Source organism: Misgurnus anguillicaudatus, chromosome 7 (assembly GCF_027580225.2).
Source record: "Misgurnus anguillicaudatus chromosome 7, ASM2758022v2, whole genome shotgun sequence".
Lineage (NCBI taxonomy): Eukaryota > Metazoa > Chordata > Actinopteri > Cypriniformes > Cobitidae > Misgurnus > Misgurnus anguillicaudatus.
The window spans coordinates 32,128,859-32,245,775 of NC_073343.2; the positions used below are offsets into that span (position 1 = coordinate 32,128,859).

At 37.0% G+C, this 116,917-nt stretch overlaps 4 protein-coding genes across 9 annotated transcripts in view; 1 reads left to right on the forward strand and 3 right to left on the reverse strand.

Moving 5' to 3' along the window:
* grid1a (glutamate receptor, ionotropic, delta 1a) overlaps positions 1-2,075 on the reverse strand; it is a 436,389-nt gene extending 434,314 nt beyond the window's left edge. For both annotated transcript variants that reach the window (XM_055173307.2, XM_055173309.2), the window contains exon 1: positions 1,729-2,075. The gene's annotated coding sequence lies outside the window, so the exon portion shown is untranslated. The remainder of the gene's footprint in view (positions 1-1,728) is intronic.
* A 4,386-nt stretch (positions 2,076-6,461) lies between these two features.
* On the reverse strand, positions 6,462-30,819 carry wapla (WAPL cohesin release factor a). Of its 2 annotated transcripts, none has more exons than XM_055172448.2 (20): positions 30,530-30,819; positions 29,528-29,943; positions 23,989-24,595; positions 21,060-21,352; positions 20,846-20,961; positions 18,913-19,008; positions 18,658-18,822; positions 18,335-18,471; positions 16,313-16,424; positions 15,326-15,553; positions 13,940-14,051; positions 13,748-13,845; positions 13,580-13,656; positions 11,003-11,166; positions 10,802-10,917; positions 10,489-10,719; positions 10,165-10,372; positions 7,397-7,485; positions 6,908-7,003; positions 6,462-6,824 (listed from the first exon to the last, which is right to left on the reverse strand). In XM_055172448.2, exons 2-20 carry the CDS (start codon positions 29,919-29,921, stop codon positions 6,759-6,761), a joined length of 3,405 nt encoding a protein of 1,134 aa, XP_055028423.2. In that variant the 5' UTR covers positions 29,922-29,943; positions 30,530-30,819; the 3' UTR covers positions 6,462-6,758. The 2 variants fall into 2 exon arrangements, with proteins under 2 accessions (XP_055028423.2, XP_073725836.1); XM_073869735.1 differs by having other exon boundaries at positions 18,913-19,032; positions 30,530-30,816.
* A 1,729-nt stretch (positions 30,820-32,548) lies between these two features.
* Positions 32,549-52,781, reverse strand: acss1 (acyl-CoA synthetase short chain family member 1). Its single transcript, XM_073869736.1, has 14 exons — positions 52,233-52,781; positions 51,978-52,074; positions 47,716-47,915; positions 46,710-46,885; positions 43,508-43,660; positions 41,421-41,568; positions 40,786-40,923; positions 36,344-36,436; positions 36,120-36,235; positions 35,881-36,004; positions 35,491-35,618; positions 34,003-34,066; positions 33,650-33,771; positions 32,549-33,538 (listed from the first exon to the last, which is right to left on the reverse strand). Exons 1-14 carry the CDS (start codon positions 52,570-52,572, stop codon positions 33,362-33,364), a joined length of 2,076 nt encoding a protein of 691 aa, XP_073725837.1. The 5' UTR covers positions 52,573-52,781; the 3' UTR covers positions 32,549-33,361.
* An 878-nt stretch (positions 52,782-53,659) lies between these two features.
* On the forward strand, positions 53,660-116,006 carry hhat (hedgehog acyltransferase). 4 transcript variants are annotated; one of them, XM_055171400.2, is made up of 12 exons: positions 53,660-53,742; positions 54,305-54,433; positions 58,148-58,215; positions 58,355-58,468; positions 58,676-58,870; positions 64,453-64,713; positions 64,941-65,103; positions 65,863-66,013; positions 79,905-79,940; positions 104,106-104,307; positions 107,842-107,986; positions 114,961-116,006. In XM_055171400.2, exons 2-12 carry the CDS (start codon positions 54,319-54,321, stop codon positions 115,038-115,040), a joined length of 1,530 nt encoding a protein of 509 aa, XP_055027375.2. In that variant the 5' UTR covers positions 53,660-53,742; positions 54,305-54,318; the 3' UTR covers positions 115,041-116,006. The 4 variants fall into 4 exon arrangements, with proteins under 4 accessions (XP_055027375.2, XP_055027377.2, XP_055027376.2 ...); XM_055171402.2 differs by having other exon boundaries at positions 53,691-53,742; positions 54,211-54,433; XM_055171401.2 differs by lacking the exon at positions 53,660-53,742 and adding an exon at positions 53,751-53,909 and having other exon boundaries at positions 54,211-54,433.
* Positions 116,007-116,917: the final 911 nt, after the last annotated feature.

A 116,917-nucleotide genomic window follows, 5' to 3' on the forward strand; every position in this document is an offset into this window, starting at 1 on the left:
CTGCATCCGAAACCACCTACTTCCATACTATAAAGTAGGCGAAAAGCAGTAGGGAAGGCAAGTAGTATGTCCGAATACGTAGTATTCCAAAAACAGTATGCGAAACGTACACGGATGACCTACCACTACCGGTTTGATTTCAAAGCGTGCATACGATGGACACTTCACTCTCCCCAGAAGCGAAGTTATGTAACGAAGAAGAAAGGCAAAAGCAGCGATGCGGCCGTTTTCGTGCTGGTATGACATGACGACGCCGTATGTCAAATGATGTATCAACATGGCGGATGTAGTATGTCCGAAACGTATTCATACTAAACAGTACCTACTGTTTTAACAGTCAGTGAGTAGGTACTTCATCTCATTCAGTACCTACTGAACAGTATGCGTGTTCGGACGCAGCCTCTGTGTGTGTGCATCGAGTCTTTTTCCAACCCCCTCCTCTGTTTGCAAAGAGCGCTAGCGACATTGTATGGCTGGCGGTAGATCATTTTCGTTGAGACAGACCTGTCAATCAAAGTCTGACTGGTGCATGTGGGAATGCAGACATTCAGGTCCAGTTGGGTTAAAAAAAATTGCCAGAGGTTCGGATCTAATATTCTTGGGTTTGTCTCGGGTCGGGTCTTTCTTTTAAAAAAATGATTTATGCACGTTGAGTTAAGGTAAAAAGTACATTCCTTTGGACCCGAGAAGACCTCTTTTTGAATATATTTTTTTCTAACAACCAAGAAGAAACGCACTCTGACTTTAAATTTGACGACTATTGACTACTATAAAAAGCATTCACAAAACTGCAATTTAGTAACATTTTGCATGAATTTCTAATTTTGAATTCCTCATTTATTGATCAGAATTTGTGATTTTTCCAGAAAGCTCATTTTTGACCAATGCCAATTTTAAGTATAGGGGAGCATGGTATTGAAGATAATTTCAATCTGAATATTAATAAAATATATTTAAAAACTGATCATTTGTCTCACCAGTCTCTCTGCAATCTGCATTCACCCAAAACTCTGACTAGGCTTAACTTTTTGAAGTATTAAAATCATTCAATTACTGCAAAGCATTGCGATATGTGTATTGTGATATGCAAATTTCCCCTATTCTGATACAGTATATTGCAGCCCTTATTAAAAATAAATTCTTGCTCACTTATTTAAACTCAGATTTCATTTTGTTCTGGCAAGTATTTAATTAATTTACCCTGGGAAACATCATTGGCTTATGCAACAGACATTATAGCCTACAACAGTGCCTTAACGCAGTTAATCAATATATACAGCACTTTTTGGTTAGTTTTAAGCCTTTTTATGTTAGATCGTTTCATCAGCTGCACGGAGCTTTTTTTGTTTAATGGTCTGATTAGTTGCTGAAACTGAACTCTTAAACAAATACCTCGTGGAAAAGAACAAATGTTTTGGGTTCCTATGTAGTCTACGTGTTGTTTATTTTGCTTGTTATAAATAAACTACTTTAAAAGGACTTGTTATTTATTCTTCGCAGAGTTAACGTGATGACCACGAAAGCCGCGTGTTTATGTTGTTACTGCTGAAACCGTCTATATCTGATAGTTTCAAATGTATTAAAAATCGGCTGATAAATCAGCGGCCAATACTTTGGTCCATCTCTAAGCTTCATATAAATATAATGAACTGCACCTGTGAAAACTGCCAGGATTTATTTCTGTACAGAAAATTAAGCAAATTAATTAGAAGGCAGTAAGGCACTCACCTCGCGCTTTTCTTAAAAGTCCTCATCTCAAGTCCTCGTGCTCGGGTTAAATCGCTTCATGTTCAGTCTTATTTCTTCACTGGCGTCCTGAAAACTTTTATATTTGTCATAACTCTTAAAAACAAACACTATCTCGTGATATCAGATGCTGAGAACATGCGATCGTTTCTTCACGCTAACGTCTTTAGACCAGAAACAGATAAAAACATGTAAAGAATATGAACGTCAAGTTTGTTAAACTAATGTCTATAATTACCACAGATGCTAATAATTCAACCATTTGTATGGCAATGTTCACGAAGAGTGTAAACGCTGTCTTTGTAGCTTTTTAAGTTTCCGTTGTTTATTTGGATGACGTCATCTGATGGCGTGAGCTTGTGGCGGAGCGCCTGTCATAACGGCAATGCCATCAGTGGGTATTTATTGTTAAATTAGGTAGTTTAAGTTATAACACTTTTAATTATTTTAATGCTAATTTTATATGTTTATCAAAAACTAAATAGATACTAAATTACTTAAAATAAGAATAATTTTAGTGGTGATTTGTCTGTAACGTTACCCTCGCCTCTATCGGGAAGAAAATAAGCTGTACTTCTATCTACATTTTTTTAAACCATGCTTTTATGAAATGAAGAGCATTGTGTTTATTGATTGTATACAGGTTTGGCAGTCATTGACTTTACAGCACTGCCAACTGAAGAAAGATTTGATCTGCTGCCTCAACACTGGGCAACAATTTGTAACCCCAGCAAATGTCTTCAACAGGATTAAGAGATCTTTTAACACTATACTTTTTTCATTTGTTCATCAATTAATGAATTGGAAAACATATCTGTAAAGATGCTTGTTATTACATAAATCACTGTTGCACCTGTTGCAATTAGAGAGTAGCCTAAGCATTTAGTATTTATTATTTTTAGTGTTTTATGGTGACGAAAGTTAGCAAAGAGCCCTTAAAGGGATATTTCACTCAAAAATGAAAATTCTGTCACCATTTACTCACTCATATTGTTACAAAACTGGAAAAATTCAAAGGAAGATATTTTGAGGAATGTTTGAAACCAAACTAATCATAAACCCCATTGACTTCCATAGTAGGTTAAAAGAATACTATGGAAGTGAATGGGGCTCATGATCGATTTGGTTACAAACGTTCCTCATTTCGTCCTTTGTGGTCATTAGATCAAAGACATTAATTTATGTTTATGTACAACATGAGAGTGAATCAATAATAATTTTTGGGTGAACTATCCCTTTAAGACTTGGACATGGACCTGTGCCCAATATAGAGGCCTTTAAGATGACTTTAAATTATTTATGTTAAGACAAAACAACCGTTAAATTAAGCTAAAACAATTAAAAAATAAAGCTATTACTTAATGTTTGGTAATTTATAACAAAAACACACACTATTATTTATGGGAAGCTATAAAATACTTTATTGGTGTATATTTTTGTGGACTTGAACCACAGCGCCCTCTTTTGGAAACCGACTGTAAGACTCAGATTATTGTTTCAGTGTAAATAACTATAAATATAGTAAGATGAAACAGACTATCATTAAAAATAGGAATGAGTTTCACACAGATATGCACAAAAGTAAAAAAAACAGACTGTCAGTATAATTCAGGCCCTCGAGCGTTCACAATTCATATACACATTACACAGACATTATGCAAAAATGTCGAGCACATCAAAGACCATTTTCATTTATAGCTCCCAACATTTTCATTTATAGCTCCCCATCTTAAAATTCAAAAGAAATGACCTTCTCTGTCAAGGGATTATGGTTTTCAGTTGTGCATTACTTTGCTTTTTGGTTGTTTTACAACTGGTGTTGTTGTGCATTCAGTCTCAGTGTGACATTTGACCAAATAGTAATAGCTTTTCAGATTATGATGGTGTTTAGAAAAAAAACACAGTCAACATGTACTCAAAGTAGCAAGTATTTATTCAAGGTCAAATTATTTACAATGTAACCAAAGACAACATCTTGGAAAATGGTACAAATCCTTTAATATATATATTTGATATATTTATATATTTATTTCATTGTAACTTTATCTAAAATAATGCAACCAAGGGGGAAGTATAAAAAACAAGGTTGAAGGGTGAAAGTAGTCTAGCGGTCAAACATCAAATAGCAACTATTTACAGAAATATGTACATTTTGAAAGAAAGAAAGCATCAAAATTCAGATCTGTAAATTAACTTATCGTAAAACTCGCTTCAGTTTTACAAAATAGTTTACTCCATATGGCTCTGCAAAGATCTGAAAGGAATATAGGACACTTTTGCTTGGAAAAAAGATGCATGTTTTTTCTTTCAGCAGCTTCAAGCCATACCGCAGGACCACATTCAGCTGAATACATACACACAAAATGGAAATCAAATGTTTGAACACATTATCAAGAAATAATTTTCCACACATCACATCAAAGAGAAGAAAAAAAATCATAAAATAAAACAAATTTCATTCTATTATATTAAAAATCAGAGCGTTTAAATTAAAGAAATACACATGATGATGCATTTATTTACCTATTAAAATGCTTTAAACAACAATTCAATTGAGTCGATCTTTCTTAAACAATACATAAAATGGGGGCCACACACAAGACTATAAAACTAAAATATTTTATCAATAGAAAATAAAACGCATTTATTGGTAACTCAAGCTGTTTCACGATGAATTTTTGAGAGATGATTTTTCACATATAAAAAAGATCAAACTATACACTGCAAAAAATGATTTTCAAGAAAAAACATCTTAGTATTTTTATCTTGTTTACCAGTAAAAATATCTAAAAATTCTTAAATGAAGATGCTTTTTCTTCATGAGCAAAACGACCCAAGAAAACAAGTCCAGTTTTTAGACCAAAAATATCAAATTTAAGTGATTTTGTGCATAAAACAAGCAAAAAAAATCTGCCAATGGGGCAAGCAAAAAAAACCTTGAACATTTTCCTTAAACACTAAATTCAAGAAAAATTTGCTTACCCCATTGGCAGATTTTTTTCTAGTTATATGCACAAAATTATTTTTGGTCTCAAAACCAGACCCACCTTCCTGGGTCGCCTTGCTCATCAAGAAAAAGAATCTTAATTTGAGATTTTTTTTCTTGAAAACCATTTTTTGCAGTGTAGGAGATGGATGATCAAAAAGCCACAAAGGACACGAAGGTCCACCTTTTCAATACTTCTATCATCATGTAGTTTTGTTGTTGTTATCATCAAACCTAATAGTTAATTTTTAGTAGTGATGCACCGATGTATCGGCCGATTTTTGATGAATTTTAAACCTTCGGCATATCAGCAATAGCACGAGAAAGGCAGATACCGATTGTTTATTAATTTACTGTGTGAAGGCAATAAGTTGCATGTCTGTTGCATAATCCAGCATTTTAAAAAATTATTATCAAAATAATTAAATACTTCCCAAAACAAAATAAAATCTGTACAAATTATAGTTTGTCAGACGAGCGATGGGAAAAAACGTGAGGGATTACTTATTCATGTGAAATCTGCGGTCAGAGTAAGAGTATTTGGGAAAATGTCTGCTATCTGCGCTTTTTTCAAATCTCGGATAAAGACCAGAAAAAAATTGCAAAATCTTTATCTTACTTTTTGCCTCTCTTATTATGTTGGTCAAGCGTTTAATATCGGCACCAGTGAAGCACCTGTGTAGAACCATATAGTGCTATGTAGAACCATATGTGGTGCTATATGGCCCCTATATGGTTCTACACTGGTGCTTCACTGGTGCTTCACTGGTGCTTCACTGGTTCTTCACCGGTGCTATATGGCACTAAAATGGTTCTTCTATCGTTACGATCCAAAGCAATTGTTTTGGTGCTATATAGCACCGTTTGTTTTTTTAGAGTGTATCGAGCAAAAAAGAAAAAGCAAAAAATCGTGCATCCCTACGGAGCCCCTAAAGGAACATTAAATAAATTAAATAAAGTTTAGTTTTGCGTGCGCACGTGAAACTGTGCGCACGTGAAGTGCGCACGTGAAACTACCGCATTTAGTTTCGCGTGCTCGTGTGAAAGTTTCATGTGCGCGCACGAAACTAAACTTAAAAAAAAAATTCTGCACATAAAGGTTTTGCGTGAGCACATGAAATTTTCACGTGAGCACATGAAACTAAACTTTAGATTTTTTTACTCCAATGTCACCTTTGACATCGTTACATCCCTAATTTTTAGAACCAGAACAAAAAAAGACAAATTTAGTGTTTCATATGCGTTGTCCATTGAAATGCTTGCTTTCCCCCACTTTTAAAAAGCAGAACTAAACAAAATCGCTGTGCTTTGTGAAACAGCTCAGTTGTGAGTTTGCAAAGTCTTCGGCCTACTGCCCCTGATCACCTCCCAAAGTTGTTTCAATGACCAGATCCATTTACACGGTATGGCTTTAAATGTGGGCAAGTGAAATCCAATTGTGGGGGCATTTTGGGGGGGCAGGGCTCATCCTAGTCCCAACTAAAATGCATGTTTGAGCTGTCTTAATTTAAAAACCTGTTGCCCTGACATATCTTAACATATATCATTGCCATCGTTTTATCTCAAGAAGCACACCAGTATTGTTTTTGTTAGGTATGTTTGTAAAAACTACTTGAATGTCCTAATATAACTAAGTCTTAGTCCTGGATTAATCTAAACCATGTCTGGGAAACCTGTCATGTTAATGCCAGGTGTAAAGAAAACCCGGTTTCACGATAAAAAAAATCAATAAGTTACAGATAAGTTTAGTGTAAATCCTTATTATACCAAAAACAAACACAATTCATTCTTTTTGTCCAACATTCTTTTGTTCCAATACAAAGCCCGGTTTGCATTTAACACGAGGATCGGTTCTTTAAAACTAAAATATCATGAGAACACAAAATGAGTGAAAATGCAAGACTCGGGTGGCTTGACTGAAGCGACACTGAACCACCTTTACCACCAGAGCTGCTGTCTCCTGTCCTGAAGGGCCTAAGGCACGTTGCCAGGTCCAGATTTATCCCACGGAAGAGGGACACCTCTGCTAACAATGCTCCAAATAATCAATCACCCGTGAGATAGACTTCTGTCCTGTAGTTCCAACAGAACACTGAAAGAAAGGAAGGAAGAAATGCACGTATATATCTGGCTTACACATCCTCTCTCTTATTTGCTATCTATTGTTGCACTTACTGTCAAATTCATGAAATTAAGAAATTTCTTTAGCATTTCGGTCATGATAGAGAAATCTCCCTTAGGAAGGCTTTCCCGCACCGTTTTCACATTACTCTAATAAGAGAAGAGAGATCAGAAAAACAAACTTTGTTAAAGATTAGTAAGTTTATCATTTTTAAAAATATATTTTTTATGCCCCGTTCACACCACCAGCGACTAGCACTAGCAAAGCGACATTTGCAGTGATGCGACACAGTTTAACTTTATGCAAATGATGAGCGACTTTGAGGAGCGACAACCAATTAGAGCAAAGCAATTGAGTTCATCCATCTCTCATCAGTTATTGCAGTGGACGGGACTCATTTGTTTATGACAACCAGGTTTAGAAATGCCTCCTACTGACCACCTCATTGAAAGAGACGGGCGACACACAGTGAGAAAGTCGCTGGTGGCCTGAACCAAAGGTTTGATAGTACATTTGCCAAATACATAAATGTAAATGCCCACCGGACTCTCCTGACATAGACACCCAAGCAGAAGAGCTGTATATGACGCCACAATGCTGTCCTCCATGTGTTTCCCAGCATGCTGCAGAGCTGAGAAAGAAAGAAAGGTTTATACAGTATAAGCATATAAGATAATGCAGGGCAGAGAAATATAGAATTATATAACCAAGGTTCCCACACCTTAGTTAACTTTAAATTCAAGAACCTTTCAAGGACTTTCCAGGTCCAATACCCTCAAATTCAAGGACTCAATTTGGGGACACATTTCAAGCGAGAGCAAGGTTACATCGTGTTACCTTTTAAGATACATTGTTACAGTTCCCTTTAGAGGGAACTCACGCTGCGTCACTGCGGTGACACTTTGGGGATGCCTCCAGGGGTAAGTGTGTCAGAATGTATATATATATCAAATTCAACCAATGGTGAGGCTTAACAACAAAGACAGGGTGATGCGGGAGCCAGAAAGTATATCGCTATCTGAAATATTGCAAAAGACGGCGTTACAGGGATGCATGAAGTATGGCAAGGGAGACGCAGCGTCTCGTTCCCTTCTCAGAGAACAACAGTTACATACATAACCCGAGACATTTTTATGTGTCAAACACAACTATGCAAAAAAGCATTTTGGTATGAATCAAAATTCGCATACAGAAGATATAAGCATTTAAAGCGAACAGTTTAAAACGTGTGCTTAAAAGTCTAGAAATTTTAAAATATTATCCTACACTACAGGGAATAATATGGATTTTCCAGAAAACTTCTTGCATAAAAAAGATTCCAAGCACTTTCAATGACCTGTATCTATTAGGGGTGGCACGGTTCATGAAAAAAATCCGAACCGTTCGGTTCGCTTGTCTCGGTTCGGAGCGCGTGTGTGCCGTACGGTTCAACGGTTCATGGCATGCGCAATGTAACCTCATGCCCTGTATGTGACCCCAGATAGCGTGTTTCCCTTTCGCGAATAGCTCGAAAGAAGAGGTGACTGCTGTGGAGAGTGAGTCCTGCCGGTCATGTTACGTGTAGAAATGTTAAGAGGGAGAGAAATGGAAGTCTGCCCGGAGTTGGAGGATGCCCCAGCGTCGTATAAGTTTGGTGTGTGGAAACATTTTTTATTTCATGTTACCTATGATGATACAGATATATAGAACTGCAGGCTATGGGTTGAATGTGTTCAAAACAGCCACACGCGACGACAGCCTTCTCTCCGCCCATTTATCTAATCCTAGGTAATGAACACTGTTTTACGTCTTTTCGTATTCAGCGCTATTTTTAGCCTTTCATTGATAAAACGAAAGCGGCTGATTTCCGCGTAGTTTCATTTTGCTACCGCGTGAAAGTTGCGCGATCTTATTTCATAAAGTGCCCCTTAATGTAATCAGGACAGAAGTAGTCAAAAGTGGACAAAAGAGACGGATTTAAATATAACAGGTGTAAACGTTATGTTTCTCTCTCGTCCAAATATACTCTCTGCAGTAAAAAAGCAGCCTCTCAGTAATAAATCTTAGAGCTACACTGAAGTTGGGATTTTGATAAATGCAAGTTATCTTTGTGTGCTAAAAAGGCACATAAGTTCATGTAGATGGCAATACACATTCTCTTTTTTGCCAAATAAATGAAAAGCATGTTAAAATCATCAATGTCTTCCCTCTTGCTGTATCAAAATCTCACCTGGCTTTCCTCAGGGATGTTCCCAATAATGTGCTTAAAGTCAAATTCAGTTTGTGCATGATTACATGATATAACTTTTTTAATACTGTATCCTAAATTATGGATAATTAATACATTAATAAGATAATACATTTCTGCAGTGTTAAAAATTAAAAGAAAAAATAACAAGAACCGTACTGAACCGAGAACCGTGACCATAGAACCGTGATACGAACCGAACCGAGGGTTTTGTGAACCGTGCCACCCCTAGTATCTATGTATGTATATTTTCAAAAACTTCCCAGGGCCTTGAATTATTTCCCCCAGATTTACAAACTTTTAAGGATTTCAAGGACTCCTGGGAACGCTGTATAACGCAGTTTTGGGAAAACGTACTTTTGGACGTGCGGTACAAGTTGGATCCATGCATTGCTGTATATATATTGTCAGTCTTCATAAAAAAACAGCACCGTTTTTTATGTATGCTGACTTTGCTATTATTTTAATCACTGACTGTTTATCTACCTGAGAACATACCAAGTTAATATTACTGTGGGTTCACAGCAGACGCAAGTTCAACAATTTGCGCAAGTAGATTACATACAAAGTCAATACAAAGACGCAATCAGACGCGTCCTTGCGTGGGGCAATGCGAATGACGCAATATGGGTGGATATTGAATATTTTCAACTTGGGCGAAGACGCGTTTTAAGCGAATAGCGCATGTCTTCGCGGGAAACGTGCCACCCATATTGCATCATCCGCACTGCCCCACGCGATGACGCGTCCGACTGCGTCCTTGCATTGACTTTGAAAAATATTCAACGTGAGCGAAAAATTCGTATGACACGAAGTTAAATCCTGCGAGTAATCTACAGCGAGTAACGCAATGCTACGCGTTTGGTGTGGCTGTAGCATTAAGCATTTATGGTATCCTCCTCTTTTAGGTTTGTTTCAGCAAATCCAGTGGTTGCCACGGAAAAATTGTGTGATATGCGAGTAAAATATAAGTTACATGAGTAAACCATTCCCTCCCTAACCCAGATGTTATATGTATCAGCGAGCTCACATGATAGGATGATCCGACTATCAGCCGACACTAACGTGAACCGTTTTTGTTACCTTTGTTGAGATCGAGCTCTTCTTCCTCTTCCTCCTTCTTGTCATTCTTGTCATTCGTGTCATTGGTTTCTGATTCGACCCACTGGATCTCTCCTGAGGTTTCTTGCCATTCTCCGCTCTGGTCCGCCTGAGCTTTGGGCGCCTCGCTGATGAGATCATCAGTCTGCGCCTCAGCTAACACGGCAGCTTGCTCTCGTTCCAGAAAGAGCTGCAGACAAAGATACAGAAATACTTGCATTAAGTCATTTAAAAAACACATTGATATTCAAGTCAACACACTACAGACATTGATGTTGTGCAGAAATCTGATTGGCTGAAACACACCTGCACCAGAGCCACCAGGGCATTGAACATTGACTTCTGTGTTGTGGTTCCCTTCTCGCCCTCTTTTTGCTCTTCAGTCTTCGTCTCCTCCTCTCCTTTCATCTGCACATCATTCTCGGTCTTCACGGATACCTCCGTATCATTCAGGTAGCTCATATCCACCTCCATCTCCACCAGATAGTGTCGGTTTCTGGCGCTGTACTCCACCAGATTTATTAAAAGACCAAGACCCTGTGCACGGGAAGACTCGTCATCAACAAACGTAGATAAAGTCACATCACACATCCCGATGATTGTTTTCATGAGCTCTCACCAGCACGCGAATATCGAATCTCTGCTCCTGAGGCAAATAGCGAGGAACCTTGAGAACGGAGTCCAGAGCTGTCAGAATCAGACCATCTTGCTCACCTGTTTTGGTACTGCCCCATTCTAAAAAATATGTTTCAGTCAGGTTATGTTCAAAATATAATTTGTAATGGGATAATGTTCGGAAACGTGTCGATTTGCGGCTCACCGTTATCATGTGTGAGGTTGAGCAGAACCCCAATAACAGCTCTCATACAATCCTCCACAGCTTTACCCACGTTGCTATGACTGCTATGCGAGAGGGCGGAGTCAGATGATGAAGATACCTCTCGACTGTAACGCTGGATCATCTGTTCACAATGGTGCAGAGCCCTAAATATAGCACAACAGTACAATCCCAAAAGTTAACACCAAACACATAAGGTCACCTACCTAGAACACTGCAAAAAATAATTTTCAAAAAAAAAAAATATTAGTATTTTTGTCCTGCTCTCAGTAAAAATAGCCAAAAATTCTTAAATGAAGATGATTTTTCTGGATGAGCAAAACGACCCAAAAAAATAAGTCTAGTTTTCAGACCAAAAATATCACACTTAAGTGATCTTATGCATAAAACAAGCAAAAAAAATCTGCCAATGGGGTAAGCAATTTTTTCTTAAAGTTTTATTGAATTTAGTGTTTAAGAAAAATGTTCAAGATTTTTTGCTTACCCCATTGGCCGATTTTTTTGCTTGTTTTATGCACAAAAGCACTTAAATTTGATATCTTTGGTTTAAAAACCAGACCCATCTTCCTGGGTCGTTTTGCTCATCAAGAAAAAGCATCTTCATTTAAGAATTTTTAGATATTTTTGCTGAAAACAAGACAAAAATACTAAGATTTTTTTCTTGAAAATCATTTTTTGCAGTGTAGTATTTTTGTCTTAGGAAAATAAGTCTAGTTTTTAGACAAAAAATAAAAAAATTAAGCGAATTTGTGCTTAAAACAAGCAAAATAATAATAAAAAAATTCCCTTGAATTAAGTGTTTATGAAAAAAGTAAACTTATTTCAAGATTTTTTTTTGCTTGTTTTAAGCACTAATTTACTGAAAGTTTATTTTTTGTCTAAAAACTAGACTTATTTTTCTAGGTCATTTTGCTCATCAAGAAAAAGTATCTTAATTTACGAATTTTTAGATATTTTCACTGAAAACAAGACAAAAATACTAAGAAAGTAAGTCATTTTTGCAATGAAAGACACAAAGCTGCTTATGTTGAAAATCAACTAGTCTTTAGGTTTCCTGAGCTAGTCTAGATGGATTTTTGCGCATCATCTGGCTGTTTTTGAACTCATTACAACAGATGAGGGACACTTGCCTCAAATCGCCATGACTACAAAGCTATAAACTTCATTAAAGAAACAAAACGGGGCCCACCAGTAATCGTCTTGACATTTGCGGTTGTACATGATGAACTTGTTATGGTCTTGACATTTGCAGTTGAACGTGATGAACTTGTTACACAAGCAGTCCTTAACGGCTACAGTAGCAATGTTTTAATAGGGATGAATTTAGAAATTTGACGAAAAAGCAAGCATAACCCTTCCTGAGGGGTCATCTCCCAATTCCTCCCCTTTAAAGCAATGTCACTATAAATAAAATTAACGGTGCCAAATATTGCATTGAAATAATCTGTTAAAGGATTAGTCCATTTTCTTAAAAAAAAAATCCAGATAATTCACTCACCACCACGTCATCCCAAATGCCGATGTCTTTCTTTGTTCAGTCGAGGAGAAATTACATTTTTAGAGGAAAACATTCCAGAATTTTTCTCATTTTAATGGACCCCAACACTTAACAGTTTTTATGCAGTTTAAAATTGCAGTTTCAAAGGACTCTAAACGATCTCAAACGAGGCATAAGGGTCTTATCTAGCGAAACGATTGTCATTTTTTGCAAGAAAAAAATATGCACTTTTAAAACACAAACAACATTAAAACTATTAAGTGTTGGGTTACATTAAAGTCCATTAAAATGAAAAAAAAAAAAAAATCCTAGAAGGTTTTCCTCAAAAAACATAATTTCTTCTTGACTACACAAAGAAAGACATCAACATTTTGGATGACATGGTGGTGAGTAAATTATCTGGATTATTTTAAGAAAATGGACTAATCCTTTAAATTGTTTACATAGAAGATATTTGGCTTTATTAAGTTCAAAAAATGATCTAGAGATTCTATGTAGGGTTTACATGTCCATTTACAATCCTAAGATTTGTCTTTATAATGAGATGGTCTATTATTACCTTATTTGAAAGGGTCATTAATAATAATGTTGAGCTCTGCTCTGATTGGCTGTTTCACAGAGCAGCTCCTTCAGTAGCTCTGTGTGTGTGCAAACAAACCTTATATTTAAGCCTGTATCAGACGAAGATACAGATTTTGAGAAATAATCAATTGTTTGGAGATTGAAAATGGACATTTCTAAGTCGTAAGTTCGTGTCCATGGAGAGGAGAAACTGTCGAGAACGACCAAGAGTGTCAAAAAAGTTGGCCGCTTCTCAACTTTATGCAAATATTAATTGAAAAACGGCAGGCAATTGCTGTAAAAAGTAGGCAAGCCAAGATTTTGACATTTTTGTGGACCTGGTGGATTACTGAGCTGATATCACATCTCATTTACTTTAAATGTATGTTATATTTAGGGCTGTCTCGAACGTTTGTAAATGTTTAGACATTTTGAACTTTAGGTGGTTGATAGCTCAAAAGAAGTGTTTAGTAAAACATATCTGACAAACCACACATCACATTGCTGAGGACACTATGAGCTGGGAGTCTTTGTAAGCGATCAGATAAGCCTGGTTCTCTGGGTTGTGCACAGATACCTGGATTTCAAAGAGAAACGCACATTAAATACCACACAAAGAAAACATGCACGCACGAATGTGTAGCACACATTGGCTGATGTTCACTCACACTCTCCAAAACCCGCAAACAGCGTTCAGCTCCCCAGAGAGACGCCACCAAACTCTCTTTATCTTCTTCTTTACTCAAGTTCTCCACACACTCTTTTACTGAGGACGAGAGACAGATAAAGAAATCATGACGTTGTGTCTTATAGCAAATATGCTAATCAAATCCAAATATGCAAACGTTCCCGTGTAGTACCTTTATCAACGATGTGATCCAGTCCGCCCAGTAAACGCAGCTCTTCTTTAAACCAGTCTCCGGCTCGCTTCGACGTAAGAGACAGAAGCGTCTCCATAGCTAAATGACCCGTCTAGAAGAGAAAACAAAACAATAAATCAATCAAAGGATGTCATTTGCGTTATGGAGAATGATTTTACACTGCAAAAAATGACTAAGTATTTTTGTCTAGTTTTTAGTACAAATATCTAGAAATTCTTAAATCAAGATGCATTTTTGATAAGCAAAAAATTTAGCATATTTTTCTAGATTTTTTCTTGAATTTAGTGTTTATGAAAAATGTTTTTGCTTACCCCATTAGCAGATTTTTTGCTTGTTTTATGCACAAAAATCACTTAAATTTGATATTTTTGGTCTGGAAATAGACTTGTTTTCTTGTGTCGTTTTGCTCATCAAGAGAAAGCATCTTGATTTAGGAATTCTTAGATATTTTTACTGAAAACAAGACAAAAATACTAAGATTTTTTTTTGCAGTGTAAGAAAGTAAGTTTGGTTTATAGACAAAAATATATATACAATTTAAGTGAATTTGTGCCTAAAACAAGCAAAAATATCTGCCTTATGGGGTGAGAAAATTTTTAAGAAAATTTGTAAGAAAAAAGTAAACTAATTTCAAGATTTTTTTCTGACTCCATTGGCAGATTTATTTTTCTTGTTTTAAGCAAAAATTCATTTAAATGTTATATTTTTTGTCTAAAAACTAGATTTTTAGGTCATTTTGTTCGTCAAGAAAATGCATCTAATTTAAGAATTTTTAGATATTTTTACTGAAAACAAGACAAAAATACTTGGAAAGAAAGTACTTTTTTACACTGAAGACATCAATTTTTACATGCCACACTGCACAAAATGATTTTCAAGAAAAAAATTCTTAGTATTTTTGTCTTGTTTTGAGTAAAAAAGATGCTTTTTCTTGATGAGCAAACAACCCAAAAAATAGCTCCAGTTTTTAGACCAAAAATATCAAATTTAAGTGATTTTGTGCATAAAACAAGCAAAAAAATCTGCCAATGGGTAAGAAGAAAAACTTGAACATTTTTCTTAAACACTAAATTCAAGAAAAATTCAAGAAAAATACTTAAAGTTTATATTTTTTGTCTAAAAACTAGACTTATTTTCCTACGACATTTTGCGCATCAAGAAAATACTTCTAAAATAAGAATTTTTAGATATTATTACTGAAAACAAGATAAAAATACGAAGTACAAAAGACAGTTTTGGTACGTATAAGTACATATTTTTGGCGAAAATGACGATTGTTTCAGTAGATAAGACCCTTATGCCTTACATTTCATTGATTTTAAAAAAAAATTGTGGTTTCGGTTCTAAAACATGCGAGCCACTCACGGTGATGTTCTCCAGGTCCAGATGTTTGTTGTGCACCGTTTCACAGAGTTTACGAATCTTCTCTTTAACTTTGCTCATCTCTTTAGCTGTCAGCTGGTCTGCAACAGAGTCATCCTGCTCAAGTTCCAGCAGCCTGATCATCAGCTCCAGACAAGACCGGTCCAGATCCATGTTCAGCCGGTCTCGACTCAATATGTACATCAGAGACGCTGTGCACAGAGCCAGGTTCTACAGGAGCAAGAAAAACAAAGTTTTAACAGATATTGCCATAATAAAACAGCCATGACCATTGCACCCAATAATTTTGTGTGTGATACAGTTTACAGTCAGTCAGGGACTATTTTTCCAGCTAAATAAAGGCTTTGAGATTTTACATCATAAAAGGTGCATTGATGCATATTTTTGCCTTAATATTTTTATTGTGTGGTAAGGCATTGCAAAGGACAAAAATCTGTGTAGTGTTCACTACAAGTTCACCGTCCTCTTCAAAGCTTACAGACATAAAGCAAAAATACACCAATTTTGATATTCCTACATCCTTTATACCAAACTCGAATAAATGTAAAAACACCCGTAACTACAGCAAAGTCACTATAACAAGTATCCTCTGGTGGCTTAGGGTCTAATTCAAAACATCTGCCTCGACTCATTAACTGGATCTAGTTGATTTTTCACAGTGCATCCTTTAATACGCAAATAAATACAAGTCAAGCAAAATGAGTCTAGGCAAACATTTTCACGCGCCATCTGTGTAAACCGAACGAGTAACAAACTGGCGTCTGTTTGCCTTTCCACCCCGTCTGCCATTACATCCAATTAATCTTCAAAAATGATGTAATAAAGTATTATCATTACCAACACAGTTACAACATTGTGCTCACTTTGAATTCTGCCTAGTTATATAGCTGTTTGATTTGCTAGTAGATTAAGGTTAGTTGGTCTTGTAGTAATTGAATTGTCAGCCGTTCATCTCAGAAAAGAACTCACCGGGTGCTGTTGGGAATCACTGAGCATTTTAAAGACCTGGGCCACCTTCCCTCTGGCCCTCAAGTGCATGCGAAAACTCGGCACGGCACAGCGTGCGGCCAAACTGATTATACTGAAAAATAAAGACATGCACAAATACACCTGTCAGTCGCTGATCTGTTGCGGTTCGACCAGTTAAAGCAGATGTCCAACTAGCAGAAGCACTTGAAATGGTTGATGCCACACCTATTGATTGTTTTTGATGATATATCACTCTTCAGTCACCAGTCTGTCAAACTCGACGGTTATAAATGGATGTGACAAATAAAACAATTTCTCTGTCAGGCTCACGTCATGGATCGCAATGCCCCATATTAGTAGAACATTAACGATTGACAGAGATGTCACAAAAAATGTGTCATTTCTGTGACATTCCTAACCTGCCCTCACAAAAAAAAAAACGTAACTACCGCATTGTCCCGAATACAAGACGACCCTGATTATAAAACTACCCCACTTTAAGACTACCTTTTGGAAAAATGTTTTTTGACGACCAACTCGTTTTAAAGGAAAAGCTTTAATTTGAAAATACTTTTCATAAGTCAAAGACGACCAGTTTGGTTCCCCGCATTCTTAATATGGCATACGGTAACAATTAGCCTAGGCCGTCCATCTCATTGGGAAAAAATACGTAGCCATTTAAATGTTTAACTAACAGTAAAAGTAAACAACTGTAGTTAATCAGGTTGGTTCAGTACAGGTGAACTTGGTTATGTATATTTGTCGCCACCTACCGCATTTTTGCGGTTGTACAGAATGATTGGCACGTAATCATCTCTAGAGCTCAAATATAAGGTGACATTGTTTATTAAGAAGCATTTCCGTGAAAAAATATTGGGTCTCATTCACCAAGCATGCGCACACACAAATATGTGCGTTAGATGTGCGTACGGATGCTTTCACTAACAAATCGTGATTCAACAAAAACAAATAAATACTTTCGTATCAAAATGTCTTCTAAAAAATCTACAACCACTACAATCAAATACTACGCTGTAATTATAATGTTTATAATCATGTTGAAATATAAATGTATATTTTCTGTATAATAAATTATTATACATGATTTATTTTATTATTACATACATTATATTATACATTGTTATAGCCTACTTTATTTTTCAAAACATATAAAGATGCGCGTAATGACAAATCTCCACGATTTCCTTCCTCACTTGATAAATCTCTATGTGAAAACGTCTATTTAATGCCTAATGTAAACGTCATGTAAATGTAATGAGAACTCCAAATGTCAATGACTTAATCTCCTGTCTGTTTTATTTTGGATACAGATGAGCGTCTCTGTCATATTAATTTCATGTCATATTTGTTAACGCATCCAATATTTATTTAATGTTACTCCGGTCAGTGGACAGCACTGGCTTCCTCCAGCGACAGCAAAACCTTCCAAATAACTTTACCGATAATAAATATGATCATGTATTTCTTTTCGATCTCTTTTGCTTCTATGACAAACTGCGCTATAATTTTCTGTGGATTAGCGCTGCGCAAAACCCTTATATGGAGCTGGTTTGGGCGTGTTTTATGCAAATTACCAACCTTGTGCACACGGCCGCTCATGTAGAACAATCCAAATTCACTAACGTAAGAACAACTATAAGAACAAATTCATGTGCGTACGCAGGTGTTGTGAATTAGGCAGGAAGTTTTCGTGAGAAGTATACGTATAAATACGACAAAACATAAGCAATTATTAGTAAATGAGACCCATTGTCTTATATTTGGGAAAATACGGTATTTCACAAATTGTTGACGAATTTGAACAAATTATACAAAAATGAATAATTATTCGAAAAGCAAAAATGAAGTCCCACCCCTGAAGTGAAATGTACAAACAAGATGAATTAACACAAATTAGCCACCTCACAAAATAGTTACAGACTGCCATTTAATTGTGTTGTCATTTCTGTTATTTTTATGGATCTGCGTGGGATGGGATGCAGGGGATTGTGTGTATATTACCTAAGGCAGCGTGTGTTGAGTGGTTGTGTGCTCTTCAATCCCGTCTCCAGATACTCAAAGTCATCTGTGAACTCCTGATTCTCCCCAAACTCCACCACATCATTAAAGTGCTTCACATGCTGGACCACCGTGTATAGCTGCAGGAGCAATAAAACAATTGAGAACGCCCATCGCTCAACTACTAATTTCTTGTATAAATGGTAAATTTGGTTATTAAAGGCACAATATGTAAGATTTTGTGACCATTTAAATGCTATGGTGAATAAAGCATTAATAACTTTCCGAAACAAAATGAGTAGTATTTCCCAGCATGCACTGCTTACCTCTTTGTGCTCCTTTCTGCATTTAAGTGCAGTGACAATGTCATGGTATGGCTCAGTGGGCATAGTCACCGACTTAATGACTTTAGGAGGAGGGGGCGGGGCTTTAAACACTCCGTCGTCCTTATGGGAATTCGTATCCTTGTTGCCGCTTGACACACTGGGCTTCTGTGGGAAAGAAAAAACACTACTGGGTTCACAGGTAGAGGAAATTACATGGCATAAAGATTACTAACAGGTTCGGTGTTGTTTACGTACAGGTGCTGGCATGGTGTGAGAGGAAACGGGAGCCGGCACTTCCTCCGCTTCGGGTTGATTCCAGTGACGGGCGTTATATACGGCTTTAGCAGGAGACTGCGTTAAACGCAAACACAAGCTCTATTAAAAAAAAAAAAGTTCACCAGGGAGCATTAAAAACAAACACTAGAAAAGGCAAATAACAACTGTAATCTGTATAAATGTGATGTGATGAATGGACAAAAGCTGCGTTTCAATTAAAGATTTGCGCAAAACTTTAGCGTTTTTTCTAAATGTTGACCAAAAAATAATGGGGTTTCCTTTAACTGATGTTACGTGACTAAAATGTAATTTTGTTGTCTCACAACAAGTCGCAGCGGTTGTGTTTGACTTCATACGATATAATCATGATATCAAAATACAGCAAGTACGGCTTGAAAGTAGGGATGCATAATGATTAATCGCAATTAATCGATAACAGAACCAAAGTTTTTGTTTACATCATATATGTGTGTGAACTGTGTATAGATAAATGCACACACATGCATGTATATATTTAAGAAATCTGTATATACATTTATATATTTATGTATAATTTATATTATATATAAATACCTAATATATAAATCTATATTTTTCTTAAAATTATACATGCATGTGTGCATATTTATGTATACATAATTATTATACACAGTTAATACACATATGATGTAAACAAAAACTTTTATTCTGCTATAGATTAATCGCGAATAACCGTTATGCATCACTACTTGAAAGCATAAAGCGCAGTCGACTCCCAAATCGCTCTCGCTGTATTTTGATGTCATGCGCTTGATGGTTCTTGTGACGCCACATCATGTCGAACACACATCTTGCGCCGCAAGAATCGACAGCCAGATGACATCAAAGCACCGCGAGAGAACTTTGACGTCATCCGGCTGTCGATTATTGCGGCGCCGCATGAAGTCGAACAAGCCTAATGTCATTTTAAAGAATTATCATGTGACTTTTACGCATGTCAGGTGACCCGTTTATGTGAACATATATAGCAGTTTTGCAATATATCCCTTTTTCGAATTGCCTGAAAAACCACCTCACCCAAGCGTAAAAACTTTTTTCTGATATATGAGAGTTTATGCGAATTGCCGTGTTTTCATTGACCGCATTATCAATTTTTCATTTCAATCTGTTTTTATATTCCTAATTTGAAGGGTAATTTTAATATCATGCGCATGTCGGTCTGTGTGGCGTCATACTAAGTTAATTTCGTTAAAATGACTTATCGCAAGACCACGAAATTATGTTTTAGTCGCATAACATCAGTTACAGTGCGTTTACACCAGCAGCGGTAGAGGCAAAAATGCGCTATTCGCACGTAATTGGACGCTTAAACATTTGAGTTAACTCGCTTCATTCTCGCGTGAAATTCTAAACATTCGAGAAATTCACGCGGAAATTTGCGTCATGGGAGGGGCTTCTGTGACTCCGCTAAGACTCCGCTCAGACTCCGCTCGCTTCCTTTAATCACGTCACTACTACAGCAAGTTCCTGATTGGTTAACGCGTGGATGCCTAATCGCGTCTTTGCATTGACTTAACATGTAAATCATCCGCGCTTGCCACCTCCACCGCAGCTGGTGTAAACACAGCATTAATGGAAAGGGCGTCATTTCGCAATTTTTTTTTAAATAACGGTAAAAGTTTGCGAAAATCTTTAACCCCTGAGCACGTCTGTAAAATGCTAAAAAATGCCTAGAAAGGACACTAATTGTACCTGCTGTGTTGACTGTATCTTAAAACAATTTACATCATTTGAATCACTTTTCGAAATCACGAACTTTAAGGGGTTAATGGAAACGCAGCTAGTGTCAAAGACCACACTAGAAACAAAGAGTCCAATTAATGTTTACTGATAACTTAATTCAAAAGCCTTGTGAAGCTTTTTCTGGCCTTACTTTTTTTGGCTTGCTGAAGATCTTGCGTCCAATCTCTTTTGATTTGTCGCTCTGCTTTCCCTGCTGTTCCTTCTGTGAGCCCGAGGAGCCCGTCTCATCCAACGACTCTTGAGAGTCTGACAACAGAACAAATAATTTTTGTGTCACACAGGATGAAAATAAAAGGTTCAATGAAAAACCATAGTGAATCAGTTCAGGTGTGTATGAAAGGAACCTGTGTTTGCGCTGCTTTGGCTCTGTTGACTCTCCTGTGAGTGGTTGCTCTGCGGGCTGTCAGCGCTGGTCGACAGGGCCATAGCTTTCTTTTCCTTCTTCTCTTTAGCTTCTGAATCGTCCTCTTCCTCACTGTCGCTCTCGCTCAGATCGTCAAAACCAAAGTATTTGATCTTGTAGCTGGTGCTGCCGGACACAGTGGCCTCTCCGTCTGCATCCTGAACGTCATTCTCCTCAAAGCCGAAAAACTCCAGTTTCGTCTCTTTTTTGCTTTTATTCTGTGTGGGCCTGAACCTGACGAGACAGTCAGAAGAATATATCGCAATACATTGCAATACATTATCCTGTCTAAGTTTGAACTGCTTAAAGGAATATTCAATTTTCTTAAAAGAAAAATCCAGATTATTTACTCACCACCATGTCATCCAAAATGTTGATGTCTTTCTTTGTTCAGTCGAGAAGAAATTATGTTTTTTGAGGAAAACATTGCAGGATTTTTCTCATTTTAATGGACTTTAATAGAGCCCAACATTTAATACTTAACACTTAACAGTTTTTTTTAACGGAGTTTTAAATGACTATAAACTATCCCAAACGAGGCATAAGGGTCTTATCTAGCGAAACGATTGTCATTTTTGACAAGAAAAATATGCTCTTTTAAGCCACAACTTTTCGTCTAGGTCCGGTCCAGCGTGACCTAAAGTAAATGCGTAGTGACGTAGGGAGGTCACGTGTTACATATATAAAACGCAAATTTGCTGACCATTTTAAACAATAAACTGACACAAAGACATTAATTAGTATCAGTTGACATACAACAACGTCGGAACGGTCCTCTTTCAACACACTTGTAAACACTGGGGCGGAGTTTCGCATTCATCCTCTGTGACCTCTTGACGTCATGACGTATTGCGTGGGGTCACACTGACGCATCACGACTGGATCTAGACGAGAAGTTGTGGTTTAAAAGTGGATTTTTTAATTTTTCTTGTCAAAATGACAATCGTTTTGCTAGATAAGACCCTTATGCCTCGTTTGGGATCATTTATAGTCATTTGAAACTCTGTTGAAAAAAACTGTTAAGTGTTGAGTTAAGTGTTAATTGTTGGTGTCTATTAAAGTCCATTAAAATGAGAAAAATCCTGCAATGTCCTCAAAAAACATAATTTTTTCTCGACTGAACAAAGAAAGACATCAACATTTTGGATGACATGGTGGTGAGTAAATTATCTGGATTTTTCTTTTAAGAAAATGGAATATTCCTTTAACAATTGCACAAAAAAAAACATTGATTTAAAAAAAACCAGACCACTGTATAGGATAAATCAGATGTTTTGTCACAATAAAATCTTTAACTCATTCCCCCGCCAGCCATTTTTTGAAAAGTTGCCTGCCAGCATTTTTTCGTGATTTTCACAAGTTTCACAAAATGCCTTCCAGGAAAATTTTCTTCTAAAAATATATAAAAATACAAATATATTAAATGAAAAAACAGACCATGTGCTTTCAAACAAACAAATAAAATGGGAAAAAAACTTGTCATCCTATCCATATTTTTTTCTCTGCTTACAAACTCTTAAATATGGGTATTTTTCTTTAAAAATATTTTTTAGCAAAAAGTTTAGCATTTTTGTGAAGGAATTTTGTTAGATATCAGATTCAGAACGATTATCAAAACATACATAGAGTTTAAAATTAGTAAATAACGTTTTGGCTTCAGTTTTTTTTTTATAAATTGTCGCGGTATTGCAGATTAACAAAGATTCTTTTTTTATGCAAATGTTTTCTCTTAATTGACGAGATAACTCGTCAATGGCGGGGAAAGAGTTAATATTGATTCTCCTAGCCTTGAAAAAATATCTGCTGATACCTAAAAAAAACTGCAACACATACCAGAGCAAATGGTTTGTTTTTGGATGATAGTAATGCTTTGATGTTACAACGTAATGCATAGACACACATTGTGTGAAGAAAGCCAAAAAAAGATGCATTTTAAAAAATATGGATATAGATTTTATGCATTGCATCAATAAATCATTGTTAGTAGGACTGGGCAAAAAAAATAGATTTTTCGATTAATTGTTTTTTACAACATGGTCGATTCAGAATCGATTCTCAAAGAGAAATTTTTCCCCCCGTATTTTTTCGGCAAATATTGAACGTAAGATTAACATTAATCAAATTACTAGTTTTCTTCACTAGATGTCACCCTCTTTTTTGCCTTGCGCGATGTTACCAAAGAGCGAGAGGTGAGCCTGTCATTCTTTCATTTAGTCCTTAAAATGGCGGTTTAGGATGCTTCATTGAAGTTGATGCCACCTTCACATAAAAAGTAAGAGGTATGGAGGCATTTTAGATTTTGCTAGCAAGACGACGACGATAGTGTTGTGACTTTTTTATTTTTTATTTTATTAAAAACTGCTGTTCACTGTTCTTTTTTATTAATATAGTATTTGTATTAAATCTATATTCATTGAGTTGAATTGAGAATAAAAACCGACCCGAGATCCGGAATCGGAAATCGAATCGATAGCTTGTGAATCAAAATTGAATCGATCTGGAACATCTGAATCGATACCCAGCCCTAATTGTTAGTCATCTGATCAATGTATTGTGTTTTACAACAAATCTGTGCTTACCTGTAGTCAATATATAAAAAAATATTTGACCACAGAATACTGCAATAAAAAAAGACTGTAAACTATAAACACTGTACAGAATAAAAAAAATGAAACCTGGAACAGAAACAGCACACACTTTGTAGACTGGAATAAATAAGCACTAATATGAAATGATTTTATATCAACAATAATAAACAGTATATATAAGTCAGCACCAATATTCTGTGTATATTTATATACAGCAAGCACTAAAATGCCATGAAATGATGTTGGCATGCAAGCATATATGCACTATTATGTAGTATGTACCTGGTAGGCTTGGCAGGCTGTGTGTCCGTTTTCTTCCTAAAAGTTCCTGCCTCTCCGATATCAGCTTGCACCGGGGTGACTAATTCATCCACACTTCGTTCGATCGAGTCCTGGATGGTGACGTTACACACCGACACACAGGACGGATGAAGAATCGTGTAGTCCCTCACTCGGCCTCGACCGGCAGGTTTGACCTCCGTAGTCCCAGAAACTCCCGCACTGACACTGTTCGCGAGGGCAGGCGCCGGCGAAGAACTCACAACAGAGGTCACCGCACCACCGCTATCAGACCCTTTATTCCGGTTGGGTCGTTTGTAAACTCTATCGCTGGACGGTTTAAGAAGCGGAAGCTGTTCAAAGTCGACGGGTTCTGCCGGAGGTTCCGGCTCAGTGGGGCATGGCTCCGAGCTCTTGAGTCCATCTTGAGAACTTCCCTCTCCGGCACCCGGTGATGAGTCCTCCTCAGGAGAGTCCCAGTCATCCGAGAAGTTCCTACTGTGGGTTTTTAAGCTAGAAGTCTGGGAGAGTGGTTTGCTTACAGGAATGCTGGATTTACTCCAAGCTCCTCCGGATCCGGCAGCGTGCGATGATGCCGCAATCGTTTTAGCTGCATTGAGTGGAAAGAACAAAATGTATAACAAAGTTTAGAAAAAATTTAGATAAATGATGGTAAGCAAAGAGTTGATGATACCCAACGTATTTGTTTTTCCTACTATGGAAGTCAATGAATACCGCTTACCATCATTTATCAAAATACAGGTTGAGTAAATGACGACATAATTTTTATTTCTGGGTGAACTATCCCTTTAAACCCCACAATGAATGTTTCATTAATACAATTAGATCTTGAATGATCCTTCGAGGGTTATCACAGCCTAAATTCGTGTTTCTCTGATTGTCATAATTAGCCTTGCTAAAGAGTCGAGGGAAAGTGCGGGTCTGCGGAGGGCTGAAAATATCCTGCTGAAAAGTCCCAGAGCCCACGCCAGTGTGCTTACACGAGCACCTCATCTACAGACAGAAGACTTCAGCAAAGATTCTGCTATTCTCAGCACTGTGTGAAACAACCATCAGAGGCTCTCAATCCTGCTGCGGGACAACATGCGGACAAATGTGACTAAATGCGAGGTCATAATGACTCGATGGCCCTTTCACACAGTATTTTGGGTAAATTACCATGAATGACTTTACCAGTAAATGTGCCATTCACACACACAACGGCATTCCGTCTATTTACCAGTAAGATATCATTCACACATCAGTACTAAAATAGAGAATTTGAAGCTGACGTCATGCAAACTGCATGCTGGGACGGTGCGGCCATGTGTGAATGACCGTGCTAGCTGCTTTTGGTTGCCACCTGTTCAATACCAGAAAACTCTGTCAGAGAGCGGAAGTTTAGTCTAAACCACCACGTGGGGAGTTTGATGTGGTGCTGTAAACATTTAACAATGCTGTGTTATGACTTTATATCCACGGTCCGAATTTTTGTTGTTTCTACTTCTGTGGCATACACAGAGTATGCAAAGTTGCTCTTGACCAAACAACGTTGTATTAGATGACTACAAACTGAACTGTAGGGAAAAAGTCGCTTACCTGCATCAAAACATTAGGCATTTACACCGGCGTATGTTTTCAATTGTTTCCAATGGGTTAAAAATTTTCATCTTTGGGTGAAACACTTAGCTCGTCAATGTCACTAGGGCAGTCACAATGATTAAATAATCACCACAATGATTAAATAATCGTCTCATCGCAATGATTGCACATCTCTCTAAAAAACACAAGGGGGAGCTGTAGCGCCTGTATAAACGAGACAGCCTCAGATGGCGTTCCTTTACTGACAGTGTAATGCGATGCATTGCAATGCCATTTAATACATTGGAAAAAACAGCATTTCAAGAAATGCTGCACACCTTTAATAAGCAATATGAACTATTATTAGGGGTGGGCGATATGACCAAAATCTTCTATCACGATAGGATTAATTTTATATCATGATAACGATATGTATCACGGTAGAGTTTTTTAGAAAGAAGATAAAAACAAACAAAACTCAAGCTTTCTGAAGATAAACAGTCAATGATATAAGAATGATGTATGTATAGGCCTATATATATTTTTATTTAAGGTAGAAAAGTGATTTAATCAGGAGCAGTGAGAGATTTCAGACAGGAGCAAAATTAGGTAACTTCCCCTTTAAGACCAAAGTCCGGATCCAATACACTGTTGCACATGGCTTTCTCTTTTAGCTGTTTACTTTCTCTTAAGACCTAACTGATCGTGTTTATTAGGAATTTTGACACGTATGTTTATTTAAGGCTAATAAAGCGGGAAAAACGCTCACGAGCTTAATGAGCAGCGGTCGCGCGACTTGCGCGCTCCTCACAGACAGAAAGAGCAGCGGTTGCGCAACTTGTCTGCTCCTGACACACAGAAAGAAATGCACGCATACAGATCTGTTGTCTGTTTTTCAATGGCTTAAAATAACTTGTTTTAAAACTGTAGTGCTTAAATACGTATACAAACGTTACGTTTTCGCGACCACATTCACAGGAGGGTGACGTGGGCACGTAACCTCGATAGAAACGATAGTCCAAAATCTCTACCGGTTGACAAATTTCTACCGGTTAATTATGTCTACCGGTTTATCGCCCACCCCTAACTATTATCATTAAATAATTACTTTTAAATACGTGTTATGTGTATTAATATTCACTGCTAGGTAATCCTTCCAAAATATTTAATTTAAATAATTACAACCATGTGTGAAAATTATTTTATGAACAAACAAAATGTATGAGAATTAAACGTCATAGCAATAAAACAGACAATTAATCGTCATAACCGCCAAAGCCCTAAAACAGGCAATTAATCATCATAATCGGCACAATTTATTAGACAATTAACTGTCAGCCAAATTTCATAATCGTGGCAGCCCTAAATGTCACTTCTTACTTGGCTGTCCAATCGCAGTCTATAACGGGCGGAACAAATATCACAAAAAAAATCAACGACTGATAAACAAAATCAGAATATCATAGCAACCAAAGCGCTCAGCAGACTTCCGCCTGGCGTTTCTAGCCATGTTTAAACGCTTTTGTGAACAATGTCTTAACATAAGGTTTCACCGAGTTGTAATTGACAAAATGTTTAAATATTATGAGCAATAAGTGTTTTTTGTTTAACCAATTTTTTTTTTATCACTTATTTACTGCAATTACATTGGTGTTATAACTGATTCATATCGCGTCCACAACACTGTTGCTGGTATCGGCACTAGCTTTAAAAAAAAACATTGGTCGACCACTACCTGACTAGATGCCTGAAGTGATGCAGTGGCTGGAAGGTGTCTTGTACCTTGCCAAATGACCAAGGCTGCATTCTCCGAAACTACCTTAATGCTACATCGTTCTTAAGTTGTACCTTATCGCTAGTACGTGTTTCCCGAAACGTTCTTAGTTATGTATACCTTGTGTAAGTCATACGTACGTAAGGTTGGTCTGGAGCACTCTTAGCTTTACCTTATCCCTCATGACTCCACTAGGGGCCATCACTGTGATAAAAGCTTACATTGCAGTCTATATAACTAAATATTTGTAAAAAAAAAGTTGCAATACACTCCGTGTTTAATTAGGCAAATATTTTAATATTTAAAGAATAAAACATTCACATAATTAGACATCATTGCATTGATGGTTGTTAGATTTTTAATTATGTTTTCCAAAGGGACATAAGCTGCGAACTATTAAATGGTACAGGATTAAGAAACTATTTAAAAAATATATTTTGGGTGATGGAGTTGGTGAAACTATGGCAGCTATACAGCGAATCCTACCATTTCATTTGTGCATTTCATATCCGTTAAATCTTAGTCTACCGGCTAGTATTTTAGCTGCATAAATAAATCGGGTAAAAAAAAAACTAATTATGATTATTAATGTTAATTCGACTTTGCATCGAAGTTTTTTTATGTTTTATAACTTTGAGGCAACTGCATGCCATATTCTTTATAAACATTCAAAAATTAACTGCTACACTTGATAACGGCTTGTATATTCTCCTAAGGTCAACAAAATTTTCACATTAAAACTAATCAAGCTAAAATCTAAAGCAATCATACTATATATTTATAAAGGCTATTATATAATATATATTTTTATATGTTATATTTGAAGTAGACAGACAGGCTCCAGAAATGCGTCCATTAAGCTTATCCGCATTGTAACCACGCTGTTTGCGCATCCACTGTCCAAGCACAATAAACACGTGAACTAATAAACAACAACAGTTTGTTTTTATATATTTTAAGTGTAATGCACAGCCAAGTACTTGTACGACCCACTTTATTCCCCTGTGCAACGCACTTATTGGGAACCCCTAATATAAATTATCCTTTCAAGTGAAGGCATGGCAGATGCAATGGAGCGGTTTATGCATGATACGTTTGGAAATAAAGTTGCGGGTTTTGAACGGGTTTAATATAAAATATAGAAGGTTGATAGTTGTTTGCAATTTGAAATATTTTTACCAGATATTCCTAATAAATTTAACTTGAAGTATATCTAAAATGTTTCTTTAATATACCTGTAGTTAAGGCAGGGGTGGGCATCGAGGGCCACAGTCCTGCAGAGTTTAGCTTCAACCTTAATCGAACACACCTGAATGTCATTTCCAAACAGTCCTGAAGACTTCAATTAGATTTTTCAGCTGTGTTTGATTAGGGTTGGAGCTAAACTCTGCAGGGACACTGGCCCTCAGGACCAGGAGTTGCCCACCCCTGAGTTAAGGTGTACCTTTTGAGTCTTTGTAGTGCGCTAAGAGACACTGTTTTTGGAGAACGCAGCCCAAATCAGCAACCTAAAGCACTATAACATTGTAATATAACTTAAGCACATACTTTAACAGCTTATCATGACCCTACATCAGTTAAAAGTAACTATGAATCCATAACATATATCCTACAACAGTTCCAACAGCCAGTCCCTCCAGAAAAACGTGATTATGCGATCGCATGATTCAACGTATAATCAGCCGAAGTCGCATATTTATGCAGGGGCCGCATTTTTTCAAATACGCCGCACTTTCGCAGTATAAATTGCAGATTTCTGTGCGCAAAATATGCGGGCTTGCATGATTTCATAATCCCTGCATTTTCGTAGCAAAAATCACATATATCTTAGCAGAGAGTTAAAAATGTTGCATTTACTTTACACAAGCGCAGCCATGTCCCCTGTTGCCATGGGAACGTTATAAAGTGACGTGATTGTGTGACGTGAACATCATTGAAAACTGCAAAAGCTAAAAACAGTTTTTGCAAGTTCATGGAAGTTCACGCAATTTTTGCAAGTTCAGGCAATGTCATCACATAAAATTGCATAAATATCCTGCATATGACATCGCATTTTTTGCTGCAAGTTCAATAATTTTTGCCCGCAACAATCACAAATAAACTCTGCGTTTTTCTGGAAGGACTGTACAGCATTACAGATACAATAACTATATAGACATGCTGCTGGTCTTTGCTCTGCTTTCCTACCTGGGCTGTTTGGAGCAACCACACCTCTGTTGACGTTCGAAGTGCTTTCTCTGACCACTGTTGTCTGGGGTTTGGACTGCTCGTTCTCGGACCCCGCCGCATCTGAGCTCGTCTCAGACTGGGGTGTACCGCTGGACTTGATGGTTTTGGACTCGTCATCGCTGTCGAAGCCGAACGGGTCCTCTGAGCTGTCGTCATCATCAAATCGGGACCGTTTGGTCAGCTCTGGGACCTCTGGCTTGAACGAGGGCCGTTTGACCCCCAATTGGGCTTTATAGGTGGTCTCTCCCCATTTGGTGCTAAGCGTTGCCTTCTTATTGGAAAACACCTCGTCAAACTTCGAGCTGGCCTCTCCTCCCTTCCGAGTGTAGGTTTTACTGAATCTGGATGTCATGGTGACACTTCTTACATATTCTCTAGGAAAACAAAAGAGATTATGGTGAAAAAAACACATTCTACCCACACAGCAGATATTTGTGGTTATAACATTGTGTTTATAAACGCAACAGTAGAACTGAAATAGATCAATGATAAAGATGTTTATTATTTCATATTAGTAAGTCTAAAAATGATCAAACTAAGTGAAGGACACATTTCTGTAATACAACTTCCGGTTTTGAACACGTGACCCGATTGGACCCCATTCATCAATGAATAACATTACAAACTAGAAACATTTGTTCACTCAACAGACATCTGTGCATCTAATAAAGTCCTCCATCTGTTTTCATAAACGTGACTTTAAGGCAACAAACCTTAAAGTAAATTAGACACTAAACACTACTGTCTCTTTAATAAAGCTGCTTTAAGTACAACGCAGAGTCATAACAGAAGAGGCTCCGCGAGCCCGGCAGCTTCTGCACTTTTTCTATCGTTATTTTCAAAAGTTTAATGAATGTAACGGTTAAATGAGAAACTAACCACCGGTTACAAGTAGGAAATGGTGATCCGGTGTTTAAAGAGTGCGACTGGATCGTGTGTGAAAGGGGCTGGAACACTCACCGATTCGCCGTCTTTCCTCTGGGCCTCTGCGCTCCGAACAGCCGGTAAAAACAAACCCAGCCGATCTGCTCAATGAGCAAATTCGCTAAGCACGGCTACGGCACGGCGCGACCGACAGGCGCACAAATTAGGCACGATCGTAAACGACTGCAGTTGTTTATTTGTGGGGATCTGGATCGGTCGGGCTGCGATGCGCCATTAGAGTCGCCCCTCCTTCACCGGACTAAAAGTCTAGCGTCACAGCAGAACGCGAGTCAACCAATCAGAGGTGCACGCACTAACGGAACATGCAGGAAACATATTTCGGATAGGAGGAAATGAGAAAGAAGGCGCGTTCTAATTGGACGACGATATAGACGAGTGGGCGGGGCTCGTTCGTTTGTGACTTCTGATAGGTTGACCGTTGCGAATTCAACTAGTATTTTGTCCATGATTTCAGCGGCATACTTTAATCAATGTATAAATACAATAAAAACACGCATAGTATAATGTTGTTGTCGTATTTTATAAACTGTTAATCATTTCTGCTTAATGTTATAGAATTGTTTTCAGGTCCACATATGTCTGAAAACTGTGGAAAACTATTTAACACTTGACTGAAGTAATTTCTGCACTACTGTCAGAGGTGTCAATGGACATTTACAAATTCATACGTATTTTAAATGCATGCATGTTTCATCACATTCTGCCATCTGTTTATCGTGATACCTGCTGCTGAGTTAATATTTCATTATTTTCTCTCATTTTACTGTGACACCTACTATTCAGGTGTCAAATAATCACAACCAAGCAACCATAAACATACACTTTTGATAACACGGTTTATTACAAGGAGACTTGTTTCTGGTCATTTGAACGAGATTTTTTTAAATGCAAAAATGACAAGGTCACATTTTGCTCAATGCCACATGAACAAGAGGTATTAATCACATTTATTTCCACAGAAGAAAAGAAAGATTGATTTACAGAAAATTTAGTACTTAATAATTTTTTACTTTTTAAGTCTAAAGGGGTATAATTTAAAATCATTCATAATATGTGAAACAATTTGTGTACAAATGGCCCATTTTGTTTTGTGTATGTGGTACTTTTTTACTACAATAAATAACTGTGTAATACTTTGTTAATTACATAAAAATAGGACTACACACATTTCTACCAATTTTCAACTAATATAAATTTCCACATTTTACTAAAGAGTAGATGAGTAGATACAATAATCAAACATATTGTTTCCTTTTCATTTGGGCGAGATCGCAAGTATTTTGCGACGTTGTGGATGACGTCATCTTCGGCGGTCTCTCAATCCGACAGCTGCAGCCTCCGGAGGTCGCACCTGCAGGCTGCAACGTCATCAAGCCTAGTTTATTTAAGTTAACTGAGCATTACATTCGCAAGTCATAATCATATTACAACAATTTACAATTTACTTAGAATATTAGGCAACTTTATATTTGTTAAAATTCTGAAATAAGACAGTATTGATGACGTATGCAGCCTGCAAATGCGATCTCCGGAGGCTGCAGCCATCGGATTGAGAAACGGCCATTGTAGCAACGAGGTAAATTCACGTCAGCATGTTTCAACTACACTGCAAAAAATGATTTTCAAGAAATCAGTAGAAATATCTAAAAAAAATTCTTAAATTAAGAAGAAAATAAGTCTAGTTTTTAGACCAAAAATATCAAATTTAAGTGATTTTGTGCATAAAACAAGCAAAAAAATTGGCCAATGGGGTAAGCAAAAAAATCTTGAACATTTGTCTTAAACGCTATTCAAGACAAATTCAAGAAAAATTTGCTTACCCCATTGGCAGATTTCTTTGCTTGTTTTATGCACAAAACCACCAAAAGTTGATATCTTTGGTCTAAAAACTAGACTTATTTTCTTGTGTCGTTTTGTTCATCAAGAAAAAGCATCTTAATTTAAGAATTTTTAGATATTTTTATTGAAAACAAGACAAAAATACTAAGAATTTTTTCTTGAAAATCATTTTGTGCAGTGTAAACTTTATCAAATACTCATGTTTTACTCAAAATTATAATATGGGGATATTTATGTGCGGTATATCACACATTTATATGGTTTTCTTTGTACTCAATAGCGTTGCCCCTACTAGGATGTGGCGATATTGTGACACATTAGTTACGTAATATTTTTATTCATTAAAAACTGCTATACATTTGATTTCTCTTTACATTGATGTACACAAACTTATCTGTCAGCTGAACAGTAATAACACACAGCGAGATATTTTTTTAAAAACATTTTACTGATCAAAATAAAGGTTTTGTTTTTATAATGAGGAAAATACTGAACTTAAAAGAAATTAATTATACTTCCATTTCATAGAAACATGTGATATATGTGACATTTTAGTAATATCATGATAATGTGATGAAAGCGGTCTGTTATGACCATCATTGTTATTAACATTAACACATAACGGCTTGAAACTCCTAGAGGTTTCAAAGAAAAAAGATGGGTAGTTGAGATTTACCAAATCACATTTGTTTTTAGCAGTGTGCACTTTTAAAAGCTGACGTTCCACACATAGCAAATCCCATCCCATGTCTAGATATAGGAAGAACACTGTGCAAAACGCTTAATGAATGAAAAGGTGTGTGTGGCATGTAAAGGCACTTCTACGTATCAGTCTTACAGAAGGACCGACATGATACAAGTTTCACAGTCATGTGCTCCTTAATTGCTTTTAAATTCCCTGTGATCACAGTTTCGTATTCATAGTCCATTAAACCAAATGTCTCTGAATTTTCCATTCTCGGTAGATGACCGGATGTTTCAATCGACCAAATATCCCAACAGTTCATTTTACTTCCTGGTTGCTTGACTTCTGTAGTGGTTGTGGGCCTGAACAATCTCCGAAACAACGCAAGGGTCGTCCAGCGTTGAGATGTCCCCCAGGTTGCTTGTGTCATTCATGGCGATCTTCCGTAAAATTCTCCTCATGATTTTTCCCGACCGTGTTTTAGGAAGACGCTTCACAACCTTAAACAAGAATTTATAGAAAAAAATTTAGCTGGGATTTCAGGCAGGGTCACAAATCTTATACTATCAAGAGAAGGAGGTGTATTAATAATAAATATTTGCTTTATTTACCAGAAAGTGTTCAGGAACAGCATATTTGGCAATTTTGGTAGCCACTAGACCTCTTAGCTCATCCACAACAGCCTGTTGGTTCTCATATGCAATTTCTTTTAAAACCACAAATGCGAATGGAACTGGTGAGGGATGAGGAAAGACAAAAAGAGATAAATGTCAATATTAGGTAAAGCAAAATGTATGTTGATTAAAAAGACAATCGCTTTCATTTTATGCTATTTTTGCAGTGACCTAGAGGGAAGTAAAGCACAATGAATAAGGTCAAAAGGTCTCTGGGTGCTAGGGGCGTTTCAGATGGCTCATAAATTAAAAAAGGCGAGAACAAGTTTTCGACATGTCATGGTTCTCACCTTCTCCTTTTATCTCATGAGAAATTCCAATCACTGCAGTCTCAGGAACATCTGGATGTTCATCCTAATACCAGAGACACAAAAAATATCAAAACGTTTGATTTTATATTTGTATATTGACTCTCTGCAACACAATGTTTTTTTCTGATGTTCTGTATTACGCCTAAATATTTTATTTCATTTGTGCAAACCAATTGACTCATTTTTTTGACTTTCTTACTTACACTGCAAAAAATGACCTTCAAGAAAAAAAATTCCCAGCATTTTTGTCTTGTTTTCAGTCAAAATTTTAGAATTTTTAGATATTTCTACTGAAAACAAGACAAAAATACTAAGATTTTTTTTTCTTGAAAATCATTTTTTGCAGTGTAGCATTTTTGTCTTGTTTTAGTACAAATATCTAAATATTCTTAAATCAAGATGCAGTTTCTTGATGAGCAAAATTTCCTAAAATAAGTCTAGTTAGAGTCTAGTGATATCAAATACAAGTGATTTTGTACATAAAACAAGCAAAAAAAATTCCAATGGGGTAAGCAAAAAATCTTGAACATTTTTCTTAAACACTAAATTCAAGAAAAATTTTGCTTACCCCATTGGCAGATTTGTTTGCTTTTTTATGCACAAAATCACTTAAATTTAATATTTTTGGTCTAAAAACTTGACTTATTTTCTTGGGTCGTTTTGCTCATCAACAAAAAGCATCTTAATTTAAGAATTATTAGATATTTATACTGAAAACAAGACAAAAATACTAAGATTTTTTGTCTTGAACTTTTTTCTTAAACACTTACTTCAAGAAAAAATAAATTTTTGCTTGTTTTAAGCACAACTTCACGTACATTGATATTTTTTGTCTAAAACTAGACCCTTTTTTTAGGTCATTTTAGTCATCAAGAAAATGGATCCTGATTTAAAAAATTTCAGATATTTGTACTAAAACAAGACAAAAATACTACACTGCAAAAAAAAGATTTTCAAGAAAAAATGTTCCTAGTATTTTTGTCTTGGTCCCAGCAAAAACATCGAAAAAATCTTAAATAAAGATGCTCCTCCTGATGAGCAAAACGACCCAAGAAAATAAGTCCAGTTTTTTTAGACCAAAAATATTTTGGACTTATTTTCTTGGATTGCTTTGCTCATCAAAAAAAGCATCTTAATTTAAGAATTTTTAAATATTTTTACTGAAAATAAGACAAAAATACTAAGAATTTTTTTTCTTGAAAATCATTTTTTGCAGTGTTCTTATTTTTTTGTTTTGTTTTGTTTTCTGTAAAAATATCTAAAAATTCTTAAATTAGGATTTATTTTCTTGATGAGCAAAATGACCTAGGAAAAGTCTAGTTTTTAGACAAAAAATGTACAATTTAAGTTAATTTCTGCTTAAAACAAGCAAAAATAAATAAAAATAAAATAATAATCTGCCAAAAATAAGGTATTGATTTCCACCTGACAAATACTGAAGTATGATTTAAAAGCTGTCAAGATTACCAGAGCATCCTCTATCTCAGCGGTGCCCAGCCGATGCCCACTGATATTAATGACATCATCCATTCGTCCTGTGATCTGATAGTAACCATCTTCTGTGCGATATGCCCCATCACCCGTAAAATAATAACCTAAAAAGTGACATCAATTTAAAACTTACATCTCTGTTTACTACAAAATTGACTTTAAAAACGAATAAAAGGAAGTAAAACTAACTTGAAAAAACTATAAAAGCCCACTTGGAAATCTAAATCGAACTCTCATCTCAAACTTTATAAAATCCCTCTCATACCCTTAGATTTGAAGACAAGGTCAGAGTGCTTCAATAATTCAACCAAAAGCCTACAAACGTTTCCCTTCAAGCCAGGGGCAGCTTCAAGGGGTTTCACTCACCTGGATATGGTTTAAAATATGCATTCACGAATCTCTGGTGGTCTCCGAATATGGTCCTGGCCATTCCCGGCCATGGTTGGCTGATGCACAGAGCTCCGTTGACATCATTTCCAGTTATCATCTGTCCCTGTTGGCAACAAAGATGGTAACAATGATCAGGCCATGCATACCGGCAGTCTTAACCAATTAAACAACAAGTTACCGACCAATGAGTCATACACAAGTAAACAAGTATAGATTCCCTTCTCCCCTATCAGTGCCGGCTGGATGCCAAAAAAGGGTCTCATTGCCATGCCAGGCCGGATTTCGGCTCCAGGTTCAGCTGGCAGTGGGGCAATACACACACCGCCAGTCTCTGTATAAGAAGCATGCATTAAGGCTGGCCAACAACTTTACAGTAAAATAAAAACAAAAGTACATGAGTACTTTCCAGTCATGCGATGATGAGTAGATCTATTTTTACCTGTCTGCCACCATGTGTCCACCAGAGGGCATCGTCCATCTCCGACCACATTATGGAACCATTCCCACGCCTCACGATTGATGGGCTCTCCGACTGTGAAGAGACCAAACATAACTAAACACTTGCAAAAAACAACATCTCAGGACTCAACCGGTACTCGCTGGTCTCAAAGGGGCCAGCACAGCCCAGATGGGATAAACACACTTTGTTGTGTCCTCAATTTCTAAAAGGTAAAGACCAGAGCAATACTTTAATGGAAACCAGATCTGGTTGAAATATGGTTAAATGTCATAGGATGAAAGCCCTTAAAGGGTGACCCATGAACTGGTGAGTTGATGAGTTTCCCATCAATATCTTTACATAACAATGCATGGACTTTACTTTGAGGTAAGTTGCTAAAAACTGACCGTGTAAAATGATAACACACACTTATCATTTATATGCATTTATTAACTTGTAAAACTGTATTGTTAAATTAAAAGCCAGGTCGGAGGCAATTGTGTCATGCAGGGCAATCCTCTGACATATGGTGCATGCAGACGCACTTTCGGCGACCCGAGTTCGAATCCCAGCTTGAGGTCCTTTGCTGACCCCATACACCTCTATCCACCTTCTGTCCTCTCCCTGCATACTATTAACAGGCATGTGATTGGCCAAAGACAAAAAGAAGGAAGGAACCCAACCACCAATCCCTCCCCGGTGCGCGAAAACAAAATGCACACCATAACATACACAAAAAATACATTATAAACATTATATTTTTTATTCTGACGGACAATTTAGACTATGTAAACATTTTACTAGTAACCCAAACAATGTTTAATTAAATGGTTTGATAATATTTATGCATTTGGCCGACGCTTTTATCCAAAGCGACCTACTGTGCATTATACTTTTATTTATTATTGATCAGTACTTGTGTTTCTTGGGTTCGAACCCATGACCTTCTGCAATGCAAACACAATGCTCTACTACTGAGCTTACAATTATTATTTTACATCTGCAATAATTTTATTTTGCCATAATCTGTCAATCAGTGGCAAGGCCATATATTTTTAACTGAGTGGACTTTGAAATAGGGTGGACCTGAAGGCCTACATGTAATTTGAAATTACTTAATTTTACAATACAGTACTGGTTAAATGAATTACATTATGTTTTTTGAGTCATGGGTTGAATAGTTTTCAGATCAGCAAAAAAAAATGATGTGGTAAAATAAAATAAAAACAAATCAAGAAAATACAGAAATAGAATTAAATTAATTCTTATAAATTAAATATAATTAATCTTTTTAAAGCTATAAAAGTGATTTTCTTTTTGTCTTCTGTAGTTTGATTAACATAGTGACACAAACACAAGCATTTCTTATAAGAGGAACTGTCCTTTTAAAAACAGTCCATACACTGACACATCTTATTTATTTCTGAACTGTTCACTTTATGAGAATACTTGCCAAGACTGTGGTAATACAAGATAATTTGTGTGTAAATCTTCTGTCAAGCGCAAAGAAATTATGTGATTGCGTGCTTTTTGAAGCACGCGTCTCTGTTCGTGGGCTTTTGAATTTGTGTCCATGACCGTGTTTGCAACAGCTGACTTTAGCATCTTTGTGGTTCAAATAGTCTAAGTTCGCTTAAATATTAACATTTGCAAGGCTTATAAACACATGGAAATGATAAACTTTCTACATTAATAGTTTTTTTCTGATTTATGATTACTTGACTGATTATTACACTGCAAAAATGTTTTTCAAGAAAAAAAATCTTAGTCTTTTTGTCTTATTTTCAGTAAAAAAATCTATAAATTCTTAAATTAAGATGATTCCTCCCGATGAGCAAAATGACCCAAGAAAACAAGTCCAGTTCTAGACCAAAAATATCAAATTTAAGTGATTTGGTACATAAAACAAGCAAACAAATCTGCCAATGGGATAAGCAAATTTTCCTTTAACTTTTCTTGAATTTAGTGTTTAAGAAAAATTTTCCAGATTTTTTTTGCTTATCCCATTGGCAGATTTTTTTTGCTTGTTTTATGTACAAAATCTTTTAAAGGAACACGCCCACATTTTGGGAATTTAGCTTATTCACCGTATCCCCCAGAGTTAGATAAGTCCATACATACCTCTCTCATCTCCGTGCGTGCTGTAACTCTGTCTGACGCAGCCCCCGCTAGCTTAGCTTAGCACAAAGACTGGAAGTGGGTGGCTTTAGCTAGCATACTGCTCCCAATAAGTGACAAAATAACGCGATCATTTTCCTATTTATGTGTTGTGATTTGTATAGTCAGCACTGCCGCATGGGCGGAGTGATCTGCTCGCAGCACACGAGAAGCCCCTGGTGAGGAGCAGAGAGTTCGGTCAGAATTGTGCGGATCGCTCCGCCCATGCGGCGGTGCTTCGTCTTCGGAGAACACAGCTCTCAGCATGTACACCGCCAAAAGATCGCTGTGTCTCATGTCACCTTGTTGTTTGTGCGCGGTTTGACTGTGCAAATCACGGCACATGGGTAGGAGAATGATCGCGTTGTTTTGTCACTTATTGGGAGCAGTATGCTAGCTAAAGCCACCCACTTCCAGTCTTTGTGCCAAGCCAAGCCAGCGGGGGCTGCGTCAGACAGAGCCACAGCACGCACGGAGATGAGAGAGGCATGCATGGACCCATCCAACTCTGGGGGACACGGTGAATAAGCTAAATTCCCAAAATGTGGGCGTGTTCCTTTAAAGCAACACTATGCAGTTTTTTTACATTTAAATAATGTCTCTAAAATTATTTCAGTGATAGAACAACTTTTAACTGGACAAATTGTACTGTTGCTGCAACCTGAGCAGCCTCCTAGCTGCTACAAGCAGACTCTGAAAGTGGCGGTGGAGGGTAGGAAACACAGCCCCGCCCCTCCCGCTGCCTGCAGAAGAGTGTCTGATACCAGGCACTGTTGCGCTTTTCAACCACATGGGGGAGCTGCAAGTCATTTTTACATGGAAACTACATAGTGTTGCTTTAAATTTTATATTTTTGGTCTTAAAACCAGACCCACCTTCCTGGGTCATTCTGCTCATCAAGAAAAAGCATCCCAATCCAAGAACCTTTTGATATTTTTACTAAAAAAGACAAAAATACTAAGAAATTTTTTTCCTGAAAATAATTTTTTGCAGTGTAGATGCAATTAGTTCCACATATGCGCGATTTTTCCGCTTTCCCACAAAAAAAGTGTATTTTCTGACTGCGTGGACCAGCCGTCATTCTGTCAAGCATTAACCAATTAGTATTAGTACATTATTTACAGTAGGCTAGTAGACCAATGTGACTTACAAGTGAGAAGTAGCCCATGTCCATAATTTGTTCCAATCTATTCCAATAAAATCATTTCAGGTCACTTTACATGTCAGTCTATGTATATGATGTTTTAATCGATAGCACTGAAGCCTCAAAATTCTACAGTGATACATTTTTACAGCGTTTTGTGTCTTATACTCAACTGATGACTTTACGTCCCGAATGTAGTTGCTCTGCACATTTTCAACAAGCACGTGTATGACAGGGTTCCCACACCTTAGTTAACTTCAAATCCAAGGACCTTTCAAGGACTTTCCAGGTCCAATACCCTCAAATTCAAGGACTAAATGTGGGGACACGTTTGAAGTGAGAGCAAGGTTACATCGTGTTACCTTTTAAGATACATTGATAGAGTTCCCTTTCGAGGGAACTTGCGCTGCGTCACTGCAGTGACATTTTGTGGACGCCTCCAGGGGTAAGTGCATCTGAATGTGTATATCAAATTCAACCAATGGTGAGGCTTAACGACAAAGACAGGGTGACGCGGGAGCCAAGAAGTATATCGCTATCTGAAATATTGTCAAAGACGGCATAACAGGGATGCAGGAAGTATGGCAAGGGAGGCGCAGCGTCTCGTTCCCTTCTCAGGGAACAACAGTTACATACGTAACCCGAGACGTTTTCATGTGACAAACACAACTATGCAAAAAAGCATTTTGGTATGAATCAACATTCGCATACAGAATATATATGCATTTTAAAGTGAACAGTTTAGCACGTGTGCTTAAAAAATATTTTTATGATATTATCCTACAATACAGAGGGAATAATATGGATCCCCCCCCCAGAAAAGTTCTTGCATAAAATAGATTCAAGCACTTTCAAAAACTTCCCAGGGCCTTGAATCCCCCCCCAGATTCATAAACTTTCAAGGATTTCAGGGACCTGTGGGAACCCTGAACACAGAAAAGGCGGATGACATCAAAGTAGCGCGAGAGCGATTCAAAAGCAGACTTCCTTATGATTTCTCAAATCACTCTCGTGGTACTTTGATGTCACCTGCCTATTAGTTTTTGTGGTGCCGCATGAACTCAAACAAACCTAATGTCTGGGATACATGTTGGATGAGGGTGAAGCGTAAAAAATGTAAAACCCAGAAACAAAGCCTCACCAGATCCAAGCGTCCTCAGTGATGATCTGTCATACTTCTTAACCCAGCTTTCGTCGTATTTCAGGAGTAATCGGATGGCAGTAGGAGCTCCATAAAACTGGTTTATTCCTAACCTCTGAACTGTCTCCCAGTAACGCCCTAAAACAACAATTTTTTAGTTAGTTCAACTTCCAGTCCTCAAATCCGAAGGAAAGAAAAGTAGTAGTTAACCCTATTTTTAACCTTATTTTAACCTCATTTAAACCTTAAACAATGCTGACACAAGCACATAAACTGGGTTTTATAGGAATGTTTACGGTCTGTATTGATCACTTACAGGGTACATTGCTTTACGGCCACTCATGAGAGCTAATTTCCATTTAAATGCATCTATCAGAGGTCATGTGTCGCAAGCCGATTTAACACAATAAAGGCAGATAAGAATCACTATGCAGGTTAATGTGTCACAAGATCCTATCTGAGAAGAGTTTCCTTTGCTTTGAGGGATAGGAGGGGCAGAAACACCATCTAAACCGATCTACAGAAAGTCAAAACCACCTCCCCAAGAAGATGTCATTTCATTATACACTACTTTTATTTTACTTTACAATGTAGTCTGTATATCTACACACTTAATCAACGGTGTAGTATCTCACCTGGATCGGGGTACACAGGTGTGCTCTCAAATAAAACCGAGGTGGCTCCATTACACAACGGCCCGTACACTACATAACTGTGGCCCGTAATCCAACCGATGTCAGCGACACAGCCGAACACATCTCCTGGTGTGTAGTCGAACACATACTAGAACGACAGACGTGTGCAACTCAAGTAACTTACATATCTGGACAAATGTGTCTATTGTGAAGAGATCTGATATGAAGAAAATTACACGTCTTATCTGTCTAAAGCCATTAAAACATTCAATAAAATAATACTTAAGATTGCATATAGGCCCTTAATGGTAAAAACTCTGAGGGGTGGTTTCCCAGACAGGGCTTATCCTAGTCCCAGACTAAATTGCATGTTTAAGCTGCCCTAATTTAAAAACACCTTGTACTGACATATCTTTACATATATAAGTGTCATTGTTTTGTCTCAAGATGCACACCAGTATTGTTTTTTGCAAGGTTTGTTTGTAAAAACTACTTAAATGTCCTAATATAACTCCCAAATTAATCTAAACCCTGTCTGGGAAACTGCCACTAAATGTTAAAACAATAGATTTGTGAATGCCTCAGGTTAAACATTTATGAGCGGACACACACAACACTTTCAGTTCAAGAAGTTCAAATATTATAAAGGTAAAGCTTCTGTGCGCCTTTTCTGTAATTCAATAACTAGCACTAACAAAAAGTACAATAAAGTACTCTGGTGTTGCCATGGTTGTTAAAGACATGGCTGCACAGGAGCTATATAATAGTACCATATGAATAACTATGGTGACCATACAGCTTAGATGCAAAGGCCTCTAAGTGCCACCTCCGTCAAAAATGAGATGATGATATTGACCGAATGCTCTCGGCACATATTATATGTTCATCAAATACTCTTTAAATCTGCTTAATCCCAGCCTAGGGTAATTCAGAAATATCAGAGTATGATAAAAAAATGCAAGAAAACATGTTAGAAGCACTTAGAGGGTTTTGCATCTGAGCTAGGGCTATCAAGATTGTGCAATTTGGCTGACAGTTAATTGACTAATAAATTGTGACGATTATGATGATTTTTTTGTTTGTTCATGAAATAATTTTCACACATTGTTGTGATTATATAAATTAAATATTTTGCAGGGTTTACCTGGCTGTAAATATAAATACACATAACACATTTAAAAATAATTATTTAATGAACATATCTTTCATAAACACAATAAAGTGTCTAAAAAAATAACTTTAAAATAAATAAATAAACTGACTAAACCAGAACAGGCCATAAATAGTAGCCAATACTAGTCATATTAGTACTGGACCACATGTCTGTAGTGGATGCATTTGGGATTACTGTTTTGGAAATGTATGTTTTACCTGGCAGTTCATACTACTTTTTAAAGTTTTGCAGAATTTCTGCTGTTTTTTTTTACTATATTGGTTTTGCAATGCATTGCGATAGTTAAGGAGCGCCATCTCATACGGTCTCATTTATACAGGCACAGCAGCTCCCCCTTGTGTTTTTTTAGAGAGATGTGCAATCATTGCGGTGATCTGAAATCATTGCGATGAAGTCAATCAATTGCGATGAGACGGTCTGAAAAATAACTTAAAAAAAATAAATAACCGACTAAACCAGAACAGGCCATAAATAGTAGCCAATACTAGTCATATTAGTACTGGACCACATGTCTGTAGTGGCTGCATTTGGAATTGCTGTTTTGGAAATGTACGTGTTACCTGGCAGTTCATACTACTTCTCAAAGTTTTGCAGCATTTTCTAATGGTTTTTTAATTATATTGAATGGCTTTGTAATGCATCGCGTCAATTAAGAAGCGCCGTCTCATACAGTCTCGTTTATACAGGCACAGCAGCTCCCCCTTGTGTTTTATAGAGAGATGTGCAATCATTGCGGTGATCTGAAATCATTGCGATGAGGTCAATCAATTGCGATGAGACGGTTATTTAATCATTGTCACAGCCCTAATCTGAGCTCTTCAATTGTTATTTCACATTTAAAACGTTATTCAGATTTGTAATCCTGAAATGCTATGAAAGTAGCAGCAGTGAAACACTGTTATTAAAGACGCACCTGATGTGTGAGGGATGTGTAGAGCAGATAACCGGCCTGTGTGTGCACAATGCCCTTTGGTTTACCCGTGCTGCCCGAAGTATAGAGCATAAACAACATATCCTCACTGTCCATGGGCTCTGGAGGACATAGTGATGATTCTCTTGCCATGACCTGGAATTAACAATGAAAAATAACATTAGTCAACAATACAATCCTTATTATGATTATATATATCTTATGCTCTATATTCATACTGATTTGCGGTTCTCTGTGACCTGTCTCTGTTTTATGCAAGTCTGTTTTCTGGTTACTTGGTTATCTTGTTTTCATTGTCTATATTTTTAGAAAGGGGCCAATAAAAGGATTAGTCAATTTTCTTAAAAAAAAAACAAAAAACAATGCAGATAATTTACTCACCACCATGTCATCCAAAATGTTGATGTCTTTCTTTGTTCAGTCGAGAAGAAATTATGTTCTTTAAAGGAAAACATTCCAGGATTTTTCTCATGTTAATGGACTTCAATGGACCCCAACACTTAACAGTTTAAAATTGCAGTTTCAAAGGACTCTAAAAGATCCCAAACGAGGCGTAAGGGTCTTATCTAGCGAAACAATTTTTGACAAGAAAAATAAAACATATGCCCATTTAAACCACACCTTCTCATCTTTTTCTGGTCGTGTAACGCGTCAGTGCGACCTCACGTAATACGTCATCATGTCAAGAGGTCACGGGTGACGTATCGAACTTACGCCCCAGTGTTTACAAGTGTGGAGAAAGAGGACCATGCCAACGTTGTTGTATGTGAATGATACTAATTGATGTCTTTGTGTCAGTTTATTGTTTAAAATGGTTCGCAAATGTGCGTTTCTTATGTAACACGTGACGTTTCGACGTCACTACGCAATTACGTGAGGTCGCGCTGGCTCGCCACAGCCGTAGGAAGACGAGAAGTTGTGGTCCAAAAGTGCACATTTTCTACTTTCTTGCCAAAAATGACAATCGTTTCGCTAGATAAGACCAATTAAGTCCATTAAAATGATAAAAATCCTGGAAAAATATGTTTTCCTCAAAAAAACTATTTCTTCTCGACTGAACAAAGAAAGACATCGACATTTTGGATGACATGGTCGTGAGTAAATTATCTGGACTTTTTTTTAAAGAAAATTGATTAATCCTTTAAGACTTTTTATTGCTGCGTAAATTTCTTCCTATCAATTTCAAACATCTTTAGATGTTTAGATGGGTTGAAGAGTGCAGCTGAGATGGCGTCGATGTGGCAGTATAAGCTTCATAAACACAGCAGGAAGAAAAACTTCATGCTCTTTGTGTGCAACCCCCGAAGTACCTTTACGCTCTTCGGCCACACAATTGGAGCGCATTCACGATCTTTGCGCACGCACCTGGAGCACAAAAGTTTTTAACGCACACACCTGGAGACCCTTACGTTCTTTGCGCGGCGCGCGCACACCTGGAGCACAAATGTTTTTTGTGCGCACACCTGGTGCGCATTTTCGTTTTTGTCCTTATCATTGAAATACAATGTATTGCATATATTAAACATTGTATTACTTTAATATGTTATTTTACCTGAATGTTTCCAGTTGAAATGCGTCTTTAATCTATCCTGCTTTGAAAAGTATTAAAGGCAAAACTTTTAAAAATTAAATGCAGGGTTCCCACACCTTGTTTAACTGCAAATTCAAGGACTTTTTAAGGACTTTCCAGGTCCAATACAATCAAATTCCAGAAAATAATGTGGGGAGACATTTCAAATGAGAGTAAGGTTACATCGTGTTACCTTGTAAGATACATTGTTACAGTTTTCATTTGTCAAACACAACTATGCAAAAAAGCATTTTGGTATGGGCCAAAACGCTGACAAAATTTGCATACAGCAGATATAAGCATTCAATTGATACTGACTGTACACCAACCTCTTCTATCTTAAAAAAAATAAAAATAAACTAAACTAACTCTCTTTCTCTCCCAACAGGTATTGTTTCAGAATTGTGAAAACTGGTAACTTGGTTTAAGCACCTTTTGTATTATTGCCTCCTTAATGACAACTCGCTTGATTGTTTCCTGATCCTTGTAAGTCGCTTTGGATAAAAGCGTCTGCTAAATGTAAACAGTTTGGCACGTGCGTTTAAAAAGTATAGACTTATGATGACGTCATCCTACACTACACAGGGAATAATATGGATTTTTTTCCCCAGAAAACTTCTTGGACAAAGTCAATCCAAGTACTTTCAATGACATGTATCTACACTGAAAAAAGTAGTTTTCGTATTTTTGTCTTGTTTTCAGTAAAAATATATAAAAATTGTTAAATTAAGATGCTTTTTCTTGATGAGCAAAAGGACCCAAGAAAATAAGTCTAGTTTTTAGACCAAAAATATTACATTTGTGATTTTGCGAATAAAACAAGCAAAAAAATCTGCCAATGGGGTAAGCAAAAAATCTTGACCATTTTTCTTAAACACTAAATTCAAGAAAAATTTGCTTACCCCATTGGCAGATATTTTTGCTTGTTTTATGCACAAAATCACTTAAATTTGATATTTTTGCTCTAAAAACTTATTTTCTTGAGTCGTTTTGCTCATCAAGAAAAAGCATCTTAATTTAAGAATTTTAAGATATTTTTACTGAAAACAAGACAAAAATACGAATAATTTTTTTACTTGAAAATCCACTCTGCGCCGTTGTAAAAAATAAAGGCTGCTTTGTTGCAAACATCACTGCAAACATCAATTTTAAATGAGCTACGTGCAGCCCACGTAACTTTTAAAACTCCAATTAAAGTTTACCGATGCATAGCCGGCTTGTTATTTCTTTCAAACTCTTACATAAATATATTTTTCATGCATTCAGTGCTTTCACAAACGTCCCTGAATAAAAAATACTGCAAAACAGGCAGAATATCTGACCCAGATAAGCAACCCCCTCACTAGTAAAGTCCTGTCTTTGTACTAACTGGATGATTAACCTTCACATGATGGTTTGGCTTCAACACAAAAATTCTGCATAACTAATTAACAATGAAGCTAAAGCAGAAATAGCCTTTCATGACCCCATCCTTTGCCCATGAAAACTGCTGTAGTAGTCATGGCCTGACAATTTTTCTTTTAACACTTTTGGTACTTAGTTTAATCTAAATCCTTAGTTCCTAATTTGTCTTCATTGTACACCATTGTACATTTCTATAAGGTTGCACGTTACCTCATCTAATGGAATGTCTAGTTTGCCCATTGGCACACTATTGTTGGTCCTCTGGGCCACAAACACATGCTTGATAGATGGACAGCTCTTCACTGCAGAATCCACCGTGGACTTTAGATCGAAGATTCGGCCGCCCCTCACGCCTTGGTTGCACGTGATCACAAACTTGCACTGGGCTGCGTGTGTGGAAAATACAGAACAATGAAAAGGCAATGTTGAAATATAGCCTGTGAGTTGTCTTGCATATGTGGCTCCTCTAACTGAGCACTAAATTTAAATGCATTATTCAAACAACAAATGACACAACACGTGAGTCTGTTTTATTAACATGCTGTAGGAAATAAATCTACTTTCACGGACCAAACTTTAAATACAGTAGCATTTTGTTGAATTTTAAGGATCTTCATCTAAACCTCTTTTAATGTTTGCTCTCATTAGATTTTTTTCTCTCTAATATTGCATTAAATAAGATCAGACTCACATCTGTTCTCTGTTTCAATTAGATAAGGACATGCAGTCCTGCCTGAGAACAAACGCCCTTTCAAAGCCTATCTCTGACCAGACACACTCACATTCATCCCAGGGTGGGCTGCATACAGGTTTTGTTTGGCTTTAACTGACTTTTACTAATCTAGTGTGTACAAAACACACAATGGAAAGACACCTGACTTTCCAGATAGAGCTCAGCATTCCTTGAAAAGCATGTGGAGGTGATAACTAGCAGAGGACTTTAAACCCAGTTATATATAAAGTCAATATTAAATCCATTTGGATTTACTTTTAAAATCATGCTTCTGGTCTTACCGTGTTTATCTGTATACATTACTCCTATGAGTCTTTAAAATCTTTCCTTAAAATGTAATGACTTTCTTGCCAAATTCAGTGTTCTTGCAACTGAGCTCAAGTCAATAAAACCTTTGTTTAAAAACAACTGGATCATTCATTTGTGTCAGATGATGTGAACACACAGTACACTGCTTTGTGAGAATGACAAACAATATCTTACCGTCCTGAATTCTGCCAGCCAGAGCCTCCGAGCTGAACCCTGCGAACACCACGGTATGAACAGCGCCGACGCGAGCACAGGCCAACATGGCCGCCACCGCCATAGGAGATACAGGCATGTAGATGGCCACGCGATCGCCCCTCTGAACACCATATCTCTTTAATGTGTTGGCAAGGCGACATGTCATTTCCAGGAGCTCCCTGAGATCAGAATGTCACATTTATATATTTTAAAGCAATAAAATGAAAGGGCTAACAGAAAACACTCAAGTGGGAAAGTTTATATTCAGTGGATTTGTGATGATTGGTTAAGTTTCAATGAACTTATCAAATTTTATTGGCTTTTTATGGATGGGGATTATTACTAACATTACTAGCTTAAATGTATTATTATATATTTGAGTAAATACGTAAATTACATTAACGCATTATTTTCATTTTCTAGTTATGTACACAACAAAATTATCCTACACAGGCTCACTGGATTTATGTACCTCTACCGACATTTCTGCATAACCTGAAACACGTTTCCTCATAACGCTGCATCTTTCGGTTGGAGGGTCCACTAGAAGCGCTTTTCTCCGTTTTAATGTGGGTTTATTCAAGGTTACCATTAAGCAGACAATACTGAACATTATTGGATTATATTTTTCAGTTCAGCTTGTGTGACTGCGTGCCGAGGTATCTCAACTGGTATAGTGACAACTTAGAATGGCAGGTCCGCTGTCCAAAACAATGGTTGGGCGGGAGCAAGTGATGTCACAGACCAACAAATCGATAATTATATTCGTTGACAAATATATTCATAATCGATTAGTTGTTACAGCCCTAGACAGTAATGAATAGTGTTGTGGAAAGTTACTTTTAAAAGTAATGCATTACAATATTAAGTTACTCCCAACAAAGTAACTAATTGCGTTACTTTTCATGGAAAGTAATGCATTGCTTACGTCAGTGGTTCTCAAACTGAGGGGCCGGGGCCCCCAGGGGGGCCGCGAGATGCTGGCAGGGGGGCCCCAGTTTTATGGGATTTTATAAAATACATAAATTTATCATGAATTTTTTGTAATTAAACCAAAAAAATATAAGGCTACAAACCAACAGCACTACTTTGAATAATTTTATATGTTTTGTTTAATTAAAATGTTACATTTTAGAACAAATTTGTCATAAATTTTCTTTGAGGGGGCCGCGAAGAAATGCACTGTACACAAGGGGGGTCGCACGCTGAAAAAGTTTGAGAATCACTGGCTTACGTTACTTTTTAGTTACTTTTCTTCGCTAAGGCTTGATCTCTTTCAGGCCTTGCAGGTGTTTGAAAAGTTCTGCATTCAGAAATTGCATATTTCATCACAAAAATGTCGAGCTTTGGCCTCCCAACTCAGTTTCAGTACATTTTTTTTTTAAATCGAATTAATTAAACTAAAAAAGAAATAAAAAAGTAACTAAAAAATGAATGTGTACATTTAAAAAGTAATGCGTTACTTTACTCGTTACTTCAGAAAAGTAATATTATTACGTAATGCACGTTACTTGTAATGCGTAACCCCCAAAACTGGAAATGAATGATCAAAACACATCTGTATGTTTAAGTCGGCTGTGTTTTATTAAAATTAAACCATAAGTTACTTAGGCATGCAGCACGTTTGCACGCATATGACTATAAAAAATAAAGACCAAACGGCAAAAATCTACTTAACAAAAGTGGACGTTTCATCGAAAGTTGCAGCGATATCTACCAGGAGCAACGTATTTTAGGATATGCAGAAATGTAGGGTGAGTTACCCATGGTTTAAAATTAGGAGTGATGCTTCTGACTGATGTTCAAATTTCATCACAATTAGTGCTACACATTTAATCGCATCACAATTGCGATGTCAGCCGGTGCGATTATATGACAGCAAAATGTTGCAATTATATTAAATAAATAAATGTGTGGACTTGTTAACACAAACTTTCTGATAACAGTTTGATGATTTTCCTTGCTGTTTTAAAAAAGAAAGAAAAACGAACAAAAAAGGCAGTGCACGTGTGGCATGCACGTGTGTGGTGTGCGTCGTCACTTAAACCACAGCGAAGATGGATGCAGAGGAGGTTGACAGTGATCTGGTAGCTAAAAAAAAACTCTATGTCTGTTGTATGGCGGTATTTTGGATTTAGGATTACTGACACTGAGCAGTTGCTACATCACGTGGCAATACGAAAACATTTCTAGTTTTACAAATACACATTTTAACTAAACTGTGTGTGGATTTTCCTTAAAACCTATCAAGTTGACTCATGATAACATCTAGTATAATCGCAATCACAATATTAGCATCAATAACCGCAATGGGAAAAATTACCCAAATCGTACAGCCCTAATCACAATAGAACATTTAAATTAGACTATTAAATGACTATATAAAGTATAATACGGTGCAGCCTTATGGTATTAAAGGAAAATGCAATATGCGATAACTTGCTAAATGATGTGATATATGATTGTAAAACCTATCAATTTGAATTTACTAAAACTTACTTTTATTAGAATAGCTTTATCAATTTTTTAAGTCTAAAACAAAAATATCTGTTCGATAAGGCTTTTAATTCTGGTTAAAGCACTCTTTTTATCCTTTTTCTATACATTTTATATATTGTTGCATGTTTTTCTTTTCTTTTCCTCTTCTTGTTCTTGATTTCACGGTTTTTATTTTTCATTGTGCTATTGTTGTTTTTAGCTATTCTGTTGTAGAGCACATTGGTCAATTCTGGTTGTAGTAAATAGTGCTATATAAATAAAATCACCATTGCCATAAAATATGTTTAAAAACCAAACATCGTGATTAATCGCATACAAAATAAAAGTTTGTGTTTGCATAATATATTTGCCTGTGCACTGTGTGTAATTATTATGTATATAAACACACACAAACATTTAAGACATTTAAAAACATGTTATTTATTAATATATTTTTAAATTGGTATATAAAATAAAATATATCAAAATCTAAATAAATAAATATATATATATAAAATGTAAATGTTTCTTAAATACATACATGCATGTGTGTGCATTTATATATATTCAAAATAATTACACACAGTGCACACACATATATTATGCAAAAACTTTTATTTTGTATGCGATTTATCGTGATTAATCTTTTGACAGCCCTAATAACATTTCACATTCTTTCATATCATTGATCATCTACCACACGTTTAACAAAACAGAAGTAACGAAATATGTGAATAAAGCCAAATAAAGTGATCAAGTGATAAATTTCTCACTGACGTTCCACTTTTACCAAACACAACAAGTATAGACAAGTACAGATTGAAACATAATAAGTAACCATAACAAAGTAAAGTGACGATAATATTGCACACTGATCTTTCACATTTGGTATAAAACTGCAAGTATAGACAGGAGTAAGGTGAAAAAAGTCACAGTAGTTGAGTGATGTGATCATTGTGTGTGTGCTCGGCAAGATTAAACCCCAATGACCTTTTGAACTGCTAATGCAAGTGTGTCACCTGACTGAGCCACAGGGCTCCTTCTAACTGAGCATATGCAAATAATGAACGGATAAATGAGAAACAGACACATGTTTAACAGACAGCCACAGTACAGTCTGTACTTTTCAAGTATGCAAGGCCCAAATGGTTTATCTTGGATTTCCTCCATATGCAATGAGGAACCAAACACTTTCACTTTCATATCTAATGTGTATATCAATGTCCCCTAACTTCCTGTTTACCCTTAACAGGAAACAGAGCACATGCAGTACTCCGCTGATGCGTCATTTACAGTTAACAACACAGCAATGATTTTGTAATCTGACTGCTTTGTCGAATCCTTAAAAAAATACTTGCATGAGTGAGTACAATCACTCATATCTCCAAAATAACCCTGACTACATAAAACAAACCTGCTGATAGTTGTGTTGTTGTGGTAAAACATGAAAATGTGTGTGTGTGCAGACTCAGAACGATAGATCTTGTAAACATTAAGCCAAATGTGAACAGCATTGATCTGAATCTCAGCCAAAAAAGTAAAGCTCAGAGCAAGAAAGTATGGGACAGATTCCTGCACGGGTACACTCAAAACCTGCCTTTGTCCCCCATTAGATAGGGGGTTGTCTTGTAGCTTTTGTATTGGACATCACTTCTGAAGTGCATACTTTCATACAGTACCATATGTTAACTTTGCCTGTCCCAGTGCCCACTGGGGGTGGAGGTAATGATAAGGAACACATGTCAAATTCTCATCAAACCTACCTGTAGGTGATCCTTACTTCTGTGCCAGGTTCATCCTTTTCCCATATTAATGCCACTCTGTTTGGATCTTCTGCCACGTGTACATCCAAACAGTTCACTGTCAATCAATTTAAAATATGATGTTTTTGTTATTAATTAATTTTTTGTGAAATTTGCTCTTTTTTTGTGCAACTATATAGCATGTAACAATTTAAAAGGGGAAATTTTAAGCAAAAACTTGGCGTTTGAAGTTTCATGGTTGACAGACGAACTTACCAGACACGTTTAACTGACCCCCAGTAAACCAGCTGATTTTCCCGCTCGAAAGATCGCAGTCATTTACACGGTCGAAAAGTTTGGTCCATGTCAGCCTTTCCCTTGCGATGGATCCCCAGAAATTTTCGGGGTCTTTGACTGACAGCTCGTATAAATCCGCGTACGTCTTTCCCGCGAGATGCGAGCTGAGGTCCAGCTGAGGCGCGGTCACGCTGGACAGAGATCTTGCGTGGCACTGTGAGATGAATGTAACACTTTGACGCAGACATTTTTTGCTCCTTAAGGTAATGTTTCCCCTGGAGAAGTAGTTCAGCAAACTTCTGCTCACTCGCCCAGCCATTGTTATGCCCAAGACTCGCAGAGCTGGAGTGAAGTTTGCTCAGGCTCCTCGGAGCGTGACTGTTTCCCTGAAGAGAGAGGGAGGAGGAAAGTTGTTGACAAAGAGCTGGTCTGAAAGAAAACTCGCTCCAGGACACTTCAAACCGCCCCCAAATTTAACTTCTGCATGTATGAAGCAAGCCATGAATCATAGATGTTCTGGCTTTCACAATGTTACAATGCAATATGCTTAATGAGCGGGAATTTTGGATGTTACGCAATATTGTCCTGTACTGTCGTTTGCTGAACAGTCATTTTTGAGAAGACAAACGTCACGGACGTCGCGTCTTTCAATGAATTAAAATTAAGAAACATAAATTAATGTTTTATTCTTTTTAGATATATAAAAACCTTATATCGTATCCTACGCACTTTGTCACATAGTAAAGTTTACGTTTGAGCATTTTCCCCATCAAACAAGTTTAATGGGGATTTAAAACGATATTGCTAATGCGTCACGTCGTTGGGTACCTAGGTTGTGGTTGTACCCCAAACGTTCTCTGCCCCCTAGTGGACGACATATGAGAGGAAATTTAACCACCACCCAAAATAATAAATATAGGCTGTATACTGTACTTCTACAGTATACAGTAACTTTAAACGCGATAAATAAAGACATCTTTAAAAGTACACATTAGTATCGCAAGTTAGATGGCTTTACACACATTCTTGAAGCATTAATTCTTCACTTTTATTCTCCGATCACCCTATTTGCTAATTAAAACTACTAAAACAGGACCTAGTCGTTGAATTAACCGAAAATAGCAGGTTTTTGTTTATATAAGGGGCTCGATCGGAGCTCTATATCTCTAAAATCAGACAAACAGCAAACTTCAGATCTTCTTTATGACATCTCATCTGAAATAAATAAATAAATAAATAGGGAAACTACATCACTCCTAACTTTTAAATTACACGTCTGTATATACGTTTATCTCCTTATAATTTAAATTATTTGCAGTTGAAACAGCAGGGCGAAAAAAATAATGAAGGCACTCGTAGGGTTAAAGTACCCAAGATTACGCATTCGTTGGTTTACCCAATAAGGAACAAGAGGCGTGGCCAATATAGGAAACACTGGGCGGGGTTTTGTGGGAATGTTTAGCGGTCGCGCGAGTTTTCAGACTTATTTGTGAGTAACGCAATTTATTTAGCAAAAGTTATGGAGCATGAATGATTGACAAATGGACATTTACTTATCTGGCTTAGAGTTTAAAGATGTGGCTGATTGTTTCGTCATATAAATACGTCTTGATTCATTTAACGCTTTGATTTTTTCAAATAAGAACAGACCACAAGGTGCTTATATGTTCATTTCTTCATACAGACGTGTACTTTTGTACAATATGTGGTGTTATAGACGTTTATGATGTTGATATAGTCATGCATGCGGTTTTTAATGGTTATACGGAGAAGGAAATCATATATTATTTACTACAATCCCTTGTTAGGTTTTGCATTGCAGACTTTGTGTTATGGGCTTCTGATAAGATGTGTATCGGTCACGTGTCACTAGATAGGTGCCCTTAAGACAGGCAAGAACTTATCTTGGGTTCAAATCAAGTCCAGCTTTATTTATAAAAGCAATCTTTTATTGCAGGAACCCCTAGTGTTGTGATGACTGACCTATCAGAAGCATAATGGTTTGCATAATATAGTGACCTATGTTTGGTTTTACACTTCTTAACCTGCAGCATCATCTGTCATCATGACCCCTAAGATGCAGCAGGCATCTCTTCCTCAATGGGAGATGATGATCTACTGGATTCTTTCATTTGTCTCCCATCTCTACTCCTTCTACCAGCTACACAAGTTTTCCAAAGGTGAGCTGCCTTTTGTCCTAAAAAAACCCCATGTAAAATGTGCTTTAGATCCATGTGAATGGATCTCGGTATCCCATAGTCCCAATCTACTACTCAATTAATCAGATCTTTCACAACTAGGTAATCAACTCCGCAGAATTGCACCTGATGGATATAGAAACATCCTGTACTGACCATTTCCAAATCGATATCATAAACTTGTTTTATTATTTTTTGGGATATGTTTATTCAGAAAATTTCAAAAGCAATTTCTGTGCCCATATTGGCTTTTTTATAACATGACAGTTTGGAAAGGTCTTCTCATGGGAGTGACGAGAGCTCATGGTTATTATGGTAGCTGCTGACTCTTGGGGCTATGAAAAGGTTGCGCTGTCATTTTGAGGGGTAACGGGATCTCAGGTCAGCAAAAGCTCAAGCACCCATTTGATCTCTTTTTACCAAAACTTGCCACTCAAGAGTAAGTGCAAAAAATGAACCTGCCAAAGCTATCCACAATATCATCAATGTATATGGCATCCGGTTGCTAAGCTATAAACCTATAATTCGGTATTCATAGTTGGACTATTTTTCCAAAAACATGTCTGTGCTTAAGACATGAAACACATTAAAATTAAAAGCATTTTCACTGTCCAGCCTATTGTAATATGTTCCTGTAGCTCAGGGGTAGAGCTTTGTGTTCGCAGCGCAAAAACTTTGATTCTAGGTAAGTGATATGATGTATTCCTTTATAATTCAAGTTACTTTGGATAAAAGCATCTGCCAAAAGCATTGATGTTAAACATCCAATACATGCATATAGATCTGTTAACTATGTAATAGTGAACTGACTGTGGTTTGCAAGGCAGAAAGGCATTTATGCACTGGAAAAAATGATTTTCAAGAAAACATTTTCTTAGTATTTTGTCTTATTTTCAGTAAAAATATCTAAAAATTCTTAAATTAAGATGCTTTTTCTTGATGAGCAAAACGACCCAAGAAAATAAGTCAAAACACTTAATTCAAGAAAAAATAAAGAAAATGTTCTTACCCCATTTTTTGCTTGTTTTAAGCACAAATTCACTTAAATTGTATATTTTTTGTCTAAAATCTAGACTTTTTTTCTTAGATAATTTTGCTCATCAAGAAAAAACATCTTGATTTAAGAATTTCTAGATATTTGTACAGAAAACAAGACAAAAATACTAAGTCAGTAATTTTTAAACTTAAGTCACTGCAAAAAATGATTTTAAAGAAAAAAAATTCGTAGTATTTTTGACTTGTTTTCAGTAAAAATATCTAAAAATTCTTAAATTAAGATGCTTTTTCTAGATGAGCAAAACGACCCAAGAAAATAAGTCAAATTTAAGTGATTTTGTTCATAAAACAAGCAAAAAAATCTGCCAATGGGGTAAGCAAAAAACTTGAACATTTTTCTTAAACATTAAATTCAAGAAAAATTAAATCAGCTTGTTTTATGCACAAAATCACTTAAATTTGATATTTTTGGTCTAAAAACTAGACTTATTTTCTTGGGTCGTTTTGCTCATCAAGAAAAAGCAACTTAATTTAAGAATTTTATATAATTTTACCGAAAACAAGACAAAAATACTAAAAAAGTGCAGTGCCGTTATTGATCCGCTGCATTGCAGTAATACAGTTTGATTTAAACTGTTTTAAGGAAAATTCTTTCCTTCTTAAATGTCATCATTTCTAAATGTCTTTTCATTCATGATTCATTACAAGTGGGCAGTTTTACAGCTTTTTGTCCTCACTGCAATGAAACCAATCCTACTTATTAATATCCGACTCTAGATATCTCTGGAAATAAATATCCTGAAAGGAATAAAGTCTTCACTGGAGAGGAAAGCTTGTTTTATTCACACGCTTTTTCCATGGTGAAAAGATGAAGAATCTGAATCTCTTAAACCTAAATCAAATGAAATCCTAATTTTTAATTTCTAATCTGATGACTTCAGTCTCCTCAAAACAGTTAAAGATGTTATTAGTGCCAAGAGAGGTCAACACTATACAGAAGAAAAAACATTTTGTGTACATATTTCTTGTATTTTCTGATGGTATCTTGGAGCGCCAAAAATAAATATGAATGGTCATTAAAATTTTGCTAAAGCAGCAAAGCTGTTGTTGGCCTAAGACTTCTGCAAAATAGTGTATATCAGAGAGCAAAGATGCCCATGAGACAATTAATCCAATGGATAGCAGTGTTTGTGTCATAACATTGTGTGACCGCATGATGGCACTGTGATCTCACTTCTGTGTCCACATACGCTTTCATTTTCTCTGTGTGTGTGTGAGATTATGACAGTATGGATGAATTCTTGCCTGTCGGTGCTCCCTGCAGGAAAACCTTCTGTCGAGGTGACGAGAGGTCTGTCCTGAGAAACTGGAGGATGAAAAGAGATGATGTTGAAGAGAGAGAGATGGGCGGGGCAGAGAAAACAATACTAAACTGACACTGCATTGCAGGGGAGGATGACGAGTTTTGTACGGGTGTGCAGAGAATATACAAGTGCTATTATATTTCATCAGAAAAGCCCATTTCCAAATACTAGATACATAATTCAAAGACCTTCAGGGTTCCCACGGGTCCTTAAAATCCTTGAAAGTTAATGAATCTGGGGGAAAATTCAAGGCCCTGGGAAGTTTTTGAAAATATACACACATAGATACAGGTCATTAAAGGTGGTTGAATCTATTTTATGCAAGAAGTTTTATGGAAAAAGCATATTATTCCCTGTGTACTGTAGGAAAATATCATAAAATTTCTAGCCTTTTTAAGCACACATGCTAAACTGTTCGCTTTAAATGCGTATATCTTCTGTATGCGAATGTTGATTCATACCAAAATGCTTTTTTGCATAGTTGTGTTTGACACATGAAAACGTCTAGTGTTACGTATGTAACTCTTGTTCCCTGAGAAGGGAACGAGACGCTGCGTCACCCTTGCCATACTTCCTGCATCCCTGTAACGCCGTCTTTGGCAATATTTCAGATAGCGATATTCTTCCTGGCTCCCGCGTCACCCTGTCTTTGTCATTAAGCCTCACCATTGGTTGAATTTGATATACACATTCAGACGCACTGGAGGCGTCCTCAAAGTGTCACCGCAGTGACGCAGCGCAAGTTCCCTCAAAAGGGAACTGTAACAATGTATCTTAAAAGGTAACACGATGTAACCACTTGAAATGTGTCCCCACATTTAGTCCTTGAATTTGAGGGTATTGGACCTGGAAAGTCCTTGAATTTGAAGTTAACTAAGGTGTGGGAACTCTAGACGTTTGTTTTAAAAGGAAAGTTCACCCAGATTATGAAATGTTGTCATTATTTACTCACCCTCATGTTGAAAAAAAAACATCTATCAGTGCACATTCTCTGTTGTTTAGGCAGTCTTTGAATGTTTACCTGTAAATAATGTGAAAGACTTGACACAACAGTGATATCCACAACAAAAAAGTAGAAAAGTAAATGTCTTCAGGACACAATTCGAGTGGCTATTTATTTACCCACTTTTGGGCTGAGGTGGTCACCATCCACTCCCATACAGTAGTAACCAGAACAGGGCTCAACATAAAGGACTGCCTGATGCCCCGGGGCCAAGACGCTCGGACCAGTAAACCTTTGTCAATACTTGTGTTGAATATCTTTGTTTGTGTTTGTGTGTTGGACCAAATCTCTACCTCCAAAAGTCTCAAAAGTTTTTTTGTGTGTGATTGGCAGAGCATGAAGTCAGTCTGGACAGAGATGTTCAGCTGGAGAAAGGATTTCTTATATGGGGCTTTAAGAAGGTGAGAACACGTGAGGACGTTTGACTGATGTAACGCCAAGAAACTACATTTATATTTCATGTCCAAGTGCTTTTTCTGAAGCATACTCTGTAGGATGAATTGTATGTGTACTTTCTTTAAATGTGTGTGTGTGTTTTAGGACCCCACAGATTTTGAATGGAGTTTTTGGAACGAATGGGCATGGCGGTCTCTTCTTTGGTCTCTGATTGGCCATGCTGTAGTGTCCAGACTGACAGCTCATTACCTGCCTCAGGTAAGAATTATTTAAAATGATAACCACACATGTTACCCAGTCAAATCATCCTACATAATGTAAAGAAGATTTTAAAATATAACCTTGATATCTTTAATATTGACCAATATCATGGATGCTCCTAATCTCATCATTAGATTATAAGACTTTATCCTGGATTTCACTGACAGGGCACGTATATTTATACCCAATGCATTTGTGTTTTAGTACAGACTGGCAGTCTATACAATTTATGGCATTCTCTCAGCCGGTTGGCTTCTTGGAGTTTGGGGCGTGGCTCTATTGATGCTTCATCTGAGCATCTCATTGGCTGTTGCTCAGCTACGTAGCCCCACCCAGTCATGGTGTTGCAGCCTCCTGTTGCTCTCCACGCTCAATATCAGTCCCGTCCAGGACTTACAGGTATGTAAATACAGTATGTGAGTAGGTTCATTAATTGCTGAAACTTATGCTTGTGAGATACCAAAGTCTGGCAATATGTGTCCTGTATCCAGCGCTCTCACAGCAGACCTGCAGAGCTTTGCAGATAGAATGTAGATGAGACTGAAACTAGTTTGCATTAAACATCACTGTCGACGCATTTCTAACAAAATTTGTGGTACAGGGCTTGTGTATTTCATAATTTGTATATTATCCTGCTGTCACACACAAAACATTTATCCCATACATCAAAAAAGTGCATGTGTACTGTATGCACACCACTGGATACATTGTACGTGTAGGTCGCTTACATGAGAATGTAGTATGTGTAGCCCAGGAAATGCATTGCATTTTGTTGTAATGTGCATGTGTCGAACGTCTGTTTACACTATACTTTGCAAGGCTGTGTGTTCCACCATGCGCGTATACATTTGCATAAACATAAAAAACCGACAATACTCCAGGATTAAGTTTACACAACAATAGTAAAAAAGTTTTTCCCTTCGGTTTTTGAAAAAAGAGGGACTGCGAAAACAATAAAAAAATGCTATGTCATAGCGCACCAGGCCAGTAGATGGCGATGTCACCTTGTAAAGTAACACTACATGCTTGCTCACAAACACTTTCGTCTACAGAGTAATAAATACAAACAGTCAAGATGGCAAAAGCATTGAGCAACTTTGTTTAGACGGACAATGAGGTGGGTTTATTACTACAAGTGACTATGGATTATAAAATGCCAACATTTTGTTGGAAAAGCATTATAGGAATAGTCTACTCATTTTCAATATTAAAATATGTTATTACCTTAACTAAGAATTGTTGATACATCCCTCTATCATCTGTGTGCGTGCACGTAAGCGCTGGAGCGCGCTGCGACGCTTCGATAGCATTTAGCTTAGTCCCATTCATTCAATGGTACCATTTAGAGATAAAGTTAGAAGTGACCAAACACATAATCGTTTTTCCTATTTAAGACGAGTAGTTAAACGAGCAAGTTTGGTGGTACAAAATAAAACGTAGCGCTTTTCTTAGCGGATTTAAAAGAGGAGCTACATTTTATGGCGTAATAGCACTTTTGGGAGTACTTCGACTCGGCGCAGTAACACCCTCCCTCTCCCATTATGAGAGTGAGAAGGGGAGCGGACTTTTCAGGCGAGTGCTATTACACCATAAAATATAGTTCCTCTTTTAAATCCGCTTAGAAAAGCGCTACGTTTTATTTTGTACCACCAAACTTGCTCGTATAACTACTCGTCTTAAATAGGAAAAACGTTGATGTGTTTGGTCACTTCTAACTTTATCTCTAAATGGTACCATTGAATGAATGGGGCTAAGCTAAATGCTATCGAAGCGTCGCAGCGCAGTGCGCTCCAGCGCTTACGTGCACGCACACAGATGATAGAGGGATGTATCAACAATTCTTAGTTAAGATAATAACATATTTTAATATTGAAAATGAGTAGACTATTCCTTTAATAAACTCAGTGTCTTGAGCAGCACAAACACATTAAATATTATGTATGTTATTATTATTATTATGTAATTAGTTTGTATATGAATTTTATATATATATATATATATATATATATATATATATATATATATATATATATATATATATATATATATATATATATATATATATATATATATATATAAAATATTTACAAATCTTAATAAATACACTGCAAAAAATGATTTTCAAGAAAAAAATGTCTTAGTATTTTTGTCTTGTTTTTAGTAATAATTTCTAAAAATTCTTAAATTAAGATGATTTTTCTTGATGAGCAAAATGAACTAAGAAAAAAAGTCTAGTTTTTAGACCAAAAATATCACATTTAAGTGATTTTGTGCATAAAATAACCCAAAATTTTTCTTGAATTTAGAAAAGATTTTTTTGCTTACCACATTGGCAGATTTGTTTGCTTGTTTTATGCACAAAATCACTTAAATTTGACATTTTGGTCTATAAACTAGACTTATTTTCTTGGGTCGTTTGGCTCATCAAGAAAAAGCATCTTAATTTAAGAAGTTTTTGATATTTTTACTAAAAAAAAACTAAGATTTTTTTTCTTGATTTTTTTTGTTGCAGTGTATATATAAATATGTATTATTTAAAATTTAAAAATGTTTTTAAATACATGCATGTGTGTATATGTACAAAATAATTAGGCACAGTGCTTACACATATGTATATTATGCAAAAACAAACTCAAATTTTTACTTGAATAATCGGGATTATTTTTTGACAGCACACATATTTACTATGTTAACACTGTGGCAGATGTTTCTGTTGGTTGTGTTTTTTTATCTGATCAGTCACTTGATCAGAAACTAATTGATTGATGGCTGTCATTAGATATGTGCTTGGTGAAAATAGTAAACCCAAGACTTTCGTTCAAGCTTGTGTGCAATTTAGGAGAAGAAAAGAAAATATTGATCCCAGTGACACATTGAGTTTCCCTGTTTTTCCCAGGATTCTCACTTGATTAATTGTAAAGCTTTCCCCCATAATTAAACTTTCATCTAATGAGTATTTATTGCTCAGTTGCACTCATTAGCAGCTCAAGTACTGTAATTTAATCTATTGAGATTTTTACTGACTTTTAATGGCCTCTTTACAGTACATTGTTGTTTACAGTACCTCTTTAGTACATCTTTGTTTACCTCAGTCACTGAGGAGCTTTGGAAGAAACCCTCAGGATTACAGGAAGACCCATGCCCGCAAAGACTTTGATAATGCCAAGTAAAGAGAAAATAGCATCAGCCAGTGACTAATTTCACAACAATGCCCTTTCATTTAGTATAATTTAGGTGGTTATAGCTATATTTTCAAAGGGTGATAATGAGTTTTTGAAAGTGGCTGCTGCTGTGTCTCCTGGCTGGGTGCCCACTGTCCTCTTTTAAGTATGCTCAGTAGTTCATATTAGTTTAAATTGTCGAATTCACGTTTATATATCTTTTGTTGTGTAAGTGCAAAAAAATCTTAAACATTTTTCTTAAACACTAAATAAAAAACAATTCAAGAAAAATTTGCTTACCCCATTGGCAGATTTTTTTGCTTGTTTTATGCACAAAATCACTTAAATTTGATATTTTTTATTTAAAAACTAGACTTATTTTCTTGGGTCGTTTTGCTCATCAAGAAAAAGCATCTTAATTTAAGAATTTTTTGATATTTTTACTAACAAAATCAGTACACTGCAAAAAATTATTTTCAAGAAAAAAATCTTAGTATTTTTGTCTTGTTTTCAGTAAAAATAATAATTTCTTTCTTACTTGGTAATTTTTTCTTGTTTTAAGTAGAAATATCTAAAAATTCTTAAATCAAGATTTATTTGATATTTTATTAAGAAAATAAGTCAATATACAATTAAAGAAAAATTGTGCTTAAAACAAGCAAACATGTCTGCCAATGAGGTGAGAAAAAAAATCTTGAAATAAGTTTCCGTTTTCTTAAACACATAAATCAAGAAAAATTCAAGAACAATTTGCTTACCCCATTGGCAGATTTTTTTGCTTGTTTTATGCACAAAATCACTTAAATTTGATATTTTTTTATTTAAAAACTAGACTTATTTTCTTGTGTTGTTTTGCTCATCAAGAAAAAGCATCTTAATTTAAGAATTTTTTGATATTTTTACTAACAAAATCAGTACACTGCAAAAAATGATTTTCAAGAAAAAAAATCTTAGTATTTTTGTCTTGTTTTCAGTAAAAATAATAATTTCTTTCTTACTTGGTAATTTTTTCTTGTTTTAAGTAGAAATATCTAAAAATTCTTAAATCAAGATTTATTTGATATTTTATTAAGAAAATAAGTCAATATACAATTAAAGAAAAATTGTGCTTAAAACAAGCAAAAATGTCTGCCAATGAGGTGACAAAAAAATCTTGAAATAAGTTTCCGTTTTCTTAAACGCATAAATCAAGAAAAAATCAAGAAAAATTTGCTTACCCCATTGGCAGATTTTTTGCTTGTTTTATGCACAAAATCACTTAAATTTGATATTTTTTTATTTAAAAACTAGACTTATTTTCTTGGGTCGTTTTGCTCATCAAGAAAAAGCATCTTAATTTAACAATTTTTAGATATTTTTACTAACAAAATCAGTACACTGCAAAAAATGATTTTCAAGAAAAAAAATTCTTAGTATTTTTGTCTTGTTTTCAGTAAAAATAAGAGTTTCTTTCTTTCTTTGTACTTTTTTCTTGTTTTAAGTAGAAATATCTAAAAATTCTTAAATCAAGATTTATTTTATTAGAAAATAAGTCAATATAGAATTAAAGAAAAATTGTGCTTAAAACAAGCAAAAATGTCTGCCAATGAGGTGAGAAAAAAAATCTTGAAATAAGTTTCCGTTTTCTTAAACACATAAATCAAGAAAAAATCAAGAAAAATTTGCTTACCCCATTGGCAGATTTTTTTGCTTGTTTTATGCACAAAATCACTTAAATTTGATATTTTTTTATTTAAAAACTAGACTTATATTCTTGGGCTGCTCTGCCCATCAAGAAAAAAGCATCTTAATTTAAGAATTTTTAGATATTTTTACTAACAAAATCAGTACACTGCAAAAAATGATTTTCAAGAAAAAAAATTCTTAGTATTTTTGTCTTGTTTTCAGTAAAAATAAGAGTTTCTTTCTTACTTTGTACTTTTTTCTTGTTTTAAGTAGAAATATCTAAAAATTCTTAAATCAAGATTTATTTTATTAGAAAATAAGTCAATATACAATTAAAGAAAAATTGTGCTTAAAACAAGCAAAAATGTCTGCCAATGAGGTGAGAATAAAATCTTGAAATAAGTTTCCGTTTTCTTAAACGCATAAATCAAGAAAAATTCAAGAACAATTTGCTTACCCCATTGGCAGATTTTTTTTTTTTGCTTGTTTTACGCAAAAAATCACTAAAAACTAGACTTATTTTCTTGGGTCGTTTTGCTCATCAAGAAAAAGCATCTTAATTTAAGAATTTTTTGATATTTTTACTGAAAACAAGACAAAAATTCTAATGAATTTGTTTCTTGAAAATATTTTTTGCAGTGAAGAAAGATTGTTTTGAGCACTGCAAAAAATGACTTTCTTACTTAGTTTTTTTTGTTTTGTTTTCAGTAAAAATGTCTAAAAATTCTTAAATTAAGATGTATTTTCTTGATGAGCAAATGACTTAGAAAAATAACTCTACACTGCAAAAAATGATTTTCAAGAAAAAAATTCGTAGTATTTTTTATTTTTTTTTTCAGTAAAAATATCAAAAACTTCTTAAATTAAGATGCTTTTTCTTGGTGAGCAAAACGACCCAAGGAAATAAGTCTAGGTTTTAGATCAAAAATATTACATTTAAGTGATTTTGAGCACAAAAAAGCAAAAAAATCTGCCAATGGGGTAAGCAAATTTTTCTTGAATTTAGTGTTTAAGAAAAATTTTCAAGATTTTTTTATACTAAGTAAGAAAAAATACTAAGTAAGAAAGTGACTTTAACGATGCAGTTTAATTTCATTGTCGTGACGGCACAGTTTCATGCGTTCATTTGTTTAATTTTTTTCTTTCTCTTTCTAGCGTGGTTGGTACACGTCTGAGGATCAGTACTACCTCTTGCTCTTCAGTTCTGCGGTTTGCGGTTTGCGCTGCATTAGCTTTAGTTTGGAGCTTTGCTGGCGTCCCCTAGAGGCTGGAGGACCAAACAACCGCTGCTCATCTGTACAGAATGAAGGACTGAAGCCAATAATTTCTCAGTTTTACAAACTAACTGCTTACTGCTTCTATCACCCTTTGTTCTACAACGGACCCATCATAACCTACAAGGACTTCAGTGAACAGGTTAAGATTGAAACATTTCTTATAAAGAGGTGGAAGGTTTTTTGCTTAGTCACTTTTTCGGTAGTGAACTCGAGTCAGGCTGTTTTACTGTCATAATGTTTACTGAACATTACATTCCATTTCATAAGATAAGCCCTAAAATAAATGTATAAAGACAATTATTTAACCATATTTAATGGATCAAAGCCCTTGTTATTGCTCATGTTCATCTATCTTTATCTCTGCAGATAAATCGGCCAGTATGTAAAGTGTCTGCAGTGTATGTCCTCGGTGGGATCGTTCGTTTGTGCGTCTGGTGGTGTTTAGCTGAAATTATGATCCAGCTAATGTACATGCACGCCATCCAGGGCAACGAAACCTACCTGGAGGTCCTTCCACCCTGGGCCCTGGGTAAGTCTATGCATAAAAGAGTTTATATGCAAATTCATCTCCATTATAATCCGAATGAATTCGCCTTTCAGGATGGATGCAAGCTGTTACAGTTTAACTGGTGCTATTTTGGGGTTTGCAGCGTCAAAGTGTTTATCGCTTTATGATCTTGAACAGATGTTTGCAACGAAACACACACACACACACACGATTTCATTCTCGGCGTTCGTCCATGTGCATCGGCCATCAAACTTCTGCGCTTGCCGTTTATTGATCTGTGAAAGTTGCTGATTTGCGTCGCCTGAACTTTGATTCACAGACTCCGCAAGATGTAGCAGAGGTCCGTACATCATCAGACTGGAACATTGAGTCATTATTGCTGCTTTGTGCTCCTGTTTCATACAGAAAGGGCTCTCAGCAGAAATGTGTGCATTTGAAAGCTTTTAGCGCTGTACCAATGGGATTATGAAACAAGACGGATACAGTTCTCAGTTTCTAACCACAGAAATAGACAACGTGAGAAGTTGAAGAAAAAGATGATGAGATGATAAGTATGCATAAATCGTATCTTCTGGTGTCTTCTACCAGCTAACTGGCACTGAGGTGCATAGAAATGCTAATAGACAGATATTTTAGACAACATGGGGACATGGAGGTAGAGCTGTCGCATAACATCCCATTCATTTCCACAGTAAAGGGTTCATACACTGGTGATCAATAACATAAAACTGTAATACAGACATTTGTAAGTGATTTCCTCTCTCTGTGTTTCACCTGCAGGTGGATTGGCTCTCGCTTTAGTCCAGTTTTTCTATGTGAAGTATCTGGTGTTGTTTGGCTCCGTATCTCTGCTTGTCAAGTTGGATGGACTGGACCCGCCTACATTACCTCGCTGTGTCAGCATCATGTACAGCTTCACCGGGATGTGGAGGTACAACACACACTTCTGTTTCAACCACAACCACCCGCAATGTGTCTTTGCACCAGCAGGGGGCAGAGGTGTGATGTGTTCACTCTTATTGGTTCAAGCCGTAAACCAATCGGCATGGGTGTACGGCTCACTTACATACACTTATACCCATATGTAATCACATTTATGCAACGTAACACAATAAATGCCTCTTTTTCTATTAAACATCACTGCTTAAGCATACCATATGGTCAGCTTCACAACAGCTTAATGTCCCAGGAGATGAAAAACGGGTTTAAACATGCAGGCTTTCGCGCAGCTGATTGGATTTGACTGTAAAAGCTTTGTGAAGTTAGGCATATTGCGGGTTGAATGCTCTGGAATTGTCTCTAAAGGCATCTAGAAAAGATTCAGATTTTGTGCATGCATTTGATTTGTGCATGAAATTCGCATGTAATGTATATTAAAGTTATATTTAAAAATGATAAAAGATATTTTAAAAACGAAGGTGTTTGAATAATAAAAAATACACTATTATTATATTCTTTAAAGCAGGGGTTTTTAAACGTTTTGATCGCAGGGACCCCACATATGAAGAGCCTTTAGCAAGGGAACCCCTTTCTTAAAATACACTGAAAAAAATGATTTTCAAGAAAAAAAATTCTTAGTATTTTTGTCTTGTTTTCAGTAAAAAAATTCTAAAAATTCTTAAATTAAGAGCAAAACGACTCAAGAAAATAATATCAATAAAGTATCAAATTTAAGTAATTTTGTGCATAAAACAAGCAAAAAAATCTGCCAATGGGGTAAGTACATTTTTCTTGAATTTTTCTTCAATTTAGTGTTTTACGAAAAATGTTCAAGATTTTGTGCTTACCCTATTGGCGGATTTTTTTGCTTGTTTTATGCCCAAAATCGCTTAAATTTGATAATTTTAGTCGAAAAACTAGACTTATTTTCTTGGGTCATTTTGCTCATCAAGAAAAAGCATCTTAATTTAAGAATTTTTTGATATTTTTACTGAAAACAAGACAAAAATACTAAGGATTTTTTGCAGTGTATATCTATATTTTTTAAAGAAACTTTAAAACTGTGTTAGATAAATAGCAATTGTGATATCATAAAGACAGCAAATTGTTTACAAACTTAAATAATTGTCTTCCCTTTTTTTTTTTTACAATTTTTGCTTTGTTTTATCTCTTAAAAAAATTACTGAGGACCTCTTGCACCCTTGGACCCGTTTGAAAACCCCTGCTTTAAAGTAGGCTACCTTGCAGATGGTTAAATTAAATGATTAAATGGTAACCTGCTGCATCTTGGCGCCTCTCTTGCGCGCGTGCAGAGAGATGCGCTCTGTCCAGAGCTAAGTAGTAATCCTGTTTATGATATGCATTTCAAGGAGTTGTAGCAATACATCCCTCATAGGGCTGGGACAACGCGTCGACGTAATCGACGACGTCGACGCAAAAAATACGTCGACGCAAAATATGCGCGTCGATTCGTCAGACCCAAAAAGACGGCGCCGTTGAGTAGTAGCAACGCGAGTGGCTCCAGTCCACGCCGGCTTCACAGCAAGTGTGAGCAGTGCGAAAGCGGCGCATGTTTTTTCAGCGCCCATGTTAACAAGCATGCACCCTGCCGCATGAGGAGCGCGAGCTCGCGGTTCTGTAGCAACAGTGCTGCAATCGTTTCTGCGTGGGTTCTGCTGCGCTGCTCAAGCTCATTTAAAGTGAAAGTGCTTTGTTTATGGTTTAAATGCTCGTGGATTGACGCGAAAGAGTGTCATTTTACCATAAAATCATGAATGTGATGCCAAGTGTGTTTTAAACAGAGCAATTTAACAAAAAGCAATGAAATATGTAAAAACACACTGTTGCCAGAAGACTGCGTTTTCATTCACTCTCTGTACAGCAGTAAATGAGTCCTCATCTATCTTAATAAACTTAAGAGAAAGAGATTTAATAATGTATGTGCTTCTTAAGTTTAATTGTGTTTATATCTGTCATTACATGGACTAGAACAGCACGAAAACAATGTAACAAATCAAGTTATAAAAATTACACTGTGTGACCATCAAAAGGCACATTGAAGAGGTTTTGCTCATAAATGCATGCAAAATAAAGTCATTTGAACTTAAGATTTTTATACTGTTACTAAACAGCACAGAATGAGCTGCAAACGCTTTATGAAATGCTACCTCTGACTAAGAATGCATTATTTTGCACTTGTATAGTCTTATTTTATTTTTAAATTTCAAGAGCAATCAACATATATTGAAATGTTTACATTCAGATATGTAAATCAACATGTATAAATTGCTATTAGTTAATTAATGGGGAGATAATCGATAATCGAATCGAATCGAAGTCGAATCGGACTGATAAAATGAATCGTTAGATTAATCGATGCATCGAAAAAAGAATCGCTAGATTAATCGTTTAAAAAATAATCGTTTATCCCAGCCCTAATCCCTCATGTTAAAAATATAAATCGCGTTCCGCTGGACCGATGTTTTTAAAGGCACCTCTGAGAGTTTTTTCCCCCCGCATGGACGTGACATGGGGGCGTGGCAGCATCGACGATCCCATTTTTTTTTTCGAAGTTCGGGGTTGTTACTTAATTTCGATCGATTTCAATTTAAAATCAAAATAGTGAAACCCTTAATTTTCAAGAAAAATAATTATTAGTATTTTTGTCTTGTTTTCAGTAAAAATATCTTATATTATATATAAGATATTGAACATTTTTCTTAAACACTAAATTCACTAAATTCAAGAAAAAAATCAAGAATAATTTGTTTACCCCTTTGGCAGATTTTTTTGCTTGTTTTATGCACAAAATCACTTAAATTTGATATTTTTGGTCTAAAATCTAGACTTATTTTCTTGGTTTATTTTTGCTCATCAAGAAAAAGCATCTTAATTTAAGAATTTTTAGATATTTTTACTGAAAACGAATACTAAGAATTTTTTTTCTTGAAAATAATTTTTTGCAGTGCATTACAAAGATGAATGGAACATCACTCATTCGAATCAGCTATCGCATCTGTTTTAAGCGATTTAAACTTTTCCTTTTCATTAAAACCCGAGCAAAGAACAACACTCGAAGCCTTCATTTCTAAAAAAAGATGTTATCGCTGTCTTACTCTGCATATCCTTACTCTGTCATCTCCTTCATGGCTTTGATTGGTTTTAGGTCTGTCCAATTGCGCCCAGAGGCATTTGAGCGATGTCAAGAAAATAAGTCTAGTTTTTAGACCAAAAATATCAAATTTAATTGATTTTGTGCATAAAACGAGCAAAAAAATCTGCCAATGGGGTAAGCAATTTTTTCTTGAATTTTTCTTGAATTTTGTGCTTAAGAAAAATTTTAAAGATTTTTTGCTTACCCAATTGGCAGATTTTTTTTATGCACAAAATCACTTAAATTAGATATTTTTGGTCTAGAAACTAGACTTATTTTTTTGTGTCTTTTTGCTCATCAAGAAAAAGCATCTTCATTTAGGAATTTTTAGATATTTTTACTGAAAACAAGACAAAAATGCTAAATTTTTTTTCTTGAAAATCATTTTTTGCATTATAGGCATGTATTTTGACATGATGCACATAGGTTCACACGCAGCGTCAAACACATATTTTGACATGACGAACCACACATGACAGGCAAAATACTTTACACTGATAACAATAGGATCAACGTGGACTTATTTTTCTGTTGGATAGACTATCACTGTCCTCTCTTCCCCATGTAACCCTGCATGTTCAATGTGTATCAGCAGAACAGCTGTTGAGAGACTATAAGAGCCGGAAAGGTTAAGCACCAGTATGCGTGTGCTGTTAATGTTTGCAGTGTGATAAATGAGAAGTGTAAGGAAATAGACGTGTGCTGTAGACTTTAGCGGGACCCGATGTAAGACCTCGTCTGGCCTTTATCCCACACGGAGCAACAAAGCTCAGCTCCTGTGAAACCGACGGAGCTCAAACACACTCTCACTTCATTTCTAACAGCTCAGCAAAGCCTCAGCACACTCGCACACCTCAGGATAGACACACACACACACACACACACACACAGTTCTGTGTTTAATGGTTCAGATCCGCCCGGATGCACCATACCAAGTGAAGTTAGCACCTCTTGCTGCAGGACAGCAGGCCAACACAAGTCTCTGATTACAGTTTGAATGTCCTACAGAGAGCAAGAAGGCATTGAGAAAAAACAGACAGAGAGAGAGAAGGGGTCGCTGGGTCCAGTCTGGAGTTCCCAGGTAAAAAGTATACTTCAATGTACTAAAATATACTTTAATATTACCAGCAAGTACATTTTTAGTACATTGTTATTTTGGTGCGAAATAAAAGTTTCTGAAACGACCCAATTCCGATTTTTTTTGCCCCTATGCGACCTGTATCTGATCTTTTCATGACAGTCTAAACGACACAGATCCGATCTTTTCAAATGTGACCCAGGCCACTTGGGTAAGTGGTACTGAATCCGATACGTATCCGATCTTTTGAAATGCGACCTCCGTCTGAACGACCAGGCCACATGTATCTGACCCGTACATCATTGATACGCTACAAACGTCATAATTCTGCGTTGAAGTAGGCGGGAACGAGAAGATATACAAAACCATGGCGGACGTTGCTAACACTGCTCCACAAAACGCCATGGCCAAAAACCTTGCTCTCCTTCTTTTTAATTTTCTTCTTAAAACGAGAAGATTGTAATTGTGCTGGCTCTGTTGGGAAAATAACTTTTTTAAAAGAGCTCCGCTGTTGACTACACTGTTGTTGACATCCATGTTTAACGTTAGCTACTTCCGCAAACAACGAGTGATGTTGTTGACCGTTGAGTACTCTTCTGCGCATACGGGTCACTTTAGGTCGCATTTAATTGGAAATGTGAACGGACTTGCAAAAATCTAATTTTTTCAAAAAATCGGAATTGAGCATTAAGCCCTGTAGTGTGAACTTAGCCTTAGTTCTTACTCTTACATGTGAGGCGTTACTTCTGGGCTGCACAAGCTGCCCACCCAGTGGATAATAGTGGTATTGCGGAAAGCCGAAAATACTCGTCATTGGCAGGGAAGCATTTTCTCATAATTGAGGAGTTAACTCGTCGATAGCGCCGAAAGAGTTCAAGGAAAATTCCACTTTCTTAAAAAAAATCCTGATAATTTACTCACCCCGATGTCTTCCAAAATGTTGATGTCTTTGTTCAGTCGAGAAGAAATACATTCTTTTGAGAAAAACATTCCAGGATTATTTAAAAAAAACGATCATTTTCGGCAAGAAAAATAAAAAAGATGTACGCACCAGCATGACCTTACGTAATGCGTAAGCACGTCAAAAGGTCACGCATGACGTATGCAAAATTACCGCTTCAGTGTTTACAAGTGTGGAGAAAGAGGACCGTCGGACGTTGTTGTATGTAGAATGATTATTAATTATTGTTGTGTCAGTTTATTGTTTAAAATGGTCCACAAATGTGCGTTTCACATTAGTGACACATTACCTTTCCATGTGCTTATGCGTTACTTAAGGTTGCGTTGGCTCGTCACATGGCTGGTGCAAGACAAGAAGTCGTGGTTTAAAATTATTTTTCTTGACGAAAATCGTTTTGCTAGATAATACCCGCTGCATTGAAACTGCAATTTTAAACTGAATTAAAACCGTAAACTGTTGGGGTCCAATAAAGTCTATTAAATTGAAAAAAATCCTGAAATGTTTTCTTCAAAAAACTTAATTTCTTCCCGACTGAACAAAGAAAGACATCAATATTTTGGATGACATGGGGGTGAGTAAATTATCAGGATTTTATTTTATTTTTAAACTGCAAAAAATTATTTTCAAGAAAAAAATTATTTTTGTCTTGTTTTCAGTAAAAATATCTAAAAATTCTTAAATTAAGATGCTTTTTCTTGATGAGCAAGACGACCCAAGAAAATAAGTCTAGTTTTTAGACCAAAATTATAAAATTTAAGTGATTTTGTGCATTAAACAAGCAAAAATATCTGCCAATGGGGTAAGCAAAAAAAGTTTGTGAGTTTCCCGCCAAAATATATTTTATTATTAGCCTCAATTTTTATATTTATTTATAACACATTTTATATATTAGCTTGGCTTCCTCACATCAAATAAAATAAAATCAACAAGTAAAACAAAAAGTTTTGAGAAGACTATATCAAAAAATTTGCCCTCCATATTGTTTTATCCATTGTGGTAGCCCTTGCTCATAAAAAGGTTGGATACTCCTGGTCTAAAGACTATCGAACTAGAAGTCAGGACGGATATAAAAACATTGTGCTCGGTACATCAGATTAGATCAATAGGCTGATAGTAGTCGGGTGATTCTCACGAAACCATTGAAACACCACGGCACGAATGATTTTAGCTTTAAAATGTGTAATATAGTAACATTAAAAAGCATCAGAATTAACACAATACTGTGTTCTATCTTGCACAATGTGTGATTTCAACATAAGAATTTATAATTGTAAATTGTATCTCATTTTCTGCTGAAATTCTCATTACCGCAATGTGTCCTGCTGTGTTTGAACATGCGTTATGTTGTAATTTAATCAAATTAACACAAAAATATTAAGAAAAAAATAAATGGATGTTTTGCTAGACTACTTTAGATGACAGAAAAAATATTTACTGAATATTCATGTATAATAATAATAAAGAAAAATTAGAAAAATGATGTGTCCATGCCTGATGTTCTCATCCTCCGCAACACTTTTTGAGAACAGTTTAAGCACACATACAGAATTTTAATAAAGTTTGATTTTGAGTGACCAAGCACATGGACCAGTTACTTCAAGATGGCTACCAGGTAAGATCATTTTTTTTACAGTTAATTTGAAATATTGTCTTGTCAGAATGCTTACACGACATTTTGATTATCATTATTGCAACAGATGCTTATTAAATGTTAATTTAATTAATAGAAGCATAATACTTTGATTTTAAATGCATGTGCAAAATCTCCAAATTATGTTCTTTCAGGTTTGTCATGTAATTCTGAAAATATGTCAGTGTTGATGTTTTCTGACTGTTGCGGTAATGAGATTTTTTAGGACTAATTTTTTTAATTATGTTACAAAAAGTGTTAAATGATAAGTAAACGTTTTTAAATAATGTTCCCATTTACTCCAGACTTTGTTTTTCAATGTCTGGTGGGAAAAAAGTAAATTTAAGCAATTTTTACATTTTCATGCTTGACATTTTTAAAACCAAGTTTTCGTGAGAATCACCCAGTCAGTCTTTTGGGGCTGTTCAATGTCATTGTGCTATACCACACCACAATCTGGTCGAATGCGATTTTGACTACCGCTGAAAGCTCAATCATTTTAGACCTTGTTTACAACTGTATTTAGTGTTGTGCACTTGTGATCTGATCGTTCAAAAGGCATCCTAATAAAATGTTTAAACATGACCTTAGATGTTCTTATATTTATATTATCCAAAATTAGTATGAGAAGATAACACATTTACTAAGTGTGCTTACAGTGTATATTAATGCACTTTTTCACTTGGAAATATTGGGGATGGGAATGTGTGTGCTTGTGTGTGTCTGGATGTGTTTTTATTGCTGTGTGTGTGATTTACAGGCATGGCCAGAGTGTTTACAGCAGTTGAAAGGTTTATAGGTTGTGATAAAGTGCTGTTCATTTGGAGTTAACCAACATCAACAACAAAAACAGTTTGTGTAGCTCTTTAGCATGTTGCTGACTCTTATCTATAGTTTTGTACTGTAATCACTCTCGGTGTACACAATCTCTCTCTCTCACACACACACACACACACACACACACACGCATACAAACACACACGCATACAAACACATGCATAAACATTTCTTCTTCATTGCAGTACAGACTTCTCATTCACTTTTGTCGTTAATACTAAGCTAATGATATTTTATTATCTTAACCGTTCGCCTAAACCCAAGCCTTAAAGAAACCTTTCTGTATATGAAGTTTTTAATTAAAATAATGCAGATCATTTAATAAGCCGTTTCTATTCATAGAGACCCAAACACATGAAAACACATGCACACCTATGTGTATAGTTTGTTCGATAGTCTCTTACAGCCAACGCTTAATTTGATCTCCACTGCATAAATGTGCAGCTTACCTCCGTTATAGTGGGATGATGTGAAACACAGTATCTCTGAACTGTGGGATAGCTGTGTTTACAAACCGTTTCTGTCATGCCTGTTTTAATGATGATGTCTGAAGCGATGCTTTCTAAAGTAAAACAGCAGGATATTGAGTGAACCTGTTACTGCGAGTATCTCAGTTTCAGATTCATGAATCATTCTGTGACTCAGGAAATCACAAGCGACACCAGACATGAGCTTATATTATCCTCAATGTCTATTTCAAATGTCGTTTGGCTATATAAAGAATAAAGAGTATAAAACGTCATGTGGGAGAGTAAATGAAGGGAATTTTTATTTTTAGATGAATTACCTCAAATGCAAGCATGTAATGGACGTAAATAAATTGCATTTGAATTGAATTCTCACTAAGCAAGTTGGACCTACATTTATATTTACATAGCGTGTGCTCTATATTAGCTCAGTGGTAGAGCGTTGCATTAGCAGCGCAAAAGGTCATAGGTTTGAACCCAGGGAAAACTACGGAGCCCCTAAGGGGACATGGAGCAAAAATTAAATAAAATTTAGGTTCGCGTGCACACGTAAAACTATCGCTTGCGCATGTGAAACTGTTGTGTGCGCAAGTAAATCGCGTTTAGTTTCATGTGCGCACACAAAACGTGAATCTTTCATGTGCAGATTTTTTTTTTTAAGTTTAGTTTTGCGTGCTCACGTGAAACTTTCACTTTCATGTGCGCACGCGATAGTTTCACGTGAGCAAGCAAAACTAAACTTTTAAAAAAAAATATGCACATGAAAGTTTCACATGAGCCCGCGAAAGTTTCATGTGGCACATGAAACTAAACTTTCGATTTTTTTACTCCAATGTCACCTTAGGAGCTTGGTAGAAAACACATACTGATAAAATGTATTTTTCAATCCCAACCGAGGCATAAGGGTCTTGTATAGCGAAATGATCATCATTTTCACCAAAAAAAAGATAAAAATATGTACTTTTTAACCACAACTTCTCCTTCTCACATGACCTTTAGACGCGATTACGTAATATGTAAGGTCGCGCTGTTGCGTCACACGGCAAGTGCAAGACAGAAAGTTGTGGTTTAAAAGCACATTTATGTATTTATTTATGTATTTATTTATTTATTTTGCGAAAATGACAATTGTTTTGCTAGGTATGCCTCAGTTGGGATTGTTTAGAGACCTTTGAAGCTGTGTTGAAACTGCGTTGCAATTTTAAACTGCATTTAAACTGTAAAATGTTGGTCAGATAAAGTCCATTATATGGAGAAAAATCCTGGAATGTTTTCCTCAAAAAACTTAATTTCTACTGAACAAAGAAAGACATAAACATCTTGGATGACATAGGAGTGAATAAATTATAAGGATTTTTTATAAAAGTTGAATATTCCTTCGTTTCTGGCCTTAAACGGTCGAGTCAGGTTGTTTTATTGATGTAGAGTTGAGTGAAATGACTTCAGCGTAGTCTGTTCTTTTGGTCTTCCCGGATGACTTTTATTTCCCTTGAGTCCAGGAAGATTTCATCAGTAGTCGCTAATGAATGCCGAGAAGTGCTGATATGAATCAAATGGTTCTGTACAATCGGATTTAGGACTCATTACGTATCATAGACCGCAGACCAAACCCATCTTCCTCAGTTATGCACACATACTCCGCCTTCTGTTTTTCTTTCGCTTGCACACGCACTTTTTCCGGACGGGTGTATTTGTGATGCGTCATCTTTTGTTGTGATTGTGTTCACCGTCTGGATGTTAATTAATTACACAACATTTTGATTGTTGCCGGTCTGTGAGCTCATGAAAACTTTATGTCAGTCCTCTCCAGCATGTTAACAACCATCTGCTGGCACGCGTCCATTTGTTTCCGCACTGGTCTGTATTTAGAAGCAAGCAGCGGCATCTTTTTACTGCCGTCTCTGGGGTCCGTATGTGTTTGGATTAAATAAGTGACAGAATCAACTGCATATGAAAGCCTTATGGCAAGAAAATTGTCAGTTGTTGTGTTTTCTTTTTGTTTTATTGGATGTGATGATGGAGTACCTCATCCGAGGAATCTTATAACCACCATCCACCACTTCTTCATCCATTCAAACTTTTGTGAGTTTTGATTTGTTAAATAAGGGCAAAAGCATCTTATTCCGAGTTTGAGAGTGATTTTCAGTCTTTACTTTAATCAGTTCATGCATTCCTTAAGAATCAAACTCGTGATCTTGGTATTGCCGGCACAATGCTCTACCAGTTGAGCTACAAGAACTAATGTAGTGTGCACACCAAAGCGTTTACCCCGGCGGCTGGCGTATTTTTTCAATTCTTTCAAAAAAGCCAGCAGCTGGCGTGTGTTTCTGCTCTGAGCACCAGCGCTTGGCTTTGTTGTCAGTGCCCCGAGAGTTGAAAAAAGTTTGCTCAGCTTGTCAATGTCACTTCTCACTCAGCCATCCAATCACGGTTGAGAAGTGGCGGGACAAATATCACGACAAACAACTGGCGCATCGTTCAACAAAGCAGAAGTATCATAGCAACCAAAGCGCTCAGCTGAAAAAGCTGGCAAGTGACTACAGTCGGGATCCGCCTGGCATTTTCAGCCACGTTTAAACGCTTTGGTGTGCACACCCCCTAAAAGTCACTGTTGGTCGGAACAAGGTGTGAGCCGCTTTAGATAAAATCATTGGCAGAAGTCTGCAAGCTTCGATTGAAATGAATGAGATTGCTAGTCGCTAGCAGTGAGCATGCAGCGCAACATCCCATTCAGGCCGCCAGCGACAAGCATTCGCAATGCAACAAGATCTCATTCATGCAATGGAGGAGTGACTTTTGGGAGCGACTACCAATGAGAGCAAAGCAGTGGAGTTCACGTCATTGTTTTTTTTTTCAGTTACTGAAGTTTGTTTATGACAACCAGATTTAGAAATGGCTCCTTACGACCTAATTGAGGCTCTGTTTACACGAGAACGCTCAAGGGTGAAAACGTAAAAATATTTTATCGGATATGCCTTTTGTTTACATGGCGACAGCGTTTTTGGGGCTTAAAAACGCAAAAAAAATGAAACCACCCTCCAGAGTGGAAATCTAAAAAATGCTCTACCGTCGCAGTCCCGTCTAAAGGGTAAAAACGCAAAAGTCTGCGCACGGTGGCGCTCGTCACATTTACGTCACAGGCATGCGCCAGTTCAGGAAAATAACAACATACATGTCGGATTATTTCCATACGTCGGACCTTCAAGTTGCCATAGCAGCTCGATATAAATATACAAGAGACTTTCCAGCAGTTGTACGAAATATTCACAGCTAGTATTACTGAACAGAGAAGGCGCATTAATGACCTCCATCAAATTGTTGATGCGCCAATTCGTTGCAGGCAAACCAGACGGCTTTGGACGAGACCTGGGAGAACAAGGAAGAAGGTTGTATGCAGGCGCATGGACTTGGTGTTGTTGTGTGTCAGTGCTTCACATTGCCATCTAGCTGCCTGGAGTGCATACTACATCGAATATCACTCACTTTTGCATCACAATATGCACGCAGATCCCTCCCCAAAATGCTTGTATTAACGTGGAATAAAAGTGATAACGCAACGGCACTTCTGCGTTTTCTCTTCAGATCGTTTCCATGTAAACGTAGCCTGAAAGTGATGGGCGACACAGAGCGAAAAAGTCGCTTGTGGTCAGAACGAGGGGTAACACCCCATTTAGACCGCCAGCGACTAGCAGAGCGATATGATCTCATTCATTTCAATAAAAGCTTGCCGACTTTCTGCGATACGAATAAAAGTGACCATTGCTGACAGGAAGTACAAATGTTCAATGCAGCGCATTTAAACGCTTTGGTGTGCACGCCCCCTAAAAGTAGGGACTCCACTGACTTCATATTAAATAGCATCATATTAAATATATGGGTGTCAGCTAGTAGGCATACATGCGACCCTGGACCACAAATTCAGTCATAAGTCGCACAGGTATATATTTGTAGCAATAGCCAACAATACATTGTATGAGTCAAAATGATTGATTTTTTTAATGCCAAAAATCATTAGGATATTACGGAGCCCCTAAAGGGACGTGGTGCAAAAATTAAATAAAGTTTAGCTTCGCATGCGCACATGAAACTAACGTGTGCACACGTGAAACTATCGAGTTTAGTTTTGCGTGCGCACGTGAAACTTTAACTTTCACGTGAGCACACGAAACTAAACTTTAGATTTTTTTCTCCAATGGCACATTAGGGGCTCGGTAGAATGTGATTGGGAGTATAGAAAATATCTTCATGTTCAGTGAAGATATTTTGTACATTTCCTATCGTAAATATATAAAAAATGTATTGATCATTATTAATATGTGTTAATTTGATCAACTTTAAAGACGATTTTTTTTTTGTCAATTTTGTGATATTGCCAAATATTGTCCTATCCTAACAAACCATACACAAATTAAAAGCTTATTTATTTGGCTTTCAGGTGATGTATAAATCTCAATTTAAAAATATTGACCCTTATGACTGGTTTTGTGGTCCAGGGTCACAAACGTGAATAGAGAAACAATTAATGGAAACATATGTGGCTGTAACGTTGAACCGTGTTCAATCAGAGAAGACACATCTGCTCATTGAGATTGATGGAGAAGAAGTGAAACTGCGACAGAGAAACCGAGAGTTACAAAAGGCCAGATCAATATTTTTGCTGTTTTGATGTGAGCTACTTGCTCAAGTGTGATCAAAGAAACAGGAATGAGGTCAGTGTGACTTCCTCTTGTTTTTTTCTTACTTACCAGATCACATCTAGATCGATATCTATCAGGTACTGTTGTGTTAAATTATTTGCTCATTTTCTGAAGACCAAGATATTAAATTCATAAGTGTTACTCATTAATCACTGCAAACATGACTGATACTTCCAATTTTGAGGTTATTAATTTTTTTAAAATTGCTGGATCTAAGTTGGGTGACGAAATTCTAAAAAAGAAACACTTGTCTACACCCCCTCAGCCTTTTTTAAAAGTACACCATTGTACCTAAAGGCAGAGGTTCTTAAACTGGGGTCCGGGGCCCCCAGGGGAGCCGCGAGATGGGCCCAGTTTTATGACATTTTATAAAATACACTCATTTATCATGAATTCTGTGTAATTAAACCTAAAAAAATAAGGCTACTAACCAACAGCAATACTTTGTACTTTGAAAATTTTTGTCATAAATTTTCTTTGGGGGGGCCGCGAAGGAAAGGGGGCCGCATGCGAAAAAGTTTGAGAACCACTGCCTAAAGGGTATATTAGTACCTTAAACGTAAATATTTATACCTAAATAGTACCGCCTACTAGTGCCAGCTTTTGTACCTTTATTTCTGAAAGTGTAGCTTCATGCTGCATAGACGAGCACTACTCTCATTTTTATCACACATCAAATGATGTAAAAGTCTGAATATCACTGCCTTCTCACAGATCAATATGTGACTGATTATGTGCTTCTCAGACCACACAACTCAGCATCAAACTACAGCTCAACCACATAAAGGGCAAAACTGTTCTGCGATCAGCTCATTTTGATGTTTCCCAGTACTGTAGCTATCACAGAAAATGCCACCGTTTGTCCCCAAAGATTCATTAAATCGGTTTTCTCAAGCATTTAATTTATGCAGATTGTCTTTTCTTTTTGTCTAACTGTAGATGTTGACAGATTAAACACTTAAAATGTTTGTGTTGTGCTGTTTTGTAGAGAAGTGTGCGTTACTGCACCATCTGTGTTTAACCCTTGAGTTTTCTCATTACTGTCCTTTTGCTTTTCAGACACTTTGATGTGGGACTCTACAAATGGCTCATTAGGTAAGATTTGTCTTGTTTTAGTATGTCTAAGAGATGTTCTGCATTGCTTTGGACACACATTTCTTTTTATGCGTGCAAATGAATAATATTCATAATCAAAAACCATAATCAGAGAACGATTACAAGCCTCAGATATGTAATTCTGGCATAATAAAACACTGAATGCATGGCGTTCGTTTTCTTTTGTTATGGAATAGAATAGAACGTCTGTACAATGAAATCTCTTTAAAAATGATAGAATCATTACTATTTAAATATTAAATATAATATTATTTAAAGTATAAACAACAGGGTTCCCACGGGTCCTTGAAAGTTTGTGAATCTGGGGGGGAAATTCAAAGTCCTGGGAAGTTTTACATGCATATACAGGTCATTGAAAGTGACTTATTAAGATCTAATTAAGAAGTTTTCTGAAAAAAAAATCAACATTATTCCCTGTGTAGTGTAGGATAATATCATAAAAATTCTAGACTTTTTAAGCACACGTGCTAAACTGTTCACTTTAAATGCTTATATCTTCTGTATGTGAATGCTGATTTATACCAAAATGCTTTTTTGCAAAGTTGTGTTTGACACATGAAAACGTCTCTGGTTACGTATGTAATTGTTGTTCCCTGAAAAGGGAACGAGACGCTGCGTCTCTCTTGCCATATTTCCTGTGTCCCTGTAACACCGTCTTTGGCAATATTTCAGATAGTGATATACTTCCTGACTCCTGCATCACCCTGTCTTTTTCATTAAGCCTCACCATTGGTTGAATTTGATATACACATTCAGACGCATTTACCCCTGGAGGCATCCCCAAAGTGTCTCTTCAAGTGTCTCTTTAAACCATTCTCTTCAAGCATGTGAAAAAATATATAATTGAAATTTGGCTCCTTTTGTGATGTCAGAAGGCGACAATACCGCCCCTTAATCTGCACTATCCAACCACGGCACTGCCATTTAGTGCAGAGATCAGCTCATTTGCATTTTAAAGGACACACCCAAAAATTGCACATTTTTGCTCACACCTACAAAGTGGCACTTTTTACATGCTATAAAAAATTATCTATATGATATTTTGAGTCAGAACTTTACATACTCTGGAGACACCAACGATTTATTTGACATCTTAAAAAAGTCTTGTGAAATGTCCCCTTTAAGTTAAAGCTGCTGTATGTTTTGCATCAAAAGTTTGATCCCAAACCATTTCCCAAATGCTTCCCAAAAACAACAATGTTGAAAGCTCAAGAGATGCTAAACACATCGACTGTGGAAGTTAACCTATATATCACTTACTTAGTCTCTGCAAATTAATCTGTGATTTTAACATTATAAACATAATACTCATTAGCTTTCTGATGGAGGATCCAGACGCACTCAGCAACCGATGAAATAATTGTTGCTTTAGTCGTGTTGACAGATGGATTTTAAACCATTAAGGAACATTTTCTTAATGTATTTGTGATAAGTAAAATTGTGCTTTGCAGATTTGGCACAGTGGGAGCGACGCTACACATTTAATAGCCCTATAAGAAACTAAACTCACCAAATGGTTCATTTACATCTAAATATAAATGCAAATCAGTTAATTATATATATTTGAGCTTGAAATTATCCAATTTTATGCAAATGAGCTTCATAATGGGGTGTGTTCCACGTATCCAGACCATCACTGTTACTGGGAACTGGCTGCATATAATGAATCGACTTTTATTTCAGCAAGACACAAAAGATAAATTTGGCACTGGTCATGATTGGTCACCCAAGCAGCTCGGCTTCATCTCTTCTTCTGTTTGGCAAGTTTTTTAACAAGTTGTCTGGTTTTTATGCGTGTTATTTTATGTTCAGACAATTGGCAGAATATTATCATTTTAATAATTCCCTTTTCATGCCCCGTCAAAACCAATTTTAACTTTGCTCATACAAAATTACAATAATTTTGCCCATGCCGAATCTCTCTCAGTTCCTGGTAATGCCCGAATGCATAGCATCTCTAAGCAGCTGTTTATCTGTCAAATCAACTTCTGTTGAATGGATAACAGCAAGTCCTTCTTTGAACCCCTTCATGGGTTTTTATTATACCAATAATATTTTTGCGAATTATTATGCAGTAGATTTTGCACTCCACGGTTACGGACCAAATTGTTTTGTTTGTGAAGACGAGGCATATTTTAAGTGTTTATGTGCTTGAGAAAGTCTCTGATGCATGCTTGTACATGTCATGCAAGTTCATGCGTCAATATACATGCACGCGTTTACACGATTATGTTTTATCAAAGGGATAATTCACCCAAAAATTAAAATTTTCTCACTCTCATGTTGTTACAACCCTGTATACATTTTTTTGCTCTGATGAACACAAATGAAGATATTTTTAACTCTTTCCCCGCCAAAAAAGTTGCCAGCCACCGCCAGCATTTTTCATGATTTTCACAAAAGTATAATGCCTTCCAGAAAATGTTCTTCTTTAAATATATAAACATGCAATTGCAATATATCAAATGAAAGAACAGACCCTCTGCTTTCAAACAAAAAATTTTCATCCTACCTTCATTAGTTCTCTTTTTATCACCTCTCAAATACAGGTAGGTTTCTTCAAAAACACCCATATTTGAGCAAAAAGTTGAAATAAATAATTTTTTTGTGAAGGACTTTTGATAGAGATCAGATGCAGGGCGATCTTTAAAACATACAGAGTTCTTTCTCTTTCACGTGAAACGCTATTTCCGGGTTGTATAGGTTGCGGAAGTGGATAATAAGGAAGCCACCTGGTGGATAATAGCGGTATTGCGGAAAGCCGAAAATTCTCGTCATTGGCAGGGAAGCGTTTTCTCTTAATTTATGAGTTATCTCGTCAATGGCGGCGAAAGAGTTAAGGAATGTTTGTAGTTAAAAAAGTTGCTGTACTTAAAAAAATTGGCAACACCTAAAAAAATTATGTTTTATTAACTTAAATTTTAGGTAAAAAAAACATTTTAAAAAATTACTTCAATTGGTAACACCTAAAATATTTTTACATTTTCAACTTTAATTTAACCTAAAGTGAGAACATTTAAAGGTGGGGTGCGCGATTTCTGAAAAACGCTTTGGAAAAGGGAGTCGGGCCAAATACCTAAACACACTTGTAGCCAATCAGCAGTAATGGGCGTGTCTACTAAACAACATTGTTGCCTGGGTTGTGTATGTGTGGGGCGGGTCTATTAAAAGAAATCCAGTGGCCGGTTGCATAAACATAGCCGTGACTTTAAGACTGCGTCTTAAGAATGATTGTAACTAACTAGCAATTAGTAAGGGCTAATCAGTCTTATTATTTGGATTTAAATTAGACCAATCTACCTTTCTATGTAACATACTTAAAACAATTATGACTAACTTTAAAGACTAGTCTTAAAGTTTTATGCAACCGGCCACTGAATCTATTGTGGTAGGGGTGTGTTTGTTTAGGTGATTTCAAATATCAACATTGGCTTTCAGAGATCATGGACCCTGCCTTTAACTGTTTCGTCGACATTGGCGAGTTATCTTGTAAATCTCGTAAATCAGCAAAGAGGCGGAAGACATTACGTGGGTGGGCCTCCGGTGACTGGTTGCTGAAACCACGCCCACCTAGCTCGACCGGAGTGACAGCAACGGCAGTTCACCTGTCAATTACGTGGTTATGCCCTTAATTATGCAGAACTTTAAGGCTTAACTCTTTCCCCGCCAGTTAACTCGTCAATTAAGAGAAAACGCTTCCCTGCCAATGCCAAGTATTTCTGGCTTTACGCAATACCGTTATTATCCACCAGGTGGCTATTAAAAAAGTACTGCCCTAGGGAAAACAGCTGTATGTCCGTGTATGTTTTGAGGATCGCTCTGAATGTGATCTCAAAAAGTCTTTCACAAAAATGAAATTATATTAGCTTTTTGCTCAAAATTTTGTGTTTTTGAAGAAACCTACCCATATTTGAGAGGTGATAAAAAGAAAACAAAAGAAGGTAGGATGAAACATTTTTTTTTAAGCAGAGGGTCTGTTTTTTCATTTGATATATTGCATGTTTATATATTTAAAGAAGAACATTTTCTGAAAAATGCTGGCGCTGACTGGCAACTGTTTAAAAAAAACATTGGCAGCGAAAGAGTTAAGTTAAAAACTTTTTTCTAATTTTAGGTGTTACCAGCTGTACCAAAGTATAGTATTTTTTACCAAAGTATTTTAAGTTGATTCAACTTTTTACAGTCTAACCTAAAAGATCAGAGGCCCCATTGACTTCCATGGTAGAAAAGAAATACTATGGAAGTCAATGGGGCCTCTGATAAGTTTGGTTACAAAAATTCCTCAAAATATCTGCCATTGTGTTCATCAGAACAAAGACATTTATACAGGTTTGTAACAGGACGATAGGTAGTAAATGATGACCAAATTTTCATTTTTGGGTAAACTATCCCTTTAGTATTTTGTATTTGTGACCCTGCCTGTGAAAACTCAGGTAAAGTAATTTATTTGTGATTTATATAAAATCATCCTACATAATGTAAAGAATATTCTGTAAAAATATAACCTTGATATCTTTAATATTGACTTGAAATCAGTGATTGAAATTAAATGTTGATGTTCCTAATCTCATAATTTGATTATAAGACTTTAGCCTGAATTAATATTATTTCTCCAAAATGTCGTTTGTGGGAGGGGTTACTTTCCTGGCAGAAAGTCAGAGCTGGACAGATGTTTTCAATGTCTGATATTTTAATTAATTAGATTTTTTTCCTTTCCGTATGAATTAATTCAGTAGTAAGGCTCTTAAAAACCAAAATAAGCCTCTTCAGGTCCTGGCGTAACCTCGTCTGCTCAGCTGTAGCATTTTCTGACACACTTTATTCATATTCTAATGCGCTTCTGCTGTATGGAGAGGTCATTGTTGTGGTTTTGGAGAGAGAGCCCAGGTTGTGTTTTGTACCGGGTTTGATATTGTCAGTCTCTGGCAGGACCGCAATCTCCAAAGACAAAAGATGTTTGATCGAGGTTGCATTAGCATGTGTTTAGCACGAACAGCATTGCATTCTAGCCGGACACGCTGGAAACTTGCCAGTCTGTGTAAATATGTACATGGAAAATGAACGGGTTACGAGTGATGGCCGGGAACATGGACCCGAGAGGCAGAGGATCTTTGATTTAATATTTTACTAAGGAACATCTAGGACAACAGACAAGAGATTTGTATACAGTTCGGTTTTAAGATGCTTACAAAGAAATGCAATCTGTGTCAACGCAGGAATAAACAATAGGATTTTAGTCTAAATCACAGTTGTGAAACGAAGGTCTAAACATCGCTTAAAGGGACACTATATATATATATATATATATATATATATATATATTTGTTTTAAAATATGCTCTCACTCTGGTGTAATAATAAAGGACTTTCCTGCCGTACCATGGCCGCAGCAGGTGCAATGATATTACGCAGCAGCCGAAAATAATCCCCTGCCATTGAAAGTTACTAGGGGGACTATTTTTGGCTGCTGCATAATATTATTATGCCATTGTTTTTGTTGTTGGAAAGTATTTGCTACTGCAAAACCCACAATAATTAAAAAATATTTTAATATAAACTCACATATATGGTCCACTGTTTTAATTTACTTACGTTAAATGACAAACACGTTGTTATGGATGTATTTCATTATCCGGTGCCGTGATGAAGACAGAAATATTATGACAGTGCCTGTAAAAATATAGTTTTAAAAATCTTTTTATATTAAAGATAATAGCAGAGTTCACACAACAACTTCAACGATAGCGATTTTGCCACATGCAGCCAATCAAATCTATTTGAACTTGAAGTGCACGTGCACTTAAAATGCAGTAGAAAAACTCATTCATTTCTGAGGTCTAAAACATAAAATTACCTCAGGTATCCAGCGCTGATGCAGTTGCTGTGAAATTCATACTTAATGCTTTTTCTACCACACTGACTATGCCAAAAGGTAAGATATTATTACACAAACTTTTGATAGAGATCAGATGCAGAGCGATCTTTAAAACATACGGAGTTCTTTCTCTTTCACGTGAGACGCTATTTCCGGGTTGTATAGGTTGCGGAAGTGGATAATAAGGAAGCCACCTGCTGGATAATAGCGGTATTGCGGAAAGCGGAATTCTCGTCATTAGCAGGGAAGCGTTTTCTCTTAATTTATGAGTTATCTCGTCAATGGCGGCGAAAGAGTTAAGGAATGTTTGTACACTGTAAAAAGTGAAAGTTGCTGTACTTAAAAAAATTGGCAACACCTAAAAAAATATGTTTTATTAACTTAAATTTTAGGTAAAAAAAACATTTAAAAAAATTACTTCAATTGGTAACACCTAAAATATTTTTACATTTTCAACTTTAATTTAACCTAAAGTAAGAACATTTAAAGGCGGGGTGCGCGATTTCTGAAAAACGCTTTGGAAAAGGGAGTCAGGCCGACTACCTAAACACACTTGTAGCCAATCAGCAGTAAGGTGAAACTACATTCATTGTTTAGTTACGCGAAATGCAGCGAGTTGAGGACATCTGCTGGTTTCCCGCTGTGTAAATGCAACAAGAACAGCATATTTACATATTCAGTGACATGTAAACAACTGCAAAAAAGTTTTTATTACAAGAAATATCCAGTATTAGGTAATGCGGCGCTCGTTGAGCGAATTAGCATGAAGTTATCATTATGATGTGGTCACTAATATATTTATCGTTATATTTATCGTTATAATGTCCCTTAAAGGTTTTATACACTGCTGGCGTGTTATCTGAGCTGTTTCTGAATGAAGGCAGACTGCTGACAGCGAGTCGTGTTGGCAGAGTTCACGTAAAACTTCCTAATGTCAAGTTTAAAACAAATTTGTGTTAAAGGTGCATGACTAAAACACACACGCACTTCAGGTAGTGCGGTATAAATGCGATTAAAGCGTTTACATGGACGCACACTGCGATTATAAACGGCGTACGCCACCTCTTTTAATGCGATACTTACTGCGATTATGAGCTTAATCGCATTATTTTTATCGAAGCATTGCGTTTACATGAGGTAAAGTATAATCACAGTATTGCCAAAATCCCATTATAATCGCATTATTAGGGTGCATGTAAATGTGGTCATTGTCAGTTTCACTACGCTCTGAAATATGCTGGGTTATTTTTAACCCAATGATGAGTATTTCTGGCAATCTGTAATACCACTATTATCCACCACGTGGTGCTCTTCCACAACTTATAGAACCTGGTAGTATCACCCTAGGGTAAACATCTGTATGTCCATGTATGTTTTGAGGATCGCTCTGAATCTGATCTCTATCAAAAGTCCTTCACAAAAACGCAATTATCTCAGCTTTTTGCTCAAAATTTTGTGTTTTTGTATAAACCTATCCATATCTGAGAGGTGATAAAAGACAACAAATGAAGATAGGATGAATTTTTTTTTAAAAGCGGAGCGTCTGTTCTTTCATTTGATAAAATAGTTTTTCTGTAAGGCATTAAAGGGCCATGGCATGAAAATCTGAATTTTTCTACGTTTAAGTGCTATGATTGGGTCCCCAGTGCTTCTATCAACCTAGAAAATGTGAAAAAGATCAACCCAGTAACTTACTTTTGGTAAACCATTTTCTACAAGCACATAAAAAAATAGGTCGTTGAAATGTGGCTCTCCTTGTGATGTCATAAGGAGCTCTTATTATAATAATACCACCCCTTAATCTGCACTATCCAACCAGCACTTCCATTTAAGTTTTTTACTGCGCATCATTTTGGTCAATCTATCAATCAGACTAAGAAATTGACATTTTCTTATTTTATTTTAAGCAATTGGAAATCTGAGGAGGCCAAGGCCCACCCAGGCCCCCTCGTGGCTACGCTCCTGCATGGTGATCAGTGTTTGAATTTCATCAGCTCATTTGCATTTTAAAGGACACACTCAAAACGGCACATTTTTGCACACACCTACAAAGTGGCAATTTTAACATGCTATAATAAATTATCTATATGGTATTTTGAGCTAAAACTTCACATATGTGCTCTGGGGACACCAAAGATTTATTTGACATCTTAAAAAAGTCTTGTGCCATGGCCCCTTTATACTAAAACCGTCAAAAAAAAAACCGCTGACGGGGAAAGAGTTAAGCATGCTTCCAAGCATATTTGATCATCACTTCAACAGTTGCACGATATAAATGTCAATGTTTAAGTTAGATGAATGCTGATTTATGAAAATAAACACCACCGTCTTTAATCATATTTTCATTGTGTCTTTGCTGCGTCTGTGTTGGTTTCAGTCACACTTGATTCTGAGGAACTACTATGTTTGGCGAAAGAGTAATATTTGTACTAATACAATTACAACTTATTTGTGTTTTTTTATGAAATCCTGGAACGTTATGCATGTGAAGTAACCGTTTTATAAATGCAATAAGCCCCGCAAAGCAGTGGGGTTACAGTGCATTTTATAATGCCTAACAACGCCCCTTAGCTGTTTTAAAATGCATTGGTAACCCACTGCTTCTTGGGGCTTATTGCTTTAATATAGATCAAAAAACACTTTTTCTACCAGGCTCTAAACACATTTATTACTATGTAAAGTTGTGCATTTTACTATGGGGGTCTATGGGAATTGACTCCCTATTGGAGTCAGTCTCTTTGCAGTTTAAGTCACTTCCGTGTTGGCTTGACGACAGACTGGAAAGTTGCCTCTTGGTTAAAACAACCCAGCATATGTTAAATTACAACCCAAGGGGCTGGGCTCATACCGTTTTGACCCTACGCTGGGTTGAAAATAACCCAGCATTTTTAGAGTGTATGTATACATTTTCAGAAATAGCATCTCATTGCAATCCCACCAATCAGTAAGCGGAAAAGTTGTAAACAGCCATGCCCCTTCCCAGCATCCTTAAATGCATCCCCACTCTGTTTAGTCTTAGGTTGGAGCCTCTACTTTGTGGAAAGATAAACAAACCTTTGTCTGACCGTGTCTGTCTCTCTCTTTCTCTCTCTCTCTTTCTCTCTCTCTCTCTCTCTGTGTAGTGATTGCATTGTGGTAGAGAGAACCAATCTGCATAATTGGAGTGTGAATGTGGGCTGTATGTGTGCCGTAAAGGGCACTTGGACGGATCTTAATGTGCTTTTAAATGTGCAGTAATTGTGAAGTGCTGAGTTTTGGAGGATGGAGATGAGGATCTTCATTTTTTCCTGTGACTCACCGCTGATCTTAAAGCGTCCACAGGCACACACAGCACACCTCTCCTGTTCGGCTATTGTCTGCTCTAACGCCTCGCTTTCAGACTTTAAGTGTCATCTCCTATCTATTCAAATGTTCTCACAACAATCGAATCACAGATGCGGTTCATATGAGATTATATAAGGACGAGATAGAGAGAGAGATAGAGAGAGATGAATGAGATTATAATGTACTGGCCAGGGGATCTTCATTGTGTCTGTGCATATATTTTGTTTTCGTTCGTGATCAATATACAGTAGAGACACACCGTTCTAAGCAGGAGAACATCTGCTCTTGAGCTTTTTGAAAACTTCTTAACATAAGAGACAAAGGGTGCAAGTGAGATCCATTTGCTGACCATTAGGGTTATGCGGTATAGACGGTTTCAGGGGCAACAAGATACATAACCGGCTTTTGTGGCCCAAACTCAGGGCCGGCATCAAGGGGGGCCATTCGCGGGCAGTGCCCCCCCCAAACAGGTTATTGTGCCCCCCCTACAAAGTTTTTTATTAATTTAATATATATCAAGAATAATTAAAAATATAGCTGCAAGCAGCGATACCGGGGTCAAGCCAAACATGGCAAAAATAATTCATACGTGATGACTGTCATGATTTAAGATCTAAGTTTACATTAGTTTTAGGAAAAAAATAGCAATTTTTTGTATCTTGTGACCACTAGGAGGCACTGTGCCGAAACAAGAGATGGTGCCTCAGGCCATGATTGTGATGACACATACCAAATTTAGTGTAAATACGATAAAGCGATACGGAGATATAGCCTAAAATGACTTGACCACTAGGGGGCACTGACCAAAACAATAGATGGTGACTCAGGTCATGATTGTGATGACACCCACCAAATTTGGTGTAAATGCGATAAAGAGATGCAGAGATATAGCTTCAAATCTCTTGACCACTAGGGGGCGCCGAAAAGTTTACAAGCCCTCTCAGAACATGTTGCTGATGAACCATACCAAGTTTCATAACAATACGCAATTGCGTTTTTGAAATACTTGAACTTAAAGAAAATATTCAAAATGGCCGAAACACAAAATGGCCGACTGAAAACCATTTGGTATCGTTTGACTCGGCATGCCTCACATAATCTAACAAGACTAATCTCATAATTTTACATTCAATTTTGAAGTAGTTATAAGCAAAAATAGACATTTTTTATATCTCATGACCAGTAGGGGGCAGTGTGACGAAACGGTGCATTCACCCTCAGGACATCACTGTTATGACATATACCAAGTCTCATATCAATACGCAAAAGTTTTGCGAAGATACAGTCTCAAACACATTTTGGCGTGCTCGCCCTCGCATTCTTTGATGCGTTATACGACAACGGATAGGTCTACCGAAAAGCTTTTGATAACTTTTTGTCTGGAGTGTCTCTAGATGATGCATACCAAAAATCAAGCCAATCACACGAGCGCTCTAGGAGGAGTTCGAAAAAGTAGGTGTTCAATATAATTCAAAATGGCCGACAGGAAGTAGGTTTGACTCAGACATATTTGGTACAGTCGGACTCAGCATGAGCCAAGGAATCAATAGAGTGAAGTCTTATGTCATAGTGGCAATTTAATCAAATGATATAAAGATTTTAAACAATTTCTTTACATATCCTGACCACTAGGTGGCGCTGTCCTAAAGATTTATAGGTGCGCTCAGAACATGTCACTGATGAACCATGCCAAATTTCGTAGCGATACGCCATTCTGTTTGTGAAATACTGAACTTAATGAGAAAATTCAAAATGGCCGACACCCAAAATGGCCGACCGAAAACGGTTTGGTATCGTTTGACTCGGCATGCGTCAAGGAACCTAACAAGACCTCCTTCATGATTTTAGACTCAAGTTTGAAGTAGTTATAAGCGAAAATAGGCATTTTTCGAATCTCGTGACCACTAGGTGGCGCTGTGACGAAACGTTGCAGGCACCCTCAGGTCATGACTGTTATGACATATACCAAGTTTCGTGTCGATACACTAAAGTTTTGCGAAGATACGGCCTCACGTCCGTTTTGGCGTGCTCGCCGCCATATATGTTGTCAATTTATATGAGAACGCATTGGTCTATCAAAAAGCTTTTGATAACTTTTTGTCTGGGGTGTCTCTAGATGCTACATACCAAAGGACATGCAAATCAGACAAACGGTCTAGGAGGAGTTCGAAAAAGTAGGTTTTACGGAAAATTCAAAATGGCGGAAAGATGTGCATGACACAAATGACATCAATGTGTGCAATTGAATCATCATGAGCCAAGGATTCAGATGAAACAAGAATTTTGATTCTAGGACTCACGGGTCAGAAGTTATTAGCATGAACATAAGTGGACGTTTGGACTGTTGGTGGCGCTAGAGAGTTTGAGCTAGACACACCAAATTTGCTATAGTTACTTCTAAGACTGTCCTGTACATGTGTGCCAAATTTCATAACTTTCCTATGTACGGTTCTATGGGCTGCCATTGACTTCAATGGCGGAAGAGGAAGAATAATAATAATAATAATAATAAGAAAACTAACAATAAATATAGCTGCAAGCAGCAATGCCGGGGTCAAGCCGAAAAGGGTACAAAAGGATGTAAAATTGAGATTGGATAAGCAGATTGAAGAACCTAAGTAAACCTAATAATTTTAGATGAAAACACAAAAAAGTTATCAACAAAAATAATCTAAGTTCTTGTCTACTACAATCGTCCTTCTGTTATTGACAGTCATGAAACATTAGAGCACTGAAGGACATGTGAGTGGTGTTTGCAGTGGCAAAACATGGGTCACATCATGTTACAACAAGTTTAATAACTCAAAAGAGACCATCCCCGTGTCTCTACGATGTTTTGATGCTGAGATATAGCTTTTGCAAAAACGGTCGATAAGGTATTCTCAATGGTTGCTAGGGAGTAACTTGGCAACCACCAGTGATTATAGTCAAAGCCATGAAAGGAATAATCCATGATGACTCATGGTTTTAGATGTGTTGTTGCAGTAGTTTTAGGCAAAAATACTATATTCTATCTCAAAACCAGTAGGTGGCGCAATGAAAAAATTGTGCATGCAACATCAGGTCATGATTGTGTTACATCTAGCTAGTTTTATGACAATACACTTTAGTTTAGTTAAGAAACAGTTGTATGACCATAAGGCTGGCTTGTTATCAAAGGTTTTGTTCAATTATAAGGCCATCTAGTGGTGCAAGCACACAATTTTTTTTGTGTTGCCTCAGAGTGTGCTCATGCATCAGCGTAGCAAATCTGGTGAAAAAATATATTTTCGTTACGAAGTTACAACCATTTATGTGTAAAAAACACAAAATTTGAATGTAATTTTTCGTTTTTTGCAATTTTCGGCAATTTCTGATGAAAATTTTAATATAACGCCAATAGAACTTTTTGTTCAGAAGGTAAGGTTAGTTTCTTCCTATGGTGTTTTCGAGACGATCGGAATAACGCTCGCGGAGATATTCACGCGTGTTTTTTAAGCGCTATTTTGCTGCCCAGGGTTAACCGTAAGGCGAAATCTGGCATGTTTGGTATCGTTGGACTCGGCAACTATTCAGAACTCCAAAGAAACAAGTCCTGTGAAAATACGTCAATCGGAGCCAAAGTTATAGGTGTATAAAACATTTCTCTGGCCACTAGGTGGCGCTGCAACGAAACTGTGCATGCACCCTCGGTTCCTGACTGGCATCAGAAGTACCAAGTGTCGTGTCAATAGGCCTAAGTTTGACGAAGATACAGCCTAAAATCAGTTTTTTTGCGCTCTACGTAAAATTTGTTAAGGCGGTATACGACAACGGATTGCTGTATCGAAATTCTTTTGATAACTTTTTGCCATGAGTGTCTCAAGATGATACATACAAATTTTCGTGGCAATCGGAGAAAAGCCCTAGGACGAGTTCGAAAAAGTAGGTTTTACGAATAATTCAAAATGGCGGAACAATTTTTATGACGGAAAATAACGACATAGGGTCCAATCGAATCGTCTTGAGCCAAGGAATCAGAGGAAGTAAGAATTTTGTTTCTAGGGCTTACGGATCAGAAGTTATAAGCAAAAACATAAGTGCAACTTTGGACTGTTGGTGGCGCTAGTGGGTTAGACATAGAGACTCCAAATTTGCTGTGGGGACACATTGGACTGTCCTTTATCAGTGTGCCAAATTTCATAACTTTCCTACGTACGGTTCTATGGGCTGCCATAGACCGCAATGGCGGAAGAAGAATAACTAATAATAAATATAGCTGCAAGCAGCGATACCGGGGTCAAGCCAAACATGGCAAAAAATGATTCATACGTGATGACTGTCATGATTTAAGATCTAAGTTTGCATTAGTTTTATGAAAAAAAAAGCAATTTTTTGTATCTTGAGACCACTAGGTGGCGCGGTGCAGAAACAATAGATGGTGCCTCAGGTCATGACTGTGATGACACATACCAAATTTAGTGTAAATATGATAAAGCAATACAGAGATATAGCCTTAAATGACTTGACCACTAGGGGGCACTAACCAAACAATAAATTGTGACTCAGGTCTTGATTGTGATGACACCCACCAAATTTGGTGTAAATACAATAAAGAGATGCAGAGATATAGCCTTAAATGACTTGACCACTAGGGGGCACTAACCAAACAATAAATTGTGACTCAGGTCTTGATTGTGATGACACCCACCAAATTTGGTGTAAATACAATAAAGAGATGCAGAGATATAGCCTTAAATGACTTGACCACTAGGGGGCACTGACCAAAAAATAAATTGTGACTCAGGTCTTGATTGTGATGACACCCACCAAATTTGGTGTAAATACGATAAAGAGATGCAGAGATATAGCTTCAAATCTCTTGACCACTAGGGGGCACCGAAAAGTTTACAAGTCCTCCCAGAACATGTTGCTGATGAACCATACCAAGTTTCATAACAATACACAGTTGCGTTTCTGAAATACTTGAACTTAAAGAAAAATTTAAAATGGCCGACACACAAAATGGCCGACCAAAAACCATTTGGTATCGTTTGACACGCCATGCCTCACGAAATCTAACAAGACCAGTCTCATAATTTTACATTCAAATTTGCAGTAGTTATAAGCAAAAATAGACATTTTTTATATCTCGTGACCAGTAGGGGGCAGTGTGACGAAATGGTGCATGCACCCTCAGGTCATCACTGTTATGACATATACCAAGTCTCATATTAATACGCAAAAGTTTTGCGAAGATACAGGCTCAAACACATTTTGGCGTGCTCGCCCTCGCATTCTTTGATGCGTTATACGACAACAAATAGGTCTACCGAAAAGCTTTTGATAACTTTTTGTCTAGAGTGTCTCTAGATGATGCATACCAAAAATCAAGCCAATCACACGGGCGCTTTAGGAGGAGTTCGAAAAAGTAGGTGTTCAATATAATTCAAAATGGCCGACAGGAAGTAGGTTTGACTCATACATATTTGATACCGTCGGACTCAGCATGAGCCAAGGAATCAATAGAGTGAAGTCTTATGTCATAGTGGCAATTTAATTAAATGATATAAAGATTTTAAACAATTTATTTACATATCCTGACCACTAGGTGGCGCCGTCCTAAAGATTTATAGGTGCGCTCAGAACATGTCACCGATGAACCATGCCAAATTTCGTAGCGATACGCCATTCGGTTTGTGAAATACTGAACTTAATGAGAAAATTCAAAATGGCCGACACCCAAAATGGCCGACCAAAAACGGTTTGGTATCGTTTGACTCGGCATGCCTCAAGGAATCTAACAAGACCTCCTTCATGATTTTAGACTCAAGTTTGAAGTAGTTATAAGCGAAAATAGGCATTTTTCGAATCTCGTGACCACTAGGTGGCGCTGTGACGAAACGTTGCAGGCACCCTCAGGTCATGACTGTTATGACATATACCAAGTTTCGTGTCGATACACAAAAGTTTTGCGAAGATACGGCCTCACGTCCGTTTTGGCGTGCTCGCCGCCATATATGTTGTCAATTTATATGAGAACGCATTGGTCTATCAAAAAGCTTTTGATAACTTTTTATCTTGGGTGTCTCTAGATGCTACATACCAAAGGACATGCAAATCGGACAAACGGTCTAGGAGGAGTTCGAAAAAGTAGGTTTTACGAAAAATTCAAAATGGCGGAAAGATGTGCATGACACAAATGACATCAATGTGTGCAATTGAATCATCATGAGCCAAGGATTCAGAGGAAACAAGAATTTAGTTTCTAGGTCTCACGGGTCAGAAGTTGTGAGCATGAACATTAGTGGATTTTTGGACTGTTGGTGGCGCTAGAGGGTTTGAGTCAGACACACCAATGTTGCTATAGTAACTTCTGAGACTGTCCTCTACATGTGTGCCAAATTTCATAACTTTCCTATGTACGGTTCTATGGGCTGTCATTGACTTCAATGGCGGAAGAGGAAGAATAATAATAATAATAATAAATATAGCTGCAAGCAGCAATGCCGGGGTCAAGCCGAAAAGGGCACAGAAGGATGTAAAGTTGCGTTTGGATAAGCAGACTAAAGAACCTAGGGAAACCTTATGATTTCAGATGAAAAAACGCAAAAGTAATCAACAAAAATAATCTATGTTCTTGTCTACTGCAATCGTCCTTCTGTTATTGACAATCATGGAACATTAGAGCACTGAAAGACATGTATGTGATGTTTGCAGTGGCAAAACATGGGTCACAACATGTTACAGCAAGTTAAATGAGTCAAAAGAGACCATCCCCATGTCTCTACGCTGTTCTGATGCAGAGAAAAAGCTGTTGCAAAAACAGTTGATAAGGTATTCTCATTGGTTGCTAGACAGTAAATTGACATCCACCAGTGATTATAATCCAAGCCATGAAATGAATAATCCATGATGATTTATTAGGGTTTCGAGCACGAAGTGCTGAAAACCTATTGTATTTGTCTGTTTTATTATTATTAATATTATTTATTATTTTTCCGCCATAAAACGCGTCGCCCAGCACAAACCGTAAGTCGTAGAAACTTGCCACTTGGTCAACTGGTTGTATATCAGCTCGCTACTCAGATACAGTGAATCAGCCAAATCGGCCCATAGGTGGCGCTATAGCAATGCCCGACGCGTTTGGGCTCATAACTCCTAAACCGGACATCATACACTCAAGTGTTTGGTATCATTGTAATCGCTGGCTCCAAACTTAAAAAATGTATATCTCCGATTTCATTTCCGGTATGCAAATTTTTTCGCTAAATTGCATAATATGCATTTCAAGCCAAAATGAACTAGTCCTAGGTTTTTCGCCCGATCGGAATCGTTCCAACGCAGGAGAAATCTGTGGAGTGAGTAGGTAAATAATTATCGAACAGAATTTGAAATTCCGCTTCAGGGTCACTAAGGGGCGCCAAAACTCCATATAGGAAGTAGCCTATCGTCACTGAAATGGCTATAACTCGTGAACGGTTTGAGATATCTTAACGAGGTTTGGTACACATATGTACCAGCTCAGTCCGGAGTCACAGTAAAAAAGATGCGGATTTTGGGAACTAGGTGGCGCTATAACAGGCTTGAGCTCGGGAATGGCTATTACTACACAACCGTTAGCCCGATACACTTAATATTTGGTATGGTGTGTCTTTGTGCAATGTACCATGAGGGTCTAGAAGGACATTGGCGTATCTTCAAAAACATGGCCGTCGTCGGCCAATGAAGGTTGAGGACTGATTTGACAGGGTTAACGGAGGTCGATCGGAACGAAACGCATTCTGATTCTTTGTGTACTGCTCCTGAAGGCCTGTAAGAATTATGGTGTCATTTGGCCACTAGGGGGCGTAATACCGTATTTCGGTGCCTGTATCACGTGACGTTTGACGTACACAAACAAACATGACATCATATGATAGATAGGCTCATGACGAAAAACTTTGCCTCTGGAAGCGTTGCTGTCAATCAAACGGTTCGTGAGTTATTGGGGATAACGTTCAAACCTACTTTTGCGAACTAGTCCTTGGTTTTTCGCCCGATCTGAACCTAACCAAGGCTGATAGATTCCGTGGAGTGTGACTATAAATAATTATCAAAAAAAAATTGAAATTTACATTCAATCACGCAAGGAGTGGCCAAAAACCGAACTGGGCGGAGCTTAAAACATTAAAACGGCCATAACTCGAGAGTCGTTTGAGATATCATCACGGGGCTTGAATCATATTTGTAGGCCATCGGTCTAAGGCCGTGATATAAAAAGCTCGCCGATCGGACACTAGATGGCGCTATAACGGGGAAAATGGCACTAAATACTGTGATTATGCAATGGTTACAACTTTCACGCCTATAATTTTATCTGTGGGTAAGAGATTTTCATGGGAGTTGTTTTTTTATCATCCTGAATTGTTTCCAAGTCCTACGATACCAAACATACCAGGTTTTGCCTTATGGTTAGTCCTGCACTGCAAAAACTGTGCTTACAAAACATGCGTGAATAACTCAGCGAGGGTTATTCCGATCGACTCGAAAACACCATAGGAAGAAATTAACTTTACCTTTTGAACAAAAAACTCTATTGGCGTTATGTTAAAATTTCCGTCAGAAATGGCCGAAAATTGCAAAAAACGAAAAATTACATTCATTTTTTGTGTTTTCTACACATAAATGCTTATAACTCTGCAACGAAATGACATTTTTTCACCAAATTTGATACGCTGATGTCTGAGCAGAGTCCGAGGCAATACAAAAAAAATGGTATGCCTGCACCACTAGTTGGCCTCATAATTGAACAAAACCTTTGACATTGAGTAAGCCCAATGGTCATACAACTGTTGACTGGTGACAACTGTACTAAACTAAAGTGAATAGCCGTGATTCTAGCTACAAGTAACACAGTCATGACCTGAGGTTGCATGCACGAGTCTGTCATAGCGCCACCTAGTGGTTATTTGTTTTTTTCACTTAAAAATACTGCAAAATTACATCTAAAATCATGAGTCATCATGGATTATGTCTTTCATGGCTTTGAGTATAATCATTGGTGGATTGCAATTCACTCCCTAGCAACCGATGAGAATACCCTAGCAACCATTTACAAGAGCTGTATCTCTGTATCAGAACATCGTAGAGACATGGGGTTCGGCTCTTTTGACTCATTAACACTATTTTAACATTTTGTGACCCAAGTTTTGCCACTGCAAGCACCACTTTCACTGAATGATAACACCTTTTTTGCTGACAACTTAGAACACGTGTGTCTGGTAGCTGCGAATGACTTCACATTAAGGACGTGACATGTTTGTCCTATAGGTGCACGTGTGTTTAAGCATACATAGTCTGTACCGTTTCTGACCACCTCTTTTGTTTTTGTGGATGCTGGATCAGCCTGGTCGACGATGTCTGACGTATTTGACGTGCTTTAATGCTCGAAACCCGGTAAATGCTGCTTGCAGCTTTAATGGTTTTAGATGTGTTTGTTGCAGGCAAAAATTACCATTTTCTATCTCAAAACCACTAGGTGGCGCTGTGACAAAATTGTGCATGCAACTTCAGGTCATGATTACGTTACATTGAGCTAGTTTTATGTCTATACACTTTAGTTTAGTGAAGAAACAGTTGTATGACCATAGGGCTGGCTTGATATCACAGGTTTTGTTCAATTATAACGCCAACTAGTGGTGCAAGCAAGCAATTTTTTTTGTGTAGCCTCAGACTGTGGTCGTACATCAGCGTATCAAATCTGGTGAAAAAATCTATTTTCATTGCGAAGTTATAACCATTTATGTGTAAAAAATACAAAATTTAAAGGTAATTTTTCGTTTTTTGCATTTTTCTGCCATTTCTGATGAAAATTTTAATATAACGCCAATAGAACTTTTTGTTCAGAAGGTAAGGTTAGTTTCTTCCTATGGTGTTTTTGAGTCGATCAGAATTACGCTCGCGGAGATATTCGCGCGTGTTTTTTAAGCGCTATTTTGCTGCGCAGGGTTAACCGTAAGGCGAATTCTGGCAAGTTTGGTATCGTTGGACTCGGCAACTATTCAAAACTCCAAGGAAACAAGTCCAGTGACAATACATTGACCGCAGCCAAAGTTATAGGCGTGTAATACATTATTCTGACCACTAGGTGGCGCTGCGACGAAACTGTGCATACACCCTCAGTTCCTGACTGGCATCACAAGTACCAAGTGTCATGTCAATAGGCCTAAGTTTGACGAAGATACAGCCTAAAATCAGTTTTTTTGCACTCTACGTAAAATTTGTTAAGGCGGTATACGACAACGGATTGGTGTATTGAAATTCTTTTGATAACTTTTTGCCATGAGTGTCTCTAGATGCTACGTGCCGATTTTCGTGGCAATCGGACAAAAGCTCTAGGACAAGTTCGAAAAAGTAGGTTTTACGAATAATTCAAAATAGTGGAAACATTTTCATGACGGAAAATGACGTCATAGGGTCCTTTCGAATCGTCTTGAGCCAAGGAATCAGAGGAAACGAAAATTGTGTTTCTAGGACATACGGACCAGAAGTTATAAGCAAAAACATAAGTGCAACTTTGGACTGTTGGTGGCGCTAGCGGGTTAGACATAGAGACTCCAAATTTGCTGTGGGGACACACTGGAGTGTCCTTTATCAGTGTGCCAAATTTCATAACTTTCCTACGTACGGTTCTATGGGCTGCCATAGACCGCAATGGCGGAAGAAGAATAACTAATAATAATTGTAAAAAGAAAACTAACAAATACAATAGGGGTCTTCGCCCCTTCAGGGCTTGACCCCTAATAAGAAAACTAACAATAACAATAGGGTTCTACGCCCCTTCGGGGCTTGACCCCTAATAATAATTATTATAAAAAGAAAACTAACAAATACAATAGGGTTCTACGCCCCTTCGGGGCTTGACCCCTAACAATAGGGTTCTACGCCCCTTCGGGGCTTGACCCCTAATAAATTAAACATTGAATGTTTCATGACTTGTAATGTAATCAAATGAGGAAAATATAGCTGATAAATGTTTTCTTTAATTAAAATAGACCAGTTTCTCTGATTGGATGTGTTGCCGCGTCTCACCCGTCTTACGTCTTTAGCATATTTGTGACTTGATACTAGCAACGTGTTTTTTCGCGGCATTTTATGGATCGTGTAAAATATGGATATTAGAACATTTAGAACGAACCAGCACCGCCTGCTTCATCTGACTTCATGCAAACACAGACTGGCTCAAACTCGGAGATTAGAGGTCGAGGTGGAATTTACAAATCTACAGGACACTGTTTTAAGGAAGTTTAATGTTGGTACACGCCGTCTTCAGCTATTTTAAAGGTAAGTTAGCGTTGTTTTAAATAACGTAAGCTTAAATGTGAAGTGTGGCTATAGACCGTTAACAGCATTACGACGTGATTATGGTAAAGCGGCTTTTAAAGCTAGGACGCGTTGTGCGCTGCGCTATGAAACCCATTCATTTGGTTTGTGCCACGCAAGAGCGGTTTGTTGTTGCGTCGAGCAAAGCGCTCACGCCACGGTCGAAGTTCAATAGTTTTGCGCATAGTTTGTGGTCTTTTGCACTTTATATGGGAAATGAGCTGACAGTCTGTGCTAGTTGTATGAGTGTGTGCTTGCACTGTATTTGTTGTTTTAATGTCTTGTTTTTGCAAGTTATTGTTGCTATTGCGTGCCCCCCGTTGGAAGCCAAATGGCCCCCTGTTAGTTATGGTCTGGCGCCGGCTCTCCGGTATAAAGAATCAATAATAGAGTCCCTCTAGAGTTGATTATTTCTGATGTAAATTACATTTGTTTATTTGTTGCATATCAACTATCACACTGATTACTGATTTACAGTGTAAATTAATTTATAAAATATTACTGATACTTACATTTTTGTCTGGCTGCCAAACTGTCTCTTCGCACATCGGGAATCGTCTCCCCTTGTCATTACAATAGCGCCCAAACCAAACATTTTTATTTTTGACAAGGTATTTGTTCCAGAGGTCAGTTTAGCTACTAACCAGACCAATAAACAAACACAGGCCAAGAATTGACGTCGGCCCACGTGCGTAACCTTGAAACCGTCTATACCACAAGTAACACAATACCAAAGTTATAAAATATTGTGTTTTAGAGGTTCTAGATTTGAATTGAGAAGATCAGAGGAATTATTTGAATTTTAAAGTCGGCCATCTTGAAAGGACTCTGGGAAAAAACATATGTTGAACATGACAGTCGTGGCATAGAAGCGATGGTGTAATTCACAGGGGTCAATCTTGTTTCAAATATGCTTCTGGGTCGTCTGCGTCGACGTGCAAACACACACGCATATCGCTGGTAGGCAGTATCCACGCGTGTAACCACAGTAGCAGCGCGACCGTCAAGGAAGAAGAAGCTTGGCAAGTTTAACCCACAAACGAAGAAGAAACAGCAGCTTGTTTTGTGTGTTTTGAGAAGACTAGCAGTGATGGAAATAAATAAACAGCGACTTTTGATGCAGTTTGAGTTAAATCACTCCTCAACTTGGCCCATCTTTGTTCTCACCGTCGCAAACAGAAATACCTATGACACAGTTTTTTTAGCTGACAGGAGGGGTTCTAGTGAACCAATCACAGCGCTTGCAGTCCACGTAGAACTGGCACGCTGTTTAAATTTGGCGAGGTGCACGTCAGGCTACGTAGAGCTATGCAGAGGCTACGGATAACCTACGGTGTAGACATTACGCGTGACTATAAATTGGACTTTAAGTCAAGCGCTATATAAATGTAATGAATTATTAATTATTATATAAATAAATGACCAGTCCAATTAAAGGCACAAAATTTAAGATTTTTGCATTAAAAAATCTAAAAACTACTAGCACATTGATATATATTTGGTTCACATGTGTGTTTATATTATCCCAAATGTTTTCAATAATGTCTGAATATAGAGAATTTGCAGAATAAAAAAGCGTTTCACTTCACGTTCCATAGGTGTGTTTTACTGAAAGATCGGCGTATGACATCAAAGTATCGTGAGAGTGATTCGCAAACTCTTCCGATAGTTTGATATATTTCGTTCAATCTGAACAATGTTGCAAATAGTGACATCAAGCGCACGTCACTTTGTTGTTGCATCCATCAAGCCACACGATGGGCTTACATTATAATTAGGGATGTGACGATAAATGCCGATTACTACTCTGAATTGCACAGCTATTTCATGTACTACAGCTTTTGATTGCATTTAAAAAAGCAACACTCTGCAAACATATTCATTATACATATTCTTTATCATGAAAATACCTGAAAAGGTTTGAAAAACAGCAATATGAAGCCATTTCCTGGAGTTGCGTGTGTAGTGGTTCTTCTTCTGCGGCGCATATTGAGTTTCTGCACGAGAGCGCCATCTGGCTTTTGTATGTAGCGCCATTTCACCGTAATTCATTGAGAAACATAGCAAGCATCATCAGCCCTAATTTTAATGTAATGGTTATAAAACACTATTTCAATACGTCTTGTTGAATCGATTCCTATTGACATTAAAAGGACATTCCACTTTTTTTGAAAATATGCTTATTTTCCAGTTCCCCTAGAGTTAAACATTTGATTTTTACAGTTTTGGAATCCATTCAGCTGATCTCCGGGTCTGGCGCTAGCACTTTTAGCATAGCTTAGCACAATCCATTGAATCTGATTAGACCATTAGCATTGTGCTAAAAAATAACCAAAGAGTTTTGTAATTTTTCTGTTTAAAACTTGACTCTTCTGTAGTTACATCGTATACTAAGACCGACGGAAAATTAAAAGTTGTGATTTTCTAGGCGGATATGGCTGGGACTATACTCTGAAACTGGCGTAATAATGAAGGACTTTGCTGATGTAACATGGCTGCAGCAGGCGTAGTGATATTACGCACTGCCCGGAAATAGTCCCTTGCTATTTAAAGTAACCAAGGGGACTATTTTCGGGCAGTGCGTAATATCACTACGCCTGTTACAGCCATGTTACATCAGCAAAGTCCACGATTATTACGCCAGAATGAGAATATAGTTCCTAGCCATATCTGCCTAGAAAAGCGCAACTTTAAATTTTCCGTCATCCTTAGTACACAATGTAACTACAGAAGAGTCAAGTTTTAAATAGGAAAAATATCGAAACTCTTTGGTTATTTTTTAGCACGATGCTAATGGTCTAATCCGATTCAATGGATTATGCTAAGCTATGCTAAAAGTGCTAGCGCCAGACCCGGAGATCAGCTGAATGGATTCCAAAACTGTAAAAATCAAATGTTTAATTCTAGGGGAGTTAAACATTTATTAAAAAAAAAAGTGGAGTGTCCCTTTAAAAGTGAAGACTACAACTCCCATTATTCTGTGCTGTTTCACAGCTGCGGCTGTTTCTAAGCGACCTCTAGCGGCGAAAATTACTTATTGTGCCTTTAAAATGTACAAGTAAATCCACATCTAAATCCAGGGGATTGTTGAATGTTGGAGGGTACTATAAGACTTGAATATTTAAAGCAAGATAAAACAATGCAGATGTACAGACTTTAGCAGACGCTGTCAGCTGTAGCTGTGGTCAGGGGCTAATCTTATCCTCTTCGCTATCTCTCGCTCGCACACGAGTCAAGTCCTTCACTATCCCAACAGCCTCATTACAACAGATTGGTGCTCTCTCAGCCCTGAAATGAAAACTCTACCACACTATAGGAAAGAGAGAGAGATGGACAGACAGACAGACAGAGATAGAAAAAACGAAAAAGAAGAGACTCATGGTCTTCTGTCTGTTATCTCTGTTTTACACACAGCATCATTTTCTTTGCTCACACATTTACAGCACATAACAAATTCACAAATATGTCCCTATACTGTAAGAAAGTCCTCAGTCAATATTAAAGATATCAATGTTATATCACAAATGGTAGAGCATTGCGTTAACTGTGCAAAGGTTTCAGGTTCAAGTCTCTCTTGAAGTCTGTGCTAAATAAGTAAATGTATGTGTGATTTTGTGCTTTTAGGTACATATACTTGCCGCTGGGCGGCTCGCGTCACGGTGCGGTCCGAAAGCTCGTCTCAGCGGCGCTGGCGTTCGGGTTTGTGTGTTTCTGGCACGGTTGCCATGACTACCTGCAGTGCTGGGCCCTGCTGAACTGGGTCGGAGTGTCGGTGGAGAGCGCTCTCACCCTCCTGTTCTCCTCTCCTCCTCTTCGTCATGTTATTGTGAGCTTACACACACTCCTCCTGTTAAATCTCAACTTTAAGTCCAGCATTTTTGCTGCCAATAAACTGTGATAAATGTTTTAATACCACACAATAACATTTGCTGCATCCCAGTTCGCCTACTTACACTGTGTCTTAAAAGTATGTGTCATTGTCAAAAAAGATAGTTCATCCAACAATGAAAATTTTGTCATCATTTTCTCATTCTCATGTTGTTCTAAACATGTATAAATAATAGGGATGCACCGAAATCCACTGTTTAAGATTCGCCCGAAACCGAATACCGAATACCTAACCCTACTCGCATCCTTATACCATTAACACAATAAAACACATTAATGAAGTAAACAACGTCCACAGCAGTGTATTTTTTATTTTATTTAATTTTAACTGTAAAAAAAAGGATAGGCAACATTATGCCAGGATGACAAGTTGGAAAATCTATTTTGACAATTACCGTAAGCCTATGCATAATGAAAGCGATGCGTTGCGACACGCTCATTTTTCCAGGTGTGTCCGCGAAATGTGAACCGCCCCTAAGGCTCACCGAAAGAAAAAGGTCATCTCCACGTCAGCACCCAATGTGTGTAATCAACGGCCCTATCACGTCGACCAACGTGGCGCAAGCCTAGGGTTCGGTTCGGTGGAAAAAAATCTAGGATTCGTCCGAACCCGAACCCCGTCAAAAAGCCCAGTATTCGGCCGAATCCGAATTCTGGATTCGGTGCATCCCTAATAAATAATTTCTTTCTGATTAACACAAAAGAAGATATTTTGATAAATGATGGTTAGCACACAGCTGATTGTAACTAGTGTTGGGCAAGTTACTGAAAATTAGTAATTAGTTACAGTTACTAGTTACTTCTTTTAAAAGTAACTGAATTACTCTACCAGTTACTGTATATCAAAAGTAATTAGTTACTAAGAAAAGTAACTTTTAAGTTACTTTTATGTCTGCTTTTAAATGTAAATATGAACAGTACTGAACAGTCAAACAATAAAATATGGATGGGCTATTTTACACGTAAGACTCTAATATATCACATACTGTAGGAGCCTATTTTGCTTTAGATTCCACCTTTGAATATTTTTGTTAGAAATTATCTTAATATGTAAACTTACTTTATTTATGTATATCATTTAGATCATTTAGACAAATATTCTGCATGTTTACAAAAATATATAATGTGTTAAAATTGTGTAGTGTCTCTTTAAAAAGTTGGAGACAATTGTGTCAACATGTCATATTTTCTAAAATAAATTATCATTTTTCTGATTTCATATTTATTTTAATAAGTTAGAAACGTCTCCGCTGTGTCCTGCTGTGTTTCTGTTGGATTTAAATGATACACAGGATTAAAGGAAGATATTTAATCAGAAAACGGAGTAGGCTACGTGGATTGTTTTGTCGGACGGACACAGAGCGAGTGGATTGTTTTTTCGGATATGGAGAGACTGAAACTAAAACTAAAAGCGAGCTCACACATACTATGGAGTTTTAACACGGGCGTACAGCGCAGTGTGAATATTTTAGTGGAAACAACAATCGCAGATCGTTCTCTTCCATGAAGCCGATGTAAACATCTAAGAATATATGAACATTTCTCAGATTTATTACTTTTGTGGACTACAAATGCAAGTTAATGTCATGCCGGGATTGCTTGGCGAAAATAATTTACAAACATGAGACCGGATGGATTATGACTTGCGCACAATTTTTAAACAAAGGTATGTTGTCCCGTTTCGATTTTTCATGTTCATTCTATATGCACTGTCAGCTATGATGAAGTGTAATGAATCATTGCGCCGCCAACCACAGTCCTGCGACGTCAGATATGTTGTCTATTTTTTACAAAATAGAGTAATGCGAGTAACGAACTCATTTAAATTTCAGTAATTGTAATTGCGTTACTTGATTTAAAAAAATACTTCGTTACATGCTCGTTACTGCTAAAAGTAGTGGAATTACTTTGTAACGCGTTACTCCCATCACTGATTGTAACCATTGACTTCCATAGTAGGAAACAAATATTATGGAAGTATTGTGATAAATGATGATGAAGAAGATATTTTGATAAATGATGGTAAGCACCACAGTTGACGGTACCCATTGAATTCCATTGTATTTGTTTTTCCTACTATGGAAGTCAATGGTTACCATCAGCTGTGTGCTTACCATGAACTTCTTATGTGTTCATCAAAAAAAAAAAATTTATACAGGTTTAAAACAACATGAGGATGAGTTTTCATTTCATTTTTGCGTGAACTATCCCTTTAAGGGTAGTAGCCTATATGTATTTTAGTGTATAGCAAGAGTGTTCAAGTTTGTATAGACACACATTGCGATTGTTAACAACCATCAAATAATAACACACAGCATTTCAGCTTATTTCATTTATTGTTTCTTATATGTTGTTAATTATATAATTTAATGTAATTCAGTATTGCGTCACTAAATTCCTCTCTCTTGTAATCAATTATGTGTATTAGCCATAGACTAAATAAAACATGGACGTAATGTCCGTGACATCACCCGTAGGTTCTGAATTTCTGCATTTTTGAAGCTTAAAGTGGGCGGAGCCATCTTTACCGCACATCACAACAGGATAACCAAAAATGGGCAAAGAGGCGCAATGTGGGTGGAGCTTAGATGCCTGGTTGCAGAAACCACGTCCGCCTAGCTCAACGTAGTGACAGCAGTGGAAATCCACCTGTCACTCACATGGTCACGCCCTTAATTATGCAAAACTTTAACTGTGGGTTCACACCAGACGCGAGTTCAACGGTTTGCGCAAGTAGATTACATACAAAGTCAATGCAAAGACGTGATCAGACGCGTCCTCGGGTGGGGCGATGTGAATGATGCGAAATTGGTGATGCGTTTGCCGCGAAAACACGCGCTATTCGCCTCAATCGCGTCTTCGCCCAAGTTAAAAATATTCAACTCGAGCGAAAAATTAAGATAAATTTAGAGCAAGTAACGCGATGCCCCACGTTTGGTGTGTACGTAGCATAAGGCTAGTTCAAACGGATGTTACAAAAATTGAACTCCTCACAGTTGTTATGCAGGGCAAAATTTGCTATATCAAAACCACTTTTTGTACCAGGCTGTAAACACATTTATTTCTGCTGTAAAGTTGGACATTTTAACATGGGGGTCTATGGGATTGACTGCCTTTTGGTGCCAGTCTCTAGCGGCCAGTCAATGAATTGCAGGTAAATGGATGTGTGTGGATCTTTACTTCTGCATACTAATTTTAATTTCAATCCTATTTAGGCAGGATTGTATGCAAATTTGTAATGCAGAGAATGTATACATTCTGAAAGCCCAGAACATTTGGGATGACCCATCCCACCTGGGGCACCATATGTTTGAAATGGTACCTTCAGGCAAACGTTTCAGGACTATTAAGTCACTAACAAACAGATTAGAAAACATTTTCTCCCTAAAAGCAATAAATGCACTAAAGAATTCATAACGTGCAATCCTAATGAACAATTCAATGTGCAATAATGTTCTGTGTCTTCTCACAGGTCCGCTATCTGTCTCCCCGAATGCAGAGGCGTGGCTTTGCACTTATCTCCGCCTTCTCCACCGCCATGTTAATTCTGTCCAATCTGGTATTTCTGGGTGGAATCCACGTGGGTAAAATCTTCTGGAAGAGGGTGTTTGTTCAAGGTTGGTCATTTAAATACCTACACCTCTCACGGACACTGTTTGTCATCTTCAGTGAGATTTCTTCTCACTGTCCTCTCAATAAGTAACTGCAGATAATTCAGCCACAGCTGCTGAGAGGATTTTAAACTGTCTGGGTTCTGCTTGTCATTTCGCTCCGGATCAAACATGCAGGAGTGGATATGAAATCTGTCTGAAGTGCTCCGAGCGTGATGAATTTGCCATGAGCTAAATCACTGTTTTTGTGACGTATATTAGATGTGCTGTAGATCATAAAGATTAAGATTACAAAGGATATTGCAAGATAATTGTTATGTATTATTATGGATATCAACAATTCCATATAAAACAGTCATTTTAAAATTGTGAAAGAATTAATAAATATCTCTAGACATCTTATCAGAATATCTCTATTAGGGACTAGAGGTCTACACGGAAGACCCGGGACCCGAACCGGGACCCGTACGGGTTCGGGTCTACATTTGAAATTAACAGCCGGGTCTGGGTCGGGTCTTAATCTATTACTTCGGGTCCCGGGTCTGTTTAACATTGTGGGTAATACCCGAAGTCGATCAGACTCGGAGAACACACACTCACATAAAATAATTCAAAAACAGCAACAAAAGCTTAGATGAACTGTCGCATACATTCTATGACGCTAAAATTGCGTTAAAAAGTTTATATTTGGTTGCTCCAACCAGGCAGCTAACGCGCATGTGCTCTTTTAAAGCCGCTCTATGCATTTCTGCGTTTTTGTCAAACAGCGACCCCTAGAGTCGCTGGAGAATACTTGCAACTGTCGTAATTTCCCACTCTAGTACTCCGAAGATAATGACCAGGTAATGTTTCACAATTTCACACAAATATTAGGCTACTGCATAGTCTACTAAACTACAGATGATGGTAATAGGATAATAAGAAGTTTATTCCAAGTGTAGAGTGCATATAATAATAAAGTACCGCGTTTGCTAGCTTATAACGTTTTTAGATGATTGCATCTAAATCACAAGTAAACATTACAAAATGCCATGACAAAGTTAATTGTGTACGTTGCATTATTTCATAACATTGTTCGCTATAATGTCACTATACATGATTATTGCTATTTATCATAATAGTTTGCAAATTGTGCATGTATACACTATTTACAATCTCTAGGCTTATTTATGTCCTGATAATTATGTGAGATATTGACAACTGTTGTCATGATAATCGCATGACATACTACAAGCAAGCGCAACAACATACAACATAGACCGCAAACAAGTTTACAAATGAGAGATTTACTTACTAGTCCATCAACAAGATCTCCAGATCAGCATCCCTCCAGTGCTGTCTTTTAGCTCACGCAAACGAGTAAAAACCTGACCGAGTGGGACTCTTGTCCAGTTCCTAATGCGGTCAGATTCTCTTTTCCTACTCTCTTCCGAACGCGCTTTCTTAACTTTTAAATCGTTTAGCATCACGTCTCAAATCCGTGCATGCAGTTGTTGTTATGGGCTTGATCGACTTCATGCAGCCTTGCAAGAACCGACAGCCGGATGACGTCAAAGTGCCGTCTCGGATCATTCTCGCGGTACTTTGATGTCATCCGGCAGTCGGTTCTTGCAGCGCCGCACAAAGTCGAACAAGCCTAACGTGTGTGACGTCGTTGCCGTAAAGAAAGTCGTGATTCTCGCGAGATTTGTCAGGGGCGGTTCTCTCAAGCTTGCATTGCTGGTTTTGGTAGCGGCGTCCTCCCCGAGCTTCAACAGGAGGATGATTCGCCTTAATATGACTTTGTTTACCACCGAAATAACTTTGAAGCTGTTATATAAGGTAAAATAACTGCATAGTGTGTCTTTAATGTTTCTCTGGCTGCCAGCTTCTGGCAGTGAGACGCAATGACTTTACCTTTGACAATTGGCTCTTTTATTTAGAAGGCGGGACCTATTCCGCCGTACCGCGCATTTTGCACTGACTTCTCTAATTTTTATAATAATATTATAAATTGAGCGTCTTGCTGTTATATCTAAGAGCACAGAGATGATAGCAAAGAAGTAAAGCTAACGAAAGCAGCAATGGCACTGAACGCGCAATCGTTATTATAGTCCAAATGGGCAAACATTATTAAGCAAGTTGACCTGATACACAACAAATGTAAAACTGTGTTATTAATCACCATGACTGTAAAATGGACTTTTAAAGCTGGAATAAGCATTAAACATTTCAATCGTCAAGAGAGGAACAACATGGATGGAATTTCTTGGAAATAAGGATTGTGCATCACACAGTCAGGTACAAGGAGGGAGAAGACTAACTTCTATGGGTAAGACAAAAAGTTTAATTTTTGCTACTTGTTTATTGACTTATTAATAACATTTAGCTGAAGAATATTTGCCGGTCGGGTCTGTGTCTTCCTGGACGGGTTCGGGTCCAGATTTTAAATAATAGACGGGTCTGCGTCAGATCCGGGTCCAGCTTTCAAAACAACAGATGGGTCTGGGTCGGTTCAGTGTAGCACATTTACGGGTCTGATCAGGTTCGGGTAGGAATTTTTGGACCCATGTAGACCTCTACTCCAGATTTCACTCTCTTCCTAAAATGCACGGATTTGAAAAGCTCTGTGTCCCTGATTGGCCAGCTAATCTGTACGTTGTGATTGGCCTGAATACCTCTGACATCAGCAGGAAATGTGACGCTCCTTACCATGTTTAAAAGATTTGGTTGCTAACAGGAGTTAACTCACAGGCCGTGAGTCTGAATCGGGATGAATTATGATAATATCAGTCTTTTCTGTATCACCAATCCCAGGAAGTAAAATCTGTGTGTGTTGTAGTCCAAGAAAAGAGATTTACATTGGAGACAATAAGTCGCGTCATCGTTTACTTTGGTGTTTGTACCTTTTGCATATTTTTAACATGAACTAATACACAATTACACACCAAATAGGGCTGTCACGATTAAGAAATTTGGCTGACGGTTAATTGTTTAGTAAATAGTGACGATTATGATGATTAATTGCCTGTGTTTTATTGCTTTGCCATTTAATTCTCATACATTTTTTTTTGTTTTTCACACAAATATATATTTCAAAAACTGAAAATTCTTTATAAGAAATAAACACAAGTGTCTGAAAAATAACTGAAAATAAAAATGCAATCAAAATAAACTGACTACCAGAAGAGGCCTTAAATAGTAGCCAATTCTACTAAGGTCATTTTAGTACAATTAATACACATGTATTGAATGGCTTTACAATGTATCATGTTGCACTGTCAGTTAAGGAGTGCCATCTGATACGGTCTCATTTATACAGGCAGTGCAGCTCCCCCTTGTGTTTTTTAAAGAGATGTGCAATCATTGCGGTGATCTGAAATCATCGCGATGAGGTCAAACAATCGCGATGAGACGATGATTTAATTATTGTGACAGCCCTAACACCAAAGGAAATGTAAAATCGTGAATTGGACAATAGGTGCTCTTTAAAAGACCACGGTGTCGATATTTAATGGCTCAGTTCACAGCTTACCCTCCCTTTCAAAACACATAGAAAAGCTACGGTAGCTGCCACAGGACAAACACATCATCATCTGAGACAACGTAGTGACTGAGATCTCGACAGTAGATTTTTAACAGCAAAAGAGGCACTTTTTTATGCACTTTTTCCTTTGTTTTCAATCTTTACAACCTTCTTCTTATAGGAACAGGCAAAGTGCCTACAAATTGTGCTTTTATAACAGCAGGCTCTTACTGATAGCGTAGCTTTAAAGATCTTTTCATATGTAAATAATCTATGTTATGATTGGCTAGCCTCCATTCAGATTTAGCCGTACACCATCATTCACAGAACCGGACGGGTTGTTGAATAATGAATGGGTGTTGATATGTAAACACGCTTAGTCATGTGCTAATGCGCTCAATGTTATCTTCACGTCTGTTTAATTTATGTGTTTTTCATGAGTTACTTTTAATAGCAACACGCTTTTTGTGTCTGCTTTTTATTTGAAGGGACATATCATGAAAATCAGACCTTTTCCATGTTTAAGTGCTATAATTGGCTCTCCAGTGCTTTTCTTAACCTATAAAACATGAAAAAGATCAACCTTGTAACTCAGTTTGGGTAATCCATTCTCTGCAAGCAGTAAAAAATAGGTCATTGCAATTTGGCTCCCTTTGTGATGTCAGAAGGGGATAATACCGCCCCTTAATCTGCACAATCCAACCACAGCACTGCCATTTAGTGCAGAGATCAGCTCATTTGCATTTTAAAGGACGCACCAAAAAACGGCAAATTTTTGCTCACACCTACAAAGTGGCAATTTTAACATGTTTTAATAAATTATCTAGATGGTATTTTGAGCTAAAACCAAATATTTATTTGACATCTTAAAGTCTTGTGAAATGTCTCCTTCAAAGTACTGTAGGCGTGACGCGGGTTGAATCGTATCGAAGGGATTGGCAGACACAATATGAGTGTGTTACGCTACAAACACGCACACAGATCCATAGACTCCATGCAACCAGACATTAATGAAACAAGAGATCTGAGATGCCGACTTTTCTTCCAGCATTTGATTCCTGTGGTAGTTGGCATGACAAAATTCATTAAGTAGCTAAACCTGTGACTCCAGCACCTAAAGGACAATGAGGTGTAACCACAAGTAATAGCCTCCTCTGCCTTAACTTTCTCTCTTTCATTCCATTCTGCTCCATCCTTGTTTTCTTGATCTTCTGATGCAACAAGGCAGGTATTTTTAATGAAGCCACCAGAGAGAAATGCGCACACACACACGCGCGCGCATCTGTCCTCTGTGTTTTAATGGCTTGGGGCTTTCGGTGAACCCATTGAGGTGAATCAGTGAGCATCACCTTAGATGGATGATTTATACGGACTTGGAGCGAAAGATTTGTGGTTTTAATTTTTCACATACACTTCGAAATAAAGTATTTATCATGTACATAAAAATAGTAAGTGTGTACCGATTTAATATCTTAATACTCTATGTTGGAGCAATTCTTTGTATTGGCACGGGTTGGCGCTGTGATCTTAATTACTGCAGGTGTGGTGCACAGCGCGAGGTGCATGGTTTTTGACCGTGAGACACGGCGTATGCTATAGGCAAATCATGGAGACTTTAAGTTGAGAGTTAAGTTGATTTTGAGAAATGTTTTACTTTTCTTTATGTTAATAAATGGATTGGCATATCCGACTTTATTTTTGGAGTTTTGAAAGTTTACTATACTTGCTTTAATTGCTTTAATTAGGAAACAGCACGTCGAAAACACGCGTGCAAAACAATTTAAATGTGCGCCAACACCCTATTTGTGAAATCCAGGCCAAAGTCTCATGCTGCATTCACACCAGGCGTCAAGCGCGAGTGATTTAAATTTTAAGTCAATGTAAAGACGCAATTATGCGCGTCTGGAGGTCTCGTGGCGCGAATGAGGCGTTTAGCGCGGCAGACGCAAATTCACCTCATTCGCGCGAACGAGGGAAAATTGCGTCTACAGTGCCGCGCTAAACGGCTCATTTGAGTGTTGCCGCGGGAAACGCGCAAGTTGAAAAATCTGAACTTTTGCGGAAAACGCGTCGCGTTAAAGGACAAGTTCGGTATTTTACACTTAAAGCCCTGTTTTCAGATTGTTTATGATGAAATAGAACGTTTATGAATGAAATTTGAACATATGATGCTGGCCCGAGAATTTTCGGGTGTATATTGTTTCACCTCCCACCTCAGTAATGGCTGTATGGGTGCACTGGAACAGTCCTTCCTGGAGTGCATTGGACTTTCGTTTGCAGGGACGTGGGGCTCGCCGAGTGGTCAGGGGTGTTCACTGTTATGCTCACACAAAAATCGTTGCAAAAGATGCTTTCCAACAGGTGTTATTGTAGTTTTTGTCCAACTCCATTGACTTGTATTAGATGTGCTGTGAGGTACAGTATTACTCCGCACCGGGAACGTTGTTTGTACAGGTTTACAACGAATGCTAAAACACCTGTTGGAAAACATCATATGTCCAAATTTCAGTCAAAACTGTTCTATTTCATCATAAACAATCTGAAAACAGGGCTTTAAGTGTAAAATACCGAACTTGTCCTTTAACCAATCAGGAGCTTGCTCTAGTAGTGACGTGATTACAAGAAGCGAGCGGAGTTGCAGAAGCCCCTCCCATGACGCGAATTTTCGCATGAATGTCTTGAATGACAAGAATTTTGTGAATGAAGCGAGTAAACTCAAAATGTTCAAGCGTCCAACTACGCGCGAATAGCGTTTTTTTTACCACCTCTACCATATTTGGTGTGAACGCACGGTCATAATCTAATGAGGAGAAGAGCATCAATGTTTAATTCCAGCATCAAAAGGAGCATCAAAGTTATTGATTTCAATCTGTAACATAAAAATGACTTTGGCTGGGTTTTCACTGGTAGGGTCACATATTATTTTGTACAGGTAACTGTCAGCTCATTATAATTCGCACGTTTCATATTGATCCTCCAAAAAATACAATAATAAGTGTTTTTGCACTGCAAAAATGATTTTCAAGAAAAAAAAATATTATTTTTGTCTTGTTTTCAGTAAAAATATCAAAAAAATTCTTAAATTAAGATGCTTTTTCTTGATGAGCAAAACCACCCAAGAAAATAAGTCTAGTTTTTAGACCAAAAATTTCAAATCTAAGTGATTTTGTGCATAAAACAAGCAAAAAATCTGCCAATGGGGTAAGCAAACTTTTCTAGAATTTTTTTTACATTTTTTTGCTTACCCCATTGGGAGATTTTTTTTTTGCTATTTTTTTGCTATTATATTTGTGGTCTAAAAACTAGACTTATTTTCTTGGGTCGTTTTGCTCATCAAGAAAAAGCATCTTAATTTAAGAATTTTTTATATTGTTACTGAAACAAGACAAAAATACCAAGAATTTTTTTCTTGAAAATATTTTTTTGCAGTGTGTGTGTACCCTTGAATCATTAAAACATCTTGTTTCTTCAACAGGTTGGTCCTCTGTAGCCGTTCCCATGCTTGCTTTTCTCTATTGCTTCGCTCAGGTTGGCATTGAGTGGGACATGAGATGACATCACTGCTGCTCGGTGTGGCATCACTGAAGGACAACGTTTTTTTACAGAGACGATGATATTAAAAGTTTACTGTAATTCTGACCACTCACAATTTTGAAACTTGCAAGATCCTGCAAGAAAACGTGTGAAACAACAGGTGCATTTCTATGTTCTACCGAAACGTGTTTGTTATATAGTATAATGTGTGTATGTGGTCACTTTAAAGGATGTGCTGCTCCAGGTGTGCGTTTGATGCTTAATCCTGTCGCTGCTTTATGAGTTTGTCTGAACACTGATGGTGACACATCGGTCTGATCAACGGCCAGGAAACAGGAGACGACCCGATCATTACCCACCCTCCACGTTTCTCCATCTGTGTATATTTTCATCCTCTGCTTCGTTTTGGCCGTCTGATCTTTCTTGTGCTGATCTCTCTGTCTTGTCTCATTTTCCTATCCATCACTCGCTCTGTCTCTCATCATCTGTGGCTTTCTCACAATGTATCTTCTTACTAAGAGCTCAAGCTGCTATGCGTTTAATGAGATTACTGATCTGAGGTCTGAGCCTGTTGTTTGCACTTTCTTCGAGTTTATGTGTGTGCTATAAAGGAGGATTACACTCTTAAGAGCTTTATCTGTGCAGCACCTTTATTAGCATCAGATTAATGACTTCTAATCTCTCTCTCTCTCTTTTTCTTTCTCTCTCTCTCTCTCTCAGTCTCTCTCTCTCTCTCTGTATATGATGTTATTTTAGTATGGTAAAGGTCAGGTGTGACCTGCTCTTTCTATGAGTCACATTAAAATGGCTCACACAGGTCCTTGATGTGTGTTTGTATGTGCGAGTGTGTGTTTTCAACGCAGGTCACTCCGCTTTTAATAATTGTTGATTAAATTTGCAACTTTGCAGTGCAAATAATTACACAAACTCAACAATTCCCTCCGCTTAAAGCTGATGTGTTGTCATTGACATTTTCCCCTTCAGTGTACTTTATTACCATTACCACTGCAAAACATGGTTTTCAAGAAAAAAAATCTTAGTATTTTTGTCTTCTTTTTAGTAGAAATGTCTTGGGGTTCTTGAATCAAGATGCTTTGTCTTGATGAGCAAAACCCAAGAAAATAAGTCTAGTTTTTAGACCAAAAATTTCACATTTAAGTGATTTTGTGCATAAAACGAGCAAAATAATCTGCCAATGGAATAAGAAAAAAAAATCTTGAAATGTTTACTTTTTTCATAAACACTAAATTCAAGAAAAATTTTCTTATCTCATTGGCAGTTTTTTCTGCTTGTTTTAAGCACACATTAACTTAAATTTGAATTTTTTTCTAAAAACTAGACTTATTTTCTTAGGTAATTTTGCTCATCAAGACAATGCATCTTTATTTAATTTGTAGATATGTTTACTTAAAACAATAAAAAAATACTAAGTAAGAAAGTAATTTTTTGCAGTGTGCATGTCTGCCCACACTGCAAAAAATGATTTTCAAGAAAAAAATTCGAAAAATTCTTAAATTAAGATGCTTTTTCTTGATGAGCAAAACGACCCAAGAAAATAAATCTAGTTTTTAGACCAAAAATATAAAATTTAAGTGATTTTGTGCATAAAACGAGCAAAAAAAAATCTGCCAGTGGGGTAAGCAAAAAATCCTGAACATTTTTCTTAAACACTAAATTCAAGAAAAATTTGCTTACCGCATTGGCAGGTTTTTTTGCTCGTTTTATGCACAAAATCACTTAAATGTGAAATTTTTGGTCTAAAAACTAGACTTATTTTCTTGGGTTTTGCTCATCAAGAAAAAGCATCTTGATTTAAGAATTTTAAGATATTTTTACTAAAAAGAAGACAAAAATACTAAGATTTTTTTATTTTTTTTATTTTCTAAGGTAAATTTGCT

Bases quoted from the DNA above. Each gene is read 5' to 3' on its own strand.
- hhat (XM_055171400.2), top strand. From the start codon at position 54,319: ATGACCCCTAAGATGCAGCAGGCATCTCTTCCTCAATGGGAGATGATG. The intron at 66,014-79,904 runs GTACAACACACA...TTTGCTTTTCAG, and splicing joins AGCTTCACCGGGATGTGGAG to ACACTTTGATGTGGGACTCT. The intron at 107,987-114,960 runs GTTGGTCATTTA...TTTCTTCAACAG, and splicing joins GAAGAGGGTGTTTGTTCAAG to GTTGGTCCTCTGTAGCCGTT.
- acss1 (XM_073869736.1), bottom strand. From the start codon at position 52,572: ATGGCTGGGCGAGTGAGCAGAAGTTTGCTGAACTACTTCTCCAGGGGA. The intron at 47,916-51,977 runs GTAGGTTTGATG...TTCTGATCTCAG, and splicing joins GAAGTAAGGATCACCTACAG to GGAGCTCCTGGAAATGACAT. The intron at 40,924-41,420 runs GTGAGATACTAC...TTGTTGTTTTAG, and splicing joins ACCTGTGTACCCCGATCCAG to GGCGTTACTGGGAGACAGTT.
- wapla (XM_073869735.1), bottom strand. From the start codon at position 29,921: ATGACATCCAGATTCAGTAAAACCTACACTCGGAAGGGAGGAGAGGCC. The intron at 11,167-13,579 runs GTGATGTGTGGT...TGCTATATTTAG, and splicing joins CTCATAGTGTCCTCAGCAAT to GGCTCTGCACCATTGTGAAC. The intron at 7,486-10,164 runs GTAACAAAAACG...TTTCTTTCTCAG, and splicing joins AGAGCTCGATCTCAACAAAG to CTCTGCAGCATGCTGGGAAA.